General features: G+C 37.9%; 4 protein-coding genes and 1 pseudogene across 5 annotated transcripts; 3 read left to right on the plus strand and 2 right to left on the minus strand.

Annotated features, from left to right (window-relative positions):
- Positions 1–3,467: 3,467 nt before the first annotated feature.
- On the minus strand, positions 3,468–7,800 carry si:ch211-184m13.4 (uncharacterized protein LOC798560 homolog). The gene is made up of 3 exons (XM_042763858.1): positions 7,106–7,800; positions 5,616–7,038; positions 3,468–5,200 (listed from the first exon to the last, which is right to left on the minus strand). Exon 3 carries the CDS (start codon positions 5,194–5,196, stop codon positions 4,171–4,173), a length of 1,026 nt encoding a protein of 341 aa, XP_042619792.1. The 5' UTR covers positions 5,197–5,200; positions 5,616–7,038; positions 7,106–7,800; the 3' UTR covers positions 3,468–4,170.
- A 14,471-nt stretch (positions 7,801–22,271) lies between these two features.
- On the plus strand, positions 22,272–66,071 carry LOC122146138 (citramalyl-CoA lyase, mitochondrial-like). The gene is made up of 3 exons (XM_042763859.1): positions 22,272–22,324; positions 53,120–53,297; positions 65,914–66,071. The coding sequence occupies exons 1-3, from the start codon at positions 22,281–22,283 to the stop codon at positions 65,959–65,961; spliced, it is 270 nt and encodes an 89-aa protein (XP_042619793.1). The 5' UTR covers positions 22,272–22,280; the 3' UTR covers positions 65,962–66,071.
- Positions 66,072–69,624: 3,553 nt separating this feature from the next.
- On the plus strand, positions 69,625–78,862 carry LOC109097574 (annotated as a pseudogene).
- A 17,019-nt stretch (positions 78,863–95,881) lies between these two features.
- On the minus strand, positions 95,882–100,070 carry LOC109059204 (zinc finger protein ZIC 5-like). Its single transcript, XM_042763861.1, has 2 exons — positions 98,864–100,070; positions 95,882–97,357 (listed from the first exon to the last, which is right to left on the minus strand). Exons 1-2 carry the CDS (start codon positions 99,912–99,914, stop codon positions 96,912–96,914), a joined length of 1,497 nt encoding a protein of 498 aa, XP_042619795.1. The 5' UTR covers positions 99,915–100,070; the 3' UTR covers positions 95,882–96,911.
- Positions 100,071–102,466: 2,396 nt separating this feature from the next.
- On the plus strand, positions 102,467–108,492 carry LOC109059202 (zinc finger protein ZIC 2-like). Of its 2 annotated transcripts, XM_042763862.1 has the most exons (5): positions 102,467–102,687; positions 103,728–103,752; positions 104,033–105,604; positions 107,025–107,188; positions 107,511–108,492. In XM_042763862.1, the coding sequence occupies exons 3-5, from the start codon at positions 104,626–104,628 to the stop codon at positions 107,703–107,705; spliced, it is 1,338 nt and encodes a 445-aa protein (XP_042619796.1). In that variant the 5' UTR covers positions 102,467–102,687; positions 103,728–103,752; positions 104,033–104,625; the 3' UTR covers positions 107,706–108,492. The 2 variants fall into 2 exon arrangements, with proteins under 2 accessions (XP_042619796.1, XP_018931939.2); XM_019076394.2 differs by having other exon boundaries at positions 103,728–105,604.
- Positions 108,493–144,179: the final 35,687 nt, after the last annotated feature.

Raw genomic sequence — 144,179 nt, forward strand, 5'->3', positions numbered from 1 at the left:
TCCCTAGATGTAAGACTACATGTTTAATTTAATTTAATTTTAATTGAACAATTACTTTCAAATGCACCAATTGCTGAAGGGCCTGCACAACTTTTAAGTACAAGTTCAAGTTGCATTGTTTAAAATACCTGTAGTAGCACAGCAGTGCATACCTGTTTACATTTAAGGTGGACTAGAATAGACTATAATACAAATAGTTGAGTTTGCCAGGTGCATACAACATTTATGACAGGAAAGTGTTGGTCAGTTTGTCTGCCTGACAATCACATTTTGCACTTCAGCAATAAAACTGAAGTGAGAAACAAACTGAGAAATGTTTATTTTTAGTTAAAAGAGTTGTTGCCAAAATTTTCCTTTTGGGGACATAATTTGAAATTGGAAAAAGGAAATAAATTGCAATATATTTAAAACTGCAATAATATTGTATCGTGACAAGTATCGTGATAATATCGTATCGTGAGGCCTCTGGTGATTCCCACCCCTACTGACCGCCAAACGAAGCTCATTAGTCGATCATTAACCAGTAAGATTAGAATGTCTTTTTTTTATACAGAGGGATTTAGTTTTATATGGGCGAAAAGCAGCACAAACAAGAACATGAGGAATCAATCGTCGCATCATGCACATGCAGCAACTCTTTGAAAGAAAAACAGAAATTAAGTCTATAAAAGGAATAAAATAAACAGGTACACACAAAATATATAATAGGCTATAATATAATTAACAGATTAACAAAAGGAAAAAAAAAACATTGCAACAAGTAGGCCTATAGGCTACGCTCCTCTTAATGAATTTTATTTATTTTCTTTACATCTTTATTTGATTTAATCCATCTGATCGCACAGGTGTCTCACACACACACATAACATTAGTTTTACCACTACCTGACATTTCAGCCATTCATCAAACTAAAATGCAACCAAACATGATAGTTACACTGTTTATTTTAAAAGGTCCACTGTAAAATAATTGTGCAGTGCCCAAACAAACATTTTTGCGCATGTGAAAGATTTTACTCTGATATTAGAGCATGAGTGAAGTATAAAGCCATGTTTAGGCTACAAAATGAATAACAGTTATGCAAACAAATGTTACAAATATGGCAAAAATGGAAACATTTGGATTCTTGTGGTTTGAGACAGGCTCGTGAGCCCATTGCCATTTCAGTTTTGCTTGACATTTGTATGCCGTTTATAATGAATGCCTCTATAGCCTAACTTTTTTTCATTCTTGTTCTTTTCTGAATACTGTTAAATGTAAAATATTTGTTGTACAGTGTTGTAGAGAACTACATAATAAATACATAATGTTTATATTTACCAGTATTTTAATATATATATTACATATATTAATGTAGCCTAATTGTTTGCAATTACAAGGTTAACAGGTGTTTTTGGAGTAAGATCAGTTTCTCTGTCATGAGATTACTTCCTCTTTTGGACATTAACAATGTCAACACTGTTAATTTTACATCGTCCCTGAAAATTTTACATCATTGATTTAGCTATGTAGAGCTTGGAATAGCCAGGACAATTTTTAATATAACTCCGACTGGATTCGTCTGAAAGAAGAAAGTCACATACACCTAGGATGCTTCGAGGGTAAGTAAAACACAGTCTAATTTGCATTTTTGGGTGAACTAACCCTTTAATTTGACATTCTGGCCTGCATATGATGCCTCCTTCAGGCTATAGATGTGAGCAGCACCAATAAATAAATTATTTTAAATCATATAAAAGTATAACATGCTACTTTATGACATTTTTAAATTGGAACATGCTAATAAATGACTGATATCTTCGTTATTTTGTGCAAATGTGTGTTTTCCTTTCAAGATTAAAGTTTGAATAATTGTTTATACAAACCACATTAAGTTTACTGCTCACATTTTTAGTCAGGACAGACGCTATATTGAACTTTACATGGATAAAAAGGAGACTGAGAGAGAAAGTACGTACTGTAAAGGTATTAGATCACATAGTTTTCAAAACTGAATGGTTTTTACTGGAAAGATATTTTATTATTAAGTTTGACAATAAGCTTAGGACAATCTGTATTTTTAAAGTTCACTAGGAAAGACAATATTTTTGTTTGGATTACCTCCCCAAAATCCTCTCTCAGTAGAAGAGGTTGAGCCATTTATTTCTTACATATGTATGTTGTATGGTGAACTAATATGCCTATTTATTTTTAAAATCCAAAATAAACCACAAATACTGAAAAATTAGGGCAGGAAATGAGTGAAGTGGACCGTAGTTAGTTTGTTTGTTTTTTTTATGAACCAGTTGCCGACAGGTTTGTCTGAAACAGATTATACCACAATAAAAGACTGGCATATTGAAATAAATAAATGTGTAAGACCATTTTTTTCCTTTGCTCTGACCGGGGATTAGGTCATTATGGTGGACATGTGAATGCAGCAAACCACTGTTACTCATTTCACTGATGAAGCGGATGCTTGCATAGACAAAAAACATCTGGTTGAATTAGGGGTCAGAGAAGAATTAGGGTGGAAAATATTAATGTAAAACTAAATTATGTGACTTTATTGATGAAAAAAATAATAATATTCACAAATTTTTGCTACTTTTGTCTGGTTGATATTTTTAATAGATATGAAATAGTTTACATAAATATTCCTGAGATCCAGTTAACTTAATGAGGTACAGAAATTGTATGCATTTGACTTACACTTTTTGTTGCCATGAGTGTCTTGTGCCACATATTTTGGGAAACTAGAGGGTGATAGTGTCTGATGAGGTTGAAAAAATGTCATGTTATTAACCCCATTTAATGCTTTAGCTAGATACTGTGCATTTGTAATCATTGTTAAAATCAGTTTATATCCTTTGAATATATATTCTCTACAAAGACAATTTTACCACCCACATTATCTGCCACCTACATCCTTGTGTTTTGTAGGCTGCTACATGCTTGCCACATTCTCCGCATTTTTTTATAGACACGTAGCTTCATGGAATACACAACAAAGTCTAGAAACCACCTGTAGCAGCTAAAAAAGACACTTCATGTGCTTGTGGTTATGTTGATATCCTGTTCTGAAGCTCAGGTGAAATTAAGCAGGAAAAAGAGCACTGCTGCCATGTGTGTGTTTAACACCCACATGCTCCCATCAAACACATGCTGCCATATGCTTTTTACTCCCTGATGCCCACACAGAAGAGAGTGATGGTGAAGTCATCTCTGTTTCGTAGTAACACTGTTTGAGTTGATATGTTTCAAATGTCAGAGCTACAAAGACTGAATCAAGTGGCATGACATTCTAAGAAACGCTAAGATATGATTCTGGTTATAGATAAATGATTTTTTGTTGCGATGCTCGGAGTCTTGTTGTGCATTCCCAGGGGCTGATGACCAAATGGCAGATTATGTCATCAAAAATATTTTTCTAATTTCTTTCATTGTTGTGTAGGCAGCTGGAGATAAGTGAAATAAAACACAACAGCTTGTAAACGAACCTCTTTAATTGACAACTACGTTAAATTCCCAAATGGAAAATGCTGTTATAGGGGTTGCCCAAAATGTTACACACACATTGTGAGCATCTTTAAAGCAAAACACAGTTTTTACACAGCAGCTTACAGAAATGTCAACAGATATTAACATACACCTACGTTATCATCCATTATTACTCAGAATTTCTTCTAGCCTCCTTGACCTTTATGTGTGTTTCTTAAAATTTTCATTTTAAGTCTGAATTTCAGTTGACGTCAATGGCAGTCCTACGTGGCCAATTAAAAAAAAATTAAAATAAAATAAAAAAAGCCCAACAGCATGTTAATCATTCAAAGAAATATATTACACAAAGAAATTAACATTATTCAGTTTTACATGCATATGAGTGATAAATTCATGTTAGATTCATATTCAAATTCATAATGACCCCCAAAAAAAAAAAAAAAGTTAAATGCCAACAGAATGTCAGTGACCTTGTTATGTCAGATATCTTCACACAAAATGTGGTCAAAAATCCTAAAACAGAATAACAGACTCAAAGACCATCAATGATAAGAAATGGAATGCCATTTGCTCAGAAATATAAGGTATGAAACTCTGAACTCTACAGTTATCCAACCGCATTTTCACACGTGTGCAGACACTTCCTCTGCAGTTTGCACCATCAGATTTTTCATTATATAATTTTGGTCCTCATGTATTACTACTGCTGTTCTCCTGCATGCTCCTGGAGGATGCTGAAATGGAAATGTAGCTCTTAAAAAGACTCATGACTCTCTGCTTGTATGTTTTGATGGCAAAGAAGTAAATAATAGGGTCAAGGCAGCTGTTAAAGTTCATCATGGCAACGGTTACCTGCAGGGACATTTTCAAAGTCTTTAACTCCTCACAAGAGGGCACTTTGTACAGCCTTCTCACTGCAAACTGCATGATGTTAATGTGGTAGGGACTGAAACACACCCCGAAGCTCAGCAGAATGAGCAGGATCATATTTTTGGCCCTGCTGTTGCTGCCAGACCTGTTGGTCACCGGGTTTTCCTTGGCCGTCTTGATGAGCTTGTGGCTGACCTGACTGTAGCAGCACAGGATGAGTCCCATTGGAAAGCAAAACCCGATGATGCAAGCGAACAGAAGACCTATTGCCATCTTGTAGCTATAAAAATTGGAGAACTCCATGCACGTTCGATGACTGGATCTGTATTCCATGGTACTCTTGAAGAGCAGAGGGCACGTCTCAAGAAGAACCACCACCCATACCAGAACGCAGATACCTCGTACGACTTTGGTTTTCCTCAGATTTTGACACCTCTGACGGTGCAGCATGGCCAGGTAGCGATCTACACTGATGCAGGTCATGAAGGCAATGCTAGCATAGGTATTGCTGTAGAAGATCATGGCAGTCAGCCGGCACAAGAAATCTCCAAAAGGCCAGTCGAAGCCTCGGATATAGTAGGTGATCCTGCCGGGAAGAGCCAAGGTGAAGAGGGTGTCGGAGATGGCAAGGTTGATCAGATATATGGTGGTGGAATTCATCTTCTGCTTTTTCTGACAGGTGATGCAGAGGACCAGGCTGTTACCTGCCACGCTGATGACAAAAACCAGGCAATAGAAAATGGGAAAGAGGACCCGAGCAGACTCCTTGTAGATGAAAACATCGCAAGTCTGGTTTGTGTAGCTGTCATTCATTGGCTCTGTCTGTTGTGGAGTTTGATCTGTCATGTTCCTGAGAGCATTTGGGCAAATACAAAACTGTTAACAAGACTGTTTAGGTCAGGGGTGTCAAACTCAATTCCTGGAGCGCCAGAGCCCTGCAGAGTTTTCTTCCAACCCTGCTCCAACACACATACCATAAAGTTTTCAAATAAGCCTGAAGGACTTGATTAGTTGGATCTGGTGTGTTTAATTAGGGCTGAATCTAAACTCTGCAGTGCTCCGGAATTGAGTTTTGACACCCCTGGTTTAGGTGGAAATAAATACCAAAACATTTGCATCTGCTTAAAAATGTTCAATAAAATGAAATATTTATATTTATTGTTGTGGAAACTTTTGGAGCACAATGTTTTATTTGTATATATAATATCATATTGTGATCCAAAAGATTGCACATCAGTAAGTCACAATAATTGTCTGATACTCACAGCAGGTTTGATAGTCTGTCTCTTCTTGAAATGGATAGTGATGTGACAGATGTAGCGAGTGTTTTTGCTGAATTACGTCAAAAGAAACCCACCTCTTAAACCTGATTGGTTAAGCTCAATTGAGGTTAGGTTAGGTCTCCTGTAAATCTCTGTTAGAGTGAAATTAGTCTTTTTTTTCCTATTTAATGTCTTGTTTTATTTGTTCCCTTCAGTTTTAATTACTATAACTTTATCATTATTATTATTCTAACCTATATTTTATAAATACTATTTTCCATTAACACATTCAGAGAAATTCCAGCTAAAATATACTAAATGTTCCAGTGGCCAGGTTGCTGTAGTCTTAATGTCAATCTATTTACTCATCTTTTCATTATTAACAGTCAAAGAAACATGCTACAACACCTGCGATAATAGCTTTTTCTGGTTATTAAAGCTCACATGCAACCACAAACTCCAACTTCTGCAGCACTGACCCAGATAACATGCCAACAAGTATGCTGAGGTACTTTTGCCGGGCTTAACAACATCCCAGTTTAAAACCACTAGGATAAATGTTACATCCAAGGCATGGGAAGCACACACATTGGCAACTGCTTTAGATGGACCAACAGAAGTCACTTTAAGCATCAAGTTTAACTGAAAACAAATCATGCATGGTTGTGCAACTTTAATTTAGTATGAAAACACAGGTAGTCTGCAGTACCAAGTGAGCAAGCTGCTGATAACATCTGTGGTTTATAACCGCACTATACCTCATCCTCATGTTCGATATATGGCAGCAGTTTCCCAATCACTTTGTGTTCTGTTGAAGAAAGTGGTAAAAAAAACAACAAAAAGTGCTGCTATTCATTTCACAATACTAAAAAACGTGAAGGAATGTGCGAGAGATGTTCACTTAAAGATATCCCAGTGGTCTTTATCTTGCACAGAGTCTGGCACTATATGCGCTTTTACATAATCTTTGAACATAACAGCAACGGCTGTGCAACTTGCTACAGATTACATTTACACATTTGCATTAGCTGTTATAGATATTCATAAGACTGTAGTTTTGTTATTACTTTACAACAAGGTTCAGTTGGTTAAAATTGTCAATGCATTCGGTATTGTCACAGACACCAGGCTCTTCCACATGTCAGCCATCACAATCACCCGACTTCTGAGGACACACACCTGACAGTAATCACCAACCAACACCACATCCTGCACTATAAGAGCACACAGTTCACTCAGTCACATTGTCTGGTCTTCCTTGCAGAATGAATTCTCATCTCTACGGTCTCACTTACCTGCTTCATGTCCCTAGTTCTCCTTTGTCTCTCCTGTGTCTTCTCAACCAATTTACCCCAAACAGTTCATTGGAGCCAGCTCCTGGAAAATTCCTTCATCAACCCATTCACTATCTGTGTGCTCCGTCATCCTGGTACAGAGACTATTATCATTTGTTTCTACATTCCCTGCATCAAAGACTGTTTACCATTACTCACCTGCCATTGTTGCTCATTGAAATCTGCACAATAAACCTGCCTGTTTGGTTTTAACTTGTCTGTGTACAGAGTCTGACTTCCTGTTACAGGTATCACAAGCTAATAATGATCAATACTCTTCTGATATTTATTAATCTTGTTCAATCATAGGCATGATGGAGCAGGAGTTTTCTGTAACCTTAATCTTCAACTACGCATGTCTTCTATTCATCTTATTAAACTGGTTAAACAACTGACATGCACAAAGGCTGCGCCTGGTAGCCATGGTATTTGGCGTGGCATTTTCACATCCATTAATAATTACTGCCATCTATGTCTTGGGTGCTGGACCCCTGCAAGGATGATTGAGACCATTCCCCTGCTAACTGCATAAAATGTGAAATAATACCCAAATACAAATGTGGAGGATTACAGGTCACATTTTATGTAGTATTTTGAGCAAAGTCCCCCTGAGCAAAGGTGTTTTTTTTAATTTTATTTTTATTTTTTTATGAATAATATAGTGAATGAAACAATTAACTGCTTTCAGTATTTTCTGTAAAATATTTGCATTTGAAGTCTTTTTTTTTTCTCCTTCGCCTCCTCTCGACGATGAGGCTGCACATAAAATGCATAATTTCCTCCGACTCAGTTTCATCCTGACTTCCTTCCCCTTTCTGAACAAACAGAAAAAGGTCAGATTTCTAAGAATTGACTTTCACGTGTCTTATGAGGAGACATCATTTTCTGTGTCCCAAAACCTTTACTGTCACTTGCCAGTGCCATCAATGCAAACTACTGCATATTACATGGGAAACTATCCTTTGTGAGCTTCACCCTAAATTTCCTACATTCACTGGGCAAGATTCCAATGTGGTAAAATCACTGTCAAACTATGTTACATGTACTTTGCAGTCAGACTAACCAATATCATGTCACGTCAACACTTGACACTAGTCTGACTGGGTGCATTTAAAAATAATAAAAAAAAAAAAAAAAAAAAAAAAAAAAAAATATATATATATATATATATATATATATATATATATATATATATGCTTTAAATTCTTTATATGCTTAATCAGATAATGTGTTTGTACATCAGTCTGGTCCAGCAGACATGTAATTAGACAATTGTCCTTGGAGTTGTGCACATGTTCTGAAAGGAAGTGGTAAAGTGCCAACGTGATATTCAAATATTTGATTGCACATTAAAGGTGCTGTATGTAAGATTTTGACTCTACTAAAGCTTAAAAATACCATATGTTTACAGATATTTAAGAAACATGCTAAGTTAACATACTTGTTTATCTAAAAAACAATGCTACAGTCAGTTCTTCTCCTTTGAAAATATGCGTTCTGGGCCGGAATGTCGGTCTGTTTTGGTTTGTGAAATCCGCTCACCGCTGGTTTACCCAATTGTATTTTGGCACTCCGGGTTGCCAGTTGGCGGAAAACACAACGTATTTCATGTCATTCATCGTCAAGTGCGCTTGTTCTTGTTGGTGTCCTCAATCTGGCAACCTGCATGTGCTTCAAGTCTGAGGAGGAGGGGCCAGGTGAAAAAAACCCCTCTCCAATATTTTGAATTTGGACTGCAATACCTAGTTCAACCACTTGGTGTCAATCATACATGCAGCACCTTTAAGTTATGTATAAAAATACACTTGACAAAATTGTGCAACATAGTTAGGGGGACAAAAAAAAAATCATTTTGTCAACAGGAAGTGTGTGATTATACTAAAGAGTGAAAGCTAGTAGTAAGCTATTATCTGAGAGGCTGTCCACACGAGAACTGGTGTTGTAACCTGTATGAATTGTATAATAACTGTAAGTGACTGGTGACGAATGAGGGACCTTTCACTGCTCTCGAAAACCATTTACTTTAATTACAGTGTAAAAACCAGCTGTAACTTAATTTCCTCACCCTCATGTCATTCCAAGCCCATAAGACTTTTGTTTATTTTCGGAACATAAATGAAGACATTAATGTTTATTTGGAAATAAAAGCCAAAATTAAAGCTGTTTATAAAATAAACCAATCATGTCTTTATGATAAATAATAAATTAATAATGACCACAAAAAAAAAAAAAAAAATGCCAACAGAATGTCAGTGACCTTATGTTTTATATCTTAAATTCACACAAAATGTGGTCAAAAATCATAAAACAAAAAAACAGACTCAAAGACCATCTATGATAAGAAATGGAATGCCATTTGCTCAGAAATATAAGGTATGAAACTCTGCACTCTACAGCTATCCAACCGCATTTTCACACGTGTGCAGACATTTCCTCTGCAGTTTGCACCATCAGATTTTTCATTGTATATTTTTTTCCATCATGTACAGTCATAGCCAAAAGTTTTGGCAGTGACAAATTTTGTTTTGCAAAGTTTGCAGCTTAAGCTGTTGTGGTGTTCTTTGTTTTTAGATGATTGTGTAGAGTGGTCAGATGCATTTTAAATAATTGCTAAAAGCTTCATTGGCCAAAAATGAACTTTTCACAAAAAAAAAAAAAAAAAAAAAAAACAAATTTCACTGTTTTTTGATCCTGACACAAAATGACCAGCTAATTGACTAATCATATCAGCAGCATATGTGAAAGCGTGAATGAGTACTAGTCAGGTTAATCACTATCATACTAATTAGATTGTAAGAGCAGACTGATTGCTATAAATGGTGGGAAGAAGGGCTTCCAATTATTGTGTTCTTGTTAGCAATGGTTACCTCCAAAGAAACATGTGCAGCCATCATCGCTTTGCATCAAAATGGCCTCACATGCAAGGAAATTGCTTCAAAGAATATTGTACCTGAAAGAACCATTGCAAATATTGACTTAATATGCAGAGACAGCTATAATTTGTCTCTGCATACTGAAGCCGTTAGTAGGCAGATTTCACCTGAAAAGAGTGAACGCTGTGGTTTTGTGGCACATTGTTTGTGTCGGCGGCCTGACATTTGCTAATGGTATGAATTTTGATTAAGACTACCTATTTATTTGAAAAATGTTCTGGGAAACATTTGTAAACAAAAGGCCACAAAAATAATATAGCAACCTTAATATACTGTGAAATAAAGCAATATTTCTTTTTAATAATAATAATTAAAAAAATATTTATGTGACCACTAGAGGGAACCAAACTAACACTAGTAGTTTACTTCACATTAGCAGAACTGCATCTCATTTAATAACTGCATGTTTAGCAACCTTTGGCTCCCTAAACTGTAACGCAAACATTGGGTTTTCCTAGTGTTACGTTGCCGAATAGGAATTAGCTGATATGCATGAAGATTCTCAAATTCAGGTTAACAGGATCTATCAGTAAAATTTTAATGAGGCACAGCAGAATTTTACTGGTTTACACTATAGAAAAACTGGTGAAAGTCCAAAATGTCTACACATAAATAAATAGTATTTGAAGAAAAATGCGTTGAAAATCATGAGATGAATACTGAATCATGTCAGCAGTCTAATACAAGCTTAGAGTGGGTCGTCTCATGGGGGCTGGCATGTTGAGATCACATGACGAGCCGAATTCAACTGGTTTTACCTTAGTAAACCCCCTGTTATTGGACATTTTTACTACACAGCTTTAAGGTAACTAATCTGACCTTCTAATGTAATGTTATCCACACATATAGCCCGATGTGACCCATTTAGATTTGAGTCTCAGCCGGCCTGGGGTAATTATGATATATCTCTATCTCTCTCTCATGCAACTGTTCTTTTGATCTTCGACTGAATTCATCCAGGCTGAATGATAATTATATGCTGAAATATCACTTTTTAGAGGCTCTCTGGGTGTGTGAAGAAGAAAAGAACGACTCTGGCAGGCTTTGAAGCTGCCCTGCCCCTTTTAGAGCCGTCATCTCTCCCGCCAGCCCTTTGTTGGTGGCGATGCTGGTTCTTTGTCAGTGGTCTCATGTGGCTTGTGTCCATTCCCATCATCACCAATTACACGTGGCTTTCTCGGACACACATCTCTGGCGGTGTCACTCATTTACACTTGCATGAAGACGCCCTGCGTACCTTTAGCTGCTTGTCAAATTTAGCACTTTGTTTCCCTCAGAGTGGGGAATCCACTCTGAGTGAATTTTAGAAAGGACACAAATGTGTAGCGAACACGTACACAAATTTGGTGCAAGGTGGTAAAAGTGCTCTGTGTATGTTTGCGAGTTTGAGTGCAGATAAGCAGTGGGCCCTGCGTCTCTGTGTTTCAGACTGACAGTGTCTGTCAGGCCTGGCTCTGGGCTGTGTGTAGAGTAAAGGCAGGTCTGTGCTTCTCAATTGCACTCAGCGGGGGACAAGTGCTCGGCTCTCAGGGACGCCACAGCCAGCTGGCTTCACATAGATGAGCCGTGCCCCGACTGTCTGCCCTGCAGTGTGTGTGTGTGTGTGAGTGTGTGTGTGTGAGAGAGAGAGAGCATCTTCCCTATTTATGTGAAAAAAGTGTTTGATTCTTCGACTGCGTGTAGTAGTTTTCTAAATCTTTTATAGGAACTACAAATGTAACAAGAGTGGATTTATTTTGGAGAGATCCTGAAGCAATTTGCTTTGGTTTTGGTTGGTGGTTTCACAAAGTGTTGGTGGTTTCACAGCACATTCCATGAATATGATACACTTTGGTATGCTGCAACTTTTATTTAAAGCATTGGAATGACAAATTACATGTTTTGGGTTATGAGAACTATTAGTTATGTTTTACTTTCTTGTGTATATTTAACAGTTAGGATCATACAGCCTACAGCAGTATAATAATGTGACATCTATTGAGTTGGTATTCAGTTCATTGTAGTAAAAATAATTTAGACTGAAAACGGGTCCCTTTGATTTCTTTATATGTTTACCCTTTTAACCATCTTAACATTAACAATTGGGTAATTGTGCTGCAATTGTGGTTATTTAAATATACAATGTGAAAACAACTACAATGACTAGATAAACAACAGACAATATTTTGTGGTAGCCTAACCAACATCAAACAAATATGTATTCATAAGTTCACTTATAGTTTACTGCATCCCAAAATTTGGTCGCAAGGTCCCAAACTAACTAGCCCTTACTGAGTGACAGCTTCATTTAGGCAGCATTTGCATCCCTGTTACATTCTGACAGTTTTTTTTTTGTTTTTTTTTTTATCTTTTTTTATGTTTAACATTTTTCTGTTTAATTTGTGTGTTTATAAAAAAATATTTTTTAAAGAGCTGCTGGTCCTATTTTGTACTCATGGGAAAGTGCCTCACACCCACAGCATGAACATGTTGCAAATTCAAACATCTGCATCATTAAATCCTAATATTCAAATTCCAAACCGATTAATGTTGAATTGAGCAGTGAAGTCATTTGCTTTTAATCTGATGTTTGAACTACAACTCGGAGTGATTTCTTTGATTAGAATCTATGATGTAGTGTGAATTATTATTATTATCTTTTTTTTTTTTGTATGTATCTTCAACATAAATTTAAGTCACTCAAGACTTTCCTCCATTTAGTCACATTTACAGGTAATTCTTTAATTTTTTTTTTTTTTAAATAGGCCTACTTAACTTAGGCGTTTTGCCAAATTACCTTGTATCCTTTTTTTGTTTTGTTTTGTTTTGTTTTTTGATAGATTTATGTCAGTGGAATTTTTTGTTCCTTTTTCCATTGCTTTTGAATGTCCCTTTTTTCCCCCAAGTTGGTTTAGTTATCTAATCTATGCTCATTTTATAAGTTATAAAACCAAAAACTGATCTCTAATTCTGCTTATCTGCCTGATAAAAAGACTAGTTTATGAGTAGAGTAGTTTATGATTACTAGCAGTGTCCGATTTGTTTTTTATTTAATGAATATAAAATGAATATATGGGGAATCAATATTGATGCAGTTCTGTGTTTGAAGATGTTGCCTTTGTACTTGACCTGTATGGTATAGCCTATTTTCAGGTCATGTGAGGCAAAGCCCATATTTTGGATGTCAATTTGGCTGTTTTCATATTGTTTTATTCACAGAGAGTGGACTAATTATTCCAGTGGGGCTGCGCTGTGGCTAACGGAGTGACAGTTGGCGTTATCGGAGTGATCAGTCCGCTTCTAAGCCTCTGCTTTAGCCATTTGACATATATTAACAGTAATTGCTGCCACAGCCACAGTGATGTTTTGTAAACCTTGTGCCATTTTCCAGGAGGATGGTCAGCAGGAATGCAGGGTGGAGGCTGGTGCATAAAGATGTCTTCTAAACCACAAACACATAAACATACTTTTCATCATGAATCTCTACTAAGAAAACTTGTCCTCTTGCCTAAAGTTTGGTCAAACACAAAAACAAACACCTAATCTCAAGGTGGATCTGTGTTTTAAATCTGCAACCTGTCAAAAATGGTATTTTTAATCCCACCAGTAATTACTGATTTTGCTTTCCAAGAGAGCAGTATTCAATTGTATAATCCTGGATTTATCTATTCCAGTGGTTTCTCAACTGGTGGGTCGTGACCCAAAAATGGGTTATATGTCTGTTCTGACTGTCATAGACAATAATGCTAAATGCACAACATAAAATGCAACCATATAGTTGTGAATAGCTAGGACAGCAAAATGAATACAGGAGAAAATACCTCCCAAAGTTGTTATTTTTTATTTAGGTCAAAATTTTTAGGTTGTGTATTCAATTATCCAATTAAATTCTCAACTTGCGTCACATGCACTCAATGAACAAAACACAATTAAGGCAAAAGAAAATTCAATCCAGACTAGATTAAATACAGGCTGATTTTTCAAAGGCATTCTAAGTTATGTTAATTATGTTGGTTTTAGAATTAATACATTTACAATAAACAATTTTGGTGCTGTGTTGGGTCACCACTTGCTGTCAAAGTTACAATTTTATTCTACACTGATTGTGTGCATTTTTTTTTTTTTTTTTTTAAAGGCCATTGAATATTTTCAACTAAACAAAATCTGAGTCAGCATTTCTCACCCTCATACAGTGCACACTAGGTCAACATTAGCTACTCTGAACAGATGTGACTGGGCCTCTAAAGGTTTGCATGCAAATGCTCTCCCCTTTTGTTTGTGTGTTTATTTTTTGTGAAATGCACGCAATGTACTCTGAGGTTATTTAATAGTGAAGAGAGGAGTTCCGTGGACTCCAGCAGGTTCTGCAGCTGCCAGATTGTACAAGCGTACACAGTGGAGAGATGTGTGGTGACAGCACGCCACTCATTAAACCAAATCAGCATCAGGGGGGTGACAACTGGACGACTCGAGCCTCACCCGGTCACTCGGCCACTCTTTGTGGTCTCCTTGTTGGTATCAGGTCAACAGCGGGCATGGGTTGTACTCTCCAGGCTGTGCTAGTGATATCTATTTCAATCCACTTCGCCACCTGACACGCAGAATTCCATGTCTGCCAGGGCGCTTTCAACACGGTCTTGTGTCGCAGCATCTCCCCCATCTAGATCGCTTTGCCTCCAACGGGCTCGCCCCGAGCCATAGCGAGTCTCATTTATGGAAGCTCAGACAAAAAGGTAACAGATGTGTGTTGATCTATTCATAGGGTGGTTTATATAATTCTCTCTGTCTCGGGAAGTAATGTGTAATCCCTGTTAGGCTTTGTGGGCCTTTACAATTTAATTGAAATGTTTCAGTTAGTTGATGTAGTCGTAAAAGAATGCAAATACTTTTGTTGTACCTTCTGTGTGTGTGTGGACGTGCTGAATGAATTCAGTAAAACAAAGTATAGGCTTATACAGTATATAGGCTTGTGTGCTAATCAGACGTGAAGCCATAAAGAGACAACCAATAAATGCTCTTATATAAATCTGTGTTTTTGTCCTAATTTTCCATGAGGCTCTGGCCATTGTAGGATCCTATTAGTCCAAAAGTTTGCTCCAAAAAACCTTTATAGGGCTTGTCCTAATACCCACAGTTGTGGTCTTTTCACTTGTCCACTTGCCTACTTACTTCCTGTGTTTGGCCCAAGTGTTCAAGAGGGCATGAAGACCTCAATAGTATGAAGAACTTTTGATTACATGACGGGACACACTTACAACCAAGTGTTGTTAAAATGCAAGCTTTATTTACACATTTTGATTATCAATTATTTTCAAACCAAGTGATAAAAAGATTGCAAACATTTTACAAAATAGCCTACACATACTTTTCTCTGCAGTAAATAAAATGTGCAACAATTTACATTTTGCTTTCAAATTATGTGTAATATCTCATTAATTAAATGTACACTTGAAAGTCCTTAAATCCTCAAATTTCGGGGTACATGATTTTCTACAAATAATAAGATACTTTTAGCCTCAAATACAGATCCAAAGCAGTATTAGAGATAAATTTAGTCTAAATTTAGGGCACTGAGCATTGTTTTTTTTTTTTTTTTTTACTGTTACACTTACTGTTGAGTGCACACACTCTCAAGTGTCCAAGACTGCAAGTGTGGGCATTGGGACAGGCCCATATTAAACTTCATATTTGTTCTGATTGGCTGTGGTTTTGTTGCGTAATTTTTTTGTTTTCAGTTTGGACTTGAGAAAAATAGCAACAGCTTCATTGTCATTCCTCTTGACGAAAGCCCTTTCAAGTAACATCTGAGGATTAACCACATGGTGTTGTGTTTTATATTATAAACAGACTTTGAAATGTAACATTTTCTATATGCTGATACTGGGATGAAACTAAACCAGTAGCTCTTGTTAAAATAAGCAGTGGTATTTTTTGTAAAATTGTGAATATTTTGTAAGCCTTTTGTTGTTTGTTTTCCTGTTCCTGTGTTTGCAATAACATACCACTACTATACTCCTCATATTATTTCTGAAATATGAATGTTTGTACTGTGTGCACTGTGCAGAATTCAAATTTTATGCATGCATGAGAAATGTGTGTGAATACATACGCAGTATGCAGTGTACAGAAACACTGTATTTCACAATACAGTGCTCAACTTAACCTTCCATTTCACTGTAACAAATTAACTTTAAAATAATTCCTGGCTAAATCTGCTTCTTTACTTCTGTCTCTTAAAAACATAGCCATTATATGTGTACTGTGCAGTTAACTGTATTGTACTATTGTATTCCTAGCCTCTCTTTGTCAGTGGACTCTAGTACTCACCTTCTTGCAGTGTGTGGACACTCAGTGGCATTGATTGGAAGGAGAGAAAATGGGAAGAAAATAAATGGTGCCAGATTAAATCCCATCTGCTAAGCTGCTAAAATTTTCTGAAGGGCAAATAGTAAGTGTTGGTGTACATTTTTAACGCCTTGTCAAACTTCTGCCTCCTAAACAGCCCTCAGTGGTGAAAAATGGAAAACAAATGTTCTACTGACAGCTTTTCTATGCCCAGGGTGGGAAGATATTTATATTAAAAAGGTGCGAACATAAAGAGCTTTATAGACAAGCAAGTCGGTGCTTAGGGTGAATTGAGGGCCTCAAGCAAATTTGGTACCTTAAGCACTTTTAAGTGTTAATTATGTTATTTTATTAGCTGATGGATGGACACAATGAAAATACACTGGGATAGTGTGAATTGGTCTTTGTTTGGCTTGAGGAAAAAGAAAAGCTTCAGTAACATTTTGGCCAGCTGAACGCAGTGGTGTAAAGCGGTTTATCCTCTAGGTGAGGCAATAACAAAAAGTCAGTTTAATATATACTTATTTAAATTATATTGTAGCGTTAGGCTTAATTTTTTAAAGCACTTAAAACTGCATGAATACATAAATACATGAAATAAACTAGATTTGAACCCATCCATCATACAAAGCTTGTACAACCATCTTCCCCTCATATGTGACAATATATGCTCATAATATTTTTTTTTTTTTTTTTTTTTTTTTTTTTTTTTTTTTACCAATTTGGCCTTTCCAACTTTTCTTTCTTACATGGCTGCCAAGCTAATATTAACAGGCCAATAAGCATCTGAGCTTCTGTTTTTCCTGTCTTTACATAGTTTCTTTGGTTTGAAATAGTCACTAGCTTGGTTTTTTTTTATTTTTTTTTATTGCCTTTACTGAAAAAAAAAGCTATAATGAAAAAAGGTTAAAAATCTGATGCATTAAATAATGCATTAAAATAAATCCATTAAATAAATATATTTATAATATAATTTTTATTTGTATCTTTCTGCCACTGTTTACTGTTTCACTTCATTTCTTATTTTTTTTTTTTACATTGACTACATACCATTTTGTACTAAAGTTTCAGCTAAATATTCTAAATTTTTGAGCTGCAGATATGATGTTGCGTCAATTCAAAGAATACGTATGGAGCAGAATAAGCCCTAAATGACGCCTACAATAATTAGACCAAATTTGTCACATGACCTGCTTTTACGTGTCCAGTGAGTGGAGTAAAAGCTATTTTCACCTTTCCCCTCATCACTGGTGTGGGCCAATGTACTTGAGGGCCAATGTATTCATGCTTACCCATGGCTTGGCAGTGAGGCATGTTTCCTCGCCCCAATAATATATTAATAATCAGATACTGCCACTGCATGTCTTGCTGTCGCTGTTTGCTTGTTTTTATAGTTCACGGGTCAGTGGAGTGGCATTTGGTGCATGTCCCCTGTGCAAGTCATGTCTGTACTAACTAGCTAGTTGTGACCACTATGAGGCCATGCCAGTGATGAGCTGCTTTCATAATGTTGACTATGTAAGTGACAGGCATGATAGGGAATGCTTATGCAAAACTGTGTATGAATAATGGATGAACTCATATCAATTCATAGATCACATGACCACGGCATAAGCAAACATATTGTCCTTGTCTATTTGATGAGAGTGGAAGGTCACCAGAGGAACAGAGAAAAGAGAGAGAGAGAGAAACGACACATGAGAAAAGTGAGTTTATCTAAAGGGGAGGTCGAGAGAAATAAATAGTTTCTTAAAATATGCAATAAAATGAATGAACATTACAAATGCAGCACATGCTTGTTCACTTCAAACACGGCAGGTGCAGAACTAACCATTTTCTCACTGGTTCTTTTATTTTCTGTCTGTTTGAAATGGGCCTGAAACTGCTCATTAATTTAGTTAAATGAGGTGAGAGAGTTGTTTTCAAGGTGGACGGGGGTTGGGCAATCTTGAAAGCATTTCCTGTGATTTTGCTAATGTGCAGACCAGGTCCACCAAACCTGACTGCAAGCAGCTACTGGGTCAACGACCACAATCTCGCTCAAAGTCTTTACTCCATTTACTTTGGGCCTCCAGGAGCTAATGTTTTGTGACATTGCCAGTTATGCTCAAATCACTGAAGTTCAAACAGTATGCCTGGATAGATTTGGTGCAATAGCTGATATTTATTAGTATGCATAAACCTTAAAATATGAATATATCGATTTTAAGCTACCATTATGCCCTTAAAGAGCAGATTGACCAGTATCTCCGGCACAGATCAATATCCTCGTCTTTATGCTAGAAAAGCTCACAAGATACCTTCACAAGCATTTGTCTGTTAAAAGCACATATCTGAATTGTTGCTTAACCCAACCAGTGACCCTGCCACTTGCAATCTCCCCCCCTCTGCCCAGATTCACCAACGCACAATCCCCCTCGGAGGCAGGCGATATAGGGTGTGTCAAAAAGGGCCACTAGAACCAAACAAGAAACCTGTGATTCACAAATCTGAAGGCTCGCTCCGTGGCTGCTTACTCATCTGTTAAAAACAGAGTGATCTGGAAAGTTTGTATGGGAGGCCTTTTGACAGAGCCCTGCTGCTCTGTCAGTGCAGCACATGCTCTAGGCACTGGCATCCCCTATTGCCTTCCAGGTCATTGGGTAGCCGCAGAGGGGGGTCTGCCTCAAGCCCCTTGACAAGCCTCTGATTCGCAGCTGGGTCCGTAACAAGGTATCATGGTAAATGAGTCGGTAAAATATCACTGAACTGAGGAGCGTGACAAAATGCCATGATATCATTTGTAATACTTAATATGGGTTGCGGAAGAAGGTGGTTCAGCAGCAACAGAGCTCATCCTCTACTGGCACCACCAAAACTGAGATTACTACTAATGCGAGAAAGCAATGAATAAATAGTCTCGGCATTGTGATTTTATGGGTTGTAGGTGTTGTGACCGTGACATGGGTTGTTTGTGACATGTTGCCCTGCTTTACATTCAGGTTGGGCTCTTCATTATAAATGAACAGTGATAATGTCACAAACTGCTGCTATCTTGAGTTAGATCTTCACAGCTGCATAGCGCAGCACTGTTTTGACAGTTTCATGAACCCCCAAACCCTCAAAAACAAAAAAGGGAAAACCCAGAATAATAACTTTGAAACTTTGCTTTTCAGTTGCTTGCCTGTAAAAAAGCGTGGGGAAACCACTCTAGTGCCACTCTAGCTACTTTCGGTTTTAGTATTTGCTAATCACAAAAGTTATATAAATGAATACTGAATTATATTTTCACGTTAATCTTGTACATCTTTTTTAAATACTTGAAAAATTGATTTTATGTTTATAACACTTTTTTAATTCTTTTTTTTTTTCTCTCTTTTTTGTGGTTATGTGTGTGTGTGTATAACTGCATTTTCATTTAGGGAATTTTGTTTTGATATGACGTGTGAAATATGACATTTATTCATATGCATGTATCATTTCAGAAATATTATTTTATTATTATTATTTATTTTTTTCAGCATGAACTTAAACATGTCTCTGAGAAAGTTGTAATAATAAAAAATAAATAAATAAATAAATAAATAAATAAATAAAACTTGCTGAAAATCACGATGGATATCTTAGGTTTAAATGTCATGGTTTCATCCCAAATCCAGTGACATTTCTGTGATGGGATGTACCCCTGGGTGAACATTGCCAACACTGGGACAGCATTGATGGCACTCATAATGAATCTTTGTGATTTGCATTTGTTAACGTAGACTCCATAAAAGACAGTCAAAAACAATATTTATCACGTATCGCAAAATTTCTTTCTTATTTTTGTTTTTGATGTATATTATTAGCTTATTCTTGTTTATTCAAAAACATTATCATTTGCAAGTATATTATAACAATAATAAAACAAATGAAATTGACCAAAATTCACAGTATAATATGAAATATAAATCAAATACAGAGAACATTTGTTTACTCGAAATGGCAGTTAGATTGTGACTTTCCATCCATATATTTTGTCATCCATGTTTTGTTCTTTAATCTCCAGCTTCAGAGTTGGCACTATTTCAAGATTTTCAATGAACCAGACATTCAAGACACCAAACCCTGCTGATTCATTGTGCATTTGCACCAGGGTAGACCGAAGAGAACAAAGGAGCTGCTATATGTGTATATATATATATATATATATATATATATATATATATATTCTTACATCAAATCATAACATTCAGCTTATTTCAATAGTCATAATACTTTCCATTATTTACACTGCCATCAAATAATGCTGTATCAGTATTGGTATAAAGAATGAAATGGTCCAATTATGATTTGTCGTGTGTATGTCTAAGCGACTTTCATCAGACAGCACAGGCTGCCTTTTCGGGACAACCGAACTCTGGCTTCTTTCGGGGGCTCTGTGGTTCCTAGGGGAGACCAGAATAGAAGTCACGAAGCTTGCTGTGATCCAAAGAAAGTGTGCCAAATGCTATCAAAACTGGATTAACAGATGACAATTGAGGCTGATGAAAGGCATTGAGCAAGAAAAAGGGAGTTTCCAAGTAACCCATGAATGGAATTTCATACTATATGCAATATGTTGAATGTGAGTTCCCATTCTACACCTGTTATTTTGTGATATTATTGTTGCAGACCATTTAGTTTTAGTTATATGATGTATATTGTATATTAAAATATAGATTGCATTTCAATTCTGTCTTGGATATGCAATTTATTTAATACCTCATGTTAGCATTGAATGTTTAGAAATTAAAAATAGATTTTAGATAGAATTTGAATAGGCAAAGCTGGCCAAATATATTTTTAATACTCCAAATCAATGTAGGAATTAACCTAGTGTGACATGATTTGCTCACTTATTTCATATTAATGTGCCATATTTTTTCTTTTGGTATTTTTTGGTTCTTACAAGCAATGCTGTGCACAACCATCACATAGCCAGAGAAAGCATTTTTGAAACCTGACATTTCCTCAGAGTCCCCTGCTGACTTAATCATGGCAAATATTGTGTGTCATTTGTTTGCCATGCATGGACCTGGCTGATGGTAGTAGTAGTAATTCACCACTGCTGTGCACCGGTTCCTGGAGTGTGCTCCAGTCATGGTGCCGTGCACATCAGCGCATAGACATGACAACCAGGATCATCACCGAACTGAGGCTATGCTTGGAATGGAGTACTGGCTTACTAGCTCATTGTACACTATGCTGCATTTTTTTTTTTTTTATGTATATATATATATATATATATATATATTTTATGATATATATATATATATATATATATATATATATTATGGTATATTATGTATTATGTAATTGTAAATGTTTCAAACAGTAGTTTCCTAAATTGCTCTTATTCGATCTCATTATTTATTTTGTTAATTCTGAGTGGCATTCTATTGTCATTATGGGAATAAAAATAGTAATTTTGCATTTAAATCCAATTCTATGTGAATAAAATGTTGTAACTCAGTAGGTTCAAATAACGAGTCAAAAGTATGATAACATCCAAAGTTGATTTTACTTTATGTGAAACACTGTAAAGGAAGGTCTAGTGTATTGCATTGTGGGGTGCGATTCCACAGTTTTTTCTAGTTGAATGCTACACATTTCTGGCAAATGTAGTAGGTCATGCAGGTATTATATGCACAGAAATGTGCACAATATGTAGGCTACTATACTGCAGAAATAATAGGCTTATAAGTAATGTGGTAGTATTTTCTGAACATAGCTTCCAAACATTAAAGTATAGGCTAAAGTATAAGTATAGTAAGTTAAAGTATAATGTATTCCATATTAAAAGATGAAAAAAAAAAAAAAAAAAATTCGAAAAGGCTGAATAATTATTTATCAGTTGTAGAAGCAGTTATTATTATTATTATTATTATTATTATTATTATTATTATTATTATTATTATTATTATTATTATTATTATTATTATTATTATTATTATTTCTTGGTCCAGAGCCTATGCAATTGTCTGCGACTTTTTTTCTCTGACCAATCAAACGTGACTATTTTACACATAGCGACGCTGGCAGCCAATAGGAACATCTCATGTGAGGAAGCTGAAGACATGGCGCTGCGCATAGGACGTGCTTCCAGAAGAGCGTCTGTGTTGTAAGTTTGAACCTGCTGGAGATTTCTCTCCTCTTTACATTACACATTATGTGTTAACGACACGGATTTTAAACGTTTTTAAAGTGCATTCGTAGTAAAAGGATGTCCCATATAAGTAAGCGGAGAGAATTAAGGGAGAATATAATTTTATGAGTATGACATTGACATGTTTAGATGCTTTCTTTTACAAGAATAACAGTTTGTTTGTCTGTGTATTTCAAATGAATTGGTTTTGTGTCACAAAGCGCTTGCGTAGCCGAAGTTTATAGTCCTCTATGGATGTCGTTTATGTCTTACCAGAGGTGCCAAAAGATTGAATAAGAAAGCAGAAGTTTGATGTAGCGTTATAAAAACTATTGGCCAAACCTAAGTCCTGTTGCCTAGGCAGATGCAGAATGGATGTTTGGAATATCCAAAGCAAATTAAATATTGTTTTGATCTAAAACTATTCTGTATAAAAGAAACAGAGACAGAAGGTGTCCTGTATTTAAAAAAAAAAGAAAAGAAAAGAAAAGAAAAAAAAACAGTGCCTTGATTGTTATTTACATTCAAGCTGTTTAAAGTCTCGCATTTAAGTCTTTCAAGAGGAAATGAAATAATAATGATAATAATAATGATAAATAATACATGCAACCTTTACTTAGTAATCTATCTATCTATCTATCTATCTATATATATATATATATATATATATATATATATATATATATATATATATATATATATATATATAAGTTTGGAGTCAGTATGTTTTTTTGTTGTTGTTGTTGTAGTTTTTTTTTTTTTTTTGAAAGAAATTAATATTTTTGATGAACAAGGATGCATGAAGTCGAGTTAAAAATAGAAAAAGAAATCTAGTTAAATCCTGTAAAAAAATGTATCATGGTTTCCACATAAATATTAAGGGGGTCATATGATGTTGCTGATGCGGTTTAAGTTTCAAAACACACATTATTTTCCACATAAAATACATTATTGTTTCTCCTCTATGCCCCGCCTTTCTGAAACAGGTCGATTTTTACAAAGCTCATTGTTCTGAAAAGCGAGGTGTGCTCTGATTAACCGGCTATTCAGTGCATGGTGATTGGCCGAATACCTCAAGCGTGTGATGATAATGTTATGCCGCTTACTTTACTGTGATGCCATATGTCCCAGAGTGCAGAGACAAAAACATTAAAACCCATTATAAACGAGGCATTTGTTACATCCAGGGGGGACATAATTATGGGTTTTATAATGACAATACCAACAGTTCTCAATTCCAGTCCTTGCGTCCCCCGGATCTGCATATTTTGCATGCCTCTCTTTAGATAATCAGCTAGTTAGAAGTGAGCTCCATGCATGAACTGTGTTCCGATTGACATGGTCCCTACACCCTGTTCATTGCTCACTACTCCCTAAGCAGGGGAAATCTGTTGAAGTTTACTTCACTTAGGAACATTTATTCACGGATTTAAGCTGTGCGACGTCTTCATACACGGACAAGTGTGACATCAGATAGCTCTGTAAATAAATACTATTTAAATTCACATCTCGCACACTTCAATGCACTTTGAATGGAACATATATGTTCGCTTCGAACTGGAATCATGGTGGAATATCCTGTGATGTCCACTTTGCAGGGCACTTACGTTAGTTTTGGGCTAGTTTTGAGTAGCAACTGGGCGTTGCATCGCGCCGCGTAAACATAAAACCGTGTCTACATTTGTGATCGGAGAAACGACAAACAACAAGCACTACTCTACACTGCTCAAAACTCGTGTTTGAATCATATGTGGCAAATCCTTTACATATGTAAACGTACTTGCAGACTGTGAGTCAGAACAGCCGGCACTGTAGTATTCTCTCCCAGGATCAGGAAACAGTCCTCCATAAAATGTGCTGCACACATCTGAATATTTGGGTTGAACTGTTCTGGAACAGTGTTGTAAATACAACTTAACCACTGATTTGGCTGACTATTTCTAAGAGCGGGCAGCAGTTATTATGGATTAATTCATTTATTGATTTTGTTTGTAACGCAAGCGAAGTCCCAATTTGGACTAGAATAATCTCTGAAAATTAAATCAATAAAAAATAATTGGTTTGGTTCATGATATGCGTAAGACCATGCTTACATTTTATTTTGATAGTGTATATGTAACATTTTACAATTTTAAACATCCATGCCCTTCAGACACAAATGAATGACTATTAAATGACATTAAATTGCTAAATAAATCTAAAATGTACAATAAACGACATTTCCAGAGGTATTTCAAACAACCAGTCAAAATCACTAAAGCAAATTAGTACTGTACTTCTACATCTACATTGGTACATCTGTGTCTAATTCCTCTTGAGAGACTTTAATGAGGGACTTCAAACAGTTTAAATGTCAATTACAAAGAAGGCATGGTTTTAAGGTCCCAGTAATCTGTCCATATTGGGCATTGGTCATCAGGACATGGTGCCAGGTGGCTGTAATTCATAGCAGATGAATTTCTAGAGGCGCTGTACTGATAGGTCAGCTAATGTACAGTGTGAACTGTGACTGTCATGCCAGGGTTTGTCATATTTCCAGTTAGCATGTGAATATGCAGTGTGTCCAATGACAGTTTCAGTGCCCGAGGTCTTCCAGGAGGATGTTTTTAACTCTGTTAATTAAACCAGCAGTTCGTGTTTGTTATCCCTTGAAAACAAATCCATTTGTTCAGCTTCGAACGCATTTCTCACACATCTGCTGTTAAATTAGCATGCATGTATAGAGAACCTGGATCATAATCATAATCAGCTTTCCATTTGTTTCATAACTGTGAGCTGATGTGTTTTTTCCCCCTCCTTCCACAAAGCCCACAAAGCAAACTGAGTTGGCTTGGAAGGAAATTTGAACACATGGCTAACTGCACAGGCTGGACTCAATTTCGAGGCCCACGGGTGGAGTGTGTGTGCGTGTGCGCATGTTTTATTGAGAGTCGAGAGCCACTAGCTTGGAAGCAGACTGGGATATCTCACAAACACCTTCATGTCAAAGATGCAACAGCATCCCAGAGGAAATGTGGATTGACGCTATGAACTCGACAAGTGATGAAGGTAGCCTAGAGCTTGTCAATTACACTTCCTGGGCCTGGACCCTATAAGTTAATGGGCAGCTCCCCTTTTCAAGGCCTGCCAAGGCTTTATAGTATACTGCTTATAAAACCATGAAGTGTAATGTGCTACTATAACTTTTTCAATTAAGAGCAACTGTGCAAATGCCCTTGGATAACTGGAAGCAATGGAAAGCAATTTTAGAGGCTTTTGTTGGAATAAATCAAAGGTGGAGTTCTAGATGCCTTTATTTGCCAAATAGCTTTTAATGAACTTCTCTTTGGGATCCAATCCTGATGGGTTTGCTTATATTTGTCCACCTTATTTGTAACGATTAACCTTTTTTTAAATGCTAAATGCGTGCCACTAAATATCCCACTGTGCCCATTGCCATCAAGTTAATTGTTCATATTATTTGCTTTTAAACTACTGGATCAAATTTATGTCTTTGGCCCATGTTAGAATTTTATATCAACTGCATTGGCAGTACATGAAAGGGATAAATTAGGGTTGTTGTTGTTTCCTGTTCTAATATTCCTTGTGTGTGTGGAAGGACTGTGACATTTTCAAACAAAGTCAACAGGACAGATCATTTTAAATGTTCAAAGCCGCCGATCCCCCTCATTTGTTTGGTTTTTTTTGTTGTTGGTGCATTTTTTGTCATATAGTAGAATAATTGATGGGTGATTAATTAGTGGTGTTTTGTTGACTAATTTTTTCATTGTTTGTTGGTGGTGGCAGGAGCAGAGGTGTGTGGCCTTAATCCAATTATGAAACAAAACCCGAGCCTCACTGTAACCAAGCATCTTACAGAATATGGCTTGAACCGAGTAACCGAAATGTAAGTTAACTGGCGGATCCAGTGTGATCAAAGCAAGCCTGAGGTTGTTTTAGTGTGAAACAAGTACGCTGGATTCAGTGGCACTCCCTCATAAAGTACGTGAGGTTGTGTTTACATGTCTTCGGTTTTCACATACCCGAAAAAATTACAGATACCGGTTTTGCGTCTGTCTTGCTCTCACATTTCAAATTTGTTACAGAGCATTAACTTAACACATGTTCTGGGGGAAAAACAAAGGGGAGGTATCAGGATTGGGAGCCAGCTGAGTAAACTGAATGTTAGAGGGATGGCAGTTTGAAGCATTCTTGTCCCGGAGGTAACTGAGAAGGTCCATACGGCCAACAGATGGAGATTTGTGCTCAGAGTCCCCACCGACCCAAACAAGTGCCTCTGCTCTTGCTTTAAAAGCTTTGATCAACGGAGGGTCTCGGCCAGAGAGCGGCTCCTCAGATAGGCTGTGGACTTGCATCTGTATAAACATGGCCTTTCAGGAATGTGTGAACAATGCAACAATAGAATCTTGTTCTAGAGCCAGACCCCTGGACTCGTGCGGTTCACCGATCGAGCTTGTGCTCAGATTGAATGAACAGTTTTGGGAATATTGACTGTTTTCAGACATAACAGCGATGGGATGTTGAAACTTTGCCTTTGATTCACACGAGTATGAATGTGAGAGTGGCACAAAATTATTATGATATACTGTGGAGCCAGTTAGCTAAAATTTAAATGGGCTTTGTTTGACATTTAGATACATATTTAATAATAATATTCAAGCCTTTTTGCACAGTTAATACACTTAGGTAAAAAAGCTGTCACCTAATTTTTTTAAAGTACATTTTTGTATTTATTTACTCCTAAAGAGTGCATATTAGTACCTTAATGTACATTTTATTAGTTTGCATATCAATACCTAAGTTATACATATTATATTGCATTTTAAAAGGTTCCACCTCATCAGTGATGTAGTTTGTACCTTCATTTCTGTGTACAAAAATTTTGCTGTATTTTTTTCTTTTTTAAAACTGCTAATGTTACACATCTTCAAGAATAGTCTAATATTTACAATGAAACAATAAGGCATTACATTGGGCAGCTGTTTTTGATCAACAAGCTTTGTTGTGTGCGTGCGAGAAAATGTTTACGGAGAAACCACTGAGTCACTGCTTGCATCAGGTGAACTGGCTGCAGTGTGAGGTGTGTGCGTTGACTTGCATGATCTGCTGCCACAGTGTCTGCCACGCTTAGTTCATCATACTCCAGGCAGAGTTTGGAGAGACACCTGGACTGGTCAGCCTCTGCTGGGAAGGCCACGCTGTGCCAGGATCAACCGTAATCAACACGCATTTTCCGTCTTATACATCATAATTATTAACTTTAGCGCTGAGTTTACAGCAGGCAGCTGATGTCATTTTTATAGTGATTTAGATGCTCAGGTTTGTGGCAGCAGTTCTCTCTCAGTCCCCATGGTGTCAGTGTTTGCAACGTTTGATTATTGCTCTTTGGTCACACTTCAGGTAGGCAGTGCAGGGCCTGCAAGTCAATGAGAAGTTTCAAGTTAGCATTTTATTGACAAGAATACAGTTGTATTCTTTACTTGTTTTTGTTTCTCAGCAAATATTTATTGTTGGATTAAAAATAAATTCTTTTTGTACATAAATATTATTAAATTATGTTATTAGATTTTTTTAGACATTATATAGCAATTAAATAACAACATAACTAATATAAATAATAATAATAATAAAATAATAATTACATTATAGTATATAGCAGTACAATTTTATTTAATAAATATATATTTAATATAATAAAATAATAAAATAAGGATAATGCAGTAATAATAATAATATAAAACATATATAACAAATGCATAATAGACAGTAATAGTAAATTATATTTATTACACTTGGGGTAAAAAATAGGTGTGCTACACTGATTTATTTTATGCTTCTAATTTAATATTGCTTATCATTTTGAGAGTTATAAACTGTAGTCTTGTCCTACAAATATGATCTGGTATAATGTACAGTACAACCATACAACTACAATTTTTTTTTTTCAAATACATATTTTTTATATTTGTATAAGTGCATGTGGCTGACATATGCCAAACTCCCTAAATCTACTGTCTCTCCACCTCCTAAATCACTAGAGGTTGCTAATTTTATGTAGAAACACGGATAAGTTCTAATTTAAAGGCCAGAGCAAACAGCACTTACAGTGAAATTAGTCTCCGGCGATGAACCGTGCAATGAAATCATTTCCATCCCTTTTTAATGACTGAATGAAATATTAAAAGAACATAAGCAATAAGAGGAGAAATAATAATAGGAGAAGATTTCCCATGGTGGAGCACATGGAAATGGGGAGATAGGAGCCCTGAGGTTGGGCTGGGCTCCTTCTCTCTGTGTCTGTGAGTCTCCACCAAGCCAGCCAACGTTCCACCATTTCTCATTAACTTTGGAAATGGTCACATCGTGGTTCAGGCTACTCAGCAGGAGATTCAAATGCTTCATTCAATGATGTTTGGAAGATAGGTGGCGCTGGAGATCCTGAATATCGCCTGCTTGACTTGTCTTATATGGCTCGGATATCAGAATAGTGTCTGTAGCTTATTTACAACCCGGGCAAGCCGTATACTCTAACAGCATTTCAAAGCGCTTTGGACTTTTAAAACACCAGTTGTAGCTTCTATAAATTCTTTTTTAATTTTCATATTGGTTTAAGGCTCTTTTCCCACTGTGTTGGATGAACTGTTGCAATCCCAAATTGAGCATTTGGCTAATGTTGCTATGGGAGTATGTTTATGGATTTGAATAAGTGATTCAATGGTAATTTTATAGTAACTGTTAAATGTCAAATTTAGGTTATTGGACTTCTCTTTTAATAATAGGCTTGTAATGTTCTGGATTTGTGGAGAACAAAGCTCTTGCCTGTAAATTTCCCCCAGGTAATCATCTCTATATAACACTGTTTCATCATATGAAAGTAACACAGCTGTTGTCAGATTCACAGAAATGCTATTCTGCCAGAATGTCAATTTAAAACATGCATCTATATAGACAAACTAGTAATTCATTCTTCCAAATTGTCTGTTTAATAAAAAAATCAAGTAGCCTAGTTTATATAGGTGAAAAAAAGTAGAGAGATATTTTTCATATAGAAAACACATTCTTTTTTAATATGATATATTTTATTTTAGAAAGAAAAAAGTAAAAAAAAATTCTAAAAAGCTCATTAAATAAAAGTACTTTAATTTACAGGCTAGTACGTTTTGCTATGAATGCAATACTGTCTCTACAATTTGATTTTCAAGGTTTGGCTGAACCTGACATTTTTTTTTTAGGTATTCACACGTCTGTTGGATTTGGAGGGAGTTAATCAGTTTTCTCTGCTTTCGGCAGACATGTGTTAGGAGCACGACGAACTTGAAATAATCGACTAATTATGGATATCACCCCCGCAATGATTACGCCTTACTTCCTCTTTCCTATTGCTACTTGTGCTTTTTGTGTCTTTTAGCTTCACCTTTAGGCTAGAAAGTAGTTTGTCCCAATGTCAGCAACTATGTACCTCACCCACTTGTATTCAGCACAGAGGATTGGTAAAATTATGTATCTTTGAAATTAGACTAGTCAGCGGGTTGCCTAAAAAGCTAGTTCACCTGTTGGAAGGAAACCCTACATAATTAGACGGGTCAGGTTCAACTAACCTAATTTGGATGTTTTTTTTTTTTTTAGAGGGCAAATGTTTTTTTTTTTTTAGACTGTTTTTTAATTGAAACTGCATATTCAGAATGGCAGAGCTCTAAAAAATCGAACTACTCTAACAATCGTCCTACACAGTTAGTTAGGTTGACCAGCTTACTAGATTTATTCTTGTATTAACTATTCAACCTATAGCAACTAATTGGCTAATAGTCTATTGGATGATAAGCCAAGCATAATAAACAATCCCTTGGGCTTGTAAAAGATCTTTGTACTCTGAAAGCTATTTGTTTATTTGATATGATATGATATGATATTGACTGCCCTTCTGGATGCTCTCTATGTAGAACGCCTGCTCCTGAAAATCTTGTTCCATGTATCCTGTCCCATTCCCAGAGGGGTGAACCAGTATGGCCTTTGGAGGTGGGAGCATGCAAGCAAGCGAGACCGTTTACTTACGCCTCTTAATGGGGAGCATGATAGGCGCCTGTTCACATCACTGGGAATAAGGGCCGACGCTGCCCTGCTAGTGCTGAGGCTCATTAGAACAAGGCCAAGATCCTGCCACAAACAGGAACTGGACCGAGCCAAAGACCGTCCTCCCCCACCCCCCACACCTCATCATACTCCAGAGAAAAATCTGTGCTCGTAGGACGCATCTGTCCGCATCACTGATCCCCTTAAGGTGCTAGTTTCCAGGCTCAGCTGCCTTCAGTTCGGTTACAGTTAGTGCCTCCTGAGTACCCGCAATATTTGTTTGGTTAGTTTTTGTTTGTTTATTGTTTCCAGATGGCAGCCCTCAACTTTGCCTGCGTGGCTTTCAAGTTCCCAGCGAGCGTTTTATAGTCTTGGCTGGAGTGCTTATCCTGTTTCCTAGACCCCGCTTTATGATGGCACCTTTTTTTTTTTTTGCCTTGAATCTGGGAGCAACTGTCAAAGGCTGTCTACACTTTTCTACCATGAAAAAGTGCAGTGTAGTTTTGTTGTGATGCCACAAGGTTTACCCTAAGTTTAAGGGTCACTTGTGAAGGTAGGGTCCCATTCTAAGCAATTTAGTTCCATATTGGGAACCAGCCAGATCTTTTTGTTTGTAGAGGTGCAGTGAAATGTGGTCCTTTTGTTATGGGAAGGACTGATTAGGCTGGAAACCTTTTCCCATAGCTGATTCTGGGCACCGTTAAAGCCACGTCACTTATTTACAGGAATACAGGAGGTCAGTCTCGGCTGTAAACTGGGGGGTGGACGACTTGCCCGTCGGATGCGGTTAAAACCAGGGGGCCTACTCATATCCTTAAAGGAATATTCAGGGTTCAATCCAAGTTATGCTCAAACGACAGTATTTGTGGTTAACATTAATGTTGATTAAAATAATTGTAACTTGAAACAAAAATCGAGATCGCATTGCAGCATTTGCAGTGGAAGTGGATAGGGCCAATTTTTGGAGAATTTAAAAGCAGAAATTTGAAACGTAACAAAGTACATTCATTCTTCTGTTAAAACTTGTTTTATTTGAAAAGCTGTTTAACTAATTTATAGAGTAGTTTTAGGGTTTATGGCAATTGCATGGTCATAGTGACAAATAATAATATAAGCAAATCTTTTTTTTTACAGTAAAATCACACTCACATTGTACTCGTGATTCTGTTCATACAGCGAGCATTGTAACATTTACAAATTGGTACCATTCACTTCCACTGTAATTGCCTCACTGTAAAAAGTGGGGAAAAGTGGAAATAATTATTTTTTATTTTATAACTTTATGCCGCAAATGCTGATGATCGAGTTTAAACCAGAATATATTTTTTTAAAAAGTCTTCATTTCCACTGTTGACTGGTTACCCTTGCATGCCATTCTGGTTTAACCACAATCTCCATAGTCTGTAGCTCGTTTTGTTGGGACTGTATGTTTACATTGCTAAAGCGACTGGAGACCAGTTTCCTGTTGCACGCAGCTGGTGTCAGCGCCGAGGTGTCATGGTAACAGCGCGATGACTGTGTCAGGCAGGGCTTAGCTCATGTCAGTCTTAATCACAGGATCATCATGTTGTTGAGATGCTGAGAAAGCTGCGATACAGTATCACGTGTAGCACTGTAACACGCTCTGGCCTGAGGCTGACCCCTGGGATGAGGTGTGACCATGACGTATAAGCTGTGTTTTTTTTTTTTTCTTTTTTTTCTTGTTGTCCATTTAATCTTTTCCCTGACCGTTCAGCAACTTGGGTTGGGAAGGGGACAACAACTTTTGGCTGTACTTTTTTTTAACTGTTATCATGTAATACGTTCCTTTAAATAGAAGGGAAGCCTCATGCATTTAAGGTGTTTTAGTACTCAGAGTACACTGTAGTTAATGCATGCTAAGTGTTTGCCTATACTGTTTTTGATGAATTGCTGTTCTTTATGCTAACCTGTTTCTGGGACACTACAGGAAGTCCTTGGCGACTGGCCTTTTTTTTTTCATTTTTGCAAACGTTAAATTCGTGTGTACATCACACAAGCACACAACAACCTATTTTTATGGGACATGCGAAGCTAAATTTGGTGAAACTCTGTACCAGAGTATTTTTACACAAAACTTTCACTCTGCAATCACATAACATGAGTTGGGAAAGGAATCTATATGGGTTTTCTGTAAAAATCCAAAAGATAGCCTAATTGTTTTTGGTGGTTAAAAACTTTTTAATGTTGTCAATGTTGAAGATGAAAACATCTGTCAAATATATGGGGGTTATTGTGGATGCCACATAATATATCCATCAGTCAACATTGATTGATATGTGACACCCCTTATGTGATCCACATGTTGTATACCCAATTTTTGTACTTTGTCATCACTGTAAATCAGGAAAGCATTAGGAAAGTCTACTTAGGCTTTCTGAAAAAAATAAAAAAATAAATCCAATAATGTACATTGATCAAAATCCTTTAATTTCTTCACCTCTTGACTGGTGGACATTGGGTTAAAATATTTAACTCTATTGGTAACTTAAGAGATGCATGTCTAAACGAAGGTTTAATTGTTACACAAAATGTAGAGGTTTATTTGGGAACTAGTACCTAGATCAATCTGATTCAGCCCTCTTTAAATGCTTCGCTTTTGAACTAATTATCACTTAATTGCTAATGTGCCAACAAACAACTAGGCTAATTATTCTCTGATTTTGCTTCCGTGAGAGCACAAAGTGAATTATTTTAACACCTTTGTAAATGTCCCCAGAAGAGCGTTCTTTATTAGAATCTGCCCCAGCTGCTAAATGCTCCAACAGGTGAGGGTGTCTCAGTACTTTCTTTTTTCTGCAGAGGAAAAACTTTTGTGACTGGTATTATTTGGTTTATCTGTAGCTAAGAACTTATGACAGAATCACTTTGTTTGTAGTTACTTCCGAACAAAGAAAAGCATTTGCCCAGATATTTTTTTCTATGCTCATGTCTGAAAGGGTTGAGAGGGAACAGTTTGTTTAGCTGAAAAGGTCCTCTAAACAGTTTAACCTTCTAGAGCGGCCCAACTAATAGATAGGCTGAAATTGGTGGTGGCACGGCCAGCCTTTTAAAAAAAGCAAAGCCCTTTTATTTGTCTGATCCGTGTGGATTTGTATTCAGTCGACACGAAGGCCCGTGATTATGAAGACGTGTGAATTACAGACCAGGTCATTTGAAAGTGACGACCTGGGAATGGCACCAAAGCCTTTAGAGGAACAGCCTTTTGAGGCCTTTTCCCTTTAATTCCGGTGCTGGCTTGTCCCCACAAAACCCCCCTTAGTCCAGTTGGCACGGCTTTGATCTGTCCGTTTGACAATGAGCCCATCACAAGATTGCAAATTAAGGCAACTGGACACTAAATATGAAATGGAACAAAATAACATTTGGGGGTCTTTCTTGTGTTTGGAATGGACTGTTTGTGTTCACAATTAATAGAAAAACCTGTTGCGGTATGTTTTTTTTTTTTTTTTTGTCAAATTTCTGGTTTTCCCTTTGGGGGTTTTTGCAACAATTTTCTAGAGTGTTGGATGTCCATCTCGTGCTGCTGGTAGTCAGACCACAGTAAACATCTCTCAGACCCATTGCCATGCCTTTTAGACCCAGCCGCAGTCATGCCCTACTTCCTACAGGCCTTTGTTTACCCTTCTGGGCCCCAGCTGTTGGGATAGGTGATAGCCATGCTCCTCGCCCCGAGGCACCCAAAAACCTGAGTCTGTGCACTGTTGCACCCCAAAACCTAAATAGGCGCATTAGACACAGCACATTAAGGGGCTGCTGGTGTGGAGGTGGGTGCGTGTCCCAGAGGCCCTCGTCTCTCTCCTCCTTCACACCTCGCCCCCTTTGCTCTGTCTGGACAGATCAGGGGCCACGACACTGCGAAAGCTCAGCACGGGCTTTGTATTTCATCCCACACCCCCAATCCCCCATTCTCCCATCTCCATTCACACAGTAGCTTACTGATTTAGATATAACTCCACCAGTGAGAATGGGTGCCCATTCATTGTTCACTTCTTTTTCTTGATACACCATGTTTGATCTGCCATTATGTTGACCATTTTTGTGTCTCTGTTGACTTTTCTTTCCCTGCTACACTCCCATCCCAACATCTTTAGTGCCATATGTATGGGCACAGCACTATAAGCCATGAAAATACCCACAGTCATAAATAAATTATGTTGTATTAAGGAGGAACAGTGAAGCGTACCAATGACCCAGAGTAAAAGTTTAACTGCAGAGATAGAATTTAAATGATTTAAAAGCTGTCTGAATGTACAAAATACAAATATAACCACTGATATAGTCCAGACAAGCTATTATGGCGATAATAAAGACTAAAGGGCAGAGGAAAAACTAACATGGAGATAAAAACAAACTGCCCAGTTTATCCTTACTGACAATTTTCTTCTCTATAATGAAGTGTATTTCCCTGTGGCTCGCGTTGCGCGCTCTGATTTTGTGCAAATTCAGTGTCATAGCTGAGAGAGCGCGAAAGATTGGATCAATAATGTGGGCCCGGGATCAGAAAATGAGGAATCCTGTTCCCAAAATAATGAAAGCAGTGATGGTGTCTCTCCACTCGTAATGAACTTTACTACGAGCGTACTTGAGCATGACTTTGTCTCAGAGCAATGCAAATGGAATTGCCCCCTGATGGTTTGGAATGCACCCAGCTGGCCTTTAAAAGGTGATAATTGGAAAATACAGGATACAGCCGTGGTCAAAAAAGGGACTTCTTGTTCGACTGTTTTAACCACTGTGTGTTTGATACAGGCTACGGCGAGCTTGCTTTGAGCAAGATTTTTACATTTTTTTTTTTTTATAGACAGGTCACTTTGTAGTTTATGTTAATTTTACCATAGCATGCAACCTTTGCTGTTAAGTTGTGTTTGTATTTTAATTATATTATTTTTTTATTTTATTAATAGTTGTATTTTTTATGTCCTTGAGGGATTTTAGTTGCGTTGTACTTTAAGATTAAAACTTTTAGAAGGTTTTTAATTTTTAGTGTTGACATTTTACTGTAATTAACTGATTTATTATTATTAATTTTATTAAACTATTATGCTTTATCATATGCTTGTTCTCTGTTTATCATAAGAGATTTGTCTGGGGGGAAATAAGAAAAAAATATAAAATTATATTTTATTGATTGATTGATTGATTGATTGATTGATTTTTTTTTTTTTTTTGATTCAATACGCTCTATGCCTGGTTATATTTTTTTCCCAGGCTTATGTAGCTCTCACAGATGAAGGTAAAGTCAGGCAAAGAAGAGGTAAAAACATGTCCTTGACTCGCCCCCTTAGCTTTATTGTAGTCCTACAGCAGTGCATAAAGCCAGACAGCATTCCTCTACATCCACGGAAGGAAGTCATGAGGCCTGGGATTTTGGAAAGCTTCTATCCCTTACAAGTCTAAATTGAAACCAGTTCGCTACTCCTCCTTAACTCGGTTTAAGGAGGCACAGATGGACTTCATTAGTCACTCAGTAGTAAGGGCTCAGTTATAACTCGAGCGGTGAATACTTTTTAAATTTGATTTGTGTATTTAATGTGCGGGGTGATGCATTTGTGTCTATTTTTGGAGTCCTGTCAAAGCACAAACAAGAAGATAAAAGTTATCAACTGACGCCACGCCTAGGCGAGCTGTTTTGAAAATGCCAACATTATCCAAACAAAATAGCGTGTGTTTAGTGCCATCCTGCCTTACCTGGGTGTCAGTCTGCTGAAGTTTCCATCATTAGTGCACCGATGTGCCGCCTGTACAGGAAAGCTTCTGAAATATCACATGGAACCTTTTCAAATAATTTCCTCTGAGTGATGTCAGCTGGAGGTGAAAAGGCTGGACTCCAGTACAAGTTCAAGATGCTCTGGGCATTGCAAATTCACCCCAGTCAATGCTAATTTATAAAGTTTGTTCTCCTTCCAAGACACCGTGCTCTCTCAGCTCATGTACCTGCTCTAAATGTGTGATGTGTATTTTCAGTATTGATGTGTATCAGGTGGCAAAAATGTTGACCAGGTGGAGCAGGAAAGGAAGGGTGGTGGTTGGATGCGGCCCATGGCCAAGCACAAAAGCTTCCATTCCTCCCACCCTCCCCCTTTCATCATACTGATTATCCAGATTTTATTCAGCGAGATGTGAGAATTAATTTTGCTGAGCTTATCAGCGAATAAACTGACTGCCAGGAACATGGGATAACTAATTAAACTAAAAGTATCAGTTACTAATTTATATACACTTTTTCCTGGAGCAAACTATTCTGTTTTTGAAATCCACTAATTAATCCTAACAAGTATATTGTGTTGTATGACATTGATACATCTAAAATATATCATCAAGCATTTTTAAAGCTAGAGTCAAGTCACTCTTTAGAAAGAGTTGTTAATGAAGCTACTAATAAAAAGTACATTGAGGCTCTTTAAGGAGAAATAGCTTAATAATCATTTAACTATGAGAAACTTTCATTTTAACTAACAGAAAGAGTTTGTGCCAGTATTTCTCTGGCACAAAAACATTGCGGCTTTCAGTGAAATGGCATTCCACTGACAGCAATTTGCAGAGTCAAAACCACCTGACATTATTTGGCTGAGAGCTGTGATATTAGTAAAATGATCTTTCGGATTGCTCATATCAAAGACCTGGTATGAAATAAACAAATCACTGATTCATTTGAAGTCCACATGAAATGAAAATTAACCTTGTATGTATTTTGTAAATGCATGCTTTAGATATTATAATGAATAATTAATCCATGCATGTACTTCATTTTATGCTTGTTTTTTTTTATTTTTATGTTTGTAAATACTGCTATTAGCCCTGTTTTTGATTTAGTTGTATGAAATAAAGTTTTATAGTTTTATTAGTGTAAATATGTTGGATGGTTAATGATCTTTCAAATATTAGCTAGATTTTGTGAGTAGTGTATAGTGTCACTAACTGTAGTAGCATATGTTTTTTTACAAGCTTGATTGTAGCTTAGTAGATAAGCTTGTCATATATTGTAGGCTAACCATCACTACATGCATATTATTATATTTAGTCTTTTTTTGTTTTTTTAATATAGTTGGTAACATTGAATGAAAAAGATTGACCATTATTTAGTGAGACAAACTCAATCTGTTGCACACCACTTAGCTTTTTGGTGTTAGCGCTAATCTGTTGACCATCTCTTTAAAATAGTTGTTTAACTGTATGCCTTTCTCCTTAGGATGCAGGGTTGTTTATCTCCCCTGCCCCCTTTGCTTACACACTGATGTAGGCCTTCTGGATTTACTGTGGCGTTTCTACAGATGCTGTGAAGTTTGCTGTCTGCAGAGTCGAGGCGCCTGCTCTGCCATTTGCATCCACCTGGCAGTTTAGTAAATTCATTAGCCGGAGGCAAGAAAACAAACACGCTGCCCTTTCCACCCTCCCACCTCCACTCTGCCTTTCCACGTTCGCTCTTTTTATTCCCTGCTACCCTCCGCTCTGCATTTGTATTCCAGATTCCACGAGATTCTGTATGTTAATACTGTATTCAGTGGTATGGAATGTTGGATTATAGCCATAGCCTTTAGTCATGTTTCCACTGTTACGCTAATTAAACCAAACCCTGTATTTACTTTCGAGAAACGCACAGCAGCATGTCTGTTGAGCATATTGAGCAGAAATTTTGTATCGTAAATGCATTTAAATAAGCCCTCAGTTTTGAGAAGTTACATTGCTCATAATGATTCTTGCTGTGGCCGTCCGATGTAATATATTCAGCATACCGTACAGACCGCAAATCTGCAGATCGCAGCGGCTCTGTTTCAGAGCGTTTCCCAACAGGGCAACGCTGGATTCCTGACCCCACATTGGGCCAGGTGCCATATATCGTGGTTCTGGAACTTACTTGCTCAGCTCCTCCTTCTGCGCTGCGCTGGGTGAAAATGTGGCAGCTATAAACATTGGTTATATGAATTTGCTTGAATGATTGAGTAAAATAAGTTTTTAGCTGTGCATTATCACCATAGACCACAATTCAGACCCAGTAGTCTGATCCGTGGGGTTTGTCATTTGATTGTTGGGTAATACTCGATCAGAACGAGCCAAGCATCATTAAGAGCCTGAAGCCTGAACCGAAGAACCTCGTTTTTTTTGCCTGCTTGAGATGGACCGCAAGGACCAAAGCCTGTTTGAGTGAATTCTTAACTAGAATATGGTTGGATTTTAATTACTGTCCTCACAAGGTCTTGTGTGTGAGTGGAGGTGGGCGGCCTCGGTGGATTTGGTGACTTGTGTTGTGGAGCAGAAGTAGGTTGGGCTTCAGGAAAGTGTGTCAGAAGCAATCGGGTCTAAGCCAGTATTAATTAAAGGATCTGGACTGGGCTGAAGGGAGGGGGGTGTTCTGTCACATCACTGCTGGGTCACACACAACACACACGCGTGCGCGTGCACGCACAGACCACAACAGCCTCAAAAACACATTATTCTTTATTTACTTAGAGATTTTTCTATTAACACTTTAAGAACCACATTTTATTATGAACTAGAACTATATCTCAAGTGTTTTCCCCCATTTCATCCAGACGTGTCACCAGTAACACTTACACATTTGTGCTGGTATCTGGCTTGATACAGAGCTCTAGCCAAACGTCAGTCATGCGTGCAGCATTTGAATGGCCGTCCTGTTGATATTAGCTGTTTAGATGCTATTAGTGCAGGTCTGGTGGAAACATTCATGCCTGAGAGAGTCTGAATCCTGCATAAAATCTAATAGTTCTGTAAATGCTCATGGTTCTTGACAGGTTTTACTGACCCAGGGTCAGCACGAGTGTCACAGTCTCTTTGTTAAGTAATGGCAGTGCCCGTTTCTGTGTCTTTTCTGGGTTCAGGGTATTGTAGAGGAAAGGGGGACACCCATGAAAGAGGCACCTCTCATTTGTTCCATGTCTAACCACCAACTCAAGCATGTATGAGTTTATCAGGGCAATTTGTGCCCTGGGAAATGTGATTCAAAACATTGGTCTCCTTTTCCTTTCCGTAAACACGTGTAATTTTATAAAAATCAGTCATGATTTCCCAAGTTTTTAAAAGCACACACAGGAGATGCTACAGAAATACATGCAATACCATGTCCTACCACTTGAGGGCGAGGTAAACTAATCAGGCTTTTGTTGAGCAGCTTTAGAGGAAGTGTTTTGGATCGCAAAAGAGTAAACTGTCCTTTACTATGGATGGGCAATTCCACTCATTTGATTTTAGACCCAGTACTTTTTAAATAGGCAAATATTAAAATCAGTACTTATACCTGAAAAAAAAAAGTTTGTGATTTCTATGGATAAAGTGAGTAATTATAGTAATTTAGCTTATTTCAATAGGCAATATTAACATTTGAATTTGCATAAACAAATTTTTATATCCTAACTTGCTTTTCATTTATTAACAGCAATTTTTATTCACTTTGAAGCATGATACATGTTCATTTCAATGGTAAATAAAAGTCATTAATTACTTAAATGTTCAATATAGAACTGAATATATGTCATACAGTATATATGTAAATATTACAATAAAAAATAAAAATCAATATTTCCATTTGCTGTCTGACATTACCATGCAGAAATGAACTGAATTCAAAGTCATTCCCGTGCCATTTGTTTGGGCTGGGCATGTACTGTACAAAACCCAAATGCCCATCATATACTGTACCTCAGCTCATGGGAAAATCTTACTTGGGTCTTTCTCTGTCTATGCATTCTCACTGTTTGTTCTGTGTTCAGTTGTTCTGTTCAAAGAGACACATGGGCTGCCTTCATATCCACAAAGCTGGAGACAGAGTCTTTCTGACCCGTACCCTCCCTGCGCTGGGCCTCAGCCACCTGTGGTGAAGCTAGACCATCCATCTTTCCCTTGCACACACACACACACACACACACACACACACACACACACACACACACATACACACACACACACACACACACACACACACACACACACACACACACACACACACACACACACGCGCACACACATATGCTGCAACGGGCTGTGTCTTGTAGTCATTGCATTAGCATCCTGAAGTCTTAATGTAAACGTTAAAGTAATAGTATCTCAAAAATAAAAATTATTTGTATGACTTTCTACCTTTCATGGAGCAAATGTAGAAAATATAAAAATCTTCACGCTGTTCTTGTCCTTTCAGTGAAGTCAGACGGTGTCGGGGTGCTCAAAAAGAACAAGACATGTATGCCACGTTTTGCTAAAGATCTGTGGCTCTCAAATAACTTTTGTGCATATTGATGTTCCATACTTGATACATTAAGCTTTAGTGCCAATGACCAAAAATTATTAATTATCACAAGTCTTATAATAATTATAGCAAATTTAAATGTGCATGCATATATAGTGAATCACAATTTCAGGTTTTCTCTCTCATAAAACAAACAGAAGATTTGGAATATGGTGAGTGAGTTGCTTTTTTTGGTGTTTTATTGTGCTTTTCATTTTATGGAAAAGAGCAGCATGAACATTCTTCAAAATATCTTATGTATCGACCAAAGAAGTTGACAAGAGCAGTGAAATAAAATAGAATATAAAATAAAATCCTTTTTGTTATCAGTCAGGACTTTCAAAGCACCTTTTTATAACACATATTTGATATTATTTGTTTCAAAAAGTACTACATTTAAATTCTTAGAAAAGATATGTTGAAAAATTGGAATATAAAAAAAAACAATTTCTGTTGTTTCTATTCTACAGAAGTCATGATATGTCCGTCTGGAGTTTATGTGTGTGTGAAGGGTGCAGATTGTCAGATGGCAAGTGTTACGCCGTGTTTAAGAGCCAATCTCTGGCACCAGCCTGCTCATCACTGCAGGTCGCAGTCCGCTGGGCTTTAGTCAGGTAGGCCCTCCATAGAGAGATGACTACAAAGGGCTCAGATCTGTCCATATGGCAGAGGGACAGAGTGAGGCGTGCGTTTGAGGTGCTTTGGAGTGCAGCCAGAAGAGTTGAGCGTGGCGTCGAGAGTAGAGGTATGACAAAGCAATGCCTGTCTGGGGCTGAGTGAGAGTCTGTGTGCGTGTGTGTGTGTGTGTGTGTGTGTGTGTGTTTGTTTCCTTTGACATGACATATAGGTTAGATTTGTTTAGCCACCTGTGTGTGGGTGCATGCAAGAGTGTGTGGGTGCATGTTGCATTCTTATATTCACACACCTGCATATTTTTAATGCACTCTGGATAAGTGAATGGACACTTTGGAGTTTAACTTAACTCCGAAACTGAAGTTAAAGTGTTTATTTAGTCAAAAACTGATAATTGCATTTGGGTAATTTAAGTCTTTATGATCTTTAGAGTGTTATTTTCTAAGGTGATAAATTAAACCAGTTGTAGTAAAGTTCTTAAGCAAAGAGCTGCCTCTCAATGTTTTGCCGTATTACACTTTTTACACATTTGACATATTTACAATTTGACACTGAAGAACCATTTTTTGTCATGGTGAAGTATGTCCACACTGCTAACATTTCTAAACACATCATCTGAGGAGAGCTAACTAAACGTCACTGTTTCTGTAAATGATTTTAGTCGTATTTCTGAATATCGGTGGCCAAAATTTTTATGCATCATTTGCAAAAATGATAGACTTCCTTTGAAGGAGGGATCAGAGTTATATCTAGAGTCTGGAATATCATAGATACTGACAGTAGCTGTGTCTGAAATTTAACACTTTGCTAACAGAATGCCGAAAAAGTAGTATGTCCAAATTCATAGTATTCAAAAAATAGTAGGCGAAAAGTACACAGATGACCTACTACATCTGCTGAAATACTATCCCATGAGGTCACAGGAGAGGATTTGTGACTGGCAGTGAAGTGACACACCTGATGCTGGTCGGCCACATGACAGTAACAACATGGCGGATGTAGTGCATCCAAAATTCATCCATACTACCCATATTCATACTATATAGAGTGTTATAACAGTTGCGAAGTAAGTTCAAATTCAAATTTTGTACCTACAAATGGAATATGCAGTTTTGGACACACCAAGTGTATGATTGTTTATTTGGTCTAGGTGATTACCTAGCAACCTTACAAAACCCTATAACCCACATAGAAAGACCCTATCAACCATCAACAATGCCTTAGCATAGAGAGTCTTGCACAAATTTTCTGAAGAAAATGTAAAAATGTCACTTTTTATAGTCATTTTTGGTTCTCCAAGTCATGTATTTCATCTAATGTCTTTTGTAGTTCATTTGAGTGTGTGGGAGTGAGAAAGAGAGTGTCAGGCATGCAGAGCTTCTGGCAGCAACTCGTCAATCTTAGCACTGCTGCTTAAAACAAACGCTAATCAGTCAGCCCTATCAACCTGTGGCAGTCTCTCTCTATCCCTCCCTGTGTTTAAAGAGACAGTCACACTGATCTCTTGTTCCTCCTGTCTCTTTCTCTGTCCTCCACTCACTGTTGTGCCTAGAACAATCCCAACCACACCACTCAAAACACGCTGTTTGGAAGACAATTACTACATTTGTTTGTCTCAGGAAAAGGCTGACTGTCAGTGAAATGTAGAATTACTTATGTTTGGCTCACCCCATCCAATTTTGTTTGCATTCGTCATCATTTAGAGTTTTATATTTGATACTAATAATTTTGTTTTAATATATGCTCTATATTAGGACTACTAAATGAATGACTCGAGGAGGAAAGTAAATTTACTTGTAATTTACTAATAAAAAAATAAATAAAATAAACCATATGAAGGATGGATGGAAGAATGAATGAAAACTTATAGAATGAATCAATCCAAAAAGGGAATGATTCAATCAATTTAATGAATCAATCGAAGCTGTACTACAAAAAAAAAAAAAAAAAAAATCTGCTAAATACCAGATCCATGTTTATCAAAACACATTTCAATACCACCATAAATTAATTCACAAGAGATTTTCAGGAAGCCCCTACTGAGAAACGTTCTAAAGAGAAGTATAATCGTGCTATTCAAAATAACAAAATATTGATATTATGTTAATACTGCACATAATATAATATTGTAAGCAAGCCATAGAAAAAAGCAACATACAAAAAAGTTTATTAATTTGACCAATAGCAATATTACCCCCCCCCCCCCCCCCAAACATTTCTTCAGATTTCGGGATTAATACCATTACTGTGAATATTTTTGGTCAGAATAATCATATAGTGAAAATCTGATATCATGACAGCCCTGCCTCCACCTATCGCACACTTTTTCCCTGCAGCACCTCAGTGAGCAGTCAGAGACGCTCAGCACCTCAAACAGGCCGACACCTCACAGCCCCCGCTGTCAGGTTAGTGAAAGGCCCCGATCTATTTGCATGAAATAAATAAAACCGATTGCTCATCAAGCGTGCTGCAGTGGCAAAAGGTTCCTACTCCCAGATGCAGTCTCCATCTGTGCCTCGACCACCCCACTCTGTCGCGTTACCTTTTAAATCATTTTACTTGGGCAGTACTTTTATAATAACACAATGTTTTTTTTCCTCTCTCTCTTTCATTGTCTCTCTAACTCTCTCCCTCCTCGTTCTTTTCCTTTCAACTTAAGTTGCGTCCCACTGCGAGGACACTTTATCTTAACATTGGATGCCCCTGATCACATTTGTTTGGAACTATAGGCAAGTGGATGTGGACTAATTAATAAAGTGTTGGATAATGATTGGTGAACATGGCAAAGGGCATCTCTCACCGTCGTAGCTGATGTAAAGGAAGTGGTTTATTAGCTCTTAGAGAAGAGACTGACCCACTCAACTTCTCTGTCTCTCTCTCTTTGCTCTCTGAAAACGCCCTGTCTGCCCTCTCAATTGAGGCTTGAACTGAAGGGATGGTACACGCACCCTACACACACGAGAACCCAGCAGCTCCACTGTGATTTAGAGTGCCTCAGATAATGAAGCCATATAAGCCTGTTATTTGCTGTTTTACAGCTTGTTTTATGAAGGTGAGCTGACAAGCACCGTCCATAATGGTTCCTGTCAGTTAAACTGACAGCATTACCAAGAGAAAAGAGCCCAAAGAAAATCAGCGCTCCAGAGAATAGCCGGCCTCTTTATGTGGGCTGCTGTCCTTTGATGGCCATCAGGCTGCAGGCTATCATTTTACATTTTACGCTGACTGCTATTGTCAGGAGACCATTATTGCCGCTGAACTCTGGTTAAATTCACACCTTGCCAGTAATCAATTACAGCCTTGATCCATTAATCAGCTAAAGTGAAAGGAAAAGAAAGAGCCGTGGGTAAGTTCAGTAGGCTCCTCTTGGTTGCGTGGAGCAGTCCACGCCTCAATCACCAGGACCTTTTGACTTGGAATGTGCAAGTTGGGATGTTGTCTGTCATCATCAGCCAGGGAGAAATGGTAGATCTTATTTAGATTTTTCCACTCTGTGATTTTTGCTGTAAGCATACATGATGGTATGATTAATTTTCTAGTTACAGATGCTTGCTAATGCAAGGTTTACTATAAGGGTTGTAGTTTTTGAACAAAATTCTAATCACAAGTATTAAACATCAACATATACCTTGTTTTTCAATTCAAAGAGCTTGTTGCAGTCTATTAAATTTCTAGGTGATAAAACTGGCAGCAAATCATCGCATAGTTTTTCCAGTTTTGGGTCTCTCTTTATATTAAGAGATTCTATGATTCTTTGAATCTTTGAAATATGATTCTTTCCTCAAATTGACAACAATTACATTCATGTTCTAGTTAAATTAAAGGGGTAGTTCACCTAAAAATTAAAATTCTGTCATCATTTACTCATTCTGCCACAAACCTATGTGACTTAAAGGATTTTTTGACAGTTTATGTCCGTTTGACCAGGACATTGATACATGTTTCAAAATATACAGGTTTGGCTTGACATGAGGGTGAGTAAATGATGACAGAATTTTATTCTTTAGGTGAACTATCACTTTGTTTTTCTTATCAAGTTTCAAATAAAGTTTCATTTGCATATCTTAAGTTCTAAGGACAGGCACGTGCAGAATGTTTTAAACCACGTAATGCGTATCTCAAAATTTGTTCTTTCTGAATGCATATCAGCGTTAATCTTTCAGGCTCGGCCTGTGGAGCATGCAAATGACCTGGTGCGAAGGGGAGTCGGCCATCGTTTGGAGAGATTTTATAAAAACATGTCAAACAAATCACTCCCCCTCTCCTCCTCACCGGCTTGTGTTCAGATGCTCTTAGTCTTGGAGGTGACACGATTTAACTGTAAATGAAGCCCTGCCACCCATTAAAATGGACAATGCATGCTGGTTCTGGTAAAACAATCTTTTCAGTTCCAACAAAGTGTCGGGAATAAGCAGGGGAAATGTTAGTGGAGGGCATGATAATTATAGATGAGACTTATTTATTTATGTGTGGAGTCACTGAGGCCTTTTTATCAGGACGAGATGAAGGCGATCAGCTCTTTAAGAATCGTCCACATGTTGAATAGGTGAGTGGGTGGGGATGAATGTTTCTCCAGGGGTTAAAAGCTAATTGTGTTGATGCACAAAGAGGCACTTCAAAAGTCCTGGAAAAGAACAGAGTGTGGCGTCAGGAATAGTGGCACTGTAGCAGAGCTCTTACTGTGGGAATGCATCAAAAATCGAGCTTCACCTTTTAAAGTGCCTAAAGAGAGGAGCGACTTCCTCCCTCTTATTCTGTCTCTTTGTTCCTGAATATTCCTGTCTTTCCTTAAATAAAACAAGCACCCCTATCTTTTTTTGTGTCTCCTCTTATCAGTTTCTCTGACTGTTGCTGTTTTCTTCACTTCTCTGGCTATACTTTCCTGTCAGTTTGGCGTTGTTTCTCTCCCTTGTCCTTTTTCCCTTTGGGACAATCTGTCCCCTCAGCCGTCCAGCAGTTCCTTGTGGGTTTTTGTGTGAAGTGGGGAGGGAAAAACTTCTTGTGTAGATTTTTCGGTTCTTCAGTGTGTCACTTGGCCATGAGTGCCATTGTCCAAGGCTCCTTTTCTCCATGCCCCTCTGCCGCAACGAGTTGTGTCTTTCCCTCATGATCAGCACTTTTGTTGCCTTTGTTTCTGGCTGTACCTCAGAAGTCCATCTCCCCTTTTATGTCCCTCCCATTCAAGCCGAAGGGAACAGTTGTGCTCTGTTGTGGAGATGTTCCACTGGATTTTCACCAGTGGGGTTTCCTTTCAAATCCTTCAAAGTGCTACAATGGAGCTCCAAAGCCCTGAATGGCTATTGCAGAGTGCACACTCTTAGTAGGATCCCTTATTTTGTTTTCCCGGGGTCAATAAAAATGCTAAGTTAAAAGCTAACCCTGTTGCCCTCCCCACACCCATTGCTTGCTCCCTCCTTTTGATGGACCCTACTCAGTTATTTCTAAAGAAAAATTAATGGGAACATTTTCAGTGTCGTTCCCGCTGTGGAAACTTGAAACTTTCATTTTTATGAAGTTTATTAGCGCAAACATCTGCTGAAGTTCTTTCGGGGCCGGGCAACTTTCCACAACAGGTCGGCGTTATTATTTTGCTATGGTGTGATGAATTGGATATAGATGTTCCTCATGCTGAAGGCAGTCATGAGTCTTTGGTCCAGGAAACAAAAACAGTCTGATGCTTGACAGCTGAGCCGTCTGTAGTCTGAGCCTTTGTGTGGAGAAGAATTAGAGCTTAAGGTTTGGGGTTTGTCAGCCTTTGTCTGTGTGCAGCTTTCCGAAAGAGAGAGAGTGAGCAACCCTTTTCCACAAGGATTACAGGTAGACGCGTAGGCTAGTGCACATAACTGCTATGATTTCACCCTCATTGTGCAGATTTGGGAGTAAAATCCACTGTAATGAGGCAGCGGCAAGGGGAACGATGGAGGAGCAGAGAACATGCAACTTATGGGATATTGTTGCCCGGGTCACCAGCCACCAGCTGATCCTGTTACGAGAGGATCAGGTTGGTCTGTCAGCCCAGAGAAGGACTGGAACGGGAGGGAGGTAAGGTGGCAAAAGAGAGAAGAAAGTTTCACTTTGCCTCTCTGACTATCATCAGTGCCCCACAGTTAATTTGGCCACATATTTTAGCACTGGCACCTTGTGTCTTCCGACTGGAAAACAAGGCCAATCCCATGCTGAGAAGCAGCTTTTATTGGGATTGTTTTCGCCTGGTGCCAGGAGGAGGTGGGAGGGCAAGACAAGGCCTGGAAATGGGATAAATATTGATGACTCCTTGACCGTTTATTTCTCCACCATCTTCCGAACTTATTTCATGTTTATGCATCACAGCATTGATTTGTTTTTGTTGTTTTTTTTTAACCTTCTGTTTCATCCACTCTCTCCCACCCCATTCCTAAATTTAATTTAAAAGCCCAAACACGACAGTTTCTGGAAATAGTTTGCATAATAAAAAGATGCTGATTATCGCAGAGTAGGAACACACATCTTTAATTTTGTGCATTTTAGACACAGCTACTGCTGTTGCTGCCAGACGCTGGAAATAATTGTGAAATCTGCATATTGAAAGAGCTGCATTTGACAGTGCTTATATGAGATGGGGGTGGGGGGGGGCATTGGACAACATATTTATCCATGGTGCTGTGTCCAGGGCTGTTCATGAATACATGAAACACAGGGGTTCAAAGGCTGAAATTCGATGCTGTAGCAAACAGACAAAACAGAAGAGAAATCTTTGTTCATTGTCTGGAAATGACTGTTATGTTTTTTTTAAGGGTTTTCTAAAAGGCTATTTTATTTTTGTTGCCATCATTTGATTTCACAGCCCCTTTATGGGGTTTTGAAGAAGATTTGGATTATTAGTTGTTTTGTCAGCGCAAGTTAAGATGAAATGCTGGTCTTTATCATAAAATGCAGATGCAAGTTGCATCATAGGACTGGTGCACTTATTATTTAAAATGTCACCAACATGTTTTTAGCCAGAGCGAAAGCAGTGGGCGGTTAAAACGAGTGCATTCTTAGTTTGTGCGGCTAGCTTGCAGTATCATTAGGAAAAAATATAATAGCTACTTATGTCAATGTTAAAGTCTTGCAATAAACCTTCACATCATGTCTCCTGGTAAGTTGGCATTTTGAAAATGATGGTATACGTCCCCATACATTCTCAGACCTCCTCCTTAGGGTCTAATCTCAAATTTAGAAGAGAAAAAGGAACATCTGAGATTAAATAAGAACATCTGAAAAATATTAATGATCAACATTTCTTTTTTAGATGCAACGGTGCAGTTTGGTAGGACAGTAATAGAGCTACAGCAGAGCAGAATCGATGTCCAACGAAACCACCAGAGGTTTTTGTATTCTCTCTAGGGAAGCCAGACTTACATTTAATGAGGACCAGGCCTGTCCAGAAGCATATAAAAGCAGCAAAGAGCAGAAAACCTCAGAACTCTCACCAGTAAATCCACTAACTGCTAAGCTAACCACCCTGTTATCATAGCCTTTCAAGTCCAGAAAATTGAGGACTGCAGAAATGTTGTCTACATTAGGGATTGCTGAACTTATAAAACATATATCATAGTTTAATGACAGGAAAAAATGCTGGACAGATGTAACAATAAAATGGTCCAGATTGCGTATCTCGGAAGCGCTGTACAGATCTAGCCGGGAACGCCAGCCCTCTCCAAATGGTTCCAGAGCTGCTGTAGTGCCGTAATAACATTTATTGCTTCTTGTTTTTATTGCCCATGGTCTGTGTTGCTTTTTATGTGAATTATTGTACACCTAATATTAGCCACTTGAGTTGCTCTTACGCGTATTAATTTCAGGGTTTTCTTAGCTAAGTGCAGATCCAAATGAGAAGTGGGCAAATCATGTAATCAAATAAATCACTGGGAGATAAGCTCATTTTCCTGCAGTGACTTTTGTGAATGAATTAGTGTGTTAAAAGTTGGTATAAAAATCTCATTAGCCATTGTTAAACAGGATTCCGGTTGGTTTATAATATGAGAGTTGAATGCCACAGAGTTTTATGACTTTCATAGCTCAGTAAGCCAACATTGCAAAGTGCTGCATAAGCTATTACTAATTACATCTGCAGTGTTTACATTGCTATTATATAGCATTATTACACGGCTCTGTGGAATACTTGATTCTGATCCGTCAGTCGCGACATTCCGAGGTTAGTTATCCCTTTGACTGCACCGTATCTTTTAAATGTCCTTCTAATTTGAATTTGCTGCTTGCTTGCAACTGCTGTGTTCACTGCATTCAAATATTTAAACTCAAATCAATATTTTGTGTGTAATTATTTACTTATGTGGCAAGTAGCCATGTAATAAGCGGGATAATGTACATCCAGCCGGTTGTTATTGCAGAATAACCCCCTTCAGGGTGATACAAGACCTCTCTGCTTTGCAGTGGGGATCACCCTGTCGAGGGTTATTCTGCGTTAACAACCAGCTGTATGTAAATGATCCCTTACTTAATACACCTATAAACCATGTGAAAAACATTTACTTTGCAAACATTTTATAAAAAAAAAAGACAAAATGTAATTTCTTTGTGTGATGTGGTTCATAAGAGTGTCTGTGTGAATAAGAACGAATAAAGCAGACATTTATTTCAATTTTTTTCCTTTAGTTGGTCTCTGTCAATCAGTTCCTCCACCTGAGAATTAAATTCCCAAGTCAGAATGAATTATAATACTCTGTGCTGAATAAAGACCCCTTAAAATGAAATGGATTTGAAATGTGCTAAGTGGACTTCGAACCACTGACCTAACTAATTTGAATAGGGTTTTATGTTTAAAAAATGCTTCTAGAAATTCATTGTTTATTTATTATAAAGCTAAAATCCATAAAGAAATAGTTTATGCAAAAGTGAGCATTCTGTTCATCTTCTCTCTCTACTCATTCATGCTGTTCCAAACCTGTATGACTTACTTTCTTATGCAAAACCGAATATATATAATATTAGGTCCCAAAATTAATTAATCATTAATCATTGTATGGATAAACAATACCACTTTTTTAAAAATGTAAAAATCTTCTTTTGTGGAAGGTTTGGAATGACATTAGGTGAGTGCACTATCCCTTCGACATAAATAAACTGTAAGAGGAATGAGAGCGTGAAATACACTTATTCTTCTAACATGATCATCCGTTTGTGTGAGTATTGTCATGCAACTCGTATAAAATCTTTTTTTAGAAGCCTGATGATTATGCATGTATTAATATGACCATGACATGGACGTGTGCATGTCTACAGCACATGAAGACACAGCCAGCGTCCTCCCCTGCTGCACACACATCATCACGCTCTCTCGCGTGAGAGGCCAGTCACTTGCTTTTCAAAACGCCACCCTCGGAGAACACCAAAAAACCTTTCCTGAATTTACCGACTTGTCTTTCCCTTCCCTATCTCCTTCAAACATAAAAGAGAGAGTAACAACTAAACAAAGCAAACTCCTCTTTTTCCCCGTGGCAGCTAGGTTACAGCAAAGTGAAACCCCTACTGTGTTTAAAAAGGCATAGAGAGAGAGTAGCTCTGAATGGCGTTTCTCTATAAGACCCCTTGTACCTCCGTCAAGCGATCTGCTCCCGCTCTCTTTCTGTCTCTGATAACAATCCATCAAGGAAACCCGTTTCTTCTCCCATGGAGGTTTTTTAAAAAAAAATCTGCTCCTTTATGAAATTTATGTTTTAATTACAAGTGTTATCATTTTGTAAGCCTCCTACTTACAAGATAATTTATTTATTTTTCAAGTGCTCACTTAAAATGGCTTTTTGACATTTTCACCCTGCAGCAGTATGCACTGAATGTAGAAGATGTAATTTGGATCCTCCCTCCCCTTTTGCTGTACCCATTTCTTCGCCAACCCCTTACACACTTACATGCATAATGCCCTCTACCTCCTCTGCGATCGTTCTATTCAATTTCGCTGTTTGTATTCTTTATTGCCAATCCGGGTACTGTAAGGTTTGAGGGTCTTGAGTAATAGCAAGTTCCTCCTCTCTCTCTGTCTGCATTGAGAGTGGTTTTGCATATCTCCTCCTCCTTCTTCCCCTTGTTGAGCTAGTGCCACTGACCAAATCCGAACACTATAGTATTGAGAATCCCTGCCGAGTCTCGGTGTACTTAGGCCTGCAAAGTGCTCGCAGCCATAACTACCTGAACTGATTTTAATTGCCTGGTTTAGCTGCATCATCTCAGTCGAGAATATGTTTGCTTGGTTCTTGAGGGCAATTGTAAGCGTGAAGGATTGGATTAAGTGGCTATTGAAGTGACTTTAGCTTCTTTTGACAACAAAGACTAAAAGAATACTTCACCCCTTCACTCCCTCCTTAAAGTACTATGCTACCCCCTTCTTTTTGTCAGGATGGAAAGGAATACAGTCAACTAATACGGCCCCTTCATGTGCAATCGCAAGGAACCAACAGGCAAAGACTGTTCCCGGCTGTAATTAGTTGTATGTGATAGCAATTATTTGGCGCATTTATTAACGCTAATTGTTTGAACACCCCGACATAGAAGAAAAAAAAAAAAAAAAAAAAAATTAAAACGTGTCTAAGCCATAACAGTGGTTATTAGTGTGTGTGATAAAATGTGGAAATTAAGCCATAAACGCACACCTCTATTAGCCCTGACACAGGGGAACAGAAATCTGACAGCTTCTAGAAGTCATTTACCAGAAAGATTTGTGGTCTTGTCTTAACTTTGTTGTGTCGGGGTATGTAATCTCTCCCAAGTCTCTTTCACATCACACTGGCTTGGCCCTAAATAGATTTATTCAGCTGTGCTCGCTAAGCCATTGTGAATTAGCATTAGAGAAGAAATGTTTGCTCTGATGTTGTCGGAGATAACAGCCTCAGGTCAGCAGTGGTTATCCATTAGAGGACTGAAAGGAAAACAAACCTTGTTTCTTCATTTTGTAAAGATTTGGAGGAGAAATTGAAGTTCAGGCTAAGTAGTTGAGATTAGCCAGAGGTGTTTTTTACATACATGTACGTATGCAGCCATAAAGAAAGATCAGCAAATAAATGAATGGCTACAACAGATCTATAAATTATGGTTTTGAAATACTTTTTTCAAGAAAGGTTTAAGTTTAATGACTCTAAAATGTCATCTGGTTTAACTATCAAGTAAAAAGGGGTGTTTAAATACAACATAATAAAAAGTTTTTATTTTTACCTTTATTTATTTATTTTTTTTAAATCTGTTAAGGTAATATATATATATATATATATATATATATATATATATATATATATATATATATATATATATATATATATATATATATATATATATATGGTAAAAAAAAAAATCATGAATTATTTAAACTAAAAATTACCTTGCCTTGTCGTAAAATTATCTGCTATTTTAAGATACTTATTGCCCTTGACACACAGTCATGCGGTGGTCTAGAGGTGTCCTCTCAATGATAATATTTCATGCTTAATTTTATATTTTTCCTACATGTTGGTTAAACCACATGATTTTAGGTGGCAGACAGTTTTCAAATATTAATAACAGTAATTTTTTAAAGAAATAAATAACATTATGCTATTAAGATTTCTTTTCAGGAATTTCATCCTTTTAATTAGACCTTTTTATTCATTTTGATATTTGGACAGTTGTTAGATTAAATTAAATGGAAAATAAATTAAATTAATGATATCAAAATTAAGTACAGAAATTAAAAGCATGCTCATCATAGACTAATTGTATTCAAGTGATTCTGTGTCAGTGTTTTTAATGTAAATTAATCATTGACCCATATTCATACATCATCAAATTTTAAACTTTCTCAGGGGGATAAGTCGTCTACTTTTGTCTGCGGTTACCTGGTGGCAGTTTAGCCAGCATTCCCATCATACTCCTGGCACCTCTCTAAAGTACATACCACGTTGCCGACTGCGGAAGCTGACTTCGCTGGATGTGGACTGCGCCGTTCTGGACTGTGAGGATGGAGTCGCCCTCAACAAGAAGGTACCGACCGCCCTACCATTTCATTCTTCACCCAACACCTGACTCTGTGAGACATAATCACAAAATCCTCATCATTTAAAGCTCTCTTTTAGCCAGGTGCTGATCCTTAATCACTCCAAAGAAAGCTACCTAAGCGCAATGCTTAAAACAAGCACGTTTCCGTCCCATTATATGCCAATAAAGGCAAAAATGCCCCCCTATCACATTCACTTGAAACAAGGTGCCCACTTCACACTGAGCAAACAGCAGGACTTCAGCAGATGCTGCAGGTTAAAAGCATTCTCGACCCGCCCACACAGCCAGCCAATTGGCCCTGTTTACCTCTCCATGAAATCGTGATTGGAGCAGGAGCTAAAAGGAGAACCGGTGGAAAGGAGTCCACTAACAAAGGTTTTTAAGTCATGTTAATAAAGATGATTGATATGGCCAGAGGCTATTCCTGCTTGAGTGGGAAAAACTTTGACAGACAGCCTAAATTGTGACCCCTGAAAAAAGGTGATGGATCCCAATGTTTTCCAACACCCACTAATTTCTTTATCACAACCAAGTGGGGTAAAAAGTTTTAAGAAAGTGTCCACTAAAGCTAGACTAAAGCTGGCTTACTGCTTTCATGTCTTTTGTGTTGTTTCAGAGCTTTAGTTACAACTTGATCCATCATTGACGGCCTTTAAGTGTCAAAAATAAGCTTGAAGGATAAAAACATTATGCCATTGTTACTGTGTCAGCATACTGACATATATCAACGTTAACAGTGTTGTAAAATGAGAAGTATAAAAAGATAAGATTCCTGAGCCAAAATTCAGTTCTTCTGTGGGGTTCTGCCCAGATAGGATTATTTTGTTGAGGAATATTAATGCTAGGTGATCTGAGAGGGGAGAAAATGGCATTAGAGAAGGGTCTCAGGTCCCCTTTCTGAGCTGAGCGGGTTTCTTTTCGCTAGCTCATGTTCCTGTCAGGGCTGAAAGAATTAACGCTCTCTGTAGTCTCCCTGATAAAAATGCTAATAACTCACTCACGAAAAATAACAAAGTACTTTGCGAAGAGCCTGATAATCCTATTGCTCCTCAGCTTTTTGATGGTATAAATCTGTCAAGACTAAAAGCACTTACAATCTTTCGTACAAGACGCAGTCAATTTTAAAGACCATATGTTAACTTTAAAGAGCCTGGCATGGTACAGGGAAAGCTGTGATCCATTAATTATTTGCTAGAACGCAACTGCGTAATGTAAAAATGAGTTATTAACTCAATAATAAAACACACTTCGCTCTTCTGCACCCGCTCTTTCACTTCCCACACTCTCAGCTGTTTTCCCCTTCCTGGCAATTGGAAATCCATGGGGGTTTGTGTATACCTATAGATATTTTATTTTATTTTTTATTTATCTTTTTGTGCCACTAAATGAAACTATTCCCGCAGCTCGGTTACCCTTTTATGGGTTGGTGAGGAGGATGGAAAAGGAACGCATACTGTACACATGCACAGGTTCTGAGGACTTTTTTGCATTGAGGCACTGATTTAACCAAGGTCTTCCTGTAATACGTCAGTGCTCAAACGCATTCAGATTGTGTCATTATTTCAAATTATTCAGGTTTGTATAAAATTATTCAGTTTTGTATAGCTGTACATTGATAGAATCTTAGAATTTTGAATTTTGCAATAATTTGAATTAAAATTATTACATATTTGGGCCTTGTGTTACATTTCATTGAGAAGAGAATGAAGATGGAATAGGAAATAATAACTAGAGAGATGCTAGAAATGCTAGATTCAAACTCTCATGCCCGATATAAGCACCATAGTTTAATGTACAGTAGTTGGCCAACCTGAGTGTGCTTTCTACCGTCGCGAGCGCCGCCGCCGCTGCGTATGCAAAGAGCATTTGCAGCTTTTGACTGCTGAGTGGCACTTTTACCACAAGTTATCAAACAAAGGCATCAAAGCACATTTTTTCGCAAATAGCCATCAGCTTTCACAGATGAAAATATAGTGGCCTACTTATGAAGTTATGTGCGTTTCTTAGAACGAATTCAAGCAGGATAAATGTCAAGCCAAATGAGCCTGTGCTTATATTTTCTCTAAGCTGCACAGTATTACACCATATTTTAGATTTGAAACATTTAACTTTTAACAGTGTTATATTATCGTAAAGAAATGGTGGTTTACTTTTCATCTGAGCATTAAAAGTGTATCAGGGCAAATGCTTTAGCAAAAAGGCCACAGCTCCAGCATCAAACCATTTTAATTCTAAATTGATATGCTGAGAGCCTACAGATTGGATAGTGAACTAAGTTAAAAGAATAGCTCAACCAAAAAAAAATCACATTTTCATTAATTCACCCTCATGTTGTTCCAAAACGAAATGACTTTCTTTTTTTATGTGGAACATTAAAACAAACATTTGAAAGATATTTTGAATAACATTGGAGTCCAGAAACCCCCAAATGACCCTATTGCCAAAAAAAAAAATAATAATAAATAAAAATTTCTGTTCTCAGCAGAGAACCTACAGATTTGGAACGACAAGAATGTAAATTAATGATCATTTAAGTTTTCATTTTAATTAAACTGGTGAAAGAATTGTTTATTCTGATTCTTTTAATAAAGTTTGAAATTAAATTTTGTACTAAATACTACACATTCTCTGTTCCAAAACCTACATAAGATTTAATTTAATTCAATATGGAACCTTTCCAATTTTTTTTTTTTTTTTTTGTGGATATATTTTTACCCAATATTGAGTGTAGTATGTATTTTATGCTTTTTAGAGTATTGATCTGTTTGTCTTTTTATAGTATTGTTCTGTACTGTCCTAGCAACATGCTAAGGTCAGACTGTAACTACAGAAATCAGCTGTCAGTTTAGTGTGCAGAGCACTATTCGCATGTCAAAAAGAGTTGCTGCCTAGGTTGAACATTCTGAATTAGTCCCTTATGAGTTGTTGTTGTTGTCCTTTTATAAAAACACAGTTGAATGGCATGTGTATGTTGTACATTGATAAATGAGGATGATTTCATAGAATGAAAGTGCTGAAAGTGTTTTAAATTGATGATTGGATCTTGTCTGTGTGCCATAATTATCATTGTTGTGCTTTCCCTCCCATAGCAAACCTGTGCCAATCTTTATCCTGTCCTGCCCGCTTGGTGCCATGTGGCAGACGGTTCAGACTACTCAGTGACTGCCACTGCCACTCAGGACCAAGGCTTAACTCACAGGCATACACTAGCACACACATTTTTTTTAAAAAATATCTCTCCTTACTGATAAACAGGGGTGGGAAGTCGTCCTTTTCTCTCCTCCAGCAGGGGCTGATGGCTACACCTGTCTTTTTTTCGCTCCGGGGGCAAGTTTGTTTATTTTTGTTTTTTGTGTACAGAGATGCCCTATAGAATGCAGCTCAGTTTGGGGCATTCCACTCAACAGCTCCTTTCCCCCCAGTTTTTCCATGCCCGCCTCCCCTTTCTCTCTGTGGCAGCCTCGCTCCGCACTGCCCCCCTCGCAGCTCCAATCCCTGGAAGTTTGGAACTAATGAACTGACTGCTGAGCTGCCGCCACGGAGCTTGGTCCCAAACTATACTGTACTTCACACTCGATTTATTCTCCAGATGGCAAGACTACGCAGCCCTGCCGGGAGGGGCCACCTCTTCCACTGAAGTGTGAAAGTGGACGGATGTTGTTTTCGGATCCTCTGTGATCAGCTCCGAGCTCCCTCAAACCACCCGGCCCTGTATGTAGAGAATAAATCCCCCTGCTAACAGGCACACTCGAGCTGTGATGGCTGTCTGTATGTTTGTGTGTGTGTGTGTGTGTGTGTGTGTGTGTGTGTGTGTGTGTGTGCACCCTTGTTGCTTTTGCTGAGGTGCAGTGTTGCTGGCATTGGCACTTGTGTTGTCTGATTCACTCACCTGCGGGTGGTGGTGGCTGATGCTTGGAATCATGGCAGTTATCCCTACTCTTTTTTTTTTTTCCCTTTCTCTCCCTCTTGTTCTTACTGTCTCTACACTCCTACCCCTTTTCTCCTTTAGTCAGCAGTGCTAGTGCAAAACATCTTGCTAAGCAACAGGTTCACTGTTTCTGCCCAGTCTGATGGAGATGTGTTTTCTTCTCAGAACTGATTTTGATACTTTGTATGATCCAGATCTCATGGTTTTGGGGAAGCTACTTTAAATAATAGCTTGGTTTCAAATATTTAAACTACAGTCAAGCTACATTTAAAAAAAAAAAGCTACATTACAAGCTACTACTAAAAAGTAGTTAACCAGTTTGTAGCTTTTTATTAATTTTAAAATAACATTTTAAATGTATAACCAATTCTGTAATTTTATAATTTAGTTTGAGTACTAGGAATGAAATTCGACTCAAAAATAATAACTTTTTTTAATGAGTTTTAAAAACTTGATTAAGGTGAATATTAAATGTGAACAGATTATTTGTTCAAAGTTTTGGTGTCAGGAATTTTTTTTTTTTTTTTTTTTTTTTGATCAAGTGACAGTAAAGGCATTTATAATGTTACAATCATTTTCTATTTCTATTTCTTTTGAATTTTCTATTCATCAAATAATCCTGCCAGGAGGCAGCAAACTTTTTTAACATTAATAATAATAATAATAATAATAATAATAATAATAATAATAATAATAATAATGTTTCCTGAGCACTAAACCAGCATATTAGGATGATTTTTGAAGATTCAATGTCACACTGAAGACTGGATTAATGGTTGCTGAAAATTCAGCTTTGCCATCATGTGAATAAATTACATTTAGAATGTATTCTCAAAAAGAAAATGGAGATTTTAAATTGCAATAATATTTCACAATATAACAGTTTTTTACTGTATTTTTGATCAAAAAAATGCAGCATTGGTGAACATAAGAGACTTTCAAAAGCCTTAAATTGTACCGACCCCAAAGCTTTTAACAGTAGTGTAAATCAAGCCCAGAAGAATGTCAATTATGATATTAATTGACTGTAATTGTGTGATTCTAAGAGCTCAAAAGTTTTGACTGTGTCGCAGCAGATTGTCATGTGTCTGTGTTATGTTGTCCCATTTGGTCTTTTCTTTATCAGCCCTGCTGGTGGCAGTAGATTAAATGATTTGGGGAAAAGAAAAGTCTCACATGGCTTATATTTTAACATATGCAGTCAACAGTTCATATATCAGCTGTGACTGAAAAGTCTTGCAGTAAAGCTCCATAGCAGTGGCTCCCTGTGTGATAACATTTCTTTTATCTTTTTCTCTAGTATACATTCACAAGTACAGTATGCATTTTCTGTTTGTCAGGATTGGCTTAATAATACACTATTGTTGTCTTGAATTTCAGTTTGAGCTCATCTGAAAGTGTAATACTTTGGCTTCCTGTCAACATTCCCAATTTACCATAATCTATGCAACCAACTGTTATCTGATATAGAAGCTTAAAATGCAATGCTGGCATTTTGAAGTAATCTCAGATTTTCTCTGCCATACAATGCAATAGTAATACAATGTAGTGATGTGTAGATTTATTGAGCGTTAGTCCACATCTCAAATACTGCAAAATAATAAAATTTAGCCTTTGAGATCATTTTAGCTGGGAGCTTGCCTGGTGTCTTGGTGCTCATTTGTGGCTGTTGATGTGATCATATGTCATACCAATTTCGTACCAAACCTGTATGACTTCCTTTCTTCTGTGGAACACAAAAGAAGACGTTTAGCAGAATGTTCACGCTGCTATTTTCCATACAGGGAAAGTAAATGACGACCACATATAGCAAACTCCAAAATATGTGAGCATTCTATATGTGAGAAAAAGACAGAAATTTAATAATTCAGTGTGCCATATTTGAAAATGTCCCTATTAAAATTGCACAACTTATTTGAAAGCCAGAGGCAGAATTTTCACTGAACCAAAAATTAGTGTCTGTTATTGTGCTCTTTTTATTTTTTGGACCAGTCCAGCAAGTCCAGTTCCCATGCACTTTTGTTGTATGAAAAATATTAGCTTGTACACTCTGCTAAATGTCTCTTTTTGTGTTACACAGAAGGAACATCATGCAGATTTTGAATGACACAAGGGTGTGTAAATGGTTACAGAATGCTTATTTTTGGATGAACCATTCCTTTAAGTAGAAAGGGCTCTCTTCAAACAGTACAGCCGAGGAACGTTCCAGAGGAACACCGGACGCTCTACTGCCAAGAGAAACAACCGGCGATCTGAGGCGTTCACCCAGAAAATGAATCCCTAGCATTAGTGAACTCTGATAGCCTATGTGCTGCCAGAAACTGCCTGCCAGTCAACCTTGTGGCATGTGTGTGTCATACATTTGTCAGAGGAGCTGTGTGAACTGTATAGTCATACTAGGGTACAGTTTATTGAAGGGTCAGTGAAGTAGGGTGGTCCCAATCGCTTGGAACTGAATAAGAGAGATGATGACTGAGGAGGAGATTGAAAGATTTCTTCAACCATCACAGTTCTGACATCATCTTTGCTTTTTTATGTAAATTAAATATTATGACATGATAGATTGGACTTCTGTACATGTTTTTGTAAGATCTGGTGTGTGAAATCTAAGGACATGTGAACATTTTGTTTTTCTAGTTCACTTTAAAGAGGTAATTCACCCATAAATGAGAATTTTCTCATCATTTGCTCACTCTTGTGTTGTTATAAACTTCTGTGTGACTAACTTTCTTCTGTGGAACTCAAAGCAATATTTTTTTGAATAATGTTCAAGCTGTGTTTTGGCTTACAATTAAAGGAGACTGAGAAAGAATTGTCAAAAAATAAGCAAAAAAAAAAAAAAAAAGTCATAAAAAACCTACTTCAGATTTTCGTGAGCAACAAAATTTAATTTATTGCCACAAAATAAAACAACCAATGCAGTTTGACGTCACTGCCGCGTCATAAGGTCCCAGAAGTGAATAAGCACAAGGGCAAATGAGAAATGAGAGCCACAGAGGGTAAACTCTGTAATCCTGTAATTTTAATGTTCATGCTTTGTAAAGACTAATGACACACTGTCTTCTGTGAATCCTGTGGAAGGAGCCAGAGTAGTCCAACATAAGCCATAATATCTCATTGTATCGCTCACAATTTGCAGCTACAACATGAAGATATTTCTTCACATTGTCACCGGGAAAAGGATGCATGTCAAGCATAGCTGCTGCATTATATGCAACCAGACACTCATACGCTATGCCTGATGCACATAACTAAGATAAGTCATGAGATATGAGTTTGCTGTGTGTTAGTGATATATACCTGATCTGGGGGGATTTCTCTGTCTCACAGCATGATGAATGTTTATGAGAGGTGTTAAAGATTGGCTTTATTCGGGATGAATGGATACATGTGTTCTGAGCAGAATAAAAACACATGGTTGGAGATAAGCTCCATTAAGAATGTTTCAACAAGATTACATATGACAAAGACTATGCGTCTTTTTATGTAGATTAATGAAGGATCTATTATACAGCATCAAACACTGCCATTTATAATGCACAGAGATAATTTAAGTCTTTTATCTAACATATTAATACATATTATATTAACCCATTTTTATCTAGTAAAGCAAATCCATCCAATTTAGTAGTAGTAGTATTTTTTTTTTTTTTTTACTTGATTAATTCTATATTGTATACTGATAAGTTGTCAAAATGTTCCAGCTCTTTAAGCAAAATTTAGTAATATATCTGCATAATATCAATCTGGATTATTTTTTTTTTATTTTTTTTTTCTTGGTTGTTGTTTTAATAATAATAATAATAATAATTTGGGGTTTTTTTTATAGGTTTTACATTTTCATTATAAATTGAGTTAAGGTTTTAGAATTTTTTTGTTTTTTTATATATTTTTTTGTTTTTTATAGTTTATAGATTTACTTCAATTTTAGTTACTTTAGTAGATAAAGTTAAACTATATATATATATATATATATTAATATATATATATATATATATATAATTTTATATTAGTTAACATTTATTCCAAGTAAATAAAATGTTTGTATAGGTTTTATAGTTAGTTTTTAATTTAGTTAGTTTTAGTTAACCGTAATAACCCCTCTGTGATTGATTGTGTCTTACAGCATGTTGCTGTTATTATTATTATTATTATTATTATTATTAGTTTTTCTTTGCTTCACATGGCACAGTTGACACAGAAAAGTGACTTCGTTATAAAGCTCTGGCTCTGGCAGCAGGTGTGAACAGCCCTAATGGCCAGAAAATTGAAAGTCAGTTACTGCCAACACTCTTTGTACCCCATATACTCCATGTAATGCCACTTTTTTTAAAAAAAAAAAAATACAGTCTTTGCTTTTGTAAGTGTCTAGCAAATAATCTGCTCCCTTGGAGTAGAAACCTGGTAAAAAAAAAAAAATAATAATAATAAAAAAAAAAAAAAAAACACCATATAATACAATGCAATGCAATACAATACAATACAATCAATATAATATAATACATCATTTTAAAAGGGAAAATAAAAACACTCTCATAATATTTAGTTTGACCTCATGAAGTTGACAGACAGTTTAAGGACCTCTATTCACAGAAATTGTTGAGGGGAAAAAACTATTTGGTACCTTATTTGTGGAAAGTGTCATATCTGGATTACTTTTATTATTGGAACACAACTAAAAAAACTTGTGCAATCATATTCAGCTTTAAAAAGTTACAAAGATCTTTACTTTGCACTGTTTAGTGTTTTTTGTTTATCTTTGAATAGTATAAAATAATCCTCTCAAGAGTTGCTACCTATACAACTTTGATACAGTACAAAACCCTGAGAAAAACTGAGCTCTGTCATTTCCCTAGAGGCACAGAGATCCTTCTGTTCCCACTCTCATCACAGACTTCCTTCAGCACTTCAGTAGCAGAAGAGACTCTCACATGCAGCCTGCATCACAAAGCTACACTGTTGGCACATTGTTAAGAATTATTTGTTTAGGTTGAAGTTTTCACTGGCACAGCTATCAGATGTGTAGATTGTGTTGCTTAAAGGCAGGTTATGATGACAGATATTTCAAGTACTTTGAGAACAGAAATAAATGGCGCCTCTGAACAGTAAGTATCCATAGTTAACTGTGAAAACCAGATGTTGAATGTGGCCCAAGGTCCCATCTGAACGCTCCATTACCAAAACCTCTCTGTCATCTTGATGCTGGGAGTCCATTGCGGCCCAACGTATCACAAAATGCTGAATTTTGAAGAAAGGCGCATATTGTCCCTCTCTCATTATCGAATTACAAATGTCTGTTTTGATTGGCGGAGCCAGTCAGTAAAATGTGAGCTGCCCGAGCAGCACTCTGAAGTAGTAACAGATCATTCCTCAGCCTCACAGTGTGAGGAGAAGTGGTGGTTTTCGAGAAACTGAGAAAATCTAGCAGTGAGCCTTGAGGGACAGACTTCCCTCTCATGCAGAACCGGACAAATGCAGAATCAGATGCTGGATCTGTTAGTCATTCATCTAGAATAGAGCTCCAGATGCCCGGTGCGTCATCTGTCAGACCCTGTCCATGAGACATTGTTTGCTTAGATTACACATCTAGGGAATCAAAGTCACCATCTCTCACGTAGTTCTAGCTCATTATTGGAAATATCACAGTCAGTTGCAAGAAGCTGGGATGAAAAAAAAAAATAAGAGTGAGAATCTTTAAATGGAAACATATCAAATTTAGTTTCTTTTTGTCCCTCTCTCTCACGTTTCTTGCTCCCATTTCCAATAATGCAAATGTATAAGAAATCATTATACATTTCAAATGTCATACAAACCATCCATTTTTCCGGTGCTTTGATTAGACACTGAATAATCCAAATGCAGATCCATTTCTTGGCATATTGCACAGTTGGAGTCCAGATTTTCTAAAAATGCAAAGGATCTGGCCTTTTTTTAAATAAGAAGTCAGTGTCTACAAACTTTAAAGTCTGTCCTTTGTTTTGAGTGTTTTGTGTATGTGCTGTCATGATACTGTGTTGAGCTTTAATGATGGGCTTGATGGAAAGAATCAAAGATCCTTCAAACCTGCGATTCTCGTGGTCACTCTGTGGGATGCTGGGTGATTGGGGAAGGGTCTTTTGAAGCAACTAGTTGGACGGGTTTCCATTAATGTAAAACATGTCAGCTTTCAAAGTACTTTTATTCCGGCTCGAAATGGCTGGGTCCCCTCAGGAGCCCGAGATCTTCTCGAAAATGTTCTTTCTGTCAATTTACTGTGAGGGGAAATGAGTTAGCGAGCCCTTCCCACTGATAGAAATTAAAATGTTTTGCTGTCGGGAATATCAGTTCAAAGCAAAATATAGTGATAAAAAGCAGAGAATCGCATGGCATGAAGGTTTGAAATAACATTACACAATTCAGCGGTTATTTCAGTCTGATTGGTCCATTTCTAGCAACACTGTTGTCTTTTGACTGATATAGGAGCTTTTTGATGTTGATTTGTTACTCAAAGCCTTGTGTTTTTGCTCAAGAGTGAATGTATATATCAGCCATTGGTTTGCCAGTGTCTACGACACCGGATAAGTCTTGGATTATACTGGAGGACTCAAACTGGATCCACCATGGAAGCTTTACAAATGCTGAGTTATGGCTTCATAAACCTGTCAGCCCTCCTAATATTACCACTGTGATCTCCAAATATATTATAGGCTTTAAGCGTACACATGACTTCCTATTGAGGATCACTTTGTGTTCAGTTTGCTATTCAGCAGCTCTTACCATAAACTGTAAACTGAGGACAACAATGTCAGTTTAGACATGAGTGTCTAGACTGTGTTGGATTTAATCTGTTTTGTTAGTATATCTGCAACTCTTCAGATGTTATATAGACAGTTTAATAGCTTTGGGCTTGTGTACACTTTCAATTTTGTTATAAAAATGGTTGAGAGTGTTGTTATTTTAGCTCTAGGTTGAGGGAATCTGAATCCAGACCGGTTGTGATTACCAGTTCAAAAGAAAGGTTTTATAGTTCAAGCTCAACTTTAAAGAGGGTAACAGATTTAGACAGATTTAGATTTGAGATTTACCATCTTTGCACTGTCATGACCAATACTGATAATGTTTATATATATATATATATATATATATATATATATATATATATATATATATATATATATATATATATATATATATATATATATATATATATATATATCTCTGATAGCTGACATGCAGAACCCCTTTAATATATTTTTTTCTGTTTGTGCTTTCTGACACAATAATACCTGGATTGCAATTAGACTAAAAAAATTTATAAAAATATAAATAAATAAAAAAATGAAAAAGAAACATAGCATGACTTATGAGGTTATACATTTTATTAATACGCATTTTAATAATAATAACAAAAGTAATTATTATTATTATTATTATTATTATTATTAGAATATATGAATAAAATAAAAATCTGATGAACCTTAGGCCAGACCATAAAAGACATCCAATACATTTAAGTCTTTCCTTCTATTCATTATCTCTAAAGTCAATGTTTATGTTTATGTTTATGGCCATTATGGTCTGGGCTAGGTGCAGTGGGTGAGTCAGTCCTTTAGCATTTTAAATGAGTAGTTCAGCTAAAAATGAGCATTCTGTCATTATTTAAATTTCTTCTTTAAAAAAAAAAAAAAAAACATTCTCCATACATAAAAACTATACCAAGGAGCAGCCAGTTTTTGGGTAGAGGTGCCAGTGGACTTTGTGAAGATGACCTAGGCCATGTAGTTCCTTATTCAAGTTGAATTAACCCCTGAGCCTTGGTCCCCCTCCTCTCTTTCTTTTGGCCTTTCTCGTCCCTTCTCTGATCTAACCTGACAACTCCTGAGCTACTGTTTCCTCCTCCTGCTTAACTGAGACCACATTTCCCTTCGGATGGAGTGCTGTGTTCAGACCCATGGAAACCTCTGCATTGAGCTGCATCTGGTTTGAATCTCCTGGCGTGTGCTGCTGTTGTCACAGTTAGGCTCTGGAACTTGGCTTTAACTTTGATTCTTCCTCCCTCCACTTCCTTTGGTCATGTGTCTGTGGTGTTTGTGTGGAAGACATGCGTGCAAGGCTTTTCACTTTATGGCCTTTGGTGGATCCACTGAAGTGAGGTTGATCCCTTTCGCTAGATCTTTCTCCGCACTGTAATCCCAGGCGCCAACCACCACTTCCCTTGTAAATTCACATAATGTCCGCTTGTCTTAACTGATGCATCTTTATCTTTTTTACAAGTGCACCCAATGCCCAGTTCAAACGGATAGGTCCTATGTTGCATTTTGTATTGCTTGTAGTTTTCCATGTATAACATGATATTTCTTATGCAACATAATATTTATTACATAGATATTTATAACATAATATTGATAAAAATTTCCTCCCATTTATCAGGTAAACACAAATCATTGTCCAGCAGCAAAAAAGCAAACAATAACCTACTTTCACACACTTTTTCTTGGTCTGAATTATGTAACATATCCAATCTTTGTTTGTTTTTTTTTTTGCAATGTTTATCACTAAATACTGCATAAACAGTTGGGTCAGTCTTTCATTTTGTGGTCCAGCATGCATTGGGACATTTCCATTCTTTAATAGCAGCTGTGGTGAAGACAGTACTTTTGACACAATGGCTTCTTTTTTTTTCTTTTTTGGCAGGATGCAGCTCGGAAAACTATCCCAAAGATGTTGGCTGAGCTGGATTAGGCCATGCCTAAAAAAGATTTAAAAGCACCATAAAAAAGTTACCCCCCCCCCCCACCCAAGTCTTCCTTAACCATGACAACCATGACAGAGTAAAAGCATCAATGAAAAGCATCAAAATTCAAAATGAAATTTTCAATTGTACAAATCTGTTCAAAAGTGTAGTATGATTTTTTTAAGTAATTATTCAGCAAGGATGCAATAAATTGATCAAAAGTAAAGACAACAAAGACATTTATAATGTTACAAAAATATATATTTTTCTAATAAATGCTGTTGTTGTGAACTTTCTATTCATAAAAGAATCCTGCAAAAAAATGTTTTAACTGTTTCCAACATTCGTAATTATTAGAAACTTCGTTTTAGCTTAGTTTTTTTATTAGAAACTTAGTTTTAGCTTAGTTTTTTTCAAGCAGCAAATTAGCCTATTAGAAAATTCAGCTTTGCCATCACAGAAATAAATTACATTTTGAAGTATATTTAAAAAAAAATGGTTCATTTTAAATTGTAATGAGCTTTCATAATATTACTGTTTTTACTGTATTTTTGATCAAATAAGTGCAGCCTTGGTGAGCATAAGAGACTTCTTTCAAACAGTAGTGTTTTTCCCCAAAATTTTATCAGTACATTTGCAAATATTGAATTGTGCATTCAGGACTCATATGTTGTTCATATGATTATGATTAGATTATAGGTAATGCAACATTTATTATAATTGATAATACAAAATAATAATACAAAACATTATACATTCATCCCACAAATTGAAGTCTATGCCCTGCCTAATGTGAAAAATGAGACACTAAAAATACCTTGAGTATGCTCTTGCATTTTCCATCCTTTGTAAAGAACACAACACCCTCTGAACTCACAGAGTAAGACAAAACCACAGGCCCTTTCAAAGCAATAATAACAATCTTTTCTATTAGTCTGTACAGAGGACTTGATCCCCGTAGTCAGGCCCGGAGAGAAATGGGGCTGTATATCTTGGCATCAGCTCAAGAAAGCCATGACATTTTAAAGCTAGCTTCACAAGGCAGATGTCACAAAGTACTTATTTACCCTGGAAACACAGGGCCTCTTCAATAAACCTATACTTGGGTTTATTTAGGTTTGGCATTGTTGAGATTGGCATTGTTCAAATCCAAGTAGGTGGACAATTTAACCACTTGTATAGATCTAATTATCAGATGGTTGGACAGTCAGCCAGTCAGTGACATTAAAGATGGTCTCAAAGCTAGCAGTCATGGACCAAAAGACACAAAACACTCTTTTCTCCTGATCACCTCTATGTATGTGTGTGTGTGTGTGTGTGTGTGTGTGTGTGTGTGTGTGTGTGTGTGTGTGTGTGTGTGTGTGTGTGTGTGTGTGTGTGTTTTGCAAGAGGTGTTGACGATTCTTCTAGACGTCTGTTCGTCCATCAAAGCAGGGCTTCCTCTGCCAGGCAGCCCCAGGAGGTCCCTGGTAGCCCCCAGCATAGCCAATACACCAGCCCCCAAATCCCTCCAGCTCTTTTCCCCCAACCAGCCAACCCAGCCCAAATCTGCAGTATTCACCTACTCTGCATGACCACTGAAAAGACCTGAAAGAAGCCACAATGTCTTAACTAGCTAGATGAAGGGAGGGAGGGAAGCTGAGAGATGGAGGGGGCCCCTAGTCTGTTGCTCACAGTTAGTTTAGACTAGAAGAAGGAAGTTTTTAACTAGCGGTTTTAATTAGTGCTCATATATTTCCCGGGCCGCTCAGTGTCCCCTCCCTTTTTAATTGCTGACAGGTGTTCATATTTTTGTTTCTAATTATTGTTCACTGCCATTTTGTCCATTACTTTACTGCTTTCCTCTGAATTTGTTTTCTCAAAAATGTTTGGTGGCTCTTGAACATTGTCCATAAACAACATAGTATATATAAAAAAATGAAGAAAAAAAAAATATATATATATATGATTTGTCTATATGGTTTCAGGAATCCTCTCTCACCCACATGTAAAAAATAAACCCATTTTCAGAGTAAAATGACCTACACCATCAGCCATTCACTACCCACTTAAGCACTAAAGAAATCAGTACAACCTCTACACATATGTCACACTAGGTGATACAGTGTGTATGAATGCATTAAAAAGTGCACACATATGTGGTGGGGGTTAGAACATGCTCTCTGCATGCTTTGCACACGGTTGAGCTCATAGCCGCAGCAGGATACGGGAGATTGTGAGCGGAGAGGAAGTCATGTAGCACTGACCTGACATGGGCCCACTCCTTTGAAAGTGGCGTGAGACAAACATGAAAGGAGAGGGTGTTTCTCTCTTTCTCTTTTTCTCCTTTTTTGCTGTCTCTAACAGCTCTGGTCATTGGACAGTTTGGATATGTTGTCATACTTGGTTATACAGAATCCTTACCAGAACTGACCATGGTCATGTTGTTTCTGTTTTAAAATGCCTTAGTTACTGCAGTTTTTGTTGCTGCTATACATTTTTGGTATTTTTGTATTCTTGACAGATATCCTCAAAAAGAAAAACCAATCTGTTCAATACGCAATATGTAACAAAGTTAGTCATTTCCAGTTAATTCCTCTCAGAGGGACTGTGGTTATGTGCCACTATTGGTTTGTTTCTTTGTGCAGTCTGACATAGCAACATTGACTCAGCCAATGGCATGAATTGGGGGCGGGACTGCATGTTTGGCCAACCAATGGCAGACAAACCGGTTTCATTAAAGCTGATTTTATTATTTTTGTAATTCAATTTGCTATTTGTTAACTAATTAAATTATTTATTTGGCTTTATGTTTGAATGTCGAGTCATTGGCAAGTTAAATAACAACATAGTAAACTATTTAAAACAGCCGCATTTTGGTGTCATTACTAAATTAGTATTTTTTGATATTTACTTGCTAATCCAGTGGTGTTATTATATTTTTTACTGTGGAATGAAAGAGGGAGCATCAAGTCACAATGGAGCTTTTTATTGTAAAGTTGAGTGCTACATTAAAATCCCCGTAAAATAAACACCAGCTATCAAATGCTATTTAGTACTGTAGAATTATATATCTCTGTTATCCCTTGTGTGTTTCTGTCTGTGATGAGCAGTCAGTGAGTGTCTAATCCAACTCACAACACAAAGTCGTACCACTAAAAGCCTGATTATCTCTCTCTCCTCCTTCTCTTCTTCTCGTCCTGGCAGCTGACCCTAAATCCCTCTGTTGTTTATTTTCTTCCCCTTTTTCACGTAGATGAGCAGAGGAACCTCCAGACTGATTTGTTGCTAAAAGATGGACTTACTTGTTTCCTTTTGTGCGAAAATCTTCTACTTTCCCTTTCTGTCCTCTCTCTGTGTGCTTGTTTGACTGACAAGGCTTATTGGACTATAACAGGCGTAACTCTTCCCCCACCCCCTCCTTTTGTCCGCAGACAATTCTCCCACAGATTCGGAGCTGTGTGCATTCTTTGGTCGCCACACTACTGAGTCCTGAAAGGAACCAGCTCGAGTCCCGTCCCTCCCCGTCCACTCCTAATTCAAACCCCCCTCCACCACCACCACACGGTGAAATGAGCACTTCAGCAGGCCGGAAACATTTAATCTGGCACTCTTTTGAAGAGAATTAATTGAAACTTATCCACTTGCCGCCTTTTTCGCTCTAGTGGCTCCCTCGCCCCAAAATCCGGATCATGGTGGATGGGGCCACCGTGGCACTTGTGTCGAGAAGTGTGGGTTTTTGCAAGCTGCCTATAGGAACCGGAAAAGCTTGTCACCTGAGAGCAGTATTAGCATTTGCGCAAGTGTGGTTCAATGTTGAGTTCCCCTCCGAGATGTGTAAATATTGAAAAGGCAGATCAGTCTTGAAACTTCAGCACAGTAAAAGCACACTTGTGATTTGTTGTCACTCATCAATATCCTAATGGCGCCTCTCCATTAAAGTAGCTTGACAGGGCAGAGCTTTTCGCTACATAAAAGCTTAATTTTGCTGCAGAGCAGCTATTATTTTGAGCAAAAATCTGGGGCCGTCAGAGAGGGCAGTGTGGAGTCTGAAAAAAGAGACGGTGAGGAAATGGAAGGGCCGCCAAGCCCTTCCCTCTCCCTCCCTTTTCTCCACTGGAGGGGAATATTATGCTAAGCTGTTGGCGTTTTTATGTTGCCATAGCAGCATTACTCCTGCAGGGTTGTGACCTCAGATGATTACAGTACAAAGCTTATTGGGTCTTGAAAACCCCTTTGAAGATGAAAAGTCTTTGATGGTTTATATTTATGCAAATCTCTCAGATATGATTTATCCTACTGAGATTGAATGGCGAGATGATTAAAATTCCCCCATTAGAAAAAAATCTGTCAATGAAGGCATATTCTTTGAGCTAATAAAACAAGTGTGTGTGGGATATTTTAGCCTTTATTTGGAAAACTAGCCTTGACGTACCTGAGGTTATTTTAATCTGCTGTCCCCGATGTGTGAAAGAGAGACGGAATAGGGGGACAGGGAATTACACTTTTCTGCTTTTGAGTTTTTTTCCTCTTCCCTTCCATTCCCTTTCTTTCCCTTCCCTTCCCCCCTCCTTTTATTATTTTTATTTTTTTTTGTACAGGCTTTAAAAGAAAATATCTGACAGAGGGAGCTTTTGTGTGTTTCCAGATGATAGATTTTGGAATTTGGGCAACCCCACTGGCAGTCCACGGCTAGCTGTGAACTGGTCTGTTGGAAAAAATCGCAATGCTTTGGTCTTCAAAGCACCAAACTTCATTTTAAAGCCTTCTTAGGTAAGCTCAAATATTAGCAGGAAAATGAATAGCGCGGAGAAGTGTCGGATCACACGTCGCATGTCTCACGAGTCTGTCCGCCTGGGGAAGCCGAGGCTCTGCATAAAACTGAAATGAAATGCGCTCCCAGACAGCTCAAATCTCATCCTTTCCTTTTTCATATTCGGTGCTCCTTTCTTTGTAAATTCAGATAGGAACCTGTAGTATATCTCGAGGGCCCCTATGAAACAGGAGTTGTCCAAAGACTGTGTGAATCCTGTCAAGTTTTTGAAGTAATATTTCTTTTTTTCTTCTTCTTCTTCTTTCTCCAAAACCCTGAGTCAGAAGTTTTTCCATTTAATTAGGCATGGCATTTGAGTAATGTTGTCTCTTTAAATGAGATTTAAAGTGTTGTTTTTGACTCTGTGTGTGTGTGTCCATTTCAGTTTGTTGACAGGTTTCAGACAACTTAAAAGGCAGAGAGCTTGAGGAACCCATCCACTTGGTCACCTTTGTGGAAACTGCTTTGGGTCTGCTGAATTTTAAGGTAAATAACAACTTTATAATTTGAATTAGAAAATTTAAAAATGCCCCATCTAGGAAAAAAATGGCCAAAGTCATGTTTTTTGTCCTTTTTTTCTTTTGATTATTTTTCTTTCCCCCTCCCCCCAACCCTCTGTTGTGCTGGCTAGACGGAATCCCAGAGCCAAGACAGGGAAATATTGCAGAGTCACAGCAAGAAGTGAAATTAATTTGGAACTCATCAAAAGCATTCAAGAAATTCCATCTGCTCCGTGCCTGACACGGTCATATCACATTCCAGACTGTCTCTGACTAGTCCCGCTTCTGGGGTTAGTTACAGCCTTGGACGGTCTTCACAGATTTCTAGATTTCCCCATTCACGGAGACAGAGATGGGCCATTAATTTTGGTTTTGGGGAAAATTAGGGTCGTCTTACTGGGTGACTTGATAGAGTGCCAAAGTACACACGCATACACACACACACACTCGCACAGCTCTTCATTTTCTCTTTCGCTTGAAGGCAGTGTGTGAATCACTTCGAGATCTTGGACCAAAGGCAGGTCTTCATCATGATGGAGTTGTCTTCGGGTCAGATGACTTCTGTGCCAGCATAGGTCTGCTATCTTTTTATTTCACTATTAATTCGCATTTTTCTTCTACGTTCACTTATTTGTTGAATGACAGTACCACAAATAATTTCTTTTAATTAACTGATGAAAAAGATGAATTTTTACGATAATATGTCATTAATATCCCTTCAGACTGCACATTGTTATCTCATGATGGTTGGGCTTTTTGTAAAAATCATGTGTTGGATCTCTTTTAACCTGCAGGAGCCACAGGCACTAAAGATGCTAAAGAACTTCTGTATGCTTGGCAGAAAGTGGTGGTCACCACCAAAGCTTTCGGTCTTCAGGCGATCGACCTTGTTTACATTGACTGTCAGGATGTGGAAGGACTGAGGCAGCAGGCCAGAGAGGGCGCACTTATGGGCTTCACTGGTACGCTGACTGCGAAGTCAAATTTTTCTTTTCTGTTCAATTACTGTATGACATCCTGGCCTGGTCTTCCTAAAACAAAATGCTCTTTTGGTTTAGGATCTCAGTAAAAATGCACGCACTTACATATGTATGATTGCAGGTAGAGCATATACTGGCTTAAACTGAAGAAAATTGTTGCACATCAAAACATGTCAAACAGAGCACTAATGATTGGCTGAAGACATTGACTTCATAATATTCCAGTCTTAAAGGAATATTCTGGGTTAAAAACAGGTGGTTAAGCAACAACTTGCTGCTATTGCTAGAGCACAATTTGTATTTAACCCCCAAAATTTCTTAAAATATCTCACAAAAATCTATTTACATTTCATAAATTATATATAATTATAAATATAATTACATTTGATTAATTGTATATATGGGTAAGTGGTTAAAGATTAGTTAGGGTTTTTGTGTATTTTTTAGCATTTCTCTCCCTACAATTTGAGCTCCTCTACGTCTCATGTTTTTCTGGACATCTGCCTTATTAGTGCTGACATGGTTGTTATATTTAAGAATTTTCATGTGAAATTTGCTAAATTTGAGGCAGCTTTTTTTATATGTTTTTGTTAATTTTTATATGCTGTCAATATTGCATTGATGTTTTTATTTATCACCTGAGCCTTTAATAACATACTACATATATGAAACTTGAAAGTTAGTTATTGGTTATGTTTAGCAGTGTACACATGCGTGCATGTCTCTTTATTCATCTGTGTCTATGTGTATCCATTACTTACAAGTGTGTTTATGGGAGATAGACGTATGTTCACTGCTCAGCGCTGTGTGGGTTTGTAGCCAGGCAACGTGTGTGTTTGTTTGTGTGTGTGTGTGTGTGTGTGTGTGTGTGTGTGTGTGGAGTCCTGGTGAGCGGGTAACTGGCCACGGGAGGCCAGACGCAGCCCTCCTCTGAGCCTCTGCTAATGAATATGTAATTGCTGTTTGCAGAATACACACTGTTCTCCCTGCACATCTCTGTGTACACTAGCACTGCCATTCCTCCAGGACACAGCACAATGCTAAAGATCACTCACTTTTCTCCTGTCTTCTTTTTTACTTTTTTTTTACATCAAAAATCATCACTAATTCCATCTAGTACGTTTAATCACTAGGTTTAATTTACAACAGCATTTTATTATCATTTAATAATGATAGAATTGCAACTCAGGTTAAAAAAAAAGGCTTTTCATACAGAAACTATTTTAGGAGCATTTATTTGATTAATTAAAAGGCATTTACAACCATTATAAAAGAAATTACCACAATAACCATAGTCTCTTCAAATTACCATAATATTATTACTACTGTAAAATCATAATAAACTATTATTGAATCACCTTCAAACTATGTAAAAGGCTTTCAGAATCTTTCAGATATTTTTTTTTTTCTTCTTCTTCTTGAAGATTGAAATCGCTACTACAGTGCACTAAATTAACACATTTTTACTTGAGTAAGTTTTGTATTTTGGCAGACGCTGCGGCTAGCATGCAAAATTTTTATAAGGAAATAAGCATATGTATGTGATCCAACTAAATGTTTTACTTATTATGATTATTTTTACGGTTTGTGGCATCCCGGGATATCTATGGGGGTGCCACTGCAAGGTTGTTTGTTTTTATTTCCCCAGCAGTCATCCTGCGGGTTTGGTCGTGCCGTGTTGCAGCCCATCAGCCGGGCGCTCTGTTCAGCAGCCTGTCATTAGGCAGGTGGGATCGGGTTTGATGACTCTCTTCTGCCACTCGTGCGAGTCTGAATTGGGAAAGCTCCTCGTGTAGCATGCGCTGAGCTCACCACTGTTCTGATTGCCACTGCTAGTCTTAGGTCCCTGCGTCGGGAGGCCTACAGAAACACTGTTTACAGTTTACACCCTCAGTGTGAAGTGTGTGTATGTGTGTGTGTGAGTGAGTGAGTGTTTGTCTATAGGCAGTTGAAATTGCATGCAGATAAATATAGTTTAGCAATTTTGTATTTTTTATTTTTTGCATGAGCAAATCACTATATCACTATATTAATGCAAATACAGCAATTTGGAGTCTCAGAATACTTTTTATAAATAAAAGTCAATCACACTTTGTATTTTGAAAACGTATTTATATATTATTTTAAATCAGAAAATTGTATCTTTATGTTTAGGAAATGTTTCTGATTTTAATGTTTTAAAATTTAAATCAGAAAATTTAATTCGATGAGCTCTTAGATTTCAAATACTTTATTCAGGCATTTTCATTCATCATAAAAACACTTTTTAAATGTTTTCTTAAAGCAAATATATTCCTATAATAATTGGGCAAAATACTACAATAGGTACATATTCATAAACAGACAAGCAGTTAAATCTGGTACAAAACAGAAAGGCCAAAAAATTACAAATTATCCGTAAATTGGATCTTCTCTTATATGTATCACTGCACACTATTGTGTCTTTAGCATTATTTCCCTGAATTGCTCATCTATGATTTGACCTTGGCCCATATTTATTTCTTTAGGAGGACTTTTAGTTAACTACATAGATATGGTGTCATGTTATGAATATGAAAAAAAAATTGGTTGGTCTCCTAGAATGAAAATATATAAAAAGGTTAGATTTTTTTTCCAGTATATTAATTTAGACGTCAAAATAAAATTTTCTTTCTTAATTTTATTCACTTGTATCCTTTTCAGTTGTTTTTTTCTGCCTTTTTGATAGATTCAGTCCGTCTATGTGAGATTTTGAGAATCATCTGACCGTGGCCCTGCTAAATGGTAGTGAGCCAACCAGACGTACCCAAACCAGATGGCACCTCATGATTGGCCGACTGGCACTGGGGAGCATTAATGATGCACAGCAACCATCCAATAGCAGTGCTGCGTAAGGGCTCACCACGCCCACTTTGTTCACTCTGTCACTAGATGGCTCAGAACAGACAGCTCCTGAACAGGTGGCAGTCTGGGGAAGGGGCATATTTGTTGATGTGAGGGAACGACCCCCTGCCAGTCTTTTCTGGGATGGGCGTCACAAACATGGACCTTGAGCCTCAGCTTTAGGGTGTTGATCCAACAGGCTGTCTCCTCCAGAGCAGCAGAGGGACAGTACACACACACTGGTAATTTTTCCGTCTGCAGCGCTGTTGGCTCAATAAGAAAACACAGTCACCAAGATGGTTTGCTTTATTTACATTGAAGCGCGTGCTTAGCTGTCATTGGTTAACCCGACGCCCCATTCACTCCCAGCTGCATCATCAGATTGTCGTATCTTGCAGCATTTGGCTTCGACAATGTGTAAAAGATGCAGAAAGTAACACCTGTGCTGTTGCAAGACTGTGTTAACATATGACTGACATTACGCTGCAATATGTAACATTGTGTGCTAAATTATGTGGGAACTCAATGGATAACACATGGCAGAGGCTGTTTCAGAGGGGTTAACTGGGGTAAGAGCCACAGATGGAGCTAATGGTTTTCTCATGTATTAAATTCTATGGCTGTCAGCTAACTACCTTTCCGTATTTGTTTTAAGAGAGAAGCTGAATCAAAACGTAAGAGATATTTCTCAGATGAAGCCTCATCACCCAGAGGTTTGATCTGGGAACATGTCTTGATTATTATGGTGCATTGCTGGACAGATGTTATTTTTGAGAATAAGGTTTCTGCGATCATGACCAAAATCCGTATTAGTTTCTTAGATGATGCTGTAAAGCATGGAGGAAAAGGAAATGTGTATTTAAAAATGGCATCCATATCGTTTTAGAACGGACTTGCATAAATAATAATAATGATTATTATTATTATTATTTTGTATCATCTATTATTGTATTTATCAATGAATAAAATAATACAATAATAGTTATAATGATCATATTAATTACAAATTAAAAAATCAAGTTCAAAAACCAATGGTAGTTAGATTATGGATGATTTTATGGTCATCTGTGGTAGTCACCTCTTATTTTTCACCCCAGCATTGGGTCATTAACACACATAGCTGAGCTTATGGAGGTATCTGTTGCTGCTGTCCATGACATCTATATCTATGTGTAGTGTATGTGTGTATGAAGTGTGTTGAGGTGTCTGTGTGTGTGTGGATCTCATACAGGCCTGTAATAAAAGCAGCAAGTCAAGTCTCTCAGAGGCTGCCTCAGATTGGAGTGTAACTAAGCGTGCAGTAAAGTTTCAGAGTTCAGCGGGGCATGAGGCGAAAATCGGGATGACACCCATAATTCATAGCATCCTCTGTCCCTGCTGTGTCCCTTAAATTCATTCTTGGTCAGGGAGCTGTACCCGAGGAAGAGGAGCAAATACCTGCCGGTGCCTTTGTTTCTCTGGAGCAAAGCCCTTTAAACGTGGAGGAATAATCTTAGATGAAATTTTTTTTCTTTTTGTATTTTTACAGAATTGTAGCTGTAAAATTTGGGGCCTGTACATGTTATGATCATTGGTTTAAAAAAAAAAAGTTACTGAAGTATGGTTGTTTAACGATTAAAAAATATGTTATGTCTTTATTTATTTACTATTACTGAGACATGGCCAGTAAAATGTTTTTTCTCTTTGGAATATTTATTTATTTATTTATTGTTATGTTGTTAGGGATTAATTTGTTTGCTTGTTGCACTTCTTTCTAGGAAAACAAGTGATTCACCCCAACCAGATCAAGGTTGTTCAAGATGAATTTGCCCCCAGTCCAAAGAGAATCAAGTGGGCCACAGAGCTGATCGCTGCTTTCCATGAGCATCAGAAGTTGGGAAAGGTACACGTTCAGTAGTTCCTGAGTTTCCACAGAGATCTGATTTATTTTCCTGCCTGATATAGCATCAAGATGTCCTCCATGACGCAAGCTGCACTGTAGCTTTTGTCAGAGAAAATCAAATGAGGTGTTGAATATTATAGTTCCTTATTTAGTGCATCATTGAGTCCTGTGTTTTCTGCTCGGTAGGGCTGCGCATGTCTGAGATGTGCTAGTAATGTACAATCTGCCAGTAATTCTTACGCTAAGGATGACCTGGGGGTGCATCAGCGACACTCTCCCTGTTCGGCTCTTTGCTCACAACCTGAGATTCCGGGACACAGTTGCTCAATTTATTTTGCGTTTTCTTGTATATTTCTATGCCCTCTTCAATCTCCTTGCAGATTTGTTCCAGAAAATGTTTGCAAAGCACCCACCTGAGGTTTTACTGCCTCTCAACATGTCATTTTTAGACACTCTACCACCATTACATTACATTTAGGATTCAGCGTAGCTGCATACTTAGTTTCTTTGATGCATATGTCATGTAATAATTGAAACACTTTCTTCTTAAGAGGTTAGGACTTGGTAGGCTGATTGAAATATCCGGCTCAGCACAGTGGCGTAATGAATAGGAATATTTAGCATGCAAATAAATTACTTCCAGCTCTAATTCCTGCATCTGTCAAGAATATTTAAATTTTCATGATTCTTAGGCTTTTTTTAACGCATTGGCAAATTCCCAACCAACTTGAATAAAACAGGACATTATTGATTCACTACATACCAATAACAAAAGCATTTAAATAAATACTTCCCTTACAAAAAAATAAAAATAAAAGTTGAATATGTATTATATACATGAGCTCTCTCCTCTTTTCTTGATTTTCTCTAGGGAATTAATGAATAACCATCCTATTCTTCTTTGTAGTGTCATATATGTTTTGCAGCTATGTAGTAGGATATGTTCTTCTAGACAATATCTGCCTTTATTTTTATTCAACCAGTGTTCTGTTCTCTTCTCCTCAGGGGGCTTTCACCTTTCATGGCAGTATGATTGACATGCCATCTCTGAAGCAAGCTCAGAACATTGTCACGATGGCTTCAACTGTTCAGGGAAAGTGAGCCAAACCTGAGTTCCTCAGACAGCAAAATTTGCACCATGCTGGCTGTACTATGCACTTCACATCAAGAGCTAAAAACGCAAAACCAGCAACAGCGATGATGTTCTAGTTGATGTGTTGATTATTTTGTCTTCTGAAATTCCTGGTGCATTACCATTTTATGCATTAGTTTGCATTTGTGTGTGTGTGTGTGTGTGTCATGCCCGCACCCTGCCTCTCTGGTGTCAGGGCAGACGATTGGCCATGGTAAAGGTTGTGCGTACCCAACGAAAGGGCAAACAAACAGAGCTGCCCTGCCGTTGAGCTTCCATTCAGCCTGAAGGCTCCTCCAGGCCCTGGAACATCAAAGCACTATTTGCCAAAAAGCTGCCGCAAATTTACTAAAACCAACATTGAGAGAATGAGCCTGTGAGCCCGCTCTAAATTGTAGGCCTTTGTTTCAGGGGTCTCAGCAAGCCAGTTTGTTCTTCAGGACAAGGCTTGAATGTGTCTGCAGCCTGGCGTAAGCTCTACGCGGTGTGCCACACGCTCACTCGTAAACACGTACACAAAGGGCTCCACGAGGGCTCGCTCTATGTAAATATCAGCAGTTTTCCATGGCTTTGTTTCCCAGTCAGTGGTTCCCATCTCTCCATCCAGCTTCGAAGTGACCATTAACATGGCAAAGTGCTCAAAAAACTTGCCGCTGTTGTCCATTTCACCAGTGTTTCTCACAACACTTTGTCAAGAATCCCTCTTTTGAAATAAAACTCCAGGATGTCATTCCCAATGAATGACCATCCTTTCCACCCTTGAGGGCGTTGTTGTTGTTTTTTTATGTTGTATTTGTCATGAATGCATCCCACAGTATACTCCCGCTCGTTGCTGCTGGTCTCCCACGAGCTGATGACATATTTGGCAGAAATGTCTGGGGCGGATTTGTCTGGGATGGGGGTGGGGGAATGGTTGATGGTTCAGTTGGTCACTATGGTAATAGAGGCCTCTGCATAAAGTGGGACTGAATATGGTGTGATCAATAGTGTCTGTAGCGAGCAACTCGGCCCGAGCTCTGTGCCAGCCTCGGGATGCAGACAGAAAGATGGAAGCCTCTGCTGTGAGCGGCCCAAAGGGCCCGACAGTAAGCTGACGACCTGGCACCTAGCCCACACCTCTCTGCCACCCCCTCTCCCATGCTCTCTGCCTTTTGCACTCATTTATTTTTGATTTTCTTTAGAATCGTCTTTTGGACTCATGTCAGATGAGCCCTTTTGCTGTAAGCGCTCTTTAAGCATGTCTTCAAGATTCTCAATCAGAGCCTGAGACCATAGGCCAGTAGGCCAACGAGATGAGATTCATCTAGAGCCATCCTGCATTTAGTTAGCTCATTTTTTTAATTTGCTTGTATTTTGTTCAAACACAATTTATAGGAACAGAAATATTGAGCTATTATACAAAATTCACCCAAAAGAAATAACCTTTTTATCTTTTTTATTTATCTATTTTTTTTTTTTACCCATTGACTTCAGTTATATGGACAAAACTGTTGGAACATTCTTCAGAGTATTTTGTTTTGTGTTCTGCAGAAGAAATAAAGTCATACAGGTTGGGAGGGTGAGTAAATGATGACAATTTTCATTTTTGGGTGAACTGTCCCTTTAACACAGCCCATGCACACAAAAGAGCTTAGATAATGACCTCTGAACTTCAGTCACCTGAGCCTTTAGAAAATAAGTGAGATTAGATTAGACTATTTGATTGTCGTTTGATATGAAACTAAAGCTTTTTTGACTGCCCCTTACTTTGTGGGTTTTTGTGCCTTTACGGTGTCTTTGTGATAATTTTTTGGTGAAGTGAAATTATTCTCAGCAATGCAGTTAAACCTGATCCATGCACTAAACACACCATTAATTTTATTAATTATGTTGAAACTGATCTGTGTAGCCAAAGATTCAGGGTTTAATGGATTTGCGGACACTGCTCCATAGATCAACGCAATGCTACTTCCTCCCACTTCTTTGTCATTTTTCATGACATTTCTATTATGCCTGTTAGTTGACATAATCTTTTCAGCTCACAAGGCAGAATTATTTAAATACATTTACTAGTATTCCCAAAGAGAGTACAATACAATTAACACGAATAGGACCTTACCTAATCTTGACAGCACTCAATTAGGCTTGAAACACAGTCCTGATGGTTATGTACTGAGATTGCTCTCATAAATTATCTGATATCAACCCAGCAGAGAAAATGAATGTATGCAAAGTGCTTTCAGAGGAAAATTAAAAGGAAACGTTTTACATATTTTTCATTAATCTCAATGGGACCCGTGTGGCAGGGAGGATTTTGCTCGCCTAATTTCTCGCCAAGGGATCTCCCAATAATGACTTCATTCTTTTACTAGACAATATATGACAAACTCATTTCAACAAAGATAATTCCCCTGCAATAAAACGAATCGTTTACAACAAGAGCGGGCAGGAACCATTTTGGAAATAGTATGTAATTGAAATGAAATAGAATTCATTGGCATTTGGGTGTAATGAGTGAAAATTGAACTCTAGTAACGTTGTAAAATGTCTGGCGTTTTTTGCACTTAGGCAACGTGACTTTTGAATTTGCTGGATTATCATTAACAGAGAATAATACCACTGTGGAAAATCCGACGCAAATACCTAGCTTTCAATGACATTTAAGATTTAAAAAATAAAATGAATGTATGCCTTTAGCTCTTTAGAGAAAGTATTAACAAAACACTAAAATACAAATTGTTATTGCATTTGGGATATTAACTTACTAAACACTCCCTTAGGGATGATTATAATAATAGTAGCCTAACATTAATAATGGGCGTAAATTATGCTGTTATGCCCACGTTTTTGATGTCATGTCTGCATTTTATCCATTTAAACGTCTTTTAAAACAGTTTCAATTAACTGTGCAAACGTTTTTTTATTCCTTAAAAAATGATTCGAGATAGACCTAAACATACAGAGAGGGAGAGAGAGAGAGAGAGAGAGAGAGAGAGAGAGAGAGAGAGCAAATGGGTATGATTTGGGTCTCATCTCTCATTTGTATAAGTTTTTCTTTATTATAGATGCAATGCAACGTGTTAAAAAATATAGTGGGTTATTTAATTAAATGTACATTTATTTAATTTAAATAATTTAAAATTGTACTTTTATATATAAACTAGGGACAGTCGGCTCTTGTTTTTATGTTGTGTAATTGTTCTGGTGGTGCAACCTTACACGATCAGCAAGGCGCTTGGTGCAAAAAAGAACAGTTATTTTTGGACAGTACACTTGTGACGTCAAGGGGTCAGAACAAACAAAAGATTTAAACAGAGCTTTAAAAAAAGGTAATTTTATTTTGCCAACGCGTTTCGCGCACAGGCCTTCAATAAAGGACAATAAAGGTTTTATACAGCGCACACCTTGATGTCACAATCAAACGTGAGTTTTATTGTAATAAAGTGCATTTTAATGGAAGAGTCATTTTCAGTGATGTTCCATATCTCCTGATAGGCTATATTTCATATTTTTGAAGCATTTCTTAATGCTACTTTTTTTCCTTTCGCTCTTAAAAAGATGACTTAGTTCATGTGTGGTATTGTTTGGCCAGAATACTGAATGTGTGCTTGAGTGAAGGACAGTTTTCTGTGAATAACCGGAGACTTTGAGCCGACTCTTAATTTGAAACGGAGAAAGATCAAAGGACAAACCCCAGTAAACCTCCTCCGGTCTTTGTCTGCGGTTGCTATGGCTTCGAATCGAGGGGCGACGTAAATCAGACTCGTTACAGCGCGACAAAAAAAAAAAAAAAAAAAATAATATATAAAATTTTTTTTTTTTTTTATGTGTTTTGACCATGTATTTTTTTATTCAAATGAAAGTTCATCTTAAAAAAAGAAATGCACTGTCAAAAAATGTTTATTTGTGCATTGTTGTCTGTTACTTGATTTATTTAGCCTATTAAATCAAGGCCTAATGAAATGCATAATATTTGTTATGGAGGTGGTAATAATACTAATAATAATTTACCATGAAGTGTTCTGGTTTTTATAGAGATGAATGACTTCATTCATTATAAAACGACAATTTAAAAAGGATTGCCGTTTTTAAGCAATATTATTTTTATATCTTATTTTATTAACATCTTCATCGTCAGGGTTATAGAGCAGATGTAATTTCCACCTCACTGTTAGTAGTAGCCTATCTTAGGAACAGCCCATGGGTGGATTCCCCAATTATAAGCCCATGGCAGCCCCCCTTCAAATTGACTTTTCCTTCTGTCGTGACAAAATGGTGCAATTTTCGCGTAGCCTCCAGGATAATCAGCGCATCATGGTTTTATGTATATTATGGCGGCTGGCTCATTATCACACAACTGCTCATGAATTAGAGAGAAATTAAAACAATTCCGTTATATCTTTCATGGATGCGATAAAACAGATACGCTTTTGAGTGCTGGTAAGCTTGCTGTGTGACTTGACTGCTTGGCGCAGCTTGTACCATCTCACCCACTGGCTTTCTGATGAAAGAAGAACAGAACTTTAAGAAGTGTGCCGCCGGATGCTGTCAAAATTGGGGGCAGGAAGAGAATGGCTGTTCATAAAGGCGACATTTATTGCTTCTTGGCTGTTAGGACTTTTGCGGTTGAACCCCCCGGTGCAGATCCAGAGCAGTCGAGAGGAATATGATATGTGCTCTCGTAGGCCTATCTGTACTTGCATGAAGTTATAATGAGTAACAGGTGCGCCGTGAATTAAAGTCGACGCACATTTATAACTGAAATCCGTTAAAAAAATAATTGAAGGTTTGCAGAGTGGAAAAAAAAGTAAAAAATTGATAAAATACGTCATAAAATTGCGTTTTTAAGGTGTCATTTAAATCACCTTTATTTCTATAACTAGGCTATTCATTGTTTCAGCTACTTAACAGGAAAATATATAGCAAAGTCAATCATGGAAATTCAAATTGTATCCATTTGGAAAATAGTTCAATTCAGCTAAACAATTTTGTATTGTCTCATTATTTCCGAGGAGACTATACTGCAGTCCTAGTATTAATTTCAAGTTGATATTATGTTTTTCTAGATGCCTCTACGCTTTGGTTATATCGTGGGGTGAACTATATAACCACCTACACATGCTTGCATCTTTTCCAGCTCGCTTAATTGTCAGGTATTGAGTCATGGGAGCGCGAGCGGCCGGTTTATCACCTTGCCTTGACACAGGTCCTCTGTGAGTGGTCTCAACATGTCCACTCTGTGTCTGTTATTACACAAGCCATAAGAAACACATAAACCTTTAAATTATATATTATATATAATAGATATGTTTCTTCCCTCGGCAGGAACCGTTTTAACATTAGCAAACACTACTTAGCCCAAATTAATATAAATAAAAAAGTGTTATCAATAACTATAAAAAATAGCAACATTAACAAAGCCAATTATGAGTTGTATTATATAGACTATAAACACTGTGGAGGAGGACGATGGGTCCGATGGGACATATAAACATGATCTGTGTTTAATGTCTCTAATGGTTTGCAGTCACTGAATTACTCTCTTTAACTTTAATTCATTTGACAGTAAGTCCAAAGCATTTCATAATTCTGTATATATAGCCTATCGTTATTTTTTATTTTAGTTTTACTTTCTGTTAAATGTTATCTCTTTTTAAGCACTGGGTTCTGATCTGATATTTTGTAAATTCTAGGTCTTCGAACTGTTTGAAAATGAAATTGTCAAAAGCTTAATAAACTCGCTCTTAATCGTATCGTCGTTATAACAAATGATTTACAGTAACTTTCATATTCGTATGCTCCTTACACGTTCAGCGCGTGCCTGTGTGTGTTTGCACAGTCAAGCTCGTAATTGTAGTTTATGACATCATCTCTGCTAATCCAATTAAACATGTTTGTCCTATAGACCCAGAACTTTGTGAAGAGTGAATACCCAGCCCGACAGCTTTATGACTTTGAATTAGATAAATACATTTAATTGGTTGAACTTGCCTGGAATGGGGAATTATTTAATGCTCTTTTGTATTCAATACGCATGCATTAAAAGTATAAATTAATTTATTAAATGACTGATTACAAAATAGGCTATTTATCGCAAAACTATTTTTTATAGGCCTACAGTTTGATTAAAATGCTTTTGAAAGATATACTGAAATTAGTTATCGAATTAAACCTGAGTGAGTTACTAACCTATTTCTTACTTTAAGGAATACATCAGGATGAGAAGAACCTTCCAAACCTGTTGGAATAGTCATTTTAATAGACACAACCGAAATGTATAATTCCGCAGAGGAAAAAGCACAGGTTTCTCGACATTTATACACACAAATTATTGTAGTTTTATGTCGTTTCTGACAAGTTTTGATTGATAAATTGGAAACTCGGCTGCAAGATTTAAAAATATATATTTTGAGTTCGTTTAAATACTTTAATTTGGAAAGTTTTAAATGAATCTAAATCGGTATTTCGCAAAGGTTGTTTCAATATTATCGAAAAACTTCTAACGATTTTGGTTAAAGAAAAAAAAACGTATTTAGCCTATTTAAAATCTTAGAGATGTTATTAAATTAAATAGCTACTATTAGAAAACACTTTTGAGTTCCGTTTGAAATAGGCTACTGAATTGTTTATTTCAAACTTTGATTAATAAAGGAGTAGCTTATAATCCGGTTTTGCCCTATAGTTATAATCAACAATATTTCCAGCGCAAAATGTGACGACATCACCACACTTTTGATTCCTTAAGCCACTTGCTTGCTTTATACACCGATGTTCACGTATTATTTCAAGTGATGAATGGGTTGGTTTTATCATTTAGACTATTAAATAAATACTTAATAATTAAAGTGGTCTGTTTTAAATAATAATGAATTAATTCTTGAGAACAGTGAATGAATCCGCATATAAAGAACACTTGACACAGTAAAGCAGGGTAGAACTCATGAATCACTTTATCATGCCCCTTTTCTTTGCACAGTATGACAACCTTTATTTCTCACTTCAAGATGAATTGTGATTTTTCAGTTCAACGTTGCCTATAAATGCTAATGGTGTTGGCCCTCCTTTTATATAAGCTATTTATTGTTTTTATATTTGCAGCCTTGAGAAATATTTTATGGAAATATTTTTTTATCAGCTATATTTAAACATTAAAAAATAAAATAAAATAAAAATCAGCTTGCTAAATCAATTTTTGTCTCCAACTTATAACAGCAATGTCCTCAGAGCACGTTATGCATAATATAAAATGTTGCCTCTGCAGAAGAGTAACCACATGGGGGGAGAAACATAATGAAAACTCACACCTCAAAGCCCAGTAAGATGAAAAGGCAGCTTTATTTGAATATACAGAGAGCATAAATACTCCCAATTATAACTCGAAGTAGCTTTAAACAAACAAAACCTGACACCAAAAAGTATCTGAAGTCAAACTAAGTGCTGCCATATAGGCTATTCCCAGTCCCAACAAATGTAAGACAGCGACATTTCAGAGGAAACGAAAGGAAATGTATTTTTTTTTTATCATGTCTATGTTGCAGCAGGCTGTAGTTGAGCGTGAACTGTCAAATCAGGTTGGTGAAGGCGTGTATGTTGTTGGCATGTGGAAGCAGTGATGCCCAGGTAAGGAGCCTCTCTTCTCTGAACCACAGCACAGCTGACTGCTCCAGGAGCCAAAGTAATGAGGGTTCCGCTGGGGGCCGCCTAGTTGTAGAGGTGGCTTAACCCTGCCTGGACGACGCAGGAGCCCGGGCTCTGCTTTTTCAATCGTAGCCCCTTGCAGAGCTCGCGGCCCACAGTGAACAATTTGACAATGCTGGTGATAAGCACTAGGTAATGAAAGGAAGCGCTTCTGTTTTATTGCATGATATTTTTTTTTCATACTTGAATAAAGAATTGTGGGTTTCAAAACATGACAAACGCCCATACTTTAGTGCGATGATTCTCAAAAGTATGAAGAGCTACAACACTGCCTAAAATAACTTACGCATGAAATTCATCCATAAGTGAAGATAAGCATTGTATTAAACAAAAAGAGCATCTCTATTTTTTTCTTCCCGGAATTAATCTATTTAATGTATTCAGCCACAAGACTCTACATTTTATTAATAGATTCTTTCAATATTATTAATGCAAATTAATTGTAAATAAATTGTACTGTTTAAATAATCTGCTTTTGATCCATGGAAATCTCTCAGACAGGCCAGCCTAAGAATCCTTATCATCTTTATAATCAAATGTAATGTTCCCCTTGAGTCACATTGTCATTTTCTTGGGAATTCTCAAAACCAGACAATTATTTCAGCTGTATAGAGAATTCTGCTAGTGTCACCAAGATGAATTTTAGCAAGATATGCTGTCATTTACCATTGAAGATGTCAAGAAAGGGGCAAAGGCCATCCCCTAAGACATATGCCTAATTATATAATTTGTCTTGTGAGTGGGACAGACCACTGTAAGGTCTCCACTGGGATCACTTCTTCAGCAGCCTGAGCCTATCATCAGTTTCATCAACCCTCATTTAAGTAAGGGCATCATGAGTGAGTTCATTTATCTCTTTTTCCATCCACAGGAAATAGACATTCAAGCCTGTATGACATTCAAATTTTAACATCAACTTCATATCTTCAGGTTAGCTGACAGTTTTGTCAGGTTTCTATGAAATAGAGCGATGATATACGAACCACAAAGGGCAGAATAGTTACATACAGTATTTGCTCTTAACATTCAATGTGGACTGAAAAGACTTTTTAAAAATCTGTTTTATTAGATTGTAAATCCTATCAAAAACAAAACAAACTTTGTAACAAATGTTTTAATATTTCTTGTATGTAGCAGATTTGATTATTCTCCCCCCAATTTAATTGTCATTAATCATTGCATTACATTTATTTATTTAGCAGGCACATTTGTGACTTTAAAAATAATAATAATAATACAAGCAGAAGCAACTGATCCAAGGGAGACTACTATAATGGCATAGCATATTATAATTAGCTTCAAAGAACTGGCAATGATATTTAAAACCAAACATCACCACTAATCTTTTTTATGGTAATTCTGAGTTTGTGTCAACTATGTAGTGAGCCAAAATGCTTATCAAGGCTGGACATATGCGTGGGGCCTGGGCCTATACTTATTCCGGGATGCACAAACACAGTACTGTAAATTGCAGACTATGCAGCTCTGATTCACACCTGCTGAGGGGGAAAGGAAGCATTGCATTCTGGAGATATGGCCTGTAAGCATGCCTAGCGTACCTTCACAAAATGTCACAGCAGTTATGAAAGCAAGTCATTATCAACTCAGGGGGACCCTTGACACTGGTCTATGAGAGATAGTTCCAGTAGTTCAAAGCCATCTCTAATGGCCATTCCAAGGTCAGCTTGAAACAGAGAAAGTGGCTTGTGATGTTTAAGAACATCTAGCCACCCTTGCGAGGTCAGCAAGAAGTTCTGGTGGCTGGTGACACACTAGGGGTAGTGCAGGGGATTCTATAGGTGAGCTTACAGGTTTATTAAGCACAGATTAGGTCCACACTGGAAAAATAGGCTGTATACTTAAGGCAGCAGACTTTAAATCTAACCATCAGAGCTGTAAAGTACAGTAATGTAAAGTCAATTGAATAGAAGTGGACTGGCTTTTTTTGAGGGCTTTGACTGTTCTTTTTCTTTTTCCTCATCCCTTCCTACTCGTTACACTTGAGACTTGTATATTTGTACTCGCTCTCTCTTTTTTTCTCTCTCTGAGATGATCCAGCACTGTGATTGTCCAGCTGTGCAGGATGATTTCCTCTCACTGAATGTTGACCTTTTCCTCTATGAGAGATGCTATATTCAGAGGCATGACTCTGATATGTTGTTTTGTGGTTGTTCGTCAGATGTGGAATGGTTTTAGCATCTACAGGATGTAAAATCAAAATTGGAAGCCTATGCTGTAATAACTGTTACACAGATGCACGTTATTTGTGCATCAAAATATCTTCCTCTTTTTTCCCTAAGAGATTTTTTACTGCCAAATATTTATAATTATAAAATAAAAAAAGAATATATATATATATATATATATATATATATATATATATATATTGTACTTAGTTGTGTGTGTGTTGCAGCAGTGTATATCAAATTATCCAGAAATAATTAATATTATATAATGTAAAGTAATAAATAGTAACTTTTTGTTCGCATTAATTTTTCAATTTACTTACATGGACTTATACAGCAATCAGCTACACTGGCAAACAAAACATATGCATATAGTTTTATGTTAACTGTGTCCACTGTCCTCGTTGAAGAAGCCTGAAGTTGACGTTTTTTTTGTGTGTGTTTTTTTTTTTTTTAATTAAACTGCTTTTATATAAAACATTGACATCCTTTCATGTCAAGGTCCGGCCCGCAAATGCTTCTGAACATTTGCCACATAGATGGAGTGTTTTTCTATTAGAAGTCCCAGACCTGCGTTTAGAGCCAATTTAAACAGGACCTGTCAAATACAAGGCAAGCAGAGAAGTGGTCGCGTGGCTCTTAGATTTCGTTTGTGTGCTGCATTGGCTGAACGGACCAGGTGTAGAGCTCTGGCTCCTGGACGTGCCCGTGGATGACCTTGCTCTCATCACCAAGTGCCTTGGAAAGTCTCCCAATCCTGGGGATCCATATTTGGACCAACACCCAAGTTAGGAGGCCCACAGATGTTGAGGAGAGGCCAGATATTATGACAGTTGTCTCATGCAGACAGGTAAGATGATTCATATGTTTGTTAGCGATGAAAGGGTTCATCTTTGTGGTGATATATATATATATATATATACTATATATATATAATCCTTATAATATACAAGAAAATTTGAATATATATATATATATATATATATATGTAAAATCATCTTTACACCATGCCCACAAGATGTACTATTAATAAGGGCAATACTATATATATATATATATATATATATATATTGCCCTTATTAATAGTACATCTTGGGGGGGGCATGGTGTAAGATGGTGTACTCAAACAACTTTGAGAGTACAGACGGACTGTGTGTATGTATATATATATATATATATATATATATATATATATATATATATATATATATATATATATACATACACACAGTCCGTCTGTACTCTCAAAGTTGTTTGAGTTGGAAAACAAAGAAGGGCACATCTATTCTCCTTTACATGATCAGTAATGCCACTAATGATGACTTCACCAGTTAACTACTGTTTTTGTTTTTCTTTACAGGGTCAGCAAATTACACATATTTTTATTATCTTAATATACAATAATATACACGAGTATTATACGTATTGACTATAATTCCTTACAATACATATTTTTTAAACAAAACTTTTTCACACATAACTTTTTCTGCTGGTTAGTCTTAGATTATATATATAGCTATTATTTTTTATTTTTATTTTTTATATTATTTTATTAAATTTTTTTTGGTTTTGTGTTTGTTTTTAGATTTTCTCTAAATTTACAAATCTCAAGACATGCTCCTAACCGGGTCAACTTCATATCTTCAGGTTAGCTGACAGTTTTGTCAGGTTTCTATGAAATAGAGCGATGATATACGAACCACAAAGGGCAGAATAGTTACATACAGTATTTGCTCTTAACATTCAATGTGGACTGAAAAGACTTTTAAAAATCTGTTTTATTAGATTGTAAATCCTATCAAAAACAAAACAAACTTTGTAACAAATGTTTTAATATTTCTTGTATGTAGCAGATTTGATTATTCTCCCCCCAATTTAATTGTCATTAATCATTGCATTACATTTATTTATTTAGCAGGCACATTTGTGACTTTAAAAATAATAATAATAATACAAGCAGAAGAAACTGATCCAAGGGAGACTACTATAATGGCATAGCATATTATAATTAGCTTCAAAGAACTGGCAATGATATTTAAACCAAACATCACCACTAATCTTTTTATGGTAATTCTGAGTTTGTGTCAACTATGTAGTGAGCCAAAATGCTTATCAAGGCTGGACATATGCGTGGGCCTGGGCCTATACTTATTCCGGGATGCACAAACACAGTACTGTAAATTGCAGACTATGCAGCTCTGATTCACACCTGCTGAGGGGGAAAGGAAGCATTGCATTCTGGAGATATGGCCTGTAAGCATGCCTAGCGTACCTTCACAAAATGTCACAGCAGTTATGAAAGCAAGTCATTATCAACTCAGGGGGACCCTTGACACTGGTCCTATGAGAGATAGTTCCAGTAGTTCAAAGCCATCTCTAATGGCCATTCCAAGGTCAGCTTGAAACATAGAAAGTGGCTTGTGATGTTTAAGAACATCTAGCCACCCTTGCGAGGTCAGCAAGAAGTTTCTGGTGGCTGGTGACACACTAGGGGTAGTGCAGGGGATTCTATAGGTGAGCTTACAGGTTTATTAAGCACATATTAGGTCCACACTGGAAAAATAGGCTGTATACTTAAGGCAGCAGACTTTAAATCTAACCATCAGAGCTGTAAAGTACAGTAATGTAAAGTCAATTGCATAGAAGTGGACTGGCTTTTTGAGGGCTTTGACTGTTCTTTTCTTTTTCCTCATCCCTTCCTACTCGTTACACTTGAGACTTGTATATTTGTACTCGCTCTCTCTTTTTTTCTCTCTCTGAGATGATCCAGCACTGTGATTGTCCAGCTGTGCAGGATGATTTCCTCTCACTGAATGTTGACCTTTTCCTCTATGAGAGATGCTATATTCAGAGGCATGACTCTGATATGTTGTTTGTGGTTGTTCGTCAGATGTGGAATGGTTTAGCATCTACAGGATGTAAAATCAAAATTGGAAGCCTATGCTGTAATAACTGTTACACAGATGCACGTTATTTGTGCATCAAAATATCTTCCTATTTTTCCCTAAGAGATTTTTTACTGCCAAATATTTATAATTATAAAATAAAAAAGAATATATATATATATATATATATATATATATATATATATATTGTACTTAGTTGTGTGTGTGTTGCAGCAGTGTATATCAAATTATCCAGAAATAATTAATATTATATAATGTAAAGTAAAATAGTAACTTTTTGTTCGCATTAATTTTTCAATTTACTTACATGGACTTATACAGCAATCAGCTACACTGGCAAACAAAACATATGCATATAGTTTTATGTTAACTGTGTCCACTGTCCTCGTTGAAGAAGCCTGAAGTTGACGTTTTTTTTTGTGTGTGTGTTTTTTTTTTTTTTAATTAAACTGCTTTTATATAAAACATTGACATCCTTTCATGTCAAGGTCCGGCCCGCAAATGCTTCTGAACATTTGCCACATAGATGGAGTGTTTTTCTATTAGAAGTCCAGACCTGCGTTTAGAGCCATTTAAACAGGACCTGTCAAATACAAGGCAAGCAGAGAAGTGGTCGCGTGGCTCTTAGATTTCGTTTGTGTGCTGCATTGGCTGAACGGACCAGGTGTAGAGCTCTGGCTCCTGGACGTGCCCGTGGATGACCTTGCTCTCATCACCAAGTGCCTTGGAAAGTCTCCCAATCCTGGGGATCCATATTTGGACCAACACCAAGTTAGGAGGCCCACAGATGTTGAGGAGAGGCCAGATATTATGACAGTTGTCTCATGCAGACAGGTAAGATGATTCATATGTGTTAGCGATGAAAGGGTTCATCTTTGTGGTGATATATATATATATATATATATATATATATATATATATATATATATATAATCCTTATAATATACAAGAAAATTTGAATATATATATATATATATATATATATATATATATATAGTAAAATCATCTTTACACCATGCCCACAAGATGTACTATTAATAAGGGCAATATATATATATATATATATATATATATATATTGCCCTTATTAATAGTACATCTTGTGGGCATGGTTTAAAGATGGTGTACTCAAACAACTTTGAGAGTACAGACGGACTGTGTGTATGTATGTATATATATATATATATATATATATATATATATATATATATATATATATATATATATATATATATATACATACACACAGTCCGTCTGTACTCTCAAAGTTTGTTTGAGTTGGAAAACAAAGAAGGGCACATCTATTCTCCTTTACATGATCAGTAATGCCACTAATGATGACTTCACCAGTTAACTACTGTTTTTGTTTTTCTTTACAGGGTCAGCAAATTACACATATTTTTATTATCTTAATATACAATAATATACAAGTATTATACGTATTGACTATAATTCCTTACAATACATATTTTTTAAAACAAACTTTTTCACACATAACTTTCTGCTGGTTAGTCTTAGATTATATATATAGCTATTATTTTTTATTTTTATTTTTTATATTATTTTATTAAATTTTTTTGGTTTTGTTTTGTTTTTAGATTTTCTCTAAATTTACAATCTCAAGACATGCTCCTAACCGGGCATGCATACTCACTAAAACTCCGTCAATGTTAACACAGCTACTCAAAATGGGACACAGGAAACGTTAAATCTCAACCGTGGACGTAAATGTCCTGAATGTAGTAAACAAATTCTGCATTACAGAACTTACAAACTCTAAAAATATTACGTTACTTTTTTAAAAAAAATATGTAATTGAGATGTCGCAAAATCTTTAACACGTTATAATGATTTTAATTATAATGAACATAATATTAACATCATTCTATTGCCAAACATATAATTAGTTAAAACAGAAATGTCACAATCTTTGATTCGTGTATTTTCATATTTGAAAAGTATATTTACATAATGTCTGTTAATGACTTATTCATGAAAGTGTTAGCAAAGAATCTTTTGAGAGATAAGTACAAATAAATAATGATGTGCTCGTGGAGTAATTGATTTAATGAAGTTCCTACGAAACTATTACAAGCGAGTGGAGGTCAGGCGAGCGGCACCCCTGAGCGCTCATTGTCAGATGTTTAACTCAAGCAATCTTTTGGGAAAGACATCGGGGCTAATAGGTGAACTCACAGCTGTCTGAGTCGGGCTCGAGCTTTCAGAGCGAATAGCAAACAACTACTCATCCGGCCTCTAATTTAATGGAACGGCAAACTTTCTCAACAGCCTCATCTTTACATGCACACACGGACAAGCACGACACCTAATCAATAAGTGCGATAAACGAGTCTTAGTTACAACGATAAAAGCACGCAGCAACCTTTTTCTTCAGAGTTGAGCTCATAAAACATGTACTCACGTTGCGCTGTATAAACACCCCATGAGTTTTCGACCATGCGTCAAAAGTTTTCTTGTCCGTGTTTTAGAGTTCAGGCTCGGAGTACAGGGAGGAAACATGCAGCCCTGCAGCTGCAACTGGATTGTGTTTTCTCACTTATTCGGGAAACTTAAGATAGCAGGCAGGTAGGGTGCTCGGAAGAGTTTGGCAGAGTGCCTGGAGAATGAATATGTGCCCAGCTTTCTTGGTCTTCAAAGCATACTGTGGTAAAACACTCAACGGATGTTTAAAAGATCTCGCATACTTGAAGTTGTTATTATTTTGAAGGAGAAGAGTTTAGTTTGGTTATTTTCAAAATGTTTATTCGTGCACTGTTTTTTATTATTATATATTTTATTCTTTCTCGTGGCTGTTTTTAAAGAGTCCGACTGACATAATATTTGTTTAAAGCTTTTTTTTTTTAATGCTAGACTAATATAGGCTATTAACAATGTATAAATTATGATTTATTAACGTTATTTAACGTGAAATAGTAAAATAATTTATAAAAGGTCACATCATTTTACGAATAAAATTAACATAAAAGTAATTTAAAATGGATTAGAATTGTATTTCACAATAGTTTAGGATAGTTTAAACAAGAAAGCACCAGATCAATTTTTTACTGATTAAAACTGATTTCTGATTAAAAATAGATTCAATCTTAAACCTGGCTGACAAGTGTACAATATTAATTATCCTTAGCTTAGAGGTTGACCAAACCAAAAGAGAAATTATAATCACCATGCGCAAATCATTTAATACGATTTTAAAATTATATTTGTGTCATTTAATATTTGTTGCACTTGTCTCTCTCACTCTCTCCCTACAGACACAAACACCATGGCAAATATTCCATTAGTGCCGTAATTTACCTCTGAGACTTTGCAAGCTCGCAGATGAAATCTGGCAGTGTGAGTTGAACATATGTGCGACGTTCAAACAGATAAAGTGTGAAGTGCATTTTTGCTAATGGTGAAAGTATGGCAAAGTTTAATGTTTTCTTTTCATTGCAAGTGCTTCGCATGCTCTTGGTGCATCGCTTAAAACAGGGTGCACAATGACTCGGATACTTTGAACCCTCGTCAAACGCATAATGAGAAGCTGACGGTGTGAAATCTGACTAGACTGTAGTAAACAGCCTCCTCTGATGTGATCATTCTGTCCAATAAAGGCAAAACGGGAGAGAACTCGCTGCGTTTTCACACTGACTTCTGCTTTGTCTTTTGAAAAGTGGCGTCTGAGAGTCTGACTCTTGGAGTTACTGATTTGCAGGCTGCATGTTAAGGTAGACCATGTAAGTGATTTCCACGGGCTTTGCACTAAAGGAGAACAAATCGCTGACAAAGGGGGTAGCTTTTCGATTCAATAGCGTCGTTAGGACGACCGAAAAGTATTCCACAGATAATAAGTTCTACTTCAAAGCGTCTCCCATTCAGCTTTGACTGCTGCAGCTTTTATAAAGTCCCCCCTTTTCAGTCCGAGGGGACTATCTCTTTGGTTATTTTTCACCGTGTTTATTTTGCACTATTCAAGGGGCACTTGTTTTAAATAAATAGAAGATCATTCTTTCCTTGAACAAATAAGAGTTCGTGGACAAAAGATAGGCAGAGCGCGCTCTTATTTCCGAATTAAACGTGCGCGCGAGGGATTTCAAAGATTTGGGAACAAAAATATGAGCGATTCCGATGAAGAGCGAATTGACTGCTCTAACGTAGCATGAAACTAAAGGTCGGTGCGACTGTATCTTAATAGAGTGTTTCCAATTGAAGTGGCCTTTTTCCAGTGTCCGGTAAACACACACGCGCTTTATGAAGTTGCCCTTGAACTTCACACTGTTTATGGGGCGTCTCACTGACACAAAACACTAGATTTACAATCTCAAACGACTCACCAACTTGTGTGCTTTATTCCATGGGGTTTAGCTTGATGTTCATTAGCATGAAAATAAAAATCTAACTTTCTTAGGAAGCGTTTTAGAACTTTCTTCACACATATTTTCCAGCCGCCATATGAAATGTCCAAGATATGTTTCTTCGCTGATATAAAATGTCTACCACGCCAATTTTAAGAGACAAGACGGTTCTTGGGAGAAGTTTCTGCTTTGATGGTTGACCATCTAGCTGCAGTTAGTAGTTTTTCTGCTATAAATATTCAAATGGGACCCATAGAAATCCTAACGCACCGTGCAGTCTTCCGATCTGATGTGGAGCTCTTTGAAGTGGTGCAGGACTTGCGCCGGTCAATTCTGAGTCTATAGTCTGGGACAGAGGGCACTTTGAAACTGTTATTGTGCGTTTTAATGAAGGAAATAAGACGGGAGACTTTGTTTCATATTCTCCATAAGACTTTCTTCTTATTTTCAGGCAGCTTTCATGTCTTATATTCCCATGAATGATTCATGCATTGGTGGCTTTATGCTGTTCTACATTTCATAACGTGTTAAGTGATGGTTCCCTTTTGAAATGAGACTGAATAAGGAATATTTTACTTAACGCAATAGTGTTATTCATTGGATGATTAGTTTAAATCAATCTGTTGAATTTTAAATGAAATACGCACACTGATAAAATACTGAATCAATGCCTTTTTACTGAAAACACCATATTTACACGTCCTGCCATTTATTTAAGTTTTCCATATACAAACATCACATTTCTTCACGACCTTCTTACGTTTTTTTTCCATCAACACCATCATGCACCTCAACAGAAAGAGTTACTACACGGTTCATGCTGAAGATTCTTCACATTATACAGCCTATTCAAGTAAGACCTTTTTACAGAACACTATAAAAAGCATAACTTCTTTTCACCAAAATTATATTATTCTTTGGTGTATCTGTACTTCCAGACCAACATCAATACCAGCAAATAAATTACAATGTACAAAACTTGAGACGCTACGAAAACATTCACAAGCATCAATACCATATACTATTTACAAATCAATCATGGGATAGGCCTGTCAATGACACATTATTTAGGGTCTCAGTGGACATATTTCGTACTCTTTAATCAGAGTTACACTGATTTTGCATAAAATATAGGTTTAAATATTTTAAATATCACAAAAACCGTCCTGACCACAGTTATTGTATAAACTTTAACAAAGACTCCACCCATTCATTTTTTTTTTTTGACACTGGCAATATACAAGTAAAAACTTAAAATTATTGTCACTGCAGTTTTTTTTTTGCCCCTCAGACATTTAACATGTAAAACGATTCTCTATAAAAGATTTCTGTGCAACAAAGGGTGTAATATATATATATATAAAAACAGGCTAAACATAATTGATAAATCTTTTGAGCTCAAGTTATTTGATTTGATTTATAAGGTAAAATCTGAGTACAAGTCGATTTTTCCATGTCTGATATTTCATGCTGAAAGTTACAACTGCTAATCATATGAAACATAAATTGCATCAATGCTCTGAGCATGTTTTAAGGGCAAACGGGGTGGGGGGTGGGGGTGGTGAATCTTTCACACACTGACATCCATAGGTGTTTCACTTCTTCGAATTGCAACTCTTGAATTTGATGATTTTTTGTTTATTTTTATGTGGACCATTTATAATGAATATATTCCTTGCTGTTCACATCATAGCATTGCTCTTGGATCTGTGTGTCTGAAAGAGTCCTCGTCATCGGATTCTGACGTTGGCATATCGCTGGAAGGGGTGTGTAGATTGTTTGGTCCAGCACTCCCTTGGCACACGTACCATTCGTTTAGGTTGGTTACCTGAGGCGAAAGGTTTGATGAACGGTTCCTGTGGGGCTCCAGGTTTGGTGAGAGGGCATCACCGATCGTCGTGGACGAGGGGTGGTAAGAAGAGCCCGTGTTGGCGGAAGGGGGCGGAGGAGACTTGCAGTGAACCTTCATGTGTTTGCGCAGGGAACTCGGGTGTGTGTACGATTTGTCACAACCCCTCACTTTACAGAAGTAAGGCTTGTCGCTCGTGTGGACGTGAGAGTGCTTCTTCCTGTCACTGCTGTTGGCGAATTTCCTGTCACAGCCATCAAACTCGCATTTGAACGGCTTCTCACCTGCAAAGAAGAAAAGCAGAGGATTTAGATATAGACATCACCTATACATCTTTTAAATTTTCTTGGTTACAAGAAAATAATAGCTAATGGATAATCCATTCTCATCAAGCACTAGTAATGGATAAATTCGTTTTGAAAATCACAACATTATCACTGTAATCCCACAGTAGCCCACTTATTTTCTGCTATTACATATGGAATGTTCAGGCGCACCGCATGACTTATACAACCACTCTGTAAATGCTCTCATTTTCTCTGACTTAAGCTTGCCAAAACTCTTTTTCATGATTGTAATTTCTACTGGATATGCAACTGAGCCGACTACTGAAAACATTTCGGCCCACCATATGTACCAGATTGCCTGGAGTAAAAGAACTGACCCGGCTTTACAAAATATCCAAATCATGTCACAAATGTATTACAAGTTGTACTGATTCACTGTGTCATTCCGGAACTTATTACAAAAAAAAAAAAAAAAAAAAAAAAAAAAAAAACAGTTGACTTTCACACATATTCATTGATGATTTAAGATAGCACGATACGACCATTATAAATGTACTCTAGGTGGGGTTGACACGCTAGCTTACATATTCAGGGCGCAATTTACGTCAGCAAGTGTTGTGAGCATAACATACCGTTATACAGTAAAAGAACCTAAACAAAACCTGCAACTTCTTAACAACTTGCAATAACAATTTGTCACGTGAGTTCATATTTTAGTAACCGGAGGAAGAGCTTTATATCTATTAAATTCCATAAATACAATATCTAGTTTAATATCATGCACACACACGAATAACGTTTTGTTAGAATACATGAAAGGAACATCAGAAGCAGAGGCCTTCTTTGCTTTGCAAAGATAGCAACATAGTTTAGTTAATCAAAATATAGTAAATGCCCCAAGGGTGACCCATCCTCCTTATTTACATTAGTATGGATCTATTCACACACTGTTTGTAATACCCTGTGGCTTTAAACGAGACAAATACGTGCCGAAAACTTCATGTCACTATTTTACCTGCAGCCTAACAAAACGATTCCTACTTTCCATGTTTTGTTCCTTAATATTTACACACGTATTGAATGCAACTGCAGCCTGATCTCTTCACTCAAACGTTTTTGCATGTCTCCTTGATATAAAACTGCATGCATCAAAGAAAAAAAAGACGTAAAAACTGCTCATGGCAGCGTGTCTTAAGTGCTTTTTCCATATATACTAGTATCAAGTACGTTTATATCTCAATGCATTTTCAAAGTTCATGACGCTTGGCACCACCAAGGGGTATAGTTTTGCTTGGCTAATAGGCACTGTAAACAAACAATCTACTTAACCTTGGTTCTGAATGGGGAAAATTTGTGCATGATTTGGGGGATGATTCAGTTCCCCCTTAGTAACTAACGTTGCCTATCAAGAAAAATCGACCAAGTAGCGCAAACAACTTCGATAACAGACACCTATTAAGGTTATATATATAAATATAAATAATTTGTTGACTTTTCACTAACCTGTGTGCGTCCTCTTGTGAATCTTGAGATTTTCCGAACGCGCGAATACTTTGCCACAACCGGGAAAGGGGCACGGGAACGGTTTCTCGCCCGTGTGCACGCGGATGTGATTTATTAGTTTGTACTTGGCTTTAAACGCCTTTCCCTCGCGCGGACACTCTTCCCAGAAGCAGACGTGACTGCTCTGCTCCGGTCCCCCCACATGCTCCACCGTGACATGGTTGACGAGCTCGTGCATAGTGCTGAAAGTTTTGGAGCAGGGCTTCTTGGACGTCTGCTCCTGGTCAATCCACTTGCAGATGAGCTCTTGCTTGATGGGCTGCCGCATGTATCGCAAAAACGCCCCTGTGGCTCCGTGAGGAGCCGTGGCGAGGTTCACATTTAAGTTCATGGAGTTGTAGCTTTGCAGAGAAGAAGATCCATAGTGCTCGGGCCTGTGGCCGAAGTGCTCTGGCCTGCCGTAGATGTCCCCCGGTAGACCCAGACGCATCTGCCCGTTAAGGGCATGGTGGTGGTGGTGGTGGGCACCTGGGGCCGCTTGCTCGTGCAGTCCAGAGAAAAGTGGATGGGCACCACCTTCCGCGTGCCCATAAGCACCTGTTGGGGAAATGAACATGCCATGGTGATGAGGGGAGGAGGCGGAACTATGCTGGTCGCCAAGTGCATGCATAGTAGAGGCTGAGAGCTCTCTCCTGAGGATGAAGTCCCTGCTGGTGGTGTAGCCTGTGTGGGGGTGAGCCACGGGGAAACCAACTGTGGTCTGAGAAGACGTGAAAGATGCCGCGGTCTGGGCTTCGAGATGGCTTTGTATAGGCTGAGAGGGACTAAGTTTGAGAGCATTGGTCTGTGCCATGTGCTCTGGTCCAAATGGAGTGAGAGCCACTCCGGGGTCGTTGCCCATCTCCCCAGGGTGGAGGTGGGCATGGTGGGAGTGCGGGTGATGCCCCCCTATCCCCGGGAAGCCTGTCATATTCTGATGAGGAAGGGCTTGAGTCGATGCCAAATCCGCTAATCTTATCGCCGAATTCCTCTTGCTTAAAGGGGGCTCCATCACTACGATGTCATGTCCACGCTCTCCGCTATTGTTTTCGCCAACTACGGGCCTTCTGAAACCATTAAAATATATGTATATGGAGGTCTATAGAACTTCCTTTGTCCTGCCTCTAACTCTGCTTGCTCCTTTTCCCACTCTGTCCTCAAGCGATTGGCAGAACATACAATATTGTTTGGAGGACACAGTGCCCAAATCGTACGTATTTTACGAGGCACATAGAGTTTAGAAATGGCACTGCGTACGAGTGAGGTCGTATTGGACAGATTTCGGTGACTGGCAGTTAAGTTGGAACGAAGCGATTGGCTGTCTTTCAGCGCCGAGGCTCAGCGGGGTTCCGCGCCCCCCTCAGCTCCGCCCCCTCACTCTCTTCATCACTGTTCACTCCAGAAAGTTGTGCTCACAAAGTTACAGGCAAATCTGGTTACCGAAACACACACACACACACACACACACACACACACACACACACACACACACACACACACACACACACACACACACACACGTGGAAGGATGTTGTTTTTCTTTTTTTTTTCTATTTGTGACAATAAGTGAAAGTAGAATATTGTGGAATTTTGTGAAAGTCCGTTTGAAATATTTTTAATATATTTATAAATTAAATTCAAATAAAATAAATAAATAAAGCGCTGTCAAGAATTAATCCAGCAATAATCAAATTAATTTTCTTTCGTCAAATAAATCGTTTTATTAAATGTACAGTCTAAGGATAAAATGGGGATAATGGAAATACAATTAAATAAAACATACTACAAATACAAATACACGCATGCTATGCCAAACTTACTTGTTTCCAATTATTGCAATGCATGTATATAGGTAAAACTAAATGATTAGATACATAAAACATTATTACATGTGATTTTTATTCAACCAAACAAACGATTAGGCTCTACGCCCTAATAAACAGAAATGCAGAGGCTACGTTCATGGAATTCTTTCTAGTAACCTGCTTTATGTAGATGCTTTCCTCGTAATATCATTTTATATTATCAACATCATCATGCAATTGTTTAAAACAGAAAAGTACATTTAAATGCAAAAAAGTAGGCATATTTTAATAGGTTAGCCTATCTGTGCTTAAAAATGCAATTTTAAACATTATAGATCTTCGGTCCACTGGGCGAAGTAAATTTTCTCTCTCTTTTTTAAAGAATAATATGTAAGAAACGTATTACTCTTCACATAATTTCATCTCATGTTTGTTTGTGTGTGCTGTACGTGTGTGTCATGATGCACGTCCACGCCCTTGTCCATGTTGAACTCAGCAGGAAGTGTACATATGCCATTGATTTAATATGTCTTAATTCAAATACATGCTTCAGGGCAGTTGTTACCATATTTCAAATAATTATTTCAAAAACTAATTACCAAAGTAGCAGAAGGTTAAAGAGGCCCACCCTTAAAACCTAACAATAATAATAATAATAATAATAATAAAAAATATTCTGCTTACAAAATTGAAGTAACATGAAAAAGGCATTCATGAGATTTTTATTTTTTTTTATTTTATGTAGGCCTATACTATAAAACACGTGTATCTCTCCACGCGTACAAGTTGCATCTGTAGTAACTGAAAGTGTTGTGATTTCCTGCATAAGCGATCATGTCTGTCAGCTTTGTCAAGGGTCTTAATTTAGAATTAATGGAACCACGATGTATGCCGGTTAATGTGACGGAAGTATTACAATCTATGCATTCTAATTGAGATTTACGACATCCCAACGCTTACCTCTGAATTGTAATGGACCACCAGACCGTATTAAAGAGTGTCTTTAAAAATAATTCAGTCGAATTGATTGCTGAATGGGCTACACTTACAATAAAGGTTAATGAGGAGAATGTCATAAATAATAAATGTTTAAAACAAGCTTCTAAGTCAATGTGAATTTTCGTTGGCTGTTATTTGTGAAACTACGTAACGGAGGGAGAAAGCCAGCATTTGTCTCATTACAACATTTGGACAGAGAGGATTTCTTAATAAGTTCAAAGGTTTAGCATATGTGGGGTCCACGGGTCGAAGGTCAAACACCCTTGAAATACCCAGTGTCACTAAGTGTAACCAATAATGCGTCACCATATTGATAATGTCAAAGTTAAAAGAAATGCCTTGTTGCTTTAAGAGCCTTACACATTAATGGAAAGCCATGATTCATGTAACCACAAGGGTATGATCCGTCATGTATTGTAATTTAAAGGTTAGTTGGGATTTTCACATATAGAAAAAAAAAAAATCAAGGTTATTATCGAGGCAGTGACGCATTCATTTTTTTTATTTTTTTAAATAATAATAATAATAAGCCAGAGTTGTTTCCACCTGTGTTCGGTTTTATCCCCTTCGAACTTTCCCTTTGCTTGCTACACGAGAAAAGAAGAACAAAAACTGCGGGTATGTGTTCCAGGCCAACTGCACTGTCTAATTTCTTTTTCTTCTTCTCCCTGCCCACTGAAAAGAGGGAAGGTTTTTGGGTTTTCTGGAGAAATAAAGAACTTCTTAGAGAGGTCGGCAGACAAGACTTTGAACTTGGATCAGATCCTGTGTTTCCTGTGGAGAGGGTAGAAATAGTCTTGGAAGAATGGTACATAACGTTCAAACAGCATGGCTTTGAGCTGAGGCACACAGAATTCCCAAAGTTTTATACATCCTCCGCACTATTAATTACAGCTTAAAGCGTTCGGAGGAGAGGAAAGACAAGACAACGTGTGTTGTGCGTTGGAACAGGACTTTATGGGACTTAGGTTCAATGAAATTGTAAGTAAACCTCCTTTAACTGTGTTAACATTTAAATAAACGCTGGAATACTACACGTAGGACTTTTTTCTTAGATCAGAAATGGTCCCTGCGTGGTTTATGTACATTGGCCTGGAGTCCGTAAGGCAGTAACCCCGTCCACATGTGCAAGGATAACTTAAGTTGGACCATTTCGTTATTGTCAAGGAGTGTACAGTTTAGTCTAGGCTAGGAAAAGCTCGCATAAATGCCTGTTCCGTGACCACAAAATACCGCTAAACTTGATTTTAAATAATGCACTTTCCCTGATATTTATTCAGGTAGAAAGACAAGGCTCTCGGTACATGACGTCACTGTTTTGTTGTTGTTGTTTTTTATTAAATGTATATCATATTGTGTTATATATATATATATATATATATATATATATATATATATCTATATATATATATATATATATATATATATATATTGACATGGTAATCACATCTAAATACATTCAAATTTTAATTTTGTTCTTGTATTTGCTAAAATATTCAGAGTACTTTGTGTGCGCATATTTGATTTATGTGCTTAAGAATAAGTCATAGTAATAGGAAAAATGTAGATAGTAGTCTACAAAGCTTACAAGAATTCTCAAATATCTATCTTATACTGTTTCAAACATTATGTGGAGTTTATGGTTCTGACGTAGATTAAATAAAATTGGTAGGCTACATTGTGTTTCAGAGTACCAGCGTTTGGTGTTATTTTATTAATGCAATAAAATAATTAAAGCATGATGTTGATGGCAATGACGATGGAATAGGCCTATATATTACAGCCAACTCTCCTGTCTTGTTTTTTCATGTCACTGAATCTATTTTTAGTATGCTACTTTATATCCCATTAGGCTAATGTTATATTTATATGTGAATAGCTACGCGTTTGTTTGTTTGTTTTTGATGTGTTCATCAACCCTCAATGAGACAACATCATGTCCTTTATTCATGACCTGGATGCAAACTGAATGCAATCTATTGTTTTAATTCTACAAATTTTGTTGTCATGCTTACGTGCAGATCGACTCAAGGCACCTCGAACCAGGTTTGTGAGTTTATTTTTCATTCACCTTAACCCTGTCTGTTTGTTAAAGCACAGTATGCGAAAGAACGAATTAGATTTCGCTATAACATAAATGCCCTAAACATTTTAAACCATTAAATAATTATGCAATATATAGGCTAGTGGCGTTTTACACGTCCATCAAAGAGGTAGGGGTTCCACTTACTCTTATGAGCCAGCGTGGCAACTGATTTATTTTTGTTTTAAGCAGTCTGATTAAACGCGAGTATTTTTGCTCTCCTTCTACCTATTCCCCGAAAAGGCTCTCCGAAAAGTAGGCGGTAATTGTCGGTGGAAGATGGCGATCAGCGATTAGTTGCCAAAGGAATGCGTTCGATTGGAGGGGCACCTGGGATTGATGAGGAGCAGCGGCCAATGAGAGCGCGTCAAATGAATGACCGGGCTCCAGTTAAAGGGGGCGTAAGAGGAGGTAGTGTCAGTCCACTGAGAAAGAGGGACCCTCCGAGATAAACATAGACAAGCGAAAGAAATAAACATTCCAATTCGAGATGCTTCAAGAGCAAGGAAGACTCAGTAAGATAATACCTCGCATTTCCATGTAATCCGAAAATAACGACATCGACTCAGTTTAAAAGGAACAGCGCAAAGGATTTTTTTTTTCATTTCGTTTCGTTGGGTTTTTTGTTTTGAGTGTTATGTTATAGAAAAGACATAGTCTAACTTAATACGCAAGTATTTTTACCGATGAGCGGATCGAACTTAATCGCCTCATGTGTGTTCTCAAATCTGGAAGTTAATATTCCCGAAGCGCATTCGATTTTATTTGGTTATATGTTTTGTTGAAGCGACGTGCATAGACTGCTTGAAAGAGAATTGGTTTTGCTCAACGAAAGCATGTTACTGGACGCTGGGCATCAGTTCCCTGGTTTGGGAGTGGGCACCTTTGCCAGGCATCATCACTCCTCCAGTGAGATGCAGGAAAGAGACTTGAGTTTAGCGCAGAACAGCTTCGTAGACTCGGCGCACATGGGCGCCTTCAAACTGAACCACGATCTCTCGCCCGGACAGAGTTCTGCATTCACGAGCCAAGCGCCCGGTTATCCCGCCTCGGCTCTGGGCGCGCACGCGGCTCATGTCACATCATACGCGAGCTCGCCGTTTAACTCCACGCGGGACTTTCTCTTTCGCAGCCGTGGATTCGGGGAATCAACACCGGCGGGAGGCCAGCACGCACTCATCGGCCCCACTGCCGGCTCGCTCCATCACTCTCACACAGACAGCCAGGGCCACATTCTGTTCCCTGGCATCCACGAGCAGCATGGATCTCACGGCTCCCCAAATGTGCTCAACGGGCAGATGCGACTCGGACTACCGGGGGAGGTTTTCGGGCGATCAGACCAGTACCATCAGGTCTCCAGCCCTAGGACTGACCCTTACTCAGCCGCTCAGCTGCACAACCAGTACGGCTCCATGAATATGAACATGGGGATGAATATGGCAGCGCATCACCATCACCCCGGTGCCTTCTTTCGCTACATGAGACAGCAATGTATTAAGCAAGAGCTCATCTGTAAGTGGATCGATCCGGAGCAGCTCAGCAATCCGAAGAAGAGTTGCAATAAAACTTTCAGCACCATGCATGAGCTGGTCACCCACGTCTCGGTCGAGCACATCGGAGGACCCGAACAGAGCAACCACGTCTGCTTTTGGGAAGAGTGTCCCCGGGAAAGCAAGCCTTTTAAAGCCAAATATAAACTGGTCAATCACATACGCGTGCATACGGGAGAAAAACCTTTCCCCTGCCCGTTCCCTGGATGTGGCAAAGTCTTCGCAAGATCAGAAAACCTGAAGATACACAAGAGAACACACACAGGTAATTATGATATTTATTTCTGCTTGCGTTTGTCATATTAACGTCTGTAAGTTTTGCATAAGATCTGGCGCTACAATGGTCTTTTTTATAAACCCCTAAAATTGTATCGCAAATAGTGGTTCTAACAAAAATAAGCTGATTATGGCAGGTTGGCGTATTTTTAGACTTGGAGAGCGCACACTTAGGTTGACGCTTAAAGTAGATTTAGATCTTTAAAAGAAAGCGGATAATTGTAAGTACATAAACAATTCGTGTAAGTGAACGCGGCTGAAAACGATTAGCCTATGCCTGGTCTCGTACCGAGCAAATGCGATGTTTTGCAACAGTGAGCTGAATTATGCAAGAGACTGTCGAGGGTTTGTGGTTCATAAACTTTAAACGGGTCAAAGGCGACTCGAGGGCTCATCGCGTGCGCAGAGCAGCCGTAAATCTCTCCAACCGGTTTAACGTTTGCGTGGACCAATGCTCGAGCCCTCGGGTGACTACGTCAGGATTTTGAAATTACCCCAGTTTGTGCATGTTTTTGGCCACGTAATGGGATATTTTGATTGTTGTTAAAATTAGAAACAATGTATATATGCACACTAACAGTTATACAATTTACATTCATGAAACCATTAAAAAACAATGATTACAAAGCTATATGCAAAGCATAAGCCTATACTTATAAACATGCACGTACAAATGAATTACAAAATGAATACAGACCATTACCAACACAAAAAAGACGACACACACAAAAAAAGAATATATTTCCTACTTTAGGAATGGGCGATTTGTGGGCCTATTGTTATTCTATCCATTGCACTGACAGTCTATGTGTTAGACAGGCCATTACCAGGGTTGCACATTTGAGCAATTTCCTCTTTAGAATACACGGAGGTATTGAGCCTTCTATTTGTCAAGGTGTTAATTGCATTTTGATTATTTCTCAGCAAATGGCAAAGTTTTGTATGGGGCTGACAATACCTGAACGTTGAAAATAGGAAATGATGTTACTAATGTGATTTTCCCCCCTTTTTTTGTTTAGTTTTGTTTGTACTGATTGTTAAATAAAGTAAATTCTTTCAAAAGTAATTATCAGCAAAATTTGATTTTACATATTTTTGTTACCTTTACACTGGTCATATTTGTAGATGTGGTTGTGTGACCCCCTGTGTCGTCGTAAGGCATCTCTGTACTACAACTTCGTGCATGTGATAACATTTCAATTTATTTAGAATGCTACGCATTGTGTTTTGTTTTATTTTTAGCATTTTTGCTAAAAATAATTTCACATAAATAGTCTTTTGACCTATACTTAGATGGCAGATTTATTCTGTGTTGTAATATGGGCTGTTTTTGTTGTGTTTTTAAAAAGCTGAATTAAACCTTCACTAACCACTAACCGTGTGAATGTTTCTACGGGTTTTCTTCTCAGGGGAGAAACCATTTCAGTGTGAGTATGAGGGATGTGATCGGCGCTTCGCGAACAGCAGTGACCGAAAGAAGCACATGCACGTTCACACGTCAGACAAACCTTATCTTTGCAAAATGTGTGACAAGTCCTACACTCATCCCAGCTCTCTTCGAAAGCATATGAAGGTAATTCCTCCAGATTCTTATAGAACACAGAATGAGAAATACATTATACTTTTTGTCATTAAAATGTTTACTTCGTGTATTAATAGAAGAAATACATTTATTTAAAATTATGATAAAATGATAAAATGCATTACATCATTAGCTGATGCATATTAAAAAGTAGTCAAAAATGACAGGAAATTTTCACTCATATATTGTCATATTGAACGAACTATTGATATATCTAGAATTTACTCATTATCTGTTTTAGCAATACACGCTTTTCATGATTCATTACAAGGATCATTAATTATTTAATTTTATTTTATTATTTATGTTTTAGGTTCACGAGGCATCCCCAGCTGGATCTGACTCGTCGCCAGCGGCAAGTTCTGGTTATGAGTCCTCAACACCCCCTGGTCTGGTGTCCCCCTCCACTGAGACCCAAAGCAACAACAATCTGTCACCTTCATCAGCGGTCCACAGTTCCAACAACCACAGCAGTTTATCGTCCAATTTCAGTGAATGGTATGTTTAAGACTGTGCCATCCCAGGAGGAATCATTTCAGAAATCCAGGAGATCCATATACACATATGTACAAAACGAACGCTCCTATATTACGCGCTTGTCCAGCAGGATTAACATTCCCACGTCGACAGAAGAAAAGTGCGCAAAAGCACTAAACACCCTCTTTTTGTACATACTACGCGCTCTCTTTCCCAATGGTTGTAATAGATTTTTGTCGGTTTTTTGGTGTATAGATGTTCCTTCAATGGTAGCTATTTCTCTAACTGGACTTTTTAGTGCACATATTACAATAAAGTTGCATTATCATAATGAATATTGTGATCCCATTATGGCAAACTGATTGTAAACTAAACAACTATTAACTGGAAAGAGTGCCAAAGTCAACATTTAACGAAGAAAGACACAATATTTGCTTGTGAATGTATATCTTAGTTTGCTGGGCTTAACTTGTGATGTTTTGTGCTTTGCAAGTTTGAATTGTGAAATATATTTGGAAGATGTGGGGCAAATTAATGTCGTGCCGTTAAATACCTGTAACTACACCCTTCTTTTTGTAAATATCGACTGCCATATTTATCCATTTGTAATTAAATTATGGTATTTACTTGCTACAGATGAAACAATATTTATAAAGAATGTTTCTTTACTATAAATATGTACAATTATGGGCTGAACAGGGGCAGTTGTTTTGTTATATGTGTCTTTGTTCAAAGTTTGAGAAGTGTTTCTCCATTATTGTGATAAAAATTTTACTGCTACAGATATAATAAAACGTGGTGCAAGTATACAATCTTTACAACGCGTCGAGTTCTTTCCATGATATCTGCAGATTATACATGTAAACTTTGACAACTTTTATGCCTTTTCTTGTGTGTGTAGGCTAACAGAATTTAAACAAGAATTTTCACTGAAAGCAAGACGCTGGTAGATCGTGTTGAATTATCTTTCCTCACAATTCGGCGCTTCAGACACCGATTTCTAAAACTGAAGGACATATTTCCGCAATAAAAAAAAAAAAAAAAAAAAGACAGAAACATTTCAATAGAACCTTCGCAACAATAGCCTACACAGGAATATTAAGTGCAGTATAGAAAATGTATCTACGGGAAAACTGATCTGACTTTTATAATCTATAAACCTTTTCGCCACTGTTCGAGTAGTGCATTTTTTCTTAAAACGCATGTGTTTAATTTGAGATATTGCCCGCAGTCGCCCTTCCTTCCACACTTCGGATAAAATAGAGTTTGTAATCAAGTGGCCGTGAACTTGCACTTGACTCTGGCACTCTTGTCAGGCTCTGGGGTGGGGGGGTTGACTTTTTCCCTACATAATTAAGAGGTGACTGGCAGTTCCTGCGACTTGTGCGCTCGGTTGTAGGCCTAACGCGGGTTTTCTACTTAATCTTGTGTGCTTTTCTCGGCGTTCAGATGATGCATAAACACCTTCAGATGTGAGAGTAAAAAAAAAAACGGAATAAACTAAATCTAACAGGGGCATTTGACATTATGCAGCAACATCAAGGAACATTGTCGCAGACTATTTTTCCGTGTATGGTGATATCACTGACAGCATGAAAACAATCCTCCAGCATGAGTAATTAATAGACTGGAGGTACTTGAGAGCGATCGTATCCGTGTCACTATCGTTGTTAAAGCTCCAGTGCAATGTGTAGAACTTTAGACGGTGAAGGATCAGATTAATATTCATGTGTTTAAAGCCTGGGGGAAGGGATAGACTGTAAAATCACCACCCGGTTACACAATGTTTTCTGAGATGGGCACATGAACATACTCTATATTCTACAAATCTTATTCACGAGGAAATACAACTTGGAACCACCCACAAGAAGGCAGTTGGTCCGTTCAGAAATCACCAGAACACTGGTTATTAATGTGCAGTTGCCTATGGGCTGCCGGGTACAATCTTTTCTTGCGTTATTGGCTGTTGAGTGAATCGCCAACTCACTGGCTAAGGCTTGTGTTGGTTATTCGCTGGATATAAATATTCTCTGTTAAGGCATACTTTGACATAGTTGTGTGTTTAGGGGAGGATGGTGTGACCTGAGAGTGAAAGGTCAGCGTCCTGCGGAGCTTGGATGGCGTTTCCTTCTCAGCGCATGCTGCTCTGATATTGATCCGTGTAGAAAAACCTGCCCACAGGAAAAAATACTGTTCACAAAAAAGTCTGTACATTCCACTTTAAAACAGACTTTATTATTATTTTTTAACACGCAATGTTTCTGATTTTTTTTCTACGCACAACTGAAAATTCAAAAAGTCGTTTGGTTAGTAAACTCAAATTATTATTTAGGACATTTTAACAATGATATGCAATAAACGAAACAAAAATTCATTACGACACGAAACAATATTAGGCTAACAATAATAATGATAATAATTAAATGTTTTCATTGTGTGTTTAAAAATGCATTTACGTTATGCTGCAAAATACTTTGAAGTCCTGGCCATTTTAATATATATATAATTTATTTATTTATTTTATGACACTTGTGTGTGCTGCCAACTCCCGCTCGTAGAGCCCATACAGCGGTGCTTACCATTTAACCGACTAGAGGGATAGGGGCCACCTGCAAACAAAACACTGGATAACACTATATTGTATTTACTTTCTAAATATCATCTTTTGCAATGCAGAAAAAATATTAATAAAAAAATTCATCATGTTAGAAAATATTACAAATTAACACCAAAATGTTAACCAATAGCTGTAATTGTTCATAGGCAGTGGAAATAACCTCACTTTCAATGATTAAAGCAGCTGCCTTCATTTTCCAGCCGATTTCATCCACACCTGCAGAAATAGACATATATGCGCAGTCTCTTCCCCCCCCCCCCCCCCCCCCCCACACACACACAGAGAGAGAGAGAGAGAGAGAGAGAGAGAGAGAGAGAGAGCCAGAGTAGTCCCACTGGTTTTCTCACAAGCAGAATGCAATAACTATGAAATATGGCAGAATTTTCCCCCAACCTTTAGTCTATTGCTTCTCTTTTTGTTATAATTAATTTCGAACATTTTTCCAAAGAGAGATTCGAGAGATGTTTTGGGATCATATTATTTCATTATATTGTAGCCTACTCCTGTCTAATAGTGTGTGTGTGTGTGTGTGTGTGTGTGTGTATATATATATATATATATATATATATTATATATATATATATATATATATATATATATATAGGGTTATTTTAAGCCAAATATATATCAGACGTAGGCTATGTGTCGTGTGTTTTGTGTTACTACCGTTAAATAACTAGAATAATGTTTCATAAACATAAGGTTGATGAAACAGTCAAAGCAGCTTTCTCTTTAAGTCAGGAAAAAAACAATATAGCCAGGTCGGACCTATTTTAGGTAATATCGTGTCTGCAGATCACTTGAAATCAGTATAAATAACTGATCAATTTAGGTTATTGTTAATTTTATTATTGCTTCAACTTGTGCCCCCTTAAAAATAAAACGTGCATGATGACCGTGCCATCTTGCATCAAATCAAACCTATATGGTCTTGTAAAAACCTAGTGGTTGTCCTTGTGATTGACGTTGAACTCTGATTAACCATGTTTAGCTAAGTTTTGACAGTATATTCCACCGAATTGTTGTATTAATGATATGACTTAGGTAAATATTCATTAGTTATTGCCAAAGTGAAGAGTATAGAAACACGTGAATGAAAGTGCTTTGACTGATAATAGGAGGTTACAATAAAACAAATACACACATTAAACTTAATAATTTCTACATTTCAAATGTTTATTTTGCGCTGGGTTACAGAGTGATATGAAGACAAAATTCTGCTCTATGTAACATAGAGAGCCCATGTAACCTTATGTGACCTGCAGTGACACTACACCGGTCTCTAATTGAGGTCCTCACAAATATAACCAAAGCAACGGTTTATTCCACAGTATATTTGCTAATAATTTAACTTAAATTAAATGTTGATGAAATGTGTACCACCTGGAAATTCTGTAATTGAACATAACGAATTTACAGACAAATAAACGAATAGAATTTTCGTGGCTCATGTTCACATGTACCAGAGAAATTTTTTTAATTGGCTACATTTTCACATATTCATTGACTGCTGTAAAACAGCATATATGAGTAAAACAATATAAAATGTTTTTGTGGGGAAAAGTGTATTTGTTGACAAATTTTGTTACTTTAAAATATGAAAAAAAAAAAAAAATAAATAAAATTTCATGTCAAATTAATAAATAAAATACCAAATAAATAGCTAAACTGACAATTTAAAACATTTCTACTTATTTATTTTATTTCTCGACTCGATTCGAAATACACAAATATTATACCCTACTAAAGCGAGTAAAACATTTCCACTTGAAAGCACACATAAAGTTGACGTTGCTGACAAAATCCTGACTAACATAACTGAATACAGTAAAATAAATGAAGTCCAGCTTCGGAAAGAGAGCTTCAGATTACTGACGGCCACAGCTTCACCCACACTGTAATATCAACATATTGATAATTAAGATACTTGTCATGTTCATAGATCATGGATGGTTTGAGGAGTGCTCAAAGCTATTTGTAACTGCTATTATGCATCGTGTTATATGTATATTTAAACTTGCCATTGGAGAAAGAAGAGGATATAAAAAGGATAAAGAAAAAAAGTGTGTCAGACGCTCATTTAGAAAACGCTCGCTTAAATCTCATGTGTAAACAATATTAATGCAAACGTGAAAACTGTTGTTATTTCATTATCTTTATTAAGAATAAATAGTTATATATCATATCTCGATTTAAATTATTATCATATGCTTATAAATGTAGGCTAATATAACGTTTTAACTTGTCTATCATTCAGGCCTGTCACGCGCCATGCACAGAGGGCGGAATATAGTTTTAAGACTATTATTTTAACACTTTTATTTTTCTTCTGAAATATAGGGGTTGTTGGCTTTGAAATGATGAAAATGCATTAATGTCAATACTTTTGTGTAAATTTGTCTCTGATAAAGTGAGGGGGGAAAACAAGTAACAGCTTCACATAATGAATTGATGAGTGGTTGAAGGTTCACGTTAATTTAACTATAAATAAACTGTAAATGTCTATATCCTACACCAAAAACAGATCTGTTACTTTTGGCCTAACATGGAAGAGACATTCACTGATCTTTAAGCAATCTCATATCACAGGTAGATTTTGGCCTTAAACCAAAACGACCCATATATCTAATGATATCATATATCATGACCAGTTTACATTGCAAATGGTCAATATACATGATCTGAACAGAGAACTCAATAAATAAGGCACAGAAACAGGTGTGTTGATGGATATATTGTTTTATGATAAAATTTATTACAGAAAGGTATAAAAAAAAAAAGCTTTTCACAGTATAGGCCAAATTTTCATGTTTCTAAATGGGTTTGTGAGCAATCCAAATAAGAAATAAACATCATACAATACATTTAATTTAATTAAGACTTTTCTTTAGGAGCATCACACTGCATATAATTCTACTTAAAGCAGAGCGCATGCCTTTTCTCTCTTCCTTTCTCTGTCTGCCAGGCTGTTTAGACCACCCCTCTTTTAGTTTATGTGGAAGTTTATGTACAGTTGAGCTTCCTGTTACAGAACTGAGACTTTCATGTCATGAGGAGTGGATGTAGACACAGCCTTTCTCACGACAAATGTATAAGCTTACTTTGAGCAAGCAGGAATAGCTGTCACTTCTGGCCTATAGACAAACAAAAAGCCTAATTCTTGGAGGAAATCCAAGCTGGCACCGCCTTTTCAGGACAAACATGACCGAGCCATTGAAAACCTTCCCTGCTAAACACTTTCCCTTTTCTATATGATCACTCTGAATGAGTGTTTTTCGCTCATGGGAGTCATTCTGTTGGTGTGAGTCACACAAGTGGAGTTGAGGGTGAATTACGAAGTACAGTCATGCGACTGCAAACACCATAAACATTGTATTCCTCTTTCAACATGAGTCACGATGATGATATTTTGCTAGATTTAAATAATTTTGATATTCCAGTATTACACTATTATGAGATTCTGGGAAATGGCTGGTTAGACATTGGAAGCACACATTAAGAATATTCAGTACATTAATTTCAGTAATCATTGTACAGAAGGTTATGAAGAGACAAATATGCCACTTATGGGTAGATTTTTTTCTCTCCTTTTTTTCTGAAATGGCTCAGTGATGGTGGTAGGTGGATTTCACACACACCTACAGATGGACGTCAGATTTGAGTCACTAATTGAAGTCTAATGACGTAAGCCAGTTACTCACTAAAATTCGGTTCAGAAGGTGCACTTAGTACTATTCAGCACTGACAACCCTGCTACAAAAGGCGCAGCTCCTGTTTTTGAAAAGTATCACTGGACTGCAGCCTACTTTTTTATGCAGACCCCTCCAGTTTAGGGAAATTTTCAATTTCCCTGCACATATAAACCTAGAGTCACACCTCTACGACTTTGATCTTCAAACACAGCAGTTCTCTGCCCGAGGGCAGCAGCAGGGCTAAAGATGCTCACAGAGTTTGGTTTTATAAGGACTTAAAGACTTAATGGAACAGAACCCCTCATGTTCTCCACCGTTATGTTGTATTCGTCATGGAAACCTGCATAAGGTTTGGAGTTACTTGTTTATTTCAGCATTTTTATTAGATTTAAAGAGGAAAAGTTAATTGGACACAACTAGCTTCTCTCACCAAATAAAAAACCCTCAACACCACCAAACACAGAGGAGGAAAAGTATGCATTTTATGTCAAAATGAATTTGTTTTAGCACATCAGTTAATGGAGACAGCCAAAGTCTTCTGAAAACTCATACTTTCGATAAGCTGCATCTGAGACTCCCCCCATCCCTCTCCTGCTGTTATTCTTGTGTGTAACGATACTTAGAGCAGGCAAATGCTATTCAGGAGAATTCACACGAGCTGACAGAAATGAGTGTTGATGGCTCTTTTCAAAATATCAAGGAGTATGATATTTTGATACCTTCACTTCAAAACAATGCTCAAAGCACTGAAAAAGAAAGCATATCTCTAACTTATCGTCATTATGCTGAACTGACTGTCATTCTTTGGAGACTCTTCGAAGGCATTGTTCATATTTATCAAGGTATGTCTTACCCCATGAGGAGCATGTGAGATCACTCCATTGATGTCGTCAGCTCCAAGCTATTGGGTTTGGGAGGATTGTTCATTGCTCAGGCTAGTGGACTGGAAGGAGCTAATTTGATTGACTTTGAACATCAAGTTTCCATGCTGGAGGTCCATGGTGCCTTGACAGTCTCGACGATCATGGTCAGTGAGCTCATCAGTGGCTAGTCAGGTTGCACCTGACATACGTCAATGTCTAGAACAACAATACACGCTAACATTAGCTAATGCCCAAAGTGATGGTGATTTGAATGAATGGAGCAGATTTAAATTTATGTGTGCAAATATGAATTGTAATGACAGTTCTGAACCTAATGATTCCCTCCTGACCTCAGCTCAAACAAAGCCAATGTATTTGGACATGTTATTTCAGAAGAACATAAATGATGTTGCTATTTACCAGAAAGAACATTATTTTCATAACAGTACCCTTAAAATAGCCGTTATGTCTGTAGCTGTGGCTCACAACATATGCAGATGGGGACCATATGCTCATGGGGACCTGGGTTCAGGTCTGGCCCGGGTCAAGTCACAGACCTGTTTCACAGCCACATCTTTCTTACTTTACTATCCTGTTGCCTTTTCACTTTACAATAAATAAATTAAATAAATAGTTTAATAATTAAATTAAATATATAAAATAGTATAAAGTATAAATATATATTTGTTTTTATAATATAAATATTATATATTTAACACTGTAGCATGCAAAGTACTAAATACTAAATATATTTAATATCAATATATTATTATTATTAAAGCTAGAACAGCTAGAAAATTATAATACAATTCTGACAACTTGCATATGAATAAATCTGTTTGCATTTACCATGTTGAATGTTTTATTGCATAATACATGTATTTTTTTTTTTTTCTAATGTATGTGGCTTTATCTAAAAGCATTATATTAATGCTGTGATAATGAGTCAGAGACGTTCGGATCCATTTGCAGTAGTATTTATTAGAGAATGGTCAGACAAGAAGTAATCAGATAACAGCGTCAAAGTATGTCAAAGGATATCCAGAATCAGAAACAATACCAGGCAGAGGTCGGGGCAGGCAGCAGATGAAGAATCGAGAATCAGTGAACAGTCAAAGGTCAGATACCAGGGAATCAACAATGTAGATAAACGCTCGGAAATGTTAGCCGGGGCAGAACAAGACTTCGCAATGTGCAAGAGTCCGGAGGCAGTTTATATAGAGGGGTGAAGTGAAAACAGCTGTGCAGGTGATCAGACCTAGGTCCGGGGCTGATGGGAAATGTAGTTCAATACTCAGGTGACGGTGTCCTTCGGTGATCAGAAGGACACCGTCCTCCCTGCGAGCGGCTCCTGAAGCTAGGACCAGTGCGATGCCGAGGTCTTCCACAGGATATGGGGGCAGGTCTTTCAGGGTGGTTCTGATGAAACTCAGCGGTAAGTCCTGTGATCTCACCCAGGATCTCTCCTCTGGACCATACCCCTCCCAGTCGATCAAGTACTGTAACTCCCTGCCTCTGCGTCTTGAGTCAAGTATCTCCCTCACTCGGTAGGCCTCCTCGCCGTCGATGATGATGGGAAGGGCGCTCTCTCCCGCGACCTCATCCTGGTCCCTCTCTCCTCTCAGAACACTGGCAGGTTTGAGCAAGGAAACATGAAAGATCGGAGAAATGCTATAAGCGGATGGCAAGGCTAGACGATATAAAACAGGGATTATTTGTCTGAGAATCTTAAAAGGACCCACGTACCTAGGGCTTAGCTTCTTGCTGGGAAGTTGAAGATGAAGGTCCTTGGATGATAGCCACACCCACTGTCCAGGAGCATACTGGGTCCCCTTCTCCGATGACGATCAGCCTGTTCTCTGACTCTGCTAACTGCTCGTTGAAGGTGTACGTGAGCATTGTTCCATGTCTCCTCACTTCTCTGTAACCATGTATTAACGGCCGGGAGAACTGAAGGCTCCCCGGACCAGGGAAACAGAGGGGGTTGGTATCCTAGTACACATTGGAAAGGGGTGAGGCCCGCAGAGGGTTTGAGCAATGCGTTCTGGGCGTACTCGGCCCACATGAGGAAATGGCTCCAGTCTTGCTGGTTCTGATGACAGTAGGTGCGTAGAAAGCGTGTGAGTTCCTGATTTAGCCTCTCCACCTGTCCATTAGACTGTGGATGATATCCGGAGGTTAAACTGACGTTGATATTGAGTTGACCACAGAATGCCTGCCAAACCCGGGAGGTGAATTGGGGTCCCCGATCCGAGACTATATCCTCAGGTAACCCATAAATTCGGAAGACCTGCTGTATTAAAGCCTCCGCTGTCTGCAAAGCTGTGGGTAGTTTGGCCAAGGGAATGAATCTGCAAGCCTTGGAGAATCAATCAACCACTGTCAGAATGGTAGTGTAGTTCTGGGAGGGGGGTAGATCTGTGACTAAATCAATAGCAATATGGGACCATGGGCATTGTGGCATAGGTAGTGGCTGAAGTAATCCAGCTGGTTTCTGATGGGATGATTTGACAATGTTGCATGTGGTGCATTAATGCACGAAGGTGATCACATCGGCCTGGAGTGTAGGCCACCAGAAATGGTTCGTCACAAGGTGAGTGATGGCGATGATCCGGGAAGTCCAGCACTGGGAGTATTATGCACCCATTGTAACACCCGTGTGCGAAGGCACAGTGGCACGTATGTGCGATCTGGGGGGCATTCGGGCGGTGATTGCTCTCCCCTCTGTGCTGCTGAAATCTCAGTCATGATGTCTCACTGTACCAGGGCTAGAATGAGTGTCGCAGGAAGTACTGGATCTGATGTGGGGGAACTAGGGGAATTTTCAAACTGACGAGACAGAGCATCGGCCTTGCCGTTCTTGGAGCCTGGGCAATATGTGACCTTAAAATTGAATCGAGTAAAGAAGAGGGACCACCTGGCCTGTCTGGGGTTCAGTCATTTAGTTTGCAGAATGGTAGGCACAGGGGAAAAGTTTAGCTGGACTTCCATGCCGCTGTGACAGTATTGCCCCGATTCCTGTGTTGGAGGCGTCCACTTCCACAATGAATTCCCGTTCGGGATCTGGATGATGCAGAATGGGAGCTGTAGTGAATTTCTCCTTGAGCTGTTTGAATGCGGCAATACTCTCGGATGACTAGTTTAAACGCTGTCCACCCCCTTGAAGTAGAGATGTGAGTGGCGCTGCCGTGATGCAGAATAGATTAGAATATCGTCAATGTAGACAATGAGATTTTTGTTTAGCATGTCTCGGAAGACCTCATTCACAAATGCCTGGAATACTGAGGGACTTTTGGCGAGCCCGAACGGCATCACGTGATATTCATAGTGCCCGGTAGTGGTTGAGAAGGCTGTTTTCCACTCGTCTCCCTCCCTGATCCGAATCAGATTATAAGCATTGCGAAGGTCCAACTTTGTTAAGTATCTTGCGGTGCGGAGCTGTTCTAGGGTGGCTGGAACTAACGGAAATGGATAACAAAACTTCACTGTGATCTCGTTAAGACTGCGATAATTGATACAGGGATGTAGACCGCCATCCTTTTTCTTTACGAAGAAGAATCCGGCAGAAGCGGGGGAAGTGGATGGTCTAATGAATCCCTTTGAGAGTTGTTCCTCGATGTACACTTTCATGGCGTCGGATTCAGGTTGAGAGAGGGGAAAAATTCTTCCCCGTGTGGGAATGGCTCCTGGGATGAGGTATATCGCACAGTCATTGGCTCTGTGAGGGAGAAGCTGAGTGGCCCTACTCTCTCTGAAGGCTAGAGCGAGATTGTGGTATTCTGCAGGTATGTTTAGGAGATCTGGATTCTCGGTGTGGGTGGAGATCAGAGTGACTCTAGTGAGAGGGTGCAGGCATTCCCTTTGACTGGTTTTGGACCACTGGATTATCTGTTTTTCAGTCAATGATATAGTAGGATTATGCTTCTCAAGCCAGGGCAGACCTAGAATTATGGGGTGTCATGGGGATTCAATGGTGAACAGTTAAATGATCTCAGTGTGCAGGGTGCTCGTGCTTAGGGTGACTTCTTGAGAGATGTATTGGATCTTGTCGGTACCCAAAGGACGTCTGTCGAACGCTGCCACTGCCACCCGGGATTTACATGGAAGGAGAGAAAGATTATAAGCTTTAGCGAATGACAGATCATTTTCCATATGTGGGAAATGACAGGTGCCCCCCCCCCCATAGAGCCGTTGCTCAATCCAGAGCCCTTCCACTCAACAGTGAGCAGACGAATGATACTCGGCTGTCCTCGGTAGGATAGAGGTTCGGTTGCTGGTTGATGAATAGAGAACATTGCAAAAGGAATCCCTTACACTTTGCAGATGAGCCATCATATTTGTCAGGGAGGGACAGACGAGGATTGCTAAGGGGAGTGCTCACACTCTGAATCAGCTGAACTGGAGATGCAGCGGGAGGAGCTGAGGTGGCTGCCTGTGTAGTAAGTGCCTGCATTGATCTCACTAACTCCTCGGTCAGCGAGGTCAATTTCATGAGCTGTTGCTGGTGAGCAGCCAGCATAGAGGCTTGAGATGACACCTCTGAGGTGAGACGATACATGGCTGCTGGATCCTGTGTTGGTGAAGTCTTCTGTGATGCAGAGTCAGAGACGTTCAGATCCAAATGCAGTAGTATTTATTAGAGAATGGTCAGACAGGAAGTAATCAGATAACAGTGTCAAGTATGTCAAAGGATATTCAGAATCAGAAAAACATACCAGGCAGAGGTTGGGGCAGGCAAAAGACGAAGAATCGAGAGTCAATGAACAGTCAAAGGTCAGATACCAGGGAATCAACAATGTAGATAAATGCTCAGAAATGTTAGATGGGGCAGAACAAGACTTCGCAATGTGCAAGAGTCCGGAGGCAGTTTATGTAGAGGAGTGAAGTGAAAACACCTGTGCAGATGATCAGACCTAGGTACGGGGCTGATGGGAAATGTAGTTCAATACTCAGGTGACGTGTCCTTCGGTGATAGGAGAGAGCCACAAAGGCGCGATCTATGACAAATGCATATAAAATTAAAATTCTGTCATAATTTACTCACTCCAAAATAAGATATTTTGAAAACATGTCTCAGTTTTTTTTTGTCCATACAATTAAAGAAAATAATAACAGAATTTTAATTTTTGGGTGTACTGTCCCTTTAATTGTCACAATTTAACATCAGTAGAGACTAGGTTGACGTCATTGTTAAAGTAGTTAAAGTCATCTACACTTACATGCATAGGGGATGTCATTCCTGATCTTCTACACAGGTGTCATGTTAACACTCCCACTTTTTCTATGTGTCAGCCACATGCAACTCCCTCTCGGCTTTGTTTCTGCACCTGACATACATTTCTTTCACTACTCACAGGCAGCCATGGTGATAATGAGTATATCGATTTCATGACAAATCACAAGTGGCAAAAACACCAAGAAATGCTGCGCATCCCCAAACTCCTGGCAGTCATATTTATGGTGGGGAGGATATGGTCGGCTCGCTCATCCTGACAGAGGTATTCTTATTTGAGGCGGCACATCTCATCATCACACGGGTGCTTGTGAGGCAGAGGACAACTTCATAAACATGGAGAGCCGAACCCACTACTCCACAAATTGGTGTTGTGTAGTGACATCACTTCAGTCTCTTGGCTGTCTGGTCTCTTGGATGCGGCCCTCAAAGGAGGTGTTGAAAAGTAAACAGTGCCTAGCTGGAAGGGAAACGAGTGCATTTACTTCCCACCTCGTGCATAGCTCACGTGGGAAGTCTGAGTGAAGATGGTCCCCGGTGGGTTTGCTGACAAACTGGGGGATCCTACTAGGCACCCATCCTTCTAGCACTTGACAAATAAATGGGAAACACTGTTGACAGCTGTTCACAATGATGCAGAAGAGAGGGAATTGCATTAAAAGAGTGGCACTCCTGACAGATATTGCCCTTTCGTACAAAAAAAGCACATAAAACAAAGGGGAGGAAATCTATTTGAAGGTGCAGCGAGCAACAAGCTGTGTTTTTAATGCTGAATTCGGTGCCGCTCAAATCCCTCCTCCCCGTCCACAAAGCGCTGTGGTGGCACTTCACAAAATAAAACAAGCTAGCACATTTGGAGAGCACACTCTGTGCCAGGGGTTTGATAAGAGTGGACTAATTGCTGCAAACCAAAGAACAGTGCAGCTTGTCAGCATGGCATATAGCTGGAGGTAGGGTCCATCCTGAGTCAGTATGCGTGTGTTAGATATTCTGTATTTAATTGAAGGGCCCACGGTACACTAGGGGAGGCTAAGGGGAATTATTAGGTTTTAACCAGGGGCCTTCTGGGAAAAGGGCCCTAATCAGGAAGCTGGGGAGCGAGTGGAGGCTGATGAGAATTATGACGATTATGACATGTTAGCACATGTCTGTAGGACAAGTGGACAGACGATGAGTTAATCAAGGGCTCGATTAAATGGCTCCCATGCTGTCAGAAAGCTACCCCCAGCCTTCCGTGTCAACGTCTTCTTTTTAGGGTCAGCATCTACCTTTAATGACTTATGGACGTGTGTGTGTGTGTGTGTGTGTGTGTGTATATATATATATATATATATATATATATATATATATATATATATATATGTATATACATATATATATATATGTGTGTGTGTGTGTGTGTGTGTGTGTGTGTGGTTTTAAGTCTTGTATTACTCATTGCTTGGTGCCTCATTAACAATTCACGTCCATCATATGCAAACACTATATGTGCAAAACAGTGACCTTGAGTCAAAGGCATAGTTCAGATAAAAATGAAAACTGTCATCATTTACTTACCCTCATGTCATTCCAAACCTGCATGACTTTCTTTAATCTGCAGAAAAAGGATCTCAATGTTTGTATGAACAAAAAACACTCTTGAAATTGTGTTTTAACATAAGGGTGAGTAAATGGCAAAACTTCACTGTAGAGCAACACTAACATTTCATATCCCATACTACATGTACAGTGTGTGTTGATCTTCAATTCTTTCAAATTTTGCAGAATTACAGGGACCAGCATAGCTCCTTATGACAAATTTTATGTCCTGTAATGCTCTGATTAGGTCATGCTTTTTACCAGAAGAGAGTGTTTAGCTTTAGGTTGTGTATTTCTGTAATTTTCTGTAATTAGTTGACTGTTTTATAGAGCCCTCATTTTCATTATCACTGTTGACTTAAATTTAAGCTTATATATGATAAAGGGCATACGTATTAGCTGTGCTACGCTAATCAGTCAACGATGATATCTATAAACATCAATTTAAGCAACTGAAACCACTTTTAACTCATTCAGTTTTTTTTTCTTTTTTTATCAGATACCCTTTGTTCATTGTCTCTCTTTCCTTTTGCGTTGACAACATTTACAAACTTACGCTTTGATTGTTTAATCCGTGACTGAAATACAGGGTTTGACTGGTATCAATCTGCATGGCATCTTTTCCTGGAGAAATAATGAATAGACAAATAAAAGTTACAAATATGTGGAAACAGTTTTACAGCACACAGGTTTCTGCTGTGCCTGTCAATATTTTTTTGGCAATACAAGCATTATAGTAAGCCGAGCTATGCTAACCAGTTATCTGGTTATGATTTCTGTGCAATTCCATTGATTCATTATCCCTAAATGACATTTTCAGTGGAACTAACTGGAATATATGAATTGCAAACTTGTTTACCATGTTTTGTTCTTCAATGTCTGCTCATTTAGTTTTCTGAAATGTCTCTTCATTAGCCAGGCTCATGTGTTTCTTAGCGTCAAGCTAATTGATTGAACCTCTCATATGTTAATCCTCCTTTGGAGGGACCAATACCCTCTGCACTCGAATTTACTTTTTTCACCCTATCACTAATAAAGCCAACCTCCCTGCTGATGGAAAATTGTCGGTTTACCTCAAGCTACATGGGGCTTAGCAATCAGGCCTTAAAAAAGCACTGACAGGTTAACCTGCTGTGCACAGGGGTCTCCAGGGACAGGCCTCCACTTCAGTTTTACATGCAATGCTTCTGTTTGCCAACAAAAATAGAGTTGTTACCAGCCACTTGAGTTTAACCTTTGCAGACCCTAGGAAAAACTGGCATGCTCTAAACTGCTGTATGCTCTTTAGTTCTAACCTACTTTGTTTAGTTATGCTGCCTACAGCACTATTTTTTGCAAAATCACAGGAAATGTCACACATGTGCATCTCAGTTTCGGGAACCAATGAAAGAATTTGATATTGGTTATTATCATTACATAACAGTTTAACCATCTCGTTGCACTTCAAATGGAGATTTTATACATTCTAAAATTACACTGATCAATTCTATAACCAAAACACGACTGTTATACAGTATATGTAGTGTGTCAGGCTTAAACACTTCCTGTGCTATAATCTACAACCCTTTACACATTATCTTACAATTTTGGCATGGTCATGTCTTTGTAATGGGCTTTTAGTGGGACAGTTTAGGGTTTTCACAGCATTTGAAGACAGTCTACAACAATAGACAGCACATTCGCATGCTTGTTCAAGGTGAAGTGGCTGTAACACAGCACTCAGAGTGGGCTCTTTATTGTTCACTCTCTAACAACCCATTGTGGGCCACAGAAAATGTAAAACGTCTTCCACAGATATCCATCAAAGACTTTATCATTACGTCTATAAAATATCAAGTTCCTTTGTGAGACATTGGTGCCTTATTCTGTATTTCACCCAGTCTGGTGTGTATTGTAATATGCTTTTCCACGCTCAGCCACGAGTTTTCCTAATGATAATCATTGAGCATTACTAACGACTAGCCATTAGAGCCATAACCACAGAGCGTTCCAAACTCCTCCTGTGTAGCACAATGGATCTGCATCTATCTGGGACCTATCCAGGAGATAGCGGCAGAATTAACATTTATTGTTTTTGATAGACTTTTAAGCAGCAAAGGTGTGTGCTTTTATCAGATGTTTTAAGAGCTTAACAGATTTGACAGGCATTTGATATCTTGATGCCTCCTCAAGTCTCTGGTGATTATGTTTGATGATGTCAGTGTATATTTAGTTTTTCTCTCTTTGATGGAATTATATTCTACTTTCATGCATCAGACACCCCTCTTTAATGTCTAGCTTCCTTTTTTTCCCAGTTACAACGCTTACAGAATTACATGTTTAGCATGGTTTTTCAATCTAAACCCTAAAAATTTGCAGGGCAACAGATTCCCTTACAGATATTAACTAATCTCTATAGTAACCGCATCTTTTCCTAGAAATATACTCTTACAAACAGACATGAAATAAATCATGAAATGTATATTTATAATATTAAATGATTAAAACAAGGGTCACACATCTAAGTATTGTTAATAGTTATAAATAAAGACATTAAAATCAAATTTTCAGCAAATACAAGTCACATTTTCAGCTAGTTCTAGGTTAGCAAAAGTTAAAGGGCCATTTCACCCAAAAATGAAAATTCTGTCTTCATTTACTCATAGTTCCAAAACTCTGACATTTTTCTACTGTGAAACAAGAAGATATTTTGATAAACCTCTCAGTGTTTTTTTAACCATACAATGGAAGTCAATAGTAACCAAAACTGTTTTGTTACCAAAAAGTAAGACAGAATTTGTAATTTTGCGTAAATATTTAATATTTTTATTCCATACAAACCATCCTTGAATCTAATATTAAACGTTCCTCATGGCAGTTTGCGATGACACCTCTTTAAAAAAAGATTGAGCTCACATGAGTCTTTTTAACACTTTAGTGCGAAGCAAAGTACGAACAACAGGCTAATAAACACCTTCTCTTCTCTGCCATGTTGATCCAGTTGTTGATAGAGATTCCTAGGAATCTCTCCCCTGAGTGCAATTGTCTGTCACTTAATTAGCTTAGGTTTAGCACCACATGGTCCTCAGGTGTGTGTGTGCATTTGCTCTGGTGTGCTAGTGTCTTTGTAAGTAGGTGTTTGTACACACAGCACTTGTTCATTGTTTATTTTTTAACATATGGATGTTTTCGTTTACATGTAATAGACAGAGGAGCTTACATTTGTGTATTGTCGAGGACCCTGATAGTGTTTTCATTCTGTTGTCGGTGGAATGAATAGCACCTTGTAGTAAACGCTGTGCTGTTGTTTTGGCTTTTTTCATTCATTAAAAAACATATTTGAAACTATTTTTTATTAGCATCAGGTGGCCTTTATAGAAAATGCATTCTGGCTAATAGTTGGATAACCGTGCGTACATATACATCGCAAACAAAAATGAAACCACAGTGTCAGCTGATATACATACTACTGTTCAAGTAAATTGATATGAAACTCTTTAGATTGGAATTCAATTTTATCGACTTGATGCTGTGCAAGAATATTCATTGCATCCTTTTAGTCAATTCATTTAATTATCCCAGTCTTCCTGGGGTGCCTGCTAGAATCACTGAATGAATGTAGCTTCCTCTTTCTGAAAAATATAAACGTTGTCAGATGTGACCAAACCATATTTCCTAGCCTCTCAATTCCGTCAATAACTGTTAACATATACACAGCGGGGGGGAAAAAGCCACACACTGTCACACATGGGTAACATGTTGCAATAGGTAGAATGCCTTTTCATTTCTTTTTAATTTTGCATATCATTGTTATCAATTGGTCAGACGTGTATTTATGAAAGTATTTTTTTTCTGTTTTATTCTTTGTCCCTCCTTACTCTCTTTTCATCTTTGTTTTGGCTTCCCTGAGGAGCTCTCTTGAAAAATGCGGCTCATTTCATTGTGTGCGAATGTGCGTTTCCCCCATTTCTCATCTCCTCTCAGGTGGTGGTGAAAATGGCGGCCTATGGCTGGTCCTGTTTGGCTGGGCCGCCACTAACAAAAGCCAATGTAATATAGAGGCGGCCACAGAGGCCATGGGCCAGACGGGGAGCCCAAGCTGTGCCTCTGAAAGGGCCTGAGCCCGGCTGGTGTGGCGGCTTAAACATACTCCACATTCAAACCCCTGGAAAAAGAGAGGGAGAAAGAGAGAATGAAGGCTGAAGAGAGAGAGAAAAAGCGGGTGAGAAAGAGAAGGCGACTGTTGTTTGATATCCCACATTAGCTGGTGGTTTTTGCGGCTGGTGCGCGGGCGTAAATGTGGCTGGGGTGGCTGCCACACAGATATCAAAGGGGGCCGACAGCGTCTGGCTGTGCTAGCGGTGGCTGCTGCAGGTGGCCCCTGGATTCAACCCTCACCACAGGGAGGCAGCTCAGCCCAGCCTTAGCCCAGAAAGAGATAGAAAAAGAGAGAGAGGGAGAAGGCAAATACAGGCTTGAAAAGAAAACAAGAGATTGAGAGAAGCTGTGTTCCTGAGGTTGGGCTGGGAGGTGGATGGTAAGAGAATTAAATTACTGGGCTCCTCATGCCCTGATCTGCTGGGCCACAAAAGAACCCTGAAAAACCAGGATTCACAAAGGAGAACTCAAAAATTAAGATGAAAACGCTAACATTTTTATACTTTATAATATTCAACAATTCATACATACACACAAAGTCTATATTTTCATTGACATGGATATGACTCTGGCATGGTTACTCCTGGTTATGGTGAGCTATAGATTATGGAAGGAATTGTGAGGGAGAATTAATTATTTAACAAAACTTGAAACAACAAAACCACAGCATGGGGCAATGCAGTGCACCAGAGAGAAGGTCTTTTATTATGTTAAGTGAGATTATTCTGCCTTGCTGAAATATGGTATGAAAATACCATATGAAAATGGCTGACGCTTCCAGATGCTTGATGCATACTGAATATACTGTGCTAAGATGCTGATGATATGCCTTTCCAAAGAGACTAAAAAGCTAAGTGATTAAAAAAACAACAAATGGTTTGGAAATTCTGAGCATATTAATGTCTTATTAATTTAATTTAGTGGCTTAATAACTTAATAAACATCATTTATATCTTAATCCTAACATCATGAATTTGAAAAGTTGCCATTTAATTCACCCAAAAACTAAAATTCTGTAATTATTTACATACCTTCATGCCATTGACAAATACAAAAAAAAATATTTTGAAGAATGTTTCATATAATAAAATCAAAACAATATTCCAATGACTTTTTTTTTTTGGATAAATGTTTTATATATATTATGTCCCCTAGAAAGATGAAAGTCGAGTTTGAAACAACAGCTACGGGTGACTAAATAATGAAAGAATGTTCTTTTCTTTTCTTTTTTTTTTTTTTTTTTGGTGACCTATCCCTTCAATTTATTAGAAACATGTTTTATTGAAAGTACAGAGGTTATCAGCTGGATTTAACTTATTTAACAACAGGACTCAGGTAAGCCAGATTTTTGATTTTTATTTTTTTTTTGGCCGCATTACAATGTCTCTGAAAAAGGTTGTTGATTAGGGTCATTTATGTTAACTGTGTGTTGAAACCTAATGTCATACCAATCATATATGCTCTTCCATCACAGCTGTGTTCTCCTCAAAAGGCTGAATAACAGGTACTGTAAAATTTCCTCTGCAAATATTTATAAAGTCTCATATCACAGCTTAAAATTCGGGCAGAGACATATTTTCCTAATATATCCAAATATTTCCACAGTGTGTAACATTGAGTCTATTGGTTTGAGGCTGGGTGGAATCTAAAAATGTAAGAATTGTTGGCCACATTTCCAAATCATTCCTCAGTCACATACTACATTTTTGTCTCTTCTCTCTTTGCTTAGTCTGCAATTTATGGTCCTTTTTAAGGTTTGGTAATTCATAATTGTTTGACATTATTTTCTGTCATGTTTTAATTATGCACTAAATTGGTAAAGTCTCTTTCCAGTCTGGAATGAATGAAGTTGCATTGAATTTGTATACTTTTTTCCCTTCGCTTGTACATTATAAGCCACCAGCAGATGGGTCTCATTATCAAGGGTCACACAAAATCCTAATTAGATCATCAAAAGGTGATAATTGTTCTTTATATAGTGCCAAAAAATATTTTGTCTAAATCATACAGATGCTCCAGTTGACACGTTTACGCTGGGAATCTTTTAGCTAATAGCGCAGCCAATAGTTTATTCAAGCAGGGTTTTTCTTATTATATTAAAACCAACATTTTAAATAATGGTGATTAATATCACAATAGCAGCAGTATTCTGACTCGTCTCACCATTTCGTTTGATAAAATAACCATCAGGTCAATCCTTCACATGCTAACACACTCAAATAGAGTTTTACGGTTGCACACTCATTGCAGGCTGTAATACCTTGCTCTGCATTAACCTTTTACAGTGATATTTAATTAAAGGTTTAAAGGGCACCCAACACCTGCACCATGCTCTGAATGCAGCCTCCGCCACTAAGTGACGGCACGACGGAGGAGTGTGGCAATTAGCATGACCTTAAAACAGGCACGGACGCTCTCTTGCCCATGCTGTGCAGAGCCTTGCCTGCCCCATGGCATGCTGGGGCGATCGAGATGGCCCCCAAGCTGACATGCTCCCCTGCAAAAGTGAGTGGAACCAGCCCAGAGGTCACTAGGGCAGCTCAGGACCTCTGGGAGGAGGTGGGAGAGCCCTAGACTTAAAATTAACACCACTTGAATTCATCTGTGAGGTAAATCTAGCAGTGAGGGTCATGTAGGTCTATCGCAGTTAATAAATGCTGTCTTAAGATGACAATGAGAGGCCAAATCAGGCTAGTTTGGGCTGGCTTTTTTGTCATCATTTACTCACCCTCAAGTTGTTTTAAACCTGTATGACTTTAGTTCTATTGTGGAAAACAAAGACATTTTTTGCCCATACAAATCTTTTTTTTTTCTTTCAACCTCGTTGATTCTTATTGTAATGGCAAAAGAAATGAAATATTCCACAGAATTTTTTTTTTTTTCCACAGAGGGAAGAAAGTCTGGAATGAATGGAATGGAATTGGGAGGGTGAGTATATGATGACAGGATTTTCATTTTTGGGTGAACTATACCTTTATTTCTTGAAAAAATATTTCCAAGAAATATATGTGAAAAATTGGACAGTCCAGTGAGTCAAATTGTTTCTTGACCTGGCAACATTTTCACTGGCCCTGCCACAAAAAAAAAAAAAAAAAAAAAAAAAAAAAAAAAAAAAAAAAAAAAGTTGCTGTTCTTACTGTTTTGTGTTATCTTATATTCTAATAGATAAGCTTATATGACACCAACATTTTAGACACCAATTCAATTTTACAATTCATGTTTCCAATTTCGATACTACAGCAAAAACTACTAGCCTAACAAATATACAGTTTAAACATTAGTAAAGACAACTGAACAGCCAGTAAATGACAAATGAACAAAATACAACAATAGCACAATTAAATACATAGAACAAAGATACAAATTAAACAGTGCTTAGGTCTTTGGGCTTGTAGGTGTTTGGATACAGAAACTGAATAATCAGATGTAAAATAACATTGCATATTTTTCACTCAATGATGCAATATTGATTTTTCATGGCTGATTCAATTTTTTTCTTTTTTTTTATTACAAATTGCCCGATTAATTTTTTTTAAATATTAATTTTATTTTTATTAAGCAAGAAACAAGAAAGAATGAAAATGTCTGAGAAAATGAAAGAGGCAATCATTGCATTTTAGTCACGAATGCTACACGCATGTAACGTGCAATTTTTGATTCAGATTAATTTGTATAATTTGAAAATTTTAAGCAAAAACAGAATGGTCTGACTTTAGAAATTGTACAACCTAAAATATATCTGGATGAAATAAAAACAGCAGATGGGCTGAATGAGAACGCAAATTCACTCTGACAGCAGGTGCCCCTTCTGGAACAGCAGCAATACTGCGTTTCCTTGGTTACTGCTGTGAACAAAGCAGCCCTGCACTTATAAATACTACTCACTATGCATTACAGATTCAAGATGAAAAGAAAGCGCCATGTAAACTTTTTTGAAGACATTCTGCTCCCCTCAGAGACATATTCATATAAACCCACACCCACAATTCAATAAGATTTTCTTCCAAAATTGTATTTCCAATATACTGTGCTCATGCCTCCTACAGTATTTTCTCCTCTTTGCGTCCATCTTCAGCATCTCTGGTCTCTGTTAACGGCCCTTTACACACTTCAGAATATCTCCACACAAATGACATTTTGGAAAATGATTGCAATGCAATTTTTGTGCAAGCCCGGAACAGTAATCTGAAATAAAACAAAAAATGGCTGGCCGACCTGTGAATCTATATATATTAAAATAATAATAATAATAATAAATTAATAAATAAACTACACTGTATTAATGAAATATTGATTAATCATTGTTAAAGCTACAAAGTTGCTTGCCAAGGCCAGGATTATGACATATTTTTGTATGTATTTTTCTGTTCAAGCACAAGAATGTGCACGCTGCATTCTTGCTTGAATGCTTTAAAATCGCTTGAATTTTTTTAATTAGCAAGGCTTAAAACACATGAAAATGATAAACTTTCGTGACGATGCAGCAGTGGCGTAATCCCAAGCGTATTTCACACTGGTCCCGGGCCATTGGCATTCCTTATTGCCCTGCAGTCATTGAATCGTAGTGCATAAATTAAGTGGAATATACTGCTACTGCTGGTTTGACATTCACGCAAAAGCATCCCCCTCATACACACTCACACACATCTGCCCCCACCTTCCACTGCAACCCCCTGCCAGGTCAGGAGCTCTGGTAGACCCTGGGCTAGCCCAGCCAGGGGATCATGCTGTGCTAATATTTCTGTTAGCTTGAATGGCTCACTGACATGTTTATTTGGATTAGCAAGTTGTTTTCATCAAAATCAATACATGGCACAGGAATGGGAAAGCAATGATTGTAATGCAAGGCTTAGCATCGGGATAACACACCAATCTGTCTTGACATGAAGAGGATGTGTTGACATTGGTGTGGTGGAGCAGATAGCTTAAGAGCAGGTGAAGGCGAATGGAGAGAGAAAGAAGGTGGTTTGCCGCTCTTTCAAGCGGACATCTAATCTGCGAAAGATAGATGTCTATATAACTCGTGGCTCTAGAGTCTAGACTAAATATATAGATAAAGATGATATAGATAGATATATGACACTGATTCAAACCGCTTTCTCACAAGTTAGAATATTTTTCACTGAAATAATCTGTTCATAAGTGTCATATGTTTATTTCTGTGTGCAGGAAACACTGATGCAAAAGATGCAGTGACCTAATATCATCTCACAAGATGATATCTGATGAAACTGCACATGGATGTACAAGTTTTCCCAACTGTCACCAAAGTGACTTTTCAGATATTGTTTAAATGTTTATATTTTGTTATATTTACAATGATTTTTGTCACAGCCTAATGCCCTAACACTAGTCCAACAATATTTGTATTCTAGCACTGCACAGATTTGTAGGATTTCAATCAGATTCAGTTAAAATTGGGCTAAAATTTCCTTTTCCCATATGTAATGAAACTCTGAATGCCAGAACACCACACATATTACATTTCAATGTTGAAATGAAGGAACGCAAAACTCTCTTTCCCCGAGGAACAGCCCTGTTCAGCAAATCAGTTCGATACAAATTAAAACACTGACCAAAATGACACACACTTTGATTCAGGCTGGTTGTGAGGATGTACGCCAAAAATTAGAAAGGAAATGCGTGACGGAATGGAGTAAGTACCGTTTTAGAATAACATGCTTTTAAACAGCTTTCCGCAGATCACTTATCATTTCGCAGCACCTTGGGACAAGCTAATGAAATATAATCAGAGCTAAATGGAAGCTAAGTGGAAGGGGAAAAGTTGAATATTCACGTTCATTTAGATGACAGCTGGGGGAGCCCAGTCATTCATCACACATTGATATTCATTGCATTCTGTAACCCTCTTCTCCCCTCCTTCCTCCTCTGCCTTGACAATCAACAGCCTTAGCACTTTTTGTTTTAATTTAATTAAAGATGTGATTGCCAGGGTGAAAACTTCATTTACACACATGCAGAGGGAAAAAAGAAACAGGAAGGCTCATAAGGAGAAAAGAAAGAACAATTAGTCCAAAGGAAATAAAAATTTGGTCACAAGGGCACAAAGGTCACAAGGGCACAAAGAGCCATAATAGAAACAAATCTTTTAAAATGAAGGAAAAACATGTCAAGTTCTTAGAAATGTCTTAGTTTTCATGTTGGTTTCATGTGGTTTTAGGTTCATTTATTTATTTTTTTAAAGAAATCAATTTAATGGCTACTTAACATTTTTTAACATTTAATTTCAAAATTTTAAAATTATGTAAAAACATAAAATGTGTAATGTAAATTACAAACTCTATGTCATCATGTCTTCCCTTATTGGGGAGTCACACCATGACACTTTACAATCAGGAATCTTTTAATGATTTTTTTTCTTCTATATATTATGAAAGCAGAATAGTTGTATCCCCGTGACATTTAGATTTTATGCCCACCAAAAATGAAAAATTATTTTTAATTAAAAAATTTAGAAAATGCTCATCACAGAAGAGGTGTATTCAAGTCAATGTATGTATGAAAATACATTTTTAATTAATAAGCAGTTAAGACAAAGAATATTAAGGCTGATTTATACGTCTGCATCGAAACGCCGTAGGTTGTGCGTAGTACGTGCAGGCTATAGCATAGCCTGACGTGCACCTCTCCAAAAATGGCACAGCGTGTAAAATCTACGCAGACCGCAAGGGCTGTGATTGGTCTGCTAGTACCCATCCCTCCGTATGTATTTGAGTTTTGTGTGTGTTTTTTGCACTTTGATATATTTTAATGTTACACCATCTTATTTAAAATAAAACAAAGCAAAGAACAAAATTTAAATTTATGCATACAGCAGACACTTTTATCTAAAGCGACTTACAGTGCATTCAGGCTATCAATTTTTACCTATGTGCTCCCGGGGAATCAAACCCCCAACCTTGCGTTTGTTAATGCAATGCTCTACCACTTGAGCTACAGGATCACTACAAGTGCTAGAAGAACAAGTGCTTGTTCTGCTACAAGCTAGAACAAGTGTCTTATCATTTATTATAAAACATAGCATTACATCCACTTTGTTGTTCATGACATATAGTTGTTCTGTCATTAGTGGTCGACTGATATTGTTTTTTTGACAGCCGATGCCGATATCTTGGAAAGCAGGGGGCCGATAGCCGATATATATATTTCTTACATTTTAATCAATATTTAAGAAATTTGAAATCATTTGACAATGGATTAAAAAATAAATGTGTAAAATAAACATACTTATACTTTAGATGACAAAGTACTTTTCACAAATAAATAAATATTTAATAAAAATATAATTAAAAAGGAAGTAAACACTGTAACCAACAGGGCACTCAGTATTCTGGGAAGTTTGTGTGCAATGGGAATCATATTTTTTAAAATAAAGCCAGGGTAACACTCATTTTACATACAGCACACAGAGAAAATGACATGAATATGAAAGTGGGCAAATGCATAAAGCGCAGCTTTTTGTCACGCCATTGGCCCAGAACACAAAGAACATCAAATTTGGTCCAGTAACCCTGGACCTGCAGTTGTGCTTGAATTCAGAAGCATTTTCCATGCACAACAAAGGTGCAGCAGGTAGGGAATAATGAGTTGATTTGAGATTCAGTCCTGGTTCTCCTCTCTGCTCAGGCCCCAGGCTTCACCCCCCCCCCCCCCAATCTCAACTAGCTGTCTTGTAGGAGAGGCTTATCTTAAGAGAGACCTCTGTGTAGCCAAAGGCTCCTGGCCTGCCCTGATTAAAGGAGTGCTGCTTTTTACCCATGCTGAGTCTAGATCAATGCTGAGATGCTTTCAGCCTGCCTATCTGAATTTCAATATTTTCATATCTTAGTTCTTGACTTGTTGCACTGTTAGATCATTATTAGGGGAGCTGGCCCTACTCAAGCTGTCTGTCATTAAGCAAATGAAGCTGGCCTGGTGAGGATGAGTGGCGTCTTGTTCTCTTTTATTTTTTAACAGGGCACTAAAGAGCTCTGTCATCTTTATCTTTTATCTCAGAGCTCACCGTTTCTTCTTTTTACCAATGACCTGCAGATGTGGCATCCCTTTCTATAGCAGCCATATTATTTGTATGCTTTCCCATGAGTCCTTCTGTTTAATGGTTAGCTGTGGCTATGCCCAATAAACTGCATACTCAATCTAAGCATTGTTTTAGGGTTGTTTTGGAAAGAGACAGAGACAAGTACTTTGTCAAGTGACTATAAATGGCTCAATTGATTGTAATGTAAATACAGTTGCGCATACAAGGAATTTGTTTTAGTGACATAAGCTTCCAGTACACAAAAGACAACAACACACAGTCAAAAAAATAAAAAAAAAAAACCCTTTGCAGATAAATAAGTGTATAAACAATTGTGCTATAAATGATAATGGAATTGGATTGAGTAAGATGCAGGGATGTACTAGGATGAAGGGGTAACAAATAAATATAAGGATATTGCTTTTATTGTATAAGTGGGGAACATTTAACTGTTCATGAGGTAGATTGCCTGGGGGAAGAAACTGTTCTTGTGCCTGACTGTCCTGGTATTTGCGGCTCTGAAGCGCCGCCAGATGGCAAGAGTTCAAAGATGGTTCTAATGTTTAGGTTTAGTGGTTCAGGGTGGTTTTGTGATCACTTTTTGTTAATCTGGATGTATACAGTTCTTGAAGGGTGGGCAGGGGGAGTACCAATAATCCTTTCAGCAGTCCGAACCGTTCTCTGTAGTCTTCTGATGTCTGATTTTGTAGCTGAACCAAACCACACAGTTATTGAAGTGCACAGGACAGACTCAATGACGGCTGAGTAGAACTGTTTCAGCAGCTCCTGTGGCAGGTTAAACTTCCTCAGCTGGCGAAGGAAGTACAGCCTTTGTTGGGCCTTTTTAACAATGGAGTCAATGTGATTGTCCCACTTCAGGTCCTGAGAGATGGTGGTTCCCAGGAATCTGAATGACTCCACTGCAGCCACAGTGCTGTTCATGATGGTGAGTGGGGGGAGTGCAGGGGGGTTTCTCCTGGAGTCCACGATCATCTCCACTGTTTTGAGCGTGTTCAGCTCCAGGTTGTTAAGACTGCACCAGACAGCCAGCTGCTCAACCTCTTGTCTGTAAGCAGACTCGTCACCGTCCTGGATGAGACCGATGAGTGTGGTGTCGTCTGCAAACTTCAGGAGCTTGACAAAGGGGTCTTTTGAGGTGCAGTCGTTGGTGTACAGCGAGAAGAGCAGGGGGGAGAGAACACATCCCTGAGGGGCACCAGTGTTGGTGGAGCAGCTGTTGGACATGAATTTCCCCAGTCTCACTAGCTGTTGCCTATCTGTCAGAAAGCTGGTGATCCACTGACAGATAGAACTAGGAACAGAGAGCTGGGTCAGTTTGGTCTGGAGGACTGTTGGGATGATGGTGTTGAAAGCCGAACTGAAGTCCACAAACAGGATCCTCACATAAGTCCCTGTTTTGTCCAGATGTTGCAGGATGAAGTGCAATCCCATGTTGATTGCATCATCCACAGACCTGTTTGCTCGGTAAGCAAACTGCAGGGGGTCCAGTAAGGGTCCAGTGATGTCCTTCAGATAAGCCAGAACCAGTTTTTCAAACGACTTCATGACGACAGATGTTAGAGCCACAGGTCTGTAGTCGTTAAGTCCTGTAATCTTGGGTTTCTTTGGAATGGGGATGATGGTGGAGCGTTTGAAGCAGGAAGGCACTTCACACAACTCCAGAGATCTGTTGAAGATCTGTGAAAAGATGGGGGCCAGCTGGTCAGCACAGGTTTTCAAACAGGCTGGTGTAACGCCATCTGGGCCTGGTGCTTTTCTTCTTTTGTTCTTCCTGAAGACCTGGCGCACATCATCTTCACAGATTTGAAGAGCAGGAGGTGTGGAGAGGGGGATTGCAGGAGGTGTTAACGGTTGTGTAGAGAGATGGTCAGAATGGGTGTTGGGGGTTTCAAATCTACAATAAAACTCATTCAGGTCGTTAACAAGTCGTTGATTAGCCTCAGTGCAGGAGGATGGTGTCTTGTAATTAGTGATGGCTCTCAGTCCACTCCACACTGAAGTTGAGTCGTTGGAAGTAAACTGGTCTTCCAACTTTTTAGCGTAGGTGCTTTTAGCTTCTCTAATCTTTTTGTTCAGTGTGTTCCTGGCCTGATTGTACAAGACTCTGTCCCCATTTCTGTAGGCATCCTCTTTGGCCTGATGAAGATGTCTGAGTTTTGCTGTAAAACCATGGCTTATCATTGTTGAATGTTAAATAAGTCCTGGTAGGAATGCATATATCCTCACAAAAACTAATATATGATGTTACGGTCTCTGTGAGTTCGTCCAGATTGGTGGTAGCAGCTTCAAAAACACTCCAATCAGTGAGGTCAAGACAAGCTTGTAAATCCTGCTCTGTTTCGTTGGTCCATCTCTTTACAGTCTTTACTACAGGTTTAGCAGATTTAAGTTTCTGCCTGTAGGTTGGTATAAGATGAACCAGACAGTGATCAGACAGTCCCAAAGCTGCTCGTGGAACAGAGTGATATGCATCCTTTATTGTGGTGTAACAGTGATCCAATATATTACTGTCTCTGGTGGGACATGTAACCTGCTGTCTGTATTTTGGCAGTTCACGGGGAGAGATTGGCTTTATTAAAGTCCCCAAGAATGATTAAAATAGAGTCCGGGTGTTGTTGTTCTGTCTCTGTAATCTGGTCAGCGAGTTTCTGTAAAGCCAGACTTACGTGCGCTTGCGGAGGGATATAAACACTCACCAGAATGAACGAGTGAAACTCCCGCGGCGAATAGAACGGCTTGCAGTTAATGAAGAGTGTTTCGAGATCTGAGCAGCACATCTTCTTTAACAAAGTTACATCTGTACACCACCGTTCATTGATGTAAAAGCATGTCCCGCCGCCGCGCGATTTCCCCGTTGATTCTGCGTCGCGATCCGCTCTGAACAGCTGAAAGCCCGGCAGATGGAGCGCACTGTCCGGTATGGCGTCATTGAGCCAGGTTTCCGTGAAACACAGAGCAGCAGAGTGTGAGAAATCCTTATTTGTCCGAGAGAGCAGAAGGATTTCGTCCGTTTTGTTGGGTAGAGAGCGGAGATTTGCCAGATGGATGCTAGGCAACGGCGTTCGAAATCCGCGCTTCCTGAGTCTAACGAGCGCACCAGCTCGCTTCCCCCGTTTGCGCGTCCTGAAGCGTTTGATCAGCGCCGCTGCTCCGCCGACAACAACGTTCAGTAAAACGTCTGAATAATTGAAATCCGGTAAAAGATCTTGTGGTGTGTTCTGCCGAATGTTCAGCAGTTCTTCCCTGGTGAAACTGATCGTGTTTGTTAAACAAAAAACAGGAAGAAAAACGAACAAAAACAGTACAAACACTGGAGAGCCAAGCACTGAAGCAGCCGTCTGCGGCGCCATCGAGAGCATAAGTAAAACGAAAAAATGTATTTTTGTGTTAATGAAGTCAACAGCTTGATTGTAATGACAACTGTTCAAATCAAATACAAGGTCACATGTTTGTTAAACATACTAAAGAGTAAAATATTTTATGCAGATGTGGTCTTGTTCAGATTACAAGCACTATATGGTGGTAAAACTATCCAAGGCTTGCCTCCAAATGTTAGGTAACAGGTTGGGAACCACAAACTAGTGGTTTAGGCCAATTTACATCTAGTATTAACATCCATCTTGAGTGATCCAATCTCAAGTTGTCAGCGTTAATACAGGTGTAAATAGGCTCCAAACATTCTTAATCAGAGTGAAGGACCAGGTCTACTCATGTATCAACCAATCACTGTGCTAAAAAAAGTATTCCAATTATGTCTGGCATCTACATGTAGAGATCATTAAATTAGTTTGAATAAAAGCATTTGCTAAGTGAATAAATGCAAATTTAACTTGTTAGATAATAATAAGTATTTCACTAAAAACTTTATATTTGTGGTGAGATGAAAATGTAAGCCGATTCCAAAAAAAGTTGGGACACTGTACAAATTTTGATTAAAAACAGAATGCAATGATGTGGAAGTTTCAAATTTTCAATATTTTATTCAGAATACAACATAGATTACATATCAAATGTTTAAACTGAGAAAATGTACCATTTTAAGGGGAAAATAAGTTGATTTTAAATTTCATGGCATCAACACATCTAAAAAAAGTTGGGACAAGGCCATGTTTACCACTGTGTGGCATCCCCTCTTCTTTTTATAACAGTCTGCAAATGTCTGGGGACTGAGGAGATAAGTTGCTCAAGTTTAGGAATAGGAATGTTGTCCCATTCTTGTCTAATACAGGCTTCTAGTTGCTCTACTGTCTTACGTCTTCTTTGTCGCATCTTCTGCTTTATGATGTGCCAAATGTTTTCTATGGGTGAAAGATCTGGACTGCAGGCTGGCCATTTTAGTACCCGGATCCTTTTTCTACGCAGTCATGTTGGAAAATGCAAGGTCTTCCCTGAAAGAGATGACATCTGGATGGGAGCATATGTTGTTCTAGAACTTGGATATACCTTTCAACATTGATGGTGCCTTTCCAGATGTGTAAGCGGCTCATGCCACACGCACTCATGCAACCCCATACCATCAGAGATGCAGAGAAAACACCAGCGCTTCTGGATCATGTTTAGATATGGCTTCTTTTTTGACCTATAGAGTTTTAGCCGGCAACGGTGAATGGCACGGTGGATTGTGTTCACCACAATGTTTTCTGGAAGTATTCCTGAGCCCATGTTGTGATTTCCATTACAGTAGCATTTCTGTATGTGATGCAGTGCCGTCTAAGGGCCCGAAGATCACGGGAATCCGGTATGGTTTTCCGGCCTTGACCCTTACGCACAGAGATTGTTCCAGATTCTCTGAATCTTTGGATGATATTATGCACTGTAGATGATGATAACTTCAAACTCTTTGCAAATTTTCTCTGAGAAACTCCCTTCTGATATTGCTCCACTATTTTTCGCCGCAGCATTGGGGGCATTGGTGATCCTCTGCCCATCTTGACTTTTGAGCGACACTGCCACTCTGAGAGGCTCTTTTTTTATACACAATCATGTTGCCAGTTGACCTAATAAGTTGCAAATTGGTCCTCCATCTGTTCCTTATATGTACATTTAACTTTTCCGGCCTCTTATTGCTACCTGTCCCAACTTTTTTGGAATGTGTAGCTCTCATGAAATCCAAAATGAGCCAATATTTGGCATGACATTTCAAAATGTCTCACTTTCAACATTTCATATGTTATCTATATTCTATTGTGAATAAAATACAAGTTTATGAGATTTGTAAATTATTCCATTCCTTTTTTACTCACAATTTGTACAGTGTCCCAACTTTTTTGGAATCGGGTTTGTAAGTTATATTTGGGAGCAACAGGAGGTGAGAGACAACAACTGATGCAATATCTGATTGATCTGGATTTTAACCTGTGACATCCTGCCTTTTTCATTATCCAATGAAACCACACAAAATCCTTGAAAGATATGCTGTGGAATTCATAAGTAGCCAAAACCATTAACAAAAATAAACTTAGAAACAAAGTTACTTGGTAGGAAAATGTATTTACCTGCAATACAGGGGTGTTAATGTTCTGCACATGCAAGTGTTGAATCTTCTTTGACACTTCATACATTTATTTCAATCAGTTTATTTCTAATATCCAGTACATCCTGCTACTGCTTTGTCTTGTGTCTGCAAAATTATCGCATAAGACAGTTTTATGTGATAGAGACTAAAGCAAGGGTGTCAAACTCAGTTCCTGGAAGGCCACAGCCCTGCAGAGTTTTGTTCCAACCCCGTTCCAACACACATACCATGTAGTTTTCAAATAAGCCTGAAGGACTTGATAAGTTGGATCAGGTGTGTTTAATTGGGGTTGAATCTAAACTCTGCGTGGCTGTAGTCCTCCAGAAACTGAGTTTGATATCCCTGGACTATAGGTTTCAGTTCGTCAGGGAACGATTCCAATGATATAGACTGAATCGCGAGCCTATTCAGATTATGCGTTAAATGGTATTCACAATTTGACACAGAGTGATTCTTTAACAAATCGGGCATCGCCAGTTCTGATTCTAAACAGTAAACAAAAGGGATAATTATATTGTGGAAAAATATTAACAGGTCAGTTGGTTTATATAGGCTACCCTCAGAAAAGGATTTTTTAGAAGAGGATTTTTTTGTTATTTTTTTAGTAGTGGTGTTATTAGTAGATGATGGAGTTTTTTGTATCAGTGGCATTATCTCAGGTCTGGAGAGGTGTTAGCTCTCTGAAGCCAAGCGTTCCTTGGATCAAATAACATTTCTGGAGCATAGAATAGCATACATGTTAAAATAATCAGGGTCAAGCCAATGACCTTAGTTGGCTCTGTTTTTGCCCAGTTCTACAAGTTTGAGATTAGCATTGTGGCAAATGTATTAAATGAGGCAAGCACAGCTTTTGAAAGTGGATTTGTGAGTACAATGGAAAGAATTTCAATATGGAAAGTCTCTGGCTTAAAAAAAAAAAAAATAATAATAATAATATGAAAGAACTTTCCCCAAAGGCTTGGCAGTTACAAAACGACTGCTAGATATTGTCTGCCCCAAATTATTGAGTCTGATCCATTAGCTTAATTAGGTTTATGTAAGTACTCTTTATTGCATTAGTATTAGAATGCATGCTTTTGACTTTTTTGGTTACTGCATACTTTAGATTGTTCTGTCAAGTGTAAGATTGCTGTAAAACAGATCTTATCTAATTGAGGTTTTTGCCGAGGTGCAAAATTGTCATTGCTGTGTCTGTCTGAATAGCCTAAACTTTGACACGTGTATGTTTTTCTAGTTAAAATTGCAGTTTTACATCCTATTTGCTACCTCAGTTCAAATTCAAGGCATTCTCAATTTAATTCTGAATGGTGCACAACCCTGATGGAGACACCTGTACATCTGCAGCTGCAGTCTTTGGCCAATGGCCCGACATCTTGGTTAATTTGGTCTGGCTTCCCACGTCTTAACTACTGTAAGTGTGCCATCCCACCTCCCAGCAGTCTAAAGAAAACTCAGGTCAAGCCCTTAGCAGTTTAGTAGTGGAAATCCTCACCGCTGCTCTTGACATGTTAAAAAGGCCATTTTCATCTATTGTCCAAAGAAAGGCAGGAGGAAAGGACTCTCTGTAGCTGTAAATAACTGTAAACATCCAGGTAATAGAGGCTCTTTTGTGTTTCCTGGCCATGATTGTTACCTTGTTATCTCTGGCTTTTATGTTAATAATCAGACATACCTTTTTGTATGTGCAGTTGCTTTTTTGTTGAGCTTGTTGAAAAGGGGGTGAATCTCCAAAAAAAGGGGAGGGGTATCTTTGCCCCTGTTACCTAAGGGGATTTTACCCCACCCTGCCCAATTTTCACCTACCTCTGTTTACTTGCAGTCCTCTCCGTATGTCACAACATTTACATGTCTTTCCTTTTGCTTCAATTTGTATGTGTTAGATGAGGAAAAAAAAAAACCTAATAGAAGTGCAGTCCCCCTGCAACCACTAAAACCCCTCCGCTGGCCAGCCAATGGCCATTCACGGCAGAACAAACAAAAATCAAATGGGAGCTATGCTTTTAGCTTTTAATTCTAGCTCCAAAAGTTTCCAGCTGCTTCCATAATTATTACCTTTTAAAGAGTAGGAAAATGGCGAGTTAATTCACATGGTGGCTTTCTCTATCTTTTTGTCTCTTTCTCCCTTACTCCCTGCCTCATTCTCTCCTTCCTCCACTCTCCACCCCAAACCACAACAGGTAAGCTCTACTGTTAAATGAAGGTCTTTTTTAGTTGTAATTTGGTTTGAAAATCCTCTGGCCTGCCCAGATTATTCTTAGTTGGGTCTCTGTTTCCTGTCAGTATGAAGGAGGTGCACCTTGTGCACAGGGAGAGGAACAATACGGCCTTGTCCCAGGTTCCTCTGACCCCCTGCGCTGCCTGTCAGTCTGCAATTATCATGCAAGGCCCCCTCTAGAAACAAAAGGCCTTGATGGGCTTTGTGGCCCAACAGGACCCCAGCATTGTTATTGAGTCTCTTGTGAGTATTTGCTCTTGAGCCTGTTTCTCAATCTGTAAGACCTTGATGCCGATGGTTTTGTTAATCTGAGGAATAGCACTTAAGTAGGTGATCTGCTTCGAGTTGTGCCACCATGTGGGGTTGATTTTGATCAAAACTGATAAAAAGCCACCGTAAAAATATGCTGAATTAATGAAGTTGGCGTATGCTTCAGCTAGATGGTGTGTATCTGTAATGTCCTGTAATTGTATTAGTTTGCTTACTATATATCAGTGTGTATTTAAGGGGTTTGGGGTCAGTACATGTACACGGGGAGACATAGACCTGCAGTATTGTTAAAGCATGGGTGATGGATGGCTGTGGTTGCACATGATCCCGGCCCCTGCTGGAGAGGGCACAAAACAACTCGGCTTCATATTGTCCTTGTTCTGTGTGACAATGGGCCACTTGTGGGTCTGACACTCATCACCTGTTAGTCAGCTTCATTCGTATGAAAATACTACCCTGCCACAGTTCCAGCACTGTAGGTGCTTTTCCCTCCAGGCCTGTATGTTTATTTAGACAATGGTGGCCATCACTAAGTGACATTTGTAATTGAGAGCTTTTCATATCATGCAGAGGTGGATGTCTTTCAGAGATACAACCGCCCACTGGACTTCTGAGGTTATAGGCAAACTGATTGTTACTTGATGAGTTTCACTTATCATCTAATTTTGTAGAATATTATAGAATATCATTATGTGTAAAGCCAAAAATACACCATAACATTAATAAAATAAATACAATAATACACACACACACACACACACACACACACACACATATATTTGTTTACTTATTTTATTAATGCTAAAAAAAATTAGTTTGAACAACTGTACCTACAAAACATCATAATAATTACATTATTATTTTTATTATTATTAGCAATAACAATAATTTAAAAAATGACAAATTTATAAAAATAATTATTGTCACTTTAACAATAACACATTAATAATAATAATAATTTAATATTTTTGACAAATTACTATTTATTATTATTTTTTTTTTTTTATTGCATTTATTTCTGGTCCCATTATATACATGATTTTAATCTGGATTTTTCATTTCCATAAACAAAACTGCCACCACCCTAACTCAAGTTAATTTATATGCTTTCAGAAACAATATATTCAAAGAAAACGTATCATAATGTTTTAACTGTGTAAATCCATACAATAACGATATCTGGTATTATCTCCCAGGTTTCCAAGGTGTCTGAAAGTCTTGCATGTGGCTTTCATAAAAGCAAACATCTGCTTGTAATAGTGGTCCTGCTATAGCGAGGCTGAGAGGAGTTGACTGTGGATGGCGGAGGTGACTGACAGCATCCCTGGCCCTGTTGTGCCTGGCAGATGTGGAGGTGTCACAATAGTGATGAATTGTTTACACTCACCTGTCTGCCATGTCCTTCAGCGTCAGGGGGATAGGCCCGGGCGACGGGTAAGGGGTGGCAGCACTGCCACAGGGTCAACAATATCTTCAGGTGCGTGTATGAACAACTGCGACAAACGTGTCAAACATGGATGTTCACACAGCAACATTCACAGGTGTGGGGATTTTCAGCGAGGGCAGGTTTTTGCCATGTTTTGTATATATGCTTGGAGTGTGTCTGTTTCGACTCTGTGTTGCCGGTAGCCACTGAATGGCTCGTGTCCTACGGCGTAATTAAATTCTTTTGTGAGGACGGAAGTGTTTTTGCAAATGGCGTGAATTTTGCACAACTTTTCTTGTTCCTGCTGAGAAAATTAGCATGTTAATGAGCACGTTGTTTACTCAAAAATGTGTGGGAGATTTTTCTCTTATTTCTCTCTCCTCATGCAATATTTAAAAATAAATGGCAAAAAGAGGAAATAAAATATTCAGCTATGATTTCATGACAGCTAGCAAGCACCATTTTGAATGGACCAAACCCACAGTGTGTTCCTCCACGCCAGAGTGACTAAACAAAGCCGTTACGCTGTCCAGTATAAGCATGCATCCATGAGTAATACAGTAATATACCAAGACAAAAACAGAACAACAATGTTCAGTTTGACTGACAGCTCAGTTAATATGGTGTCTGCTTGATTAGAATCTCTCCCAAATCCATATTTTCTTGATTCTGGTATATCATATCACGACGGCCCGATCATACCACGAGAGATGACAACCATCATGTTTTAATCCACTGCATCGCTCCAGAGTCATACGCTATTCCATTTTAACTGCTTCTGCCTGGGCTATTCTCCCCATTGTTGATTTATTCATTATTAACAACCGTTCCCCCCTTTTAGATCAATGTTGCAAAGCGGCCCCCTAAAAATGTGGACGGGAGTTCTCTTCAAAGTAGCCA

Source organism: Cyprinus carpio, chromosome A9, assembly GCF_018340385.1.
Source record: "Cyprinus carpio isolate SPL01 chromosome A9, ASM1834038v1, whole genome shotgun sequence".
Classification (NCBI taxonomy): Eukaryota; Metazoa; Chordata; class Actinopteri; order Cypriniformes; family Cyprinidae; genus Cyprinus; species Cyprinus carpio.

What these genes read in the sequence shown, in the direction of transcription:
- LOC122146138 (XM_042763859.1), top strand. Translation starts at nt 22,281, where the DNA reads ATGGCGCTGCGCATAGGACGTGCTTCCAGAAGAGCGTCTGTGTT. An exon ending in TCCAGAAGAGCGTCTGTGTT is followed by an intron (nt 22,325 to 53,119) that starts GTAAGTTTGAAC and finishes AAACTTTCTCAG; the next exon opens with GGGGATAAGTCGTCTACTTT. An exon ending in GAGTCGCCCTCAACAAGAAG is followed by an intron (nt 53,298 to 65,913) that starts GTACCGACCGCC and finishes CTTTTTTGGCAG; the next exon opens with GATGCAGCTCGGAAAACTAT.
- si:ch211-184m13.4 (XM_042763858.1), bottom strand. Translation starts at nt 5,196, where the DNA reads ATGACAGATCAAACTCCACAACAGACAGAGCCAATGAATGACAGCTAC.
- LOC109059204 (XM_042763861.1), bottom strand. Translation starts at nt 99,914, where the DNA reads ATGGAGCCCCCTTTAAGCAAGAGGAATTCGGCGATAAGATTAGCGGAT. An exon ending in TCACAAGAGGACGCACACAG is followed by an intron (nt 97,358 to 98,863) that starts GTTAGTGAAAAG and finishes TCTTCTTTGCAG; the next exon opens with GTGAGAAGCCGTTCAAATGC.
- LOC109059202 (XM_019076394.2), top strand. Translation starts at nt 104,626, where the DNA reads ATGTTACTGGACGCTGGGCATCAGTTCCCTGGTTTGGGAGTGGGCACC. An exon ending in ACACAAGAGAACACACACAG is followed by an intron (nt 105,605 to 107,024) that starts GTAATTATGATA and finishes TTTTCTTCTCAG; the next exon opens with GGGAGAAACCATTTCAGTGT. An exon ending in CTCTTCGAAAGCATATGAAG is followed by an intron (nt 107,189 to 107,510) that starts GTAATTCCTCCA and finishes TTTATGTTTTAG; the next exon opens with GTTCACGAGGCATCCCCAGC.